Source organism: Meleagris gallopavo, chromosome 1 (genome assembly GCF_905368555.1).
Source record: "Meleagris gallopavo chromosome 1, MGAL_WU_HG_1.1, whole genome shotgun sequence".
Taxonomy (NCBI): Eukaryota; Metazoa; Chordata; class Aves; order Galliformes; family Phasianidae; genus Meleagris; species Meleagris gallopavo.
Genome location: NC_139404.1, coordinates 67,553,054 through 67,672,965, shown reverse-complemented (window position 1 = coordinate 67,672,965; position 119,912 = coordinate 67,553,054). Strand labels below are relative to the sequence as shown.

The 119,912-nt window shown below is 43.4% G+C and overlaps 2 protein-coding genes across 17 annotated transcripts; both read right to left on the bottom strand.

Moving 5' to 3' along the window:
- Nucleotides 1–559: 559 nt before the first annotated feature.
- REP15 (RAB15 effector protein) lies at nt 560–4,608 on the bottom strand. The gene is given in 7 exon segments (XM_085217101.1): nt 560–1,653; nt 1,656–1,766; nt 1,769–1,941; nt 1,943–1,991; nt 1,994–2,053; nt 2,056–2,085; nt 4,596–4,608. Coding segments are annotated over 7 exon segments (513 nt in total). The 3' UTR covers nt 560–1,576.
- On the bottom strand, nt 4,605–108,061 carry PPFIBP1 (PPFIB scaffold protein 1). 16 transcript variants are annotated; one of them, XM_085232114.1, is made up of 31 exons: nt 107,875–108,061; nt 83,245–83,320; nt 54,561–54,722; nt 52,258–52,463; nt 40,889–40,975; nt 39,671–39,784; nt 39,004–39,135; nt 34,199–34,291; nt 33,598–33,690; nt 31,838–31,952; nt 30,385–30,417; nt 29,030–29,091; nt 28,540–28,624; nt 26,633–26,790; nt 25,597–25,727; nt 24,422–24,475; nt 23,255–23,315; nt 22,167–22,199; nt 20,828–21,002; nt 19,315–19,347; nt 16,946–17,087; nt 16,412–16,540; nt 15,610–15,760; nt 15,070–15,181; nt 14,818–14,906; nt 10,850–10,972; nt 9,468–9,593; nt 8,484–8,672; nt 7,736–7,915; nt 7,323–7,388; nt 4,605–7,240 (listed from the first exon to the last, which is right to left on the bottom strand). In XM_085232114.1, the coding sequence occupies exons 3-31, from the start codon at nt 54,622–54,624 to the stop codon at nt 7,154–7,156; spliced, it is 3,123 nt and encodes a 1,040-aa protein (XP_085088240.1). In that variant the 5' UTR covers nt 54,625–54,722; nt 83,245–83,320; nt 107,875–108,061; the 3' UTR covers nt 4,605–7,153. The 16 variants fall into 16 exon arrangements, with proteins under 16 accessions (XP_085088240.1, XP_085088255.1, XP_085088273.1 ...); XM_085232129.1 differs by having other exon boundaries at nt 20,828–20,999; XM_085232147.1 differs by having other exon boundaries at nt 25,597–25,715.
- Nucleotides 108,062–119,912: the final 11,851 nt, after the last annotated feature.

Sequence of the window (119,912 nt, the reverse complement as noted above, 5' to 3'; positions counted from 1 at the left end):
CACAAATTACCTTTGGATTAGACTGCCTGAGGTCAGCACCTTACATAGTAAAAACAGACATTGAGTTAGAACAACCTGAGGTCTGGCTGTGAATCACCTGGGCCAAGACACCAGCTGGGCTGAATCAGTGAGCAAAAAGTCACAGACTTCACTGAATACATTGCTGTTCATCCTTGCCTTTATTACCCACAGTACTGATTCCTCCCAGAGCCAACAGCGCAGCAGCATGACTTACCTAAGGTATCAGAGCCTTTGGGGGGGGGGTCAGGTCAGTGGTCATCTGCCCCAGTATGTGATTCTCATAGTTTGGCCTCTCTCAGACCAAGGATTTACTGCATGGAGAGCTCCTGCATTGATGCTGGAGCTCTTTGTGCCCTTTTATTTGACTGTGCAGACTATAGCCTTTAATTCTCAGCTGTCACAGCTTTCCCGTTTTATAACTCAGGAACTAAACAGTAACATATGAATGACAGTTTTGAAACTGCTTTTATTCTGTTAAAAGAAAGAAATAAAATTATAAGGACAACCACCACACAAGCGGTCAATACCATCGAATGTACTGCTGTTAGTGTACACAGCAGCAAGTCCCTACCTGTGGCCTACAAACACTGTGGCTTTACCAGCCTGAAACCTGTGGAGCTCTTCCCTTTGCTTCTTAACAGCAGCTGGAAGAAAGCTACTACAGTTGTGCAACCTGAAATGCTGTCAGCTAAAACCTGAGGGAAATTGAGTAAATCACTACATAAACACAATGAGCTGCTAAGATACCACAACCAAAGACAAAGAGAAACATTCTTGGCTCTTCCAGATTTCTGCTTGCTGCCAGGAGCCCTTCTTTCTCTGCTGCACTGAGAGACAAAGGCTGCCAGCTCCCATTCCCAAGGGTTCATTTTCCCGTGTCTCCCTCAACAACTGCAGCTGGTTTTTGCCACCAGCAAGAATAGGGTTTGTGGCACAGCCCAGCGCTGGGTCACAACTCTGAGGCTCTCCAGTCCCAGCATCAGCCTGGTGCTGGTTGCCTTCCTGCAGGCAGATGATAGGGTTCTCATTTGGCTCATTCCTATCTCAGGACAGGGAGTTCTCCATGAGGAGAACCAGCTCCATTCCTCCAGAACAATTTTCTGAAGCCCTTGCATTGTCCTCTACTCGCACCACCACTCCGACAGTTATAACAGCACGTTTTCTCTATTACAGTCTCAACATACTACTAAAAAAAAAAAAAATAGAAACCAGTCTGCCTTTTCTATATGCACAGCACATAAAGGCTGAGTCAAGCCTAATAACTCCTCCCGAAGGCAGCGTGCGATAAAGCCTTCATGGCCCCAGCCAAGGCTCCATGGTTGGTGAACAAAATGTCCTGGGATGGCTCCACGCCTTCTATAAACACTTTTTCTGGCAGATTGTGTGCAGTTGTTCCAAATCCTGGGTAGACTGAGTCAGATTGGCTGCCGCACAATACAAGGCGGTACAACGGGTGGAGGAGGAGAAGTGATGTTGGGCACGAAGCCCACTGAGGCTGAGCTCCACCCACAGCTTTTGGTGAGGGCCTGCAAACACCCTGCTGCCAGCACGAGGTTTACAGATTTACGGACACATTGCCCGCCTCCTTCAGCCCGTTTGTTGCACCAATGCAGCTCTCCAGCACCTCTCTGTGGGCGGGAAGCTGTCAGTGCTAGTGGTAAATGGCTTCAGCACGTTCCTGATCAACAGGCAATGTTTCTGCTCTTCCTTGACAATGCTATCCTGCAGGATTTGGTCCTCAGGCTTCCTGGCGTGCTAAACATGGCAAACAAGCCCTCGCAGTCCCATCCCACCAGCCAGCAGAACGTGTCTGGAGTCTCTCACAGCTCCAGCAGTGTCTGCCTACCAGCACAGCCTCCAGGCTGTCCCCAGTGCTCCTGTGGGGCCATCCTGCTCTGGCAGAGCTCAGCTGCAGCTTGGTGCACTTGTCAGAGCCCAGAGCCAGTCCACTCCAAAAAGCACAGCCTGCTACAAGATTGTTTTACTGTCATGATGCATTCCTCCACTCCCTTCTCCACACAAAAGCCTATAAGTTGACCAGGAAGACCCTGTTCAGCAGATGGACTTTGGTATGAGGATGTGTGAAGCCAAGTTAGTCCTTCAGCCTCCGATGTGCACGGGCCATGCCTCTGCAGAAGACTACAGATAATGAGTTTCAGCTGAGTTCCCCCAGCTGTCTCTATGTGATGCTTTCTGGCTCACACTCTGCACAGGTCATTTCCTCATGCAGATGACCTGAGGGAAGTCCCTTCCTCAGTGAAGATTCTGTGGTAACTAAGCCCATGAGGTGGGCTGAACAGAACTGCCAATGGATGCTGTGCCCAGCAGAGCCTGGCAGTGCTGGCAGGCAGCACTGCAGGGTGTGTTTCCCCTGCATCTCCCTGAGCAGGGACAAGCCCAGCAGGCCCCGCCGCTTTCACACCTACTGAGCTCACCTGCTTTCAGTGATCCCATCTCATTCTAGCCTGATCTTATCTTGCTCCCTCTCATTTCTAGGACTATTACAAAGAAGCCACTTCTATTGGCACTGGGTGTTACCTAGAGATGAATTAACCTATTTCTTTTAACCACTCAGACAGAATACTAAAAGACCTCTAAGATTATCCAGTCCAACCATCAGCCCATCCCCACCACGCCCACTAACCATGTCCCTCAGTGCTACATCTGCATGTTTCTTGAACACCTCCACCACCTCCCTGAGCAGCCTTTTCCAATTTCTGATCACTCTTTCTGAGAAGAAAGGAGCAGCTTGAGCTGCTGCCGCCACCTGCAGCTGGGTTACATCAGAGAGGCCTGGGCAGTCAGTGCACCACACCAGGCACAGCTAGAACTACAAACAAGATTCCTAGAGTTACAAAATCCACTTTCCATAACTGTTAAGGTTGGACTGCATGTTTCTGCTGCAGGAGGCATCAGCCTGATCAGAAATACATTGCAACCATCTCTTCACTGTCGCAGGATCTCACCAGCATTCCCAGAAAACAGACTCTACCCTGCTGAGCGCTGCTCTTCTTCCTCCTTCTCCCCATTCTCAGTGAATGATCCTTATCATTTTTTTTCTTTTTCTCTACATTCTTTCCTCTAATTGCTCAAAACTTCCCTTACTTCACTACATGAAATGAGCTTATAAACTAGAAGACCAAGATTTTACATGATCTGATAGTGATAGGACAAGGGGGAATGATCTTAAACTAAAAAAGGGGAGATGTAGTCTAGATGTGAGGAGGAAATTCTTTACTCAGAGGATGGTGAGGCAGTGGCACAGGCTGCCCAGAGAAGCTGTGGATGTCCCATCCCTGGAGGCATTCAAGGCAATGTTGGATGGGGCCCTGGGCAGCCTGATTGGAAGTTGACTGGAGGCTGCTCCTGCATCTCTAAGACCTCCTTCTTGAGAAGTGTCCAGCCTTCCTGGATCTAGTGGATGACAATCCTGCCTGTGGCAGAGGGGTGAAACTGTGTGAGCTTTAAGGTCTCTTCCAACCCATACCATTCTGCGATTCATCTCTACTGCCTACAGATGTCCTGGTGTTCCTGAAATCCCCAAGAGACACCCCATCTCAGGTTGGTCGCACTTGCGTCCCTCTCTCCAGAAAACAGACTGTGCCCTAAGTACTACATTTTTCTCCCACAGATCTTCACGTCTCCTTGTCTCACCTCCATTCCTTCGTGACTGTCCTATAGCAATCAGCAGGGGGTACACTGCTGAGTCTCCCGTTACCTCTGATTGTAACTCTCAATTTCTCCTCCTTTCTATATCAGGACTCTCCAGCAACCAACATTCCCTCCTTGCCAGCCTTTTCTCCTAATCTTCTAGCAGTTCTGCGGGTTTGTGTTCATTTTCACAGTTGCATCAAAAAATGCTGTCCTCCGATGGGAGGAAGAAGATAAAGGAACTCCATAGGAAAAGCTCTTGCTGCAAAAGAAAATGCCAAAATACTGAAGCATAAAGCTTCATGTCACTATAAAGACAAAAACGGTATATTGTGCTCTAGATTTCAAAGCATTTATCCCAAGTGTTAACACAAAAAAGCTGACCTGCTGAACAAAACAGAAATGGTCACAAGAAAAGGAGTTCTGCAGTTTTTGCATTGCTACCTGGGCTACTCCAAGCAAAACATTTATCATCATCTGTACCTGCATCCCAGCAACAGAGTGGGGAAGACAACTGGTACTTCTACAGCTGCTGAGGGCTATGAGGGCATGGGGAACGATGATGATACCTGGGGCTGGAGATACTCTCTGCAATGGAGACAGATGTTGCTGGTCCTCCGACACCCTAAGAGGGCTCACTGAGGAACAGACAGAGGCTGGGACACACCTCCTTGTCACACAATGCCCAGTAACCCAGCATGTATCAAATCTGGATCTCAAAAATCAACAAAAAAAGACTGTGTATTTCTTGACTGTTACCTGACTTTTCCTGCTGGCACCATCAACAGATGAACTGGTGAATCCTGCCTGTGATTCTGTTTGCCCCTTGTCCCTCATCTTTTAAGTAGAACACAATGAGCTTCTTAGGAATTTAAAAAATAAATTAGGGATGCATTACAAAAAAAAAAACCACCAAAACTTACCAGAAGCAGTCATTTTCCACAGATTTTTATTGGGTTTTACATGGCAATACACAGTAGTTACATTGCCCTCTTCAAAAACACAAAATACCACAATGGTATCACCTGTGTGCACATGCACGCATAAATCTCCCACTGTTACTTTCCTAACCTCCAGAAAACAACCATAGTTCAGCTGATAGGCAGCTCTGAATGACAACCTGTTCTCCACCCAGGAGACCCAGAAACAAGGTATCTGAAGCAGAACTTTACTTACACTGGACTTAAAAAGAAATGATTGTCTGCTGCTGCTGCTAGGCTTGTTAACAGCACCAGTGAGAAAAAATTTCAGAGCGTTTGCTTGTACCTGTTTCAGCACATAGCACAGTGTAATTAGCCCCTTTTTTACTGTGAATATTCATTCATTGTGTCCACTAGCCAGCGTCTGCTCAGGAGAATCTGAAGGAATACTTCTGCTCAGAAGCCTGCACCATGTCTTCCAGTGCTTCTGCTGCATATGGCAGAGCAGGGTCTCGAGCCGAGCATTGCAAAGTATTCACAGAAAGCAAGCCCTGAACCAACACCATGAGGATCTGTACCTGACAATGGCAAGCAGGCATTACAGAATGGGGTGGTTCTGCCTATTTGGAATAGCTCAGCCACCCCCAGAACTGCAGAAGAAACAACAGGCAGCACTTGTGGGTGCTCCTCAGTCAAAAGTTCTGAATAAAGCACCAGGTGCGATCTCTTTGTAGACAAATGTAAAGTGGCATGAACTGTTTCATGATTACAATATGGCTCATTTGTCTGGCTCCAGCTACTGAAGAGAGAATGGCAGCACTTGATATTGTATATAACACAACTGGTCCACATCACAGTTTTCATCTTTGCATATGAAAATTAGCCCAAACTGCACATCTTTCAAAAAAATAAAAACAACAACAACAAAAAACCCAACCTGACTGGTAACAGCTCGTAAGGCTACAACAGTAGAGTGCTAGAACACATCTCTGGTTTACCCCCAACACCTGGTGCAAGGTCCATGGAATCCCCTTCCTTCCTTTCCTACCCACAGGACCAGCACAAATCCATGATCCACGATACCACACATCAGTGTGTCAGCAATGGTCTCACTTCCAGCATGGGCAATGATGAAATGAGCAACAAACTCCTGTAAAAGCCAAATAGTATCCACAAGGAGCAGCTGGGCTTTTTTTCCCATTACAAGGCAAAGAAGCTTCATGCCATTGTGCTAAAATACATGCAATGTTCAACACTGTATAAAAGACTGTTGTAATAAACAGAGTTACTTTTTCATTGCTTTGGCTAGGACACCTTGCAATACAGAAAGCCTGACAACAAACTTCCAATGGCTAGTTAATGTTTTCAAAATCTGATGATCTTCAAGGAAAAATAGTTATGCTCTAAGAAGGCAAAATGATGAGCAACATGTTTGATATTTGGATTTTTTTAAGGAAAAGTTCTACCTTGGATTTAATATAATGAAATAATATATTTCCTATACATTTCTCTATATAACTTTGTTTGCAACTACACCATCCTCACGTTAGTCACAGCACAGAAACATCCCTTCCACGTGCAGGGAGTACTCTCAACTTGAAGAAAAACTCTCCAGAACATTTTTAAGTCACAGAAGTGTTACTAACTTCGAATGCTATAAAACTACTGCTGCTGGGAACAAGGAAGAAGACATTTTGAAATCTGCAGCTTCCCAAGGAGTCACTGCTAGAGGAAACATACTTCACAACAGTTCCATCCCAAATGGAAGATCATTAAACTGTGAACTCAGTAAAAAGCAACAAAAGCAAACAATTCCAAAGGTCAGCCTGCCTTTTCCAGTAACCAGCTGGTGTGCAAACTGGGATAATCTTTTACAATTCTCTCCTCCTTCCCCTTATCTTGAATTTTCCATTACTCTATGTCACAAAATTTAAATTTTTGCTTTTAGATGTACTTCATATACTTCTTTTTTTTAATATTTTTTTTTTATATAAAACAGTATAAAAATAAAAGCAACAGTGAAGAGCTACTGGGGAGATTATGCAGGGCACAGAGGACTAAAATCCTATGTTGGATACCAAAGGAAGGGCAGAACTAGCGTTTGCATGGGGCAAAGGCCTTTGAAAAAGATAGCAATAACATCTTCAGTTCAGGGCCTAGAGAAAGCTGATTGACAACTACAGGTGCAATGCTTTTCTACCTAACACTTTACTTTGTAACAGTACAAAGGATTATCGCAGGACATGAAAAAGAAAAAGGAGCACTATGATACCATGTCAATTTAAATGCAACACTCTGAAGCGTATCACCAGTTTGTACATTAAATATAGTAAAAACAATTTCCATTCACCAGTGTCTGGGTGTTTCTTATGGCAACTTTAGAGTAGGCACCTTTTTTTATTTTTTTTTCAGTTCTTCTTTAAATTCTTCACCCCCCAGTATTACTTCTAACAAACAGAAGCAAGAGCAACATAGTGTATATGATCTGCTGCCCATCACATCTAGTGATGATGTTTCTTGCACACAGGAAGCGAGCCTTCATCAGTGCCTGTTGGTTGCTGTCACACATTGGAGTCTTCATCTGTTATACTGGTGCTAGGAGAGCGAGTTGCAAAGTCTTTAAACATTTCATCCTCTTTTAACATGTGCTAGAAAGGAAATGAGGGAAGAGTCAAATTCATTTGACAGAAAAAGACTTTTTATTCTACAGATCACAGTTTTAAGCCTTACTGTCAAGTTGTTGATGCCTTCAGAAAATGCTCCTATTTGTCTCACTGTCCCTTCTGAATCTTCCATCTGCAAAAAAATAGATAATGGATAATGAATGAAAAATGAATCCCTTGCATGCAGTGGCAATTAAGTTCAGCAAATAATCGAAGTGCTTTATTACAGCCCCACACGCTCAGGGTGAGGGATGAGTGTGCCCTGTTGGGACAGAAGATGAGTTATGTCAGAGATAGTCTTACAGGCGCTGCATTCATGGCTTGCAGTTCTTGGGCTGAGAGACATGTTTGTGTTTGTGAGTAGTGCTTTGTGACTGTCAAAACTGAGGATCTTCACAGGCTAAAGGAAAGGAAAGGTTTCACTGTGAAAGAGAAGTTCCCCACCAAATCTAACAGCACATATAAGTACTACAGTTCTACCTGCTCCAGCCTGTCCAAATCATCATCATCATATACTCGGATATCCAGGCCAGCCTTAAAACCTTTCTTCGATGCACTTCCAGAGGCCCTTCCCAACTCCATAGGACACACGTACTCTTCCACATCATCTTGCTTCTTCTTTCTCAGGCTCCCAAAATTGCTGAAGGCAAGTTTCTTTGGCTTGTGAAAAGAAAATTCACAAAAACTTAAGAGTCAGCAAAGAAGTAACAGATGTCTCTGCAACTGATGTTTCAACTGATGTAAGCAGATGCTGAAAGGTTAAGACTCCACTGCTTTGCTAACAGCTTTCTGAATAGCTGCATTTCTGGATAACTGCATCCATAAGAACAAGATGCATCCCTCATTCCACCATTACTACAAAAATAACATTTAAAGGATCCCAAATGTTATCAGAATCCCATTGCACAAAATCACGAGCATATAAACAGTAAGAGACCACCCCCGTCCCAAACATGTTATCATACAGTCAAATGGACAATCTACAAGAGTGCCATCTCTCTTAGGCACATATGAGGAGCTGAGATGCAGTGTGGTCACGGTAGACAAAAGAGTCAAACCCATATCTGCTGAGTCCTGCTCTAATGTTTTTTTGTTTGTTTTCACATTAGCAGCCAACCCTATTTCTCAAACCTTACTTAATAGCCCTCCAAGAATGGATAAAACTAGCACACTGGAGATCTAAATGTCAGCTGGAAGCTCACATTCGAACCCAGAACAAGTGGCCTACCTTGACTTTAGCAGTTGCTGTTAAGAGGACGTAGTCTGGGGACTCCATGGCTTCACGTTTCTGCTGCTGGGCCTCCTGCCCAATGAGGAGGTTGAAATGAGTGGCTAGGTGCCGTCGCAGCAGTGTCTTGTTTGGTGGGATGTTCAGCAACTGGGCCATGGTTTCTACATTGAAACGTGGCTCCAAAACCTATTAACAAAACCAAAGAGTCCAGCAGATGTCAACACTATCTGATGAGGTCTCAAGGACACAGATGGGGATATGTGTGGCTCAGTCACTTTTTAAAGTTGCTTCAGGTTTTTAATTTAGAGAAAATATACAATGAAGTCAGAGAAAAGAGAGTTAAAGGATTCATAAAATGCTTTCTCCAGCCTTTCTTTCTTGAGTTATAATCAGAAGGAAACTGGCAAATAAGAAATAAGAGTTAAATCCACCCTTAGATCACATGATATGGAAAGCTCTAACAAAATGTTTATCCAGCATCCTCTTTTAATTCTGGAACATGTAGTCAAAGGAATGATGGAAAATAAACATAAAATGTCTGGAAAAGGGATAGAAGTTTCAACCACTACAAAATTCTACAAGTGTAAATCTCTAGCCTGGAGCATATCATGCTAGAGAAATTAAAAACAATGCTGTTTTGACATTGAAATTGCAGATTCAAGCCTTCCACACAAAATATAAACATGTGCACGTGTAGGAAGGAAAATGGTGGTTGTGTAATAGCACGATAGTGTTGTAGGGTAGGAGGTAGAAAATGCCATTAAACTGTGAAGCGGATGCAGGCAAACAAATTCACTTTCCACACAAACTTTGTCCAAGCCATTTGTGCCTTTTAAACTATTGGGTAATAAATATCGACAGCAACTTATTATTAAGAAGAAAAAGAGGACAGAAGTGTGTGTGCAGCAAAGATGACAGAACTAGTAATTCTCAGTCACGATTTACTTTGAATCAAATAAAGTAAGTCTGTGAGTATCTTACCATCAGCCCCCCATGCACACCACTCCCCCTCAGATTAGGTGCATATTCTGCCAGATCAACAGAGCGTAACCACTCCATCACGCGGTGATTGGTCCACTGGGTGACCTCAGAAGGTGTGACATTATTCTGTGAACAGGAGAAACAGGCAGTTAAGGAGGCTTCCAAACACAGATGTCCCAGCCCCAATCTTTACTGAAACAAACCTCCCCTGTCCTTTATGCATACGACCCCACTTTGCTCTTGAGGAAGAAAAAAAAAAAACCAAAAAGATTTTTACTTTCTTTGGATTGCTATCTTGCAGCAATACTGAAGTGGAATTGGGTCTGGACCGAACTTCATACATTCCTCAAAGCACTGAAAGATTTCAGAGCAGATGTAAATCACAATTTCACAAGAAATCATCTCTCTCGGCACTGCATATGGCTTACAGTATGCTGAGCTCCCCTCTGAGTTTCTTAATTAATTCTTAATTAAGCTGATTCTTCACTTAAGAATTAAAATATTGAAGCTAGCTGATGGAGACACTGACATGAAGCTATCTTTCTGATACTATCCTGATCATTGCAGGAAAAGTCTAAAGCCTTCCATCAAGGCAGAAGAGTTTGAAATCAGTCAGATTCAAGCACTATTCACTCATAACACAGTATCTTTCTAATAATTTCAAGCCAAGAGTTTATCACAGCAGCTTAGCTTGTGTTTATCCTACTGGGAAGTGATCATCTTTCCTGCTCTGCTTGCAGGATGTTTGTGCCAAACAACATGAGCTGTACTCCTGAGAGCAGTGAACAGGTCTGTATCATTCTTCATGCAGCCTGAGGATCTTGCTGTGCACTAGGATTAGCTGCAATTTCTACGAGTAGAGCTGAAAACTACCTAGCTCCATGAGCTGGTGTGCTTCTCCTGCAGATGTGCATTAGAATCTAAATACAAGACTCTGGGCTGTTTCATCATCCACTGCCCTTCCAACACAAATCAGTTTCCTGCCTGATAAGACTAAACTTGTTTTACAGAGAAAATTCTGACCTGGCCACAGACTTCACAGTTACGCTAGCCTGACAGAAGCTGTGCACCAAGTTCAGGACTATTTATTTTGAACAAGCCACATCAAAGACTAAGGACAGTTGTTAGCAAGAAGGAATGTGAGATTTGGTAAGGAGACATGACTTTGGGGCCACAGCACGTAAAGGATAAAAAGTTGTGTTCAAGGTAGCCTCAGCAGGACATGAAACTTGGGAATAAAATGACAAAAAGGAAACCAAAACTGAAACAAAACAAAATAGGAAGCAGCCAATACAAAAGGAAAGGGTAGAGGAGAAATAGTCAGAAACACTGAGAAAAAACCCTACAGGATTCTTCTTCACAGTTCCATCTTAAAGCAGTACCTCATCTGATGGCCTCCTGCGCAGGCAGTTGGGCTCAAAGTTATTTATTCTCAGAACCTGGATGGCTCTTTTGATGCTGAGGTGGTGGAGGACGCTGACAACCTTCAAGGACAGCAAGTCATCCTGTGGAAGAAGAAGGAGGATTTAATACACAAAAAAGCACTTAGTAGTGGAACCAACACTCGATTTCCTCAACAGCTTTGGATTGTGGCTTAAAATGTCACATCTAGTATATCCTAGAATTTAAATACATGAGACAAGGGATTAATGTCAAGCCAGCCATCCCATAGGTGGCCTGGTGCCTGCCTCTGTGACAAGGTACTGTAAGGCATAACTGCATAGTCAGGTCTTTTTCAGTAAGGATGAATCCCACGATACAAGCCCACACTCCCTCCTGCAAAGCATCGGTGATACTAACAAACGCAGCTAGATCTTTCTCTAAAATCTTCATCCTCCCAATAACTTTTACTTAAACATTAATCTCACAGAAGAACTCCTTTTACAGCTCATACAGATCAGCTATTTAGGCTCCCACCAGCGTTCACAGAAAGAGTCAGACATCTCCTGAGGACAATTTCTGCCACATCAAGGAATGAGACGCTGCCTCACACAGCCTGCTCTCCCTGCACTGACACCAACATCACAGCCTTTGGCTGGACCAGGAACTTACAGATTTTGAAAGCTGGGAAAAGCAAGTTTTCCCCTTCATGATTACAGCAGCAAATAGCAGTTTTGCTCTGGCTCCATTACACCTCCTTGTACTCAGAGCTCCTTTAAATCTCTGATAAGTGGGAGGGAGAGACTTTTTGGCAACCAAACTTAACTCATGGAACACACGTGGTGAACAACAGTAAACAAGATACACAATTTAGATGAGGCTCACAGGTTACTGAAGACTGTTAGTACAACCCAACATCCTGACCTGCTGACAACTTTGCAATATGAGCAGGAAGGTGACACATTTTGCCTCTCTCTGGTTTTATTCCAATATCTAGCCCCAGAAATGTAGCATGTCAAAACCAAAACAGATCCTCTCTCATTCATGGAGCTCAAACACGGGAAATGTTTACACAGGATTGCGTGACCAGCCTGGCAAGACTTCCCAGATCATCCAGATCTGTAGCTCCAGGAAGGGTTGCAAACAAAGAACCTGTCCTAACCTGCAAAAGTGGTCACATGCTGTGAGATTTGCATTCCTGCTAAGTCAGGCTCCTCAGTTATAATTTAATCCTTATTATGTCACTAAGTGTCTCAAAGTCTGGTACTTTGTTGGTGTAAGCTGGCTGACAAGTGAATTTATGCATCTTTATGCTAGGGTTAAACTAGATTGCTATGTGTTAACATCACTTGTGTGTTACAAAAAGCAGAATGTTTTACGATTTTGCCAGTATAAGTGAAGGTTAAATTATTTGCTTCTCCAAACAGTTCATTGCTTTTTGGCTAACTTTATGATGAACTTAAGATTAGAGTTTCTATTTCATGTTATTTCATTATTTTAGTTTGAGTAAGGGTGAATTTCCATGTGGTTTTTAGAAGTTTTCTTTCACATTTTACATACAGTTGTATTTAGTTGATTATTTACACAGAATCTGCTGTTGTAACTTGATGATTAAACACTGTCTAAAAAAATTCCTAGGGATTTAATTTTAAAGGGAACTGACAGGGAGCGTTATCTAGTTCAAAGTCAAAGCTCCCACTGCCTATTCCTCCTCTGTCCACCTCTCAGTTTTCTTTCTCTTTTTGTAGAAAAAAAGACTAGTGTGTAGAGTAAAAAAGCATAACGTGAAGATCCTTCACATTGCTGCCTATGCTGCATTTTACCAACACTCAGTGCTCACCCACTCAATACAGCAACAAAGCTTCGCAACATGAGATTAAGCTCAGCAGAACCTACTGGCAACAGATCTCCAAGATTTAACAGAAGAAACAAGCTGCCTTCTACTCTTATATTAATGTGCAAATTCAATAAAGTAGAGCAACAAACATGAAAACACTATGTAAGCAGCAAGTACTAAGCAATTGTCTGAAATGCACTAAACAGCAAAATCAGGTAGTCAATCTAACGTAAAGAACATACAAAACATGTAAATATGGCATAAAATAGTAACTTTTACAGAGCCTGTGGTGTGACTGATTTCTTCTTTGTTACAAAGAAGGAAATAATATTGGCAATGTTCAGTTTTCATTTACATCTGCAGAGAAGAACCGGTTGGCTTCACCTGACAGGCAGTAAAGTGAGGAGCTGACACTGTGCTGTACATTTTTAAATACATAATGCAAATGTTAATAATGAATCCTGTTTTCAAACAAGCTGGCTCTTAAAACTGCAATTCTCTTCAAAGAAAACTGGTTTGGTTTTCTTACGTTAGGCATCCACATGAATAGATAACTAGACAACATTAGCTCATTGAGAAGAAAAACATTCCACCTACTTCTATTAATTGACAGCAATCTGAACAGTAAAAAGCTGCACGAAATGCAACTACAACATTTGTGTACTTTTGTATGCTTACGGATGCTGCCTGAGCACATCACACGTCATGCACAGCTCTTAAGCACAAGATTATCCACTTCTCACATATAGAATCACAGAAACACCAAGGTTGGAAAAGACCTACAAGATCATCCAGTCCAACCATCCACCTATCACCAATAGTACTCACTAAATCATATCCCTCAACACAAAATCCAAATGTTCCTTGAACACCTCCAGGTTCAGTGACTCCACCACCTCCCTGGGCAGCCCATTCTAGTGCTTGACCACTCTTTCAGAAAAGTAGTATTTCCTAACATCCAGCCTAAATCTCCCCTGGTGCAGCTCAAAGCCATTCCCTCTAGTTCTATCACCAGTTATGCAAGAGAAGAGGCCGACCCCTAGCTCACTACAACCTCCTTTCAGGTAGTTATAGAGAGCAATAAGGTCTCCCCTGAACCTCCTCTTCTCCAGACTGAACAATCCCAGCTCCTTCAGCAGCTCCTCATAAGGCCTGTACTCCAGATCCCTCACCACCTTTGTCGCCCTTCTTTGAACCCGCTCCAGGGCTTCAATGCCTTTCTTGCAGTGAGGGCCCCACGTCTGGGCTTTTGCTTACTATTTGCTCTCCCACATTAAGATAATGTCTTTAAAGATGGAAAGAATGCAGGAAATACATGCAGGTGAATTCTACTGTCAGGGCTTCTGTTTACTTTGGGTTATGGCTATTAGCATTAGTTTGGCACAGGACACTCACTACAGTTTCAAGCAGCCCTCTAAATACTCTTGAGGTAGTGTGTACAAATCAAGGATCCTGAAATATCTTTTCAACATATGACTCTCTCAACTCTCCTGATTTTCTCCCTACAATTATGCAGAGAATTTCCTTTCCCAGTTTATGAACTGTGCTCTGAAAACAGTAGCATCTCATGAGACATGTTCAGCTGTTGGAGTGAGCTCTGTGCTTCTGGTACATCATGTACATGTATGTGTAAGCTCTGCAGCGCTGCAAGAGTAACCTCCAGCTTTAGCTTCTTTTCAGATCTTGTCTATCTGGGGCAAAAGTCAAACCTGCATATGGTGACCACGTGGCTCATGTGCCAACTTTTTGCTCTAGGAAGCTACAAGCCAGATTGCCGTGACCTGGCTCCTCACAGACAACAGATCCTGTAAGATGTTTGTTTGGTTCTGCCAGCCCCACAGGGATGAGAGTGGCTGTCTGCAATGTCAGAGGTACCCTAGCAACCCCAAGTGCCCTCCAGTGCTCTATAAATGGGGTGCTTGTGAGGTCAGCCAGGATTTGGCTGATGGATGCTCCCGCAGAAGGGCTAAAGGAAGAGGTTTAAGTGTTAAGTGAATCAAACAACTATGCAGGAGATCTCTCCAGACTCATGATTTTCAGTGAGCTGTCTGGATGAATGTTAGCGTGCATTAAATGTCAGTAAAAACTAAGAACATGACAAAGATGTCAAGACAAGAAAAGCCATTTACTCACTACACTCATGTAATGGAGCATTCGGCCGTCCACTTTTCCTTCATCAAATTGGGTCTTATACTGGGGGAGGCCAATGTCATCCAGCCACCCTAAAAAAGAGACAGAACCAACATTAACATGGCAAAGCTCTTCCTGATGGCAACCTTGTCCACAACACCAGGCAGGTGTTATTCTCACTCTCTGAACACTAAACTTGACATGATTAGGAACCCCTACAAAAAGCTGTCAATTCAGCATGTAATACAGTCTTACTGGTAACCCAATGGTAATCCAGTTTTCCATGATTGTTCTCCTCTTCAGACCCAAGCGCCTGCAGAGCAAGCTGAAGCTTCTTCCGATGCAATGGGTGCTTTATCCCAAGCTCCTGTGAAAAAAAGGAAAGGAGCAAAGCTTGATACAATACTGTATTTTATTTATTAGTCTGTTACGTAAGAAATAAGAATGGTTTCACAGAGAGTCTCACTGAATACACCTGCCAAGTCACCAGCAAGTGCTGCATTTCTGTTTGTTGAGTACCAACACCACCTCAGCACATGCTCAGCTCACTGCAGCAGATTAAGGAATGCAGGTTCTTTAAAACTATATGAAAATATCAGACATAGTACTCTCATACCAGAGGTTGCATATAAAAAAAACGAAAACACACCACACAAATAATTTAAAATGTGTCAGTATTCCGAAAAATACTTGATCAGATTACTTTCCACTCCTACTTAGGCAGGCAAGGTTAAAAGAATTGTTCAGCTAAAAGCATTCTTTTAAGTTGAACGTAGTGTTTCTAGTACTTCTCACCTTTTCCAGATCCTGCTGAGAGGCCTGCAGAAGGGTTTGCCCAGACAGTATCCAATGTCTGCCATTACTTATGTAAGAGCCTAGCCCCTGGTCCTGGAGCCAGTTGCAAACTTGTTCCTTTGTCCACTTTGCAAATGGCATGTCCAGCTCACTACAGAAGATTTTTTTAAAAAGAGACAGATAAATCCCATGCCTCAAATTTCCTGCTTTCATACCCAATAAAACAACCAAAACCTGAGCCATTCATTCATAGGTATTTTGTGGGAGCTGGGATAATCTCCAGGAAAGAACATGCATCACAATCAGGTGAGCCTTATGAGGAAGAGAGTGTCTCTACCTTTGAACTGTCAGCACCATGATGCACTGTGCTGATCTCTTGTAACCACCACAATAAACACCGTCTACTAATACTGCTGATATAATCACTCTTACTGCCTAGAGTAGCTAAAACTCTAAAGAAAAACTGTAATGTTTCACTTTTGCCTGTAATCCCAGAAAAGCATCAGGAAACACACTGGACGATATCTGTCACTGCCACACGAGGGCTCAGGTTCCACTTTGCACAGCCTTGCAGATGCACTCCAGCTCCACTCAGCAACAGGACCCTGGACTCCCACCACCAACCAGCCTCAACCCTACCAAAATCATCTCTCAAGGGAGGAAACAGCCTGGATCCACCTGTTTCCATTCACCAGAAGAAGAGATGTTTTATTTTGGCACTGCACTCCTTCTTTTAACCCCGCACTTGACTGGAGCTGCCAGGAAGGCATGCACCAGCACACTTAGCCACTGATTGTCTTACTTGCGAGACTGCCCCAGGTCTCTAGACCAGCCCAGCCGTGGCCCTGCAGTTGCTCTTGTCCCTCCTCTTCTGAACTCTGTTTCTGACATGTCATCTGGGTTGAAGGTGGTAGACTGACTTCTTTTAAGTCTGGATTAAAGAAAGGAAGCATATTAACATGTGCCTAAAGAAAAGGTATGTTTTTACCACTGCGGCCAAGACAGGCAAGATTTCCTGTGGCATTTGTAGCCCTTCCTTCACCCAACACCGACCCATCACTGGGTCCCTCAAATGCTAGCTCCTGCTCTTGTGATGGTCACACCAGTTGTGTCCACAACCTGCCTTGGAACAGACTACAGAGCCACAAGTTGAAAGGGAAAAAAAGGAAAGATCATTTGAGAAAAACTGCATAAAGAAGACAGAAGGTGCAGCACTGCCCCAGCAAAGCCCACCACCTTCTTCCTCCCAGTCACCAGCTCGAGCAACTCCAGCGTCCAGCTGGATTCCCTGAAAGCCTGAGTTCTGCAGAATGGTCATTTCACATGTTTTACTTACCTTCCAAATAACTTCTTGATTCCTTTGGCCTTTTTTCTGGAATCTGGAGAAGGTGGAGTCATCTGCAAGCTATCTGTTTCTTTTGGTCGAGGTGGCAAACCAGCTAGATCCAGGTGATCTGCAGATCCTTTTTCTGTTTCAGCTATTAGAAAACAAAGCTTTGTCAAGACTTACTTCTGCAGGACTGTATAGGCACACTCCTGAACTCCGGAATGACTCTTGCTAAAATTACTGATAGCCTCCATGTTAAGAAAATGGGGCAAAGAGGGACGTGAAAAAAACAAGAGAAACAAAATGTGCTTCTTGTTCATGGGCCTGACTGTAAACACTCCAAGGCAAAGCCCTGCAGTAGCTGAGTGCCTTGCATCCAAACAAGGCAACAAATACTTGGTGAACTGAGCAGTGAATCAAATCCCAGGTTCACTCTTTTTCAGGGACGATCTCCCAGGAATAAATCAGTCCACGGCAGGAGTTCAACCAGGAGTCCACAGAGCACAGAAAAATACATTGTTTCCCAGTGGGCAACCTTCCTAATTACCCCCATCATCTCTGTGCTCCCCAATGAGGAAATTCCTGCAACAAACAATTCCTCCCACATTAGGAGCAGGAGGGCTCTTTCACCTTGCTGGTGGAAACAAGCAATGCTCCTTCAAGCTGTGGAGCATTTTGTTTCTCTGCAGAGAAATACCATGAAGTCTACACTATCTCAACTGCATTTTTCCTTTGAAGGGATGCAGAGAGCCTACACACTACCTCCCACATGAAAAGTTTGATCTGTAGCCCTTGTTTTCTGTTCACAACAAATCTAAAGGTTCCTGTCTACAAAAGTGAAATTGTGACAAGACTGTTTAGTAAAAGCTGAAATAACAAAGCATAAGACTACATAAGACCACTTAAAAAGAAAAGTAAACAAATTGCAATATCTATAAGACTACATAAGCAGAGATGTGCCAGCAAAGTGCCAGGTAGCTGAAGAAAGTCACCACGTGGGGCTGATGATGCTTGCTGAGGAACAATGTCAACACAAGCCTGTTGAGATGAAGCAGCAGTGGCAAGGCAGCCTGCAGCAGGCTGGCAGTCAGGCCTGCAGCCACTTCTAGCACCTTTTCACATAGCCATGTAATAAGATGACCATTGTGTTTTTTCAAGTGGACCCTCAAACTTGCAGGAGAAAACCAAACAAATCATATGAATCAATCTAGAGCATATATTGCTGGGACACATGATCTTAAGATTATTTTCCTGTAGGGCAAAGCTGTAGGTGTTTCAGATGGACTATGCATGAAGTTGTCCCATTTTCTTCCAATGAAAGTGAAAACCTTGTAGTGAGGGAACAAGGTCATATGCATGATGATTTTGGGCACTCTGGTTTGACTGCTATAGAATAATAAGGCAGTCTTGCTGGTGAGAGAGAGCAGCATATCAAACAAAGCTTTTGCACTTGTGGATTCTGCTTTACTTGTGTAAGAAAAAGTTCTAGCTTAGAATAAACAACAACCAAAAATACACATTTAAACAGCACTCTAAAGAGAGAATACTAGGACAAGGTGGATTAATTAGCAGCAGAGATTCACGGGTATTGCAATGTTCACTCCACACACCTTGCTCCCTGATGCATAACCCCTAAGAGAAGCCAACCAAGGTAAACCAAGGAAGAGCCAAGAGGACTTGGGTCTCTTTGTCAGCAAGGGCCACATGCGACTGCTGTGCCACCACACCTGCTAAACACAGCTGATACAGCTCCCCTTGCTATTATCTGGCCCTGCTGCTTCGCTCTGCCCTTGCCAGAACCACCCAGGGAACACTCACATCACACAACCAGTTTTTACCATATGAATGGCTCCATCTAAATCTGTCCCAGTTATTTCTCATTCATTTTTTACACAATAAACGTAGCTATTTCTTAGAAGAGGACTTACCCTTTCACTCAGAGTACCCCTAAATTAATTCGTGAGATATAAGTACACCCAATCCCCTGTTTCACAACCCTTCAAGCTTTCCCAGGGGGCTCTGTGACATGTTATCCATATGTTACCTATGGATAACAGCACAGATGCACTCCTGGTGTTCACACACTGTTGTTTTCCCTGTTGCTGTCTTGGTCCGTAAGTAATTTTGTGCTCAAAGTTAAGTAAAGGTCTCTGCAAATTAACCCGCAATCTCTCATTAGTAGCAGTTATCAAGAAAAGGCACAGCTGACTTTTAGCAGAGGACAGATGTTACATGAAAACTCCTTTTAGTGATGCACAAGAGTTTGATGCAGAGCTCCGGTGTCTAGCTTTTGTTTGAAAAGTGCGTGGCTATAACCAGCCATTAGCAACAGCCACAGTACAGCTGCTGGCACAGGCAGACATGCAGGATTACTGTACCTAAAGTAGGGGCGCTTGCACTTCGACTGCGATCTTCAGATATCCAAACAACGCACATAACCACACGCAGCACAAAGGGAGAGAACACGCAGAAGGACAAGGTAAAACATAATTCAAAACTTACATCAACAAAATGCAAGACAAAAGGAGGGAGGTAAATGAGACGCATGCGTCACACACAACTATGAATCACACAGAGATTAGGATAAACAATTCACTGCTCATCTCTCTCTTAGAAAATAAATGCAGTAGAGCTCCTGGTTGGGGAGGGTAAAGCAGCACCTCGGTCCTTGCAGTGCAGGGAGGCCACCCACTCTGCGACTCACATGGGCTCCTGTGAGGCGGCAAGAATCTGGGCACCAACTTTATAGGTGGATGCTCTGAAATCTGGATAACAATCATTCCAATTCACAGGAGCCTGCTCTAGACGGCTCATCTTCCAATCCTTTAAGACAGCCACAAGACTTCCATCTTGTTAGACAAATTAATCACAGGATGAAACAGGTGATTACACACAAACACAGACAAAATAAACCAAAGCAAAGAGTCTAACCCTCAGAATAGATTGCACATCTATTCCAAGTACGCTAGCAAGTTCCCATACCATATGACAAGGGAAAATAGGGGCAATGCATAATAAATGTGTGGGTATGTTGCTTCTTTTGAAAAAAGATCTGAAATTGTCATTGATAAGTAAAAGCAATAAACTTTTTCCTCAACGTAGAAGACATTATCTGCCTTTATGCTTCTGAAGCTGAAATCCAAACAAACTGTTGTGCAACAGAGCCAAAAATTGTAGATAAATGCCAATAGTTCTGATTCACAGACTCACTCGATGCTTGAACAGGAACAGTGGAAAGAATACTGCAGCAAATCAGTTAATGCAAGTTAGGTTTCAACTGCTGGTAAAAGCAAATACTGCATTAAGCAGAAAATTTTGTTCATTTCTTCACTGTGCAAATGACAAGACCAAAACAGAAAACCCTCCTACATGAGTCCAGAACTCAAAATGAGGTTAAATAACCTTACCAATATTGTTCTTGTTGTCACAGTCTCTTTTGCAAGGCTACATAAACAAATAAAATAAAAAGGAGGACTGCGTGCAGCTGCCTTATTTCTGTACATCAGAAAATCTTATGAAAGATAAACTGGAGACAGAGCCAAGGGAAAAAATATCCACAAATCCCACATTTGAGTTGCTGGCCAGACAGCCAGCAATTCAAAACTGCAGTAATGCATTACATGGTCTCAGGGGAGATAACACAGCAGAGGTGGAAACAGACCAACTACTTTGTTACATCAATGAGGTTTTCTCTGTTTTTCTGTTGCTGTTTCTTGACTTCTTCCAACCATTCTACTGAGAAAAACACCACCATGTCATAAACAAGATGAAGGCTGGCTTTTCAGCTTTTTAGGACGGTTACATCACTCAGAAAAATAAACTTTAATTTCCCTTTTATTAGAAACATTGTTCAACACATACATGATCTGCATTTAGGTATACAATACCTACCCAGATTGGGGGCACTTGCAGTCCTCTTATTATTTTTTATCTTGAAAAAGCCTCGTCCAAAGGAAGATCTGGCTTTACGGTTGCCAAAACTATCCTCATCTCCCGTGATGCCATGAGAAGGAGATTTTGGAGGGAGAGTGGCAAAATTATTACCTTCCGTGCGAGGCTTAACCTGCTTAAGTTAGGAAAACAAACAGTCAATACCAGGGAACTGCAAAAGACCTTTGAGGAAGATGCAAAGTGACCACTGACAGATAATCTGGAGAGTCACTTGATCTCACTTGTTACTGTGAGAAAGCATTGCAAAAACCATGAAGAACAGACAAGATCTTCAGTTGAAGAAGTTCAGGACTTGGGATTACTATCACTAAATTCTAAAAATAACATGTCATCTCAAAGATGTTGCTCATTTTCTGCAAGTGCAGCTTACATGTATTAAAAAGGTAAAAATACAGCCCCGTAAGGCTTTGACAGCTGTGGCAACAGTGGAATCAAAGGAGGAGACAAGACCCTCATGCTGAATTGGTTCTCTGGCAAGTGCTGGACAGCCCCTTTCATCTGTCATCGCTTTGCAATTTCAGAATGATTTAATTAATTGACTTTGCCAACTGCCGAAGCTGAGAGGGAAGTAGGCATCAAGTGAAGAGTAAAAATGACAGGAACTGAGATCTGAAACATCACATATGTGATGTTTAAAGTAATAGTTTCAACCTTTTTGGTTGTTTCACCGTCTCTTTAAAAAGACAAAAATCCATTCATAATCCAAACAAGATCCTTTGGCTTTTGCTGAATGGATAGAGCTTTCACCCTAACAGTGGTGTCTCATGTAGGTGTTCTCTGCTCAGGACTTCATGCAATGACTGCTGTATGCAAACTATGCCATACAGCACCATGGGGTAACTGTTCTGTAACGACAGTCTCTTTAAGAACACAGTTGTTACAGAAAGCAATTTGGAAACCCAAGGGTTTTCAGAGATACTAATCAAAGGTAATTACAGAGTCAGTACAATAGTTAATGGCTAGCTTTGCTAATTATCAAGTGGTAGAACGTGTGAGGGAAACATTAGATGAGATGGCAACCTTATGCTCAACAAGACTGAAAGATAATCCTTGTGGGAAAAGAAAAGAACGTGTGAGACACCCTAAGCCTAATGCAGAAGTGATTGCAGCAATCATCGTATACTCCTAACCATCTTGCCTGCATGTCTGCTATTCCCCCTTTGGAACCAAATACAGCAATTTCAGATGACAGCCTTCCAACATCCATGCTGCCCATGCTTCTCCATGTATACCCACAAGTGCGCGCACACACACACACACACACACACATAAACATTACCTCTGTTGGCTTTTGTGAAGCAGAATCTCTGTCCTGTTTGGGAAAGATTAAGAAACACATTAAGAATTCACAGTTTATAGTAAGTATTCAGTTCATCATCATTACCATACGTTGAATTCTTACTGAAATACCCTTCTCTGCATCCTTTTTTCCCAAATGAAATCTCTTCAAAGCTGTATTAATTCAGATTAATTCTTACTTTTTTGAGGTCAGTGAGCTGACATGAAAATACAGTTGCTTTAGTTTACTTTGGAAAGGATTAGCTGTGTGTATAATTAACCACCTGCAGCTCAGTCAGCTGAGGAGACCCAAACCAGGAATCAGACAGGATAGTGGCCAAATATCCACAGACTCCATTCCTTGGCTGTTCCAACAAACCGACTTCCCTACGCAACAACTCAAGAATTCTAGCTTTTATCATCAAGTTTTGCTCACACTTTTAATCCTGTCAATATCTTTTCTAAGTTGTAAAGCACAGCTGCTTGAATATCAGAGAATTCAGGAGTTTTAACAGTTCAGGTTGTAAAAAAAAAAAAAAACAAACAGCCATGAGAATCTCAGGTAAACACCTCCTGCCAAAAAAAAAAAAAGCCTATGTTTTTTTCATTAAATCTGCAAGATGTGATATGTCTATGATCACTGGTAACATGTGTGAGGAGCCCTGCTGTATGGGAACTGCTGAGTCATGGCCTGAACCACTGATTGAGTATCTGGGGAAAGGACTGGGTCAGCCCTGGGAGCATAGGTGAAGGTGTGACCGGAAGGGGTGGAGCCTGGCTGCACCTCTCTTAGACCTCATTTAAGGGCTGACTGCCACTGGGGAAGGATCTCTCATTGGAGATCCCTCCTTAGTGGAGCTTTCCCCTCTGAACCTGGAATCTTTTGATACAGGTGAGCAATCTTCTTCCCTTTCTTTATAGCACCCTTCTGTTGTGCTGGTCCTTCTGTCATTGTACCTCTGCTGTAATGCCTTTCCCATCATATTTGTCTGTCCAATTGCTACACCTGCTCTGGCCCTGAGGAAGAGCCCCATTGGAGATGTCATCCCCATTTCAAAGGGAAAGGGAGAAGTGAGAGCCCATACCAACCGTTTCAGATGTCTCTTTCTTCAAACTGCTCAGACTGCTGGACTTTTGCAGTGAGGAAGTTCTGAAACAACACAAAGAATGAGCTGAAAAACTCCATTAAATTTTTAAAGATAGATACACTCTCAGGAGACAGCTTTAAAAATAACAGTATGTGATGAAATATATTCAAAAGCATAGACATTTTGAATGAATGCAATCAAAGCACTAATCAGAGCCCACACAGTTTTAGGACACATTCTACAAATCTCCGCTTCATAATTACTGATATTAATGCTGCACCAACTTAATGCCTACCTGGGATATTTTTGGCTTTTTATTTAAAGTAGTATATTCAGAAGTACAAGCAGAAGTTTACACAGGCAAAAGGAAGTGCTATAAACAGAAGCTATGAAAAACAGTATTATTAGCAGCAGGCTTCTGACTAATTTAATCCTTAAAGAAGCCAAGCATGCTAAGTCAATCATGGTTTAGTATTTTATCTACAGTTCTATTTTTCATTTCAGACCAGATATCTGTCTGTTCTGATGGGACTCAGTCTAGAGTGCTTAAGTTTGAAAAGAGAGTTATCATTAAAGACTCCCCAAAGCCAGGTCTAAGTCAAGAGTAACTTCATTGAATCTCACAAAGTTATCTATCTTTATATCAGCATATAGAGAATAGAATTTGACTTTGGGCATATTCTCACAGCACTAAGTCACTCAAAATAAAATCAGCCACTGAATCCTATGCTGTGTTCCAGATAAGCCCTGTTGTCTCGTGCTCCTTGCTAATAAATTGCTTTGACACATATGCATCTTCAGAAATAGTCCCACTGATTTCATTGGGGAATAAGGTTATGTGGCAGAATTTAAAATTACGTTTTTATTGTAGTCATCTGATCATCCTTTCCACATTACCAGAAGAACAAAAACCAAACTAGGGTGCAGGTACAACAACAGTTTATGATTCAATTAGAGATGCTTAATAACATAAAATAAACTGCTAGTACTTCTGCACGAATAAAGCACTGGAAAATAACAGTCATGAGCGAAAAAACACCATCATTGTATATCATCTTGGCTAGAATTAGTTAACGTATTTATATGTGTCGGTAAAACATGGATCAGGAGGTTTGAGTCAAAACTTACATATAAATGTTTTCCAAATATTTTTAGTTGTGATACTTACACTGGACTATCACACGGCTGAGTTTCTGGAGAGGAATGTGTTGATCTTACTTCACTGTAAAAATGAAATACATGAAAAAAAATAAAATATTTGGATGGAATCTCCAAATGTCTTGCTAGTACAGAAACCCATCATGTTTTAAACCTGTTTTTGTTTCAGCTGTTATTGCACTAAAACATACCAAATTTTCTCCTTTGCAGTCATAAGTCTTCCAAAAGACAAAAGTGAGCTAAAGTGGATCGGAAAGAAAACAAACACTCTTGGCATGACAATGCTGCACATTGAGATTAAATAAATGCAGAGGATACAGTATGCAGAGAGTCTGAAGCACCAAGAGGCAAAGATGACCCGCTCCCTATAGTTTAGGCACAGTGCGAGGACATTTGCAGTTGGTGCTTTGCTTGTTTTCTTTTTAAGAGTCAGGATATAAACCCCTGCCAGCAATGGCTAGAGCTGCATGAGGTTCTCATCCAGCAGGCTGTGGTATGGGGCACAGGAGCTATAGCTCAGCTACAGCCCCAGCTTCCTTGGGATTCTGCACTGACACATGTAGCCTGGCATTGGAATACCTCATGCAGGGCTCCTATAAGAACAATAAAAGAAATATCTTTGCAGTTCATTGTTTCAGACTCAATGTGGTTCTTTATCTCCTTCTCTAATCTTTTCAAGTGCCTCTTAATTTCTTTCTGCACCTCTGGTAACAGCCGAAGATTAGTGCTGGACAGTCTTTTTGCTGCACTTTGGGCAGTGCCCTATGCCAATCCTTAGCAACTGTGGAAAATATCTGGATACAAGTTATCAGGAACACATTTGGTAGCACAGACAACACTATCTCTGCCAGACCTACATGATGTAAAACCAGATAAAAATAGAAATTCTGTGTTCTTCATTACATTAGATCAGTTTTTCTCTCCTTCTGTTCATTACTTGTGAAGCAGCTGGCATAGAGTGAGTGCTGCTACAAGCAACAACCAACACACTAATGTCTACTTACTGAAAAAGATTTAACCAATGTACATTATGAACATAAGCTGAGCTCACTATTGCTAGTCAAGTGAATGCTACCCTGGTTTAATGGACTTAATAACTTTACAGTATGATAAACGGCAGATTACTTTCATTAAATGCCAAATATTGAATTTACAATTGAAGAATATGTGGGGAAACAGTAATACCTCAAATCACTTGTAGGATCTGGTCTAGGCTGTGTTTTCACTTTCTCTGCAGCAGTTTCTGAGCTCTTGGACGTTGATGAAAAAGATGGGATTGAAATCTGCAGAATACTTTTGTGAATCTGTAAGGAATTCTAAAAAAAAATGAAAATTATCCATTACATTGAAATGAGCTCAAAAGCAGCAGTCAAAAATGAAAACCGTAATAGATAACTATGGCAAGAAGGCTCCAAAATAAAAAGAATATATATTTGCTTTCTGTCCTTTATAATAGAGTGGAGGTTTACTACTCCAAAGATGGCACTGGAAGATAAAGCATGAATTGCTGCAGTGATAAGCTACAGCACAGGCAAAAATCTTCAAAGCCTCTAGAGCCTGCCTGCTAAACTTCTCTTTACCACAGTCTCCAAGAAGAGCAGTTCACTTTTTAGGTTCGCTCCTGTCTTTGTGCTACTCAGAGGATACCAAGCAGCAGCTGAATATTTAATTTATTTAATATTTCGTCATGGTGTGTTCAAAGTCCCTACCTTGACTCAGAGCTTTAAGAGATCTATTGTTTTACTGCTGGAAAATGTGACTGTAAAAATCAGAGATTGGACAACATTCTAATCATTTCACTGAATGTAAACATGAAAAGATGATTGCAACCTTTTAAATATGACAGGATATATTAAACAAGTTCCAGCATGTTTACTTCAAGTTCTTGACAAATGAAATGTAGCTCCTAAAATAGCTATGTCTAATACAAAAAGTAGTTTAGATGCATTCTCACGACAAATACAGTTGTTATCTCTTGATTCCATCTGATTAAGAAAAATACATTAAACTGAACTCAAATCAAACTCCCCAGCAGGTTTCACAAGAAGTTCACATTATCCAAAAGGATACTGAACATTATCAAAAGGACATTATTAAAAAGGATATATTACTAAAACTGTGTGACCCAGAAAAAATCTTGAGTCTTGGTGTTTGTAACACAAGTCGAGCACAAGCAAGCTTTCAAGGAGTGATGGCACTAATAGAGGAAGAAAAAATACACCTCTTCGTGAATATTTGTGTTAAATTCATCGTGGATTGGCGACGCTGTTACTGGGGTTGGGGATGGACTTTTTTCTGGGTCAGTCAGACTTGGTGTGTCCAACAAAACTGTGGAGATAGATCCTGAATTCAGGAAGTCTTCACTGTCACTGTCCTTGCCTGGAGGGAGAGAAGATGGAAATTTGTTTATCTGACACAATGACCCTTGCTCCTATGCAATGCAGCCTTACTTTCAGGAGAGAGTACAATAGGAGAAGGGTGCCATCAATAAATGTTGCTTCTCAATTCAACCACCGCAGCACACTAGGGTTGGAGCACAGTGGAAATATGCATCTGACAGCAAAAGCCCAACCCCTCTTCAAAACACTCAGTGGGATCATTTTCAAAAAGCTGAATAAACTGGAGCAGTTATTTCCTGTCCCACGTCCTCAGTTTTCATACTAAGTACCTCTTTCCTTGTATTTACTAGGGAAAGACTAGGAGAGTCAAAGTCTGTGCTGAGAAAAAACAACCTGTCTCTGTGCTATCTTTAAGTTACCCATTAAAAAAAAACAGCCCACAGTCTAAAAGCCTAAAACCAGTTTTAAGTGACTGTATTACATTTAAAGACTGCCACAAATTAAGCACGTCTCATTTAATTAACACAGTAGCCTACATCAGCACTTGGCATCCTCTGTGCCCACTGAACGATTTGCCACATCTGAATTGCCTCACTACAACCTAAGGACTTGGATTTCCACACATCATAGTGTCACAGTTTTGACTCCAATAGGAGTTAACTGGTTCAAGACAAACAATGTTTTCTAAAAAGTAAGCAGAAGTCTAGCACTTGTTGCCAAAGATTTGATGCAAATATAAGCCAGGTTTGTTTACCAGATCCTTTCTTGCCCATTTGTTACCATCTACCCTTGAGGTAGAGGGCAGGTAGACTTGAGGTTTGTTTTAACATCTTCCAGTCTTCGAAGGCATGGCACTGTGTGAAAAAGCAATCCCCAATTCAAAAATGCTCCTCCTCCTCCATAACAGTAAGCACACTGCTTTGCTCTCATGACTCATGCTCTCCTGGTGTTTCTTTTACTTTTCTTTACAGGGAGAAAGGAGAAAGAGAGGTACTGAGAGCTGTTACACTGAACTGACAATGACCACCCTCAACCTTTATAACCTTTGGTGATCAGAAGCTCCTGGATCTGGAATGCTCCACCTTTGAATGTATGACGTGCAACACTGCATGTTACAGTGGCTGTAACACTACATGTTACATGTGTGTGTGCAGGACAGAAGAGATTACTAGGAAAGATGAGGAAAAGCCAGCCTGCCCTCCTATAACAGGGAAGGAGAATTATTCTGTAGCTGCTCTATTTGGCAGCTTGTGAAGTTTCTATTACACGCCAAAGACATGGTGTGTCATTGCAAATACAGTCTTGGCAAGATGTCCACTTTGCTACTTATATTTTTTGCAGCTCTTGGGTATTGCTATTACGGTGTGTGCAGCTGCTGAGGCAATGCTGGTTTGACTTGAAGGAACATGACTGCTCTGCTCAGCTTCCAATGCCTCCAAAGGAACACATGCAAGTGAAGGGAATGGTGAAATTTAACAGTTAATATAGTACCTAGCCCAGAAGAGTATTTCAAGAGGCAATGGAATGAGCACAGGAATTCACCACACTCAAACTAACTTTACAACAGTCAAATATGCAACGTGACAGTAGCAATTACTACTACCAGAGGAACCAAACGTTCAGCTGCATGGTCAGAAAAGTCAATTTACTAGTCTGCACTAGTTGAAGAACTGGCCTTTACTCTAAGAGGTACCTCCAAAGGTAAGTCTAAGATTTGATGTAACGCTATCACAATGCACCTACTATTTGAGTGGGAGTAGAGTTTATAACTTCATAAGCTGCACAGTACCTTTTTTACCTTGAGCCAGTATCACCATGTCTTGAACTTTCTTGTATCTATTCAGAGATTGTCGAAGCTCTTCTATCTTTCGATCCTAAAACAGAAGAAAATTGTGATTATGTTTTTTTCCTTTAGTAAATCAAAAATAGTAAATACAATTACTCAGTAGTTGTCTGTGAAACTAAAAGTAATGGGAGGCACGGATGGGGCAGGGTGCAGAATTCTGGTGTAAATTGCAGTCTCACTGAACTTCGTGACAGTGATTTGCAAGGACTCTGTGTGCATGGGAATAAATGCCCAGTTATATCCCCTTAAGAGGCTCCACAACACTTCTGACTGTAGAGATCCCTTGATTCTTACAAATTTAATTTTGTATTGAACTGTGACAAGTTCACATATGCAGTTTGTTTTTTTTTTTTAAAGAGATATAACTAAATCTAAAAAAATGATTACTGGAAAAAAAAAAAATGATTACTGGAAAAAATAATGATTTTACTACCTTTTCTTCATTTGCTGCCATAAGAGATTCTACCGCCTTCTTCATTTTCTGTACCTCTATGTCTAAAAGTTAAATGAGACAGTGTAAGGAAATAAGAAAAAAAAAACAACCCTAGAATCAACTCAGTAGTATCTGAAGCTAAATTTACAAATTAAGACATAATACAACCACTAACATTCTATGTTAGATGGAAATACATGGACTGTTTTTCTCCAAAACCTTCATTTCTGACTTTAACCAAGGAAATGACAAAGTTCATGAAATTACCTTACCTATTCCTCAGTTTCAAGAAAAGTGAAAGTCAAGAGTACAATTATTGTTTGAAAATCACTCAGTTCTTCATGAAATCTAGTAACCACAAAACAAGAGGTCCAAAATACAAAATACTACAACTGGAGCACAACAACGTACATCCTCATTACAACAGTCAACAAACATCCAAATGACATCTCAAAAACTCACTATACAAAGCAACAGGATTAACAAACATGACAAAGAAAGCATTGTGCAGTGGTGTTTAGTCGTAATTCAGTATGGATGTAGAAATGAGGATGGCACAAAGAAATGATGCAAGTATTTGCTATGACAAGCAGTCATGCTGGAATACATACTGTATTCAGACTTGAAAGAGATCGTGTTCTGTGTTTCATCTATAATCCTTATTTATGAGGAAACAGAACATAAATGTCTCCATGTATTTCTAACAGTCTATGTGGTTTGAATTTGGAGGTGTTCTGGACTACAGAAATGTAAGAATTGAAATAATCTCAATTTTCGCTAAAAATCTACTTGCAAAAATGAAATAAACTTGAAATGTCATTACAAACATTTGGAGGTGGGCAAATGCACAAGCAAGAAAGCATTTTAACCCCCTCAAATTCCTTAAAAAAACAAAAAAACAAACAGTGGGAAGAACACCCTTCTCCTTAATGAAAAACAAGCTGCCTTTCCAGATAAAAGCCATTTAGGCATATTGGGTAATACTGCAACTGATGCAGTTCCAATGATTTTCACCAAGTTCTGCTTACAGCAAATCTGGAATACTGGAATGTAATTGCATTTCACTAGGAGGCAACTGTTTTCTTTGTGTGTGCATTTTAAGGACAAAAATCTATGCACTCCACTTTGAAACAAAATTTTGTGATTCTCCATGAAATCAAATCTTTGTCTATTAGTTTTTCTTCTGAAAACTTTGTATTTCAAGTGTGATATACAGTAAAATTTGAGTATATGGACAGGCAAGTGTAACTAAGTGTTACAGATGACACAACCTAAGAGTGCTTGTTAAAGCAGTTTTACAATCACATGCAGAAAGCTCTTCTGGAATGCTTGTGGAAAGACATCAGAAACCTTACTTTTATCTTTGAGCTTCTTTTTACAATTTTCATCTGTGCAGAAAAGTCCATTGGATTTGAAATTAGCACGAAGGTTACAAAATTAAATAAACTTAACAAAACATTGCTACTTAAGGAGCAACTATTCCTCACATAGTATTGCAGAAGCAAACAGTTCATGGTTTTGCACTGCACTCTCATTGCTGATGTTCCAAACGACTCAGATGGTCTCCCTGCTGATATATGTCTACCTATCTCAAGGATATTTGATTATAGGTTAAAAAATAGGTGGAAACTTAATGTCTCAAAAAAAGCTTACATCAAGTTACTCTTAAGCTAACACTATGTGAAAGCCAGGAAAGTTATAATTAACGTACAAAAATTTGTTCAGAAAGCACAATCCATGGTTCATCATGGCAGAAGATCCCTCTGCTGAGCTATACTGAAAACTATACTACAGGTGAGAACCAAAGGGTAATGAAAGTTCAATGTATACAGCAGCCCCCAAGAAAGAAAAGCTCCATTTAGGTAGTAAAAAAAGCAATAAAGCAAGACCTTGTTCAAAATTAAATATTTTAAAAACAGGAATCACATTTCAGTGCTGTCACTTTTAGTGCTCTTTCAGAGTAAATTTTAAAAACAGAATTTTATTAAGTAAAATTTGACAACCTACACACAGCTATTTCTATCTCAGGTGAGAAATGAACAATCAACCTCTTGAAGCTGGATTTAAAATCTAGGACAATTATTAGTGAGATATGTTCAGAAATGAAATTTCAGCAAGTCAAAAACTGGAAATTTTTTTTTGAGGCCTTAAAGAAAGTTTTCTATTTTCGAATGAAGATCCTGAAATTGAGTTTCCTCCAAGTAAATACCAATTGTGCTTCTTCTTTGCAAGCAAATAAAAGAAGTACTTGACATTACATTTCTGAGCTAATTCAAGTTTAGTTAGGATTTAGAATTAACCAGTAGGCAAATCCAGAACCAATCCTCAATCCTTAGGGCTGGGGCCACACTGAATGTGTGTACATCATACTTAGGTTTACAGGATGGCTTTTCCTCTTCCTTAACAGTAAGGGGTGCATAAGCAAAGCCCAGACACAAATACTGTGGAAGATATATTGAGGAGGGAACTTCTTAGTATAAGCTTTCTAGAAAACTGGTTGGAATTCGTTTAAAGCTTTCTTTGTCAACATAAACAGTGTACTTTGAGGGACGATGCAAAAGCCTCATGAAGTAGTAACTAGGGATTACCAAGACAAATTCAATGTTGATCAAGAACCTATTCCAATGGTAGGTTCAGCAATAGCACTAAATTTGGTAAAAGAAGTAAACTAGAAAGATAGAAAAGTGCATGAAAATTGAGGATTTTATCTGTTATTTGCTGTTCACTCCCAGAAGCACCACCTCAGATGAAGTGACTGAGGAGGACATGCTGCCTCTGCACAGCCCTAAGAGCCTTCCATGTTCTTACCTCTGTCCAGTATTTCAATTCCTTCTCCTTTCAGCTTGCATACCAATTTTTCTTGCAACCTTTTTACCTCAGCTTCCTTCTGCTCCAGTTTCTCTTTCAAAGCTGATAGCTCATCCTGTAACAGACACAAAATCACTCAGTGACAGTTTCCGTGCACATCTGAGATGTTTTCAAAAATCAATTGCATGAAGCACAGTGAACAGCTTCTCAGACAGTGGAAGTGACTAAGGGCCCTCTAAAATTTACACTAGCTGAGGGGACACCCACCAAACTCTGCTTCTGAGTATCACAACAGACCACTGAGCTCTTAAGGGGGCAAAACCAGAGGACCAATGGACAAAAGTGTCTGTCTCATGAATTATCTGAAAAAAAGATTTTACATCTAAATTGAAAAAGTGTGAAGCAAAAAAGCAGTTTTCTTACTTGTTTAAACTTGCATAGACAGAAAAATTCAAGTGATGAGGCTGACAGCTAAAATTTACAGCACTTATTTGGATTTTTATAGAACATTTTGCAGGTTCAAAGTTGGACAATTATGGAGTTGTCCTCACGGAACAGGCTGAGGACAGTTTCAGAAACAACCGCCGCTTGTACACACAAATTGACTGTAATGCCATCAAACACAAACACATACTGAAAAGCAGTTCAGACAAAAACATGGAACCTCTGCCACAGTTTAGATTTGCCGATATAGCATTAGGAAAGAAGGCTTAGAGTTGAGATTCATGGGAACAAGACAGATGGTGTTTTGGGGGAGTTAGGGTATATTAGAGAAATGCTGTCAAATTATAACTTATATCTAACCATCTGCACCCAGCAAGAGACTGGCATGGATCCACGCATGTAGCTTTTTAAAATTTGAGTCAAATCCTATTCAGTTTAGTAAAATGTTTCCCTGGTGTCCAAAGATACCTTGTGCAACAGCATCATCAAGACAGGACCACCAGAGCAAAGGTACCCAACACTAAAAATTTAATTTGCTCCATTTGCAAACAAAACAAGACTCAATTTTGGCATTTATAGCTCCTACTTAAGTGTTAAATTCTTTAAGGAACAAATCAACTAGAATACTGTGATGGCTTAGATTTTTCTTGAGCTTCCCTCAAACAATCTATTACAAATACGCATGGAAGTGATATATGTAACCCAAACAATGGCCCAAACAATTCTCCAGTGCTTCAAGTTGGTACTGATTTTGATGGGATTTCTGACAGTGTAAGACCTGTGCTTCTCCAAAACAAGACCCTTTCTTAGTCATATGAAAGCTGTGGTAAACCCAGGGGAACTGGAGTTGCCTGTAATTGTTGATGCTATGTTATCTGTCCTCGATTAGAAACATGATATGTAAATTAACATTTGGGAGAGGGGACACTGAAAGAGAACCACTGTTTTCTAGCTAGTTTTCATGAAAAAATGTTCTCTTAAAAAAAGTGAGGAAAAGTTCAGTTTGAATATTGGAGGTAAATTACAGAAGATGCTGCTTTCCCTTGGAAAAGGAATGAACTTAATCCAAGCATAATTAAACTATGAACAACCCATGCAAACTTCATGACACTAAAATCCTCTCCCATTTGATATAAAAGCTTATAAATCATATCTACACTAAGAGCCTTGCAATCTAATGAGAAAGGGAGCACTGCATATCAACACACAGCAATCAATGAAGAACAGAGCACAACAGCACAATGCAAGACAGACCATAAAATTGTGGAACATGAAGGATTCGAAACAGGCCAAATGTTACCCATAAACTACTACACCTTTAGCATCTGGCATTTTTGCTCCATCCGCTGTTTTTCATACTGCATCTGACCCACTTTGATTTTCATGCTAGAAAGTTTGGCCATTAAAGACTGGTAACAGAGATAGAGGAGTGAGAGAAAACTAAAGACAGAAAAGAGACAAAGCTAAATGGCAAAGAGAAGTCAGAAACTTACAGGAACAAAAAAAGTGCTACAATCATTTATAGGGAATGTTTTCAGGAGTGGCTGATTTTCAGCACATTTAGGAAAAAAGAAACACTCAGCTTTGGTCTCAGCCATGGCTTACACACCACAACTGGTATTATTTGACCTACGGGTGAATCAAGGGTCTAAGCAATAATATATTTACGGTTACTGACCAGCTGTGTAGTGAGTTATCCTTTACAAAAAATGTCTGGATCTGAAAACCACAACATGACATTTGGAAATAATCCTTTCCAGGTTTTGTTCGATTTTCTAAGTGAGCACCATGAAACTCCTAGGCCTGAGCATGCTCAGAATTTTGCAAGGTGCAGGCAAGGTCTGGGGAAAAACAGGAAGAAGTTCTAAAACTTGTGACTTGCACCCATCTCTGCATCTTCCCCTCAGCCTCACTTACTTTGGTTGTTTTAAGCTTTTTCTCGTACTGTAGTCTTTCATTGTCCATTTCTCCTACTCTTAATCGCAATTCATTTATCTCCTGGATCAAGTCCTGAGTGAAGGAAAAAACAAGACCAGAAACAAGAGGGAAAAATCAGTAAACAGAGTGACAGTTGACTAGGCATGCTTTGGAGAGACCGTAAAAACACAACAAGAGTAAGAGAAACTCCAATCACCCAAATTTATAGTTAAGCAATTCTCAACTTTCTGGATTTCCAGGGACCCTATTTCTCAGTTTCTGCATCACTGCACTGAATACAATAGGGCAAAGGAAAAAGAAATCAATTGCAGTTGCACTGCCTGTGCTTTTGACAAAGAAAGGCCTCCAGTCTGCCAAGTTGTTCAACTGCCTTTTGAAAATATGAGAAGATTACAGTGTGAATCCAAATTTCTGTCACTCAAATGAGACCTTCTGAGCGCTGAAGAAAAGTGCCATCACTGGTTTCTCTACGCTCTAAAGCACACTGGTTAAGCATCAGTGCTGCCACTATTTCTGAGCTTTGCAAATTCAACCTGGTTTAGAAGAAACTTGGAGTCACCACTTAGAGCCACGTGAGCTCTTCAGAACAGTTCAAAGTCCTGAGCCTCCTCCTGGAGAGACCTACCACATTTGGACATTAATTGCGAGCATTCTCTTCCTGCAGAGGGTAACTGAACGCTAAGGTCGTGTCCCATCAATGTACAAAGTCCCCATCCTCCAGACCAGGAAACAGAGTAGGAAGCCTGTGCAACAGCCAGGATGGAGTGTTTTTCCATACAATACAGAGAATAGGAGCTACAGTTTTTGGGGAAAATCACCCCCTCTGCTCTGAGGGGGAGCACATTACCAGAAAGCTGTGGCTTTTGCACAACTTCAAGACATCCAGCAAGCTTTTGTTTCACATTTATTGCACTGATCTTTCATTTATGTATGGATCTCAGATAAGTGTTACACTTGCAAGTTAAAAAATTAAAAATAAAAATCCATTCCTGAACAGCTATTGTAGTGCCTTATCACTAGGAAACAATTCTGAAGAGAAGATTAACTCTTTGGGCACCCTATAAAACAGAAGTGGACTCAAACTGCTGCATAATTGTTTCCACACTACCAGGAGTTGTGTGGGTCCCTGGTAATACCTTCCCACCCCATTCCATATTTTCCCATCTTAGAAACCTCAGGTTATACAGGCATAATGAATCTGATAGCGACCAAGCAGAACCTGTATCTCCTTAGCACAGTCCAAGCTCAATTACCACAACTACAGTGAAAATGTAGAACATTTGAAGATGGTAATAATAATGACTGCTACTAACGTATGGGCCAAGGTTAACTGTATGAGCTTCAATAGGGCCAAGTGTCGGGTCCTGCATTTTGGTCATAACAACCCCAGACAACCCTACAGGCTTGAGGAGGAGTGGCTGAAAAGCTGCCTGATGGAAAGGGACGCTGGTGTACTGATGGACAGTCAGCTGAACGTGAGCCAGCAGTGTGCCCAGGTGGCCATGAAGGCCAATGGCATCCTGGCTTGTATCAGGAATGGAGTGGTGAGCAGAACTAGGGAAGTAATCCTGCCCCTGTACTCTTCATTGGTGAGGCCTCACCTTGAGTGCTGTGTTCAGTTTTGGGCACCTCAGTACAGAAAGGACACTGAGGTCCTGGAGCATGTCCAAAGAAGGGCAACAAGGCTTGTGAAGGGCTTGGAGAATATGCCCTACAAGGAGAGACTGAAGGAACTGGGGCTGTTCAGTCTGGGGAAAAGGAGGCTGAGGGGAGACCTTACTGCTCTCTTCTAATACCTGAAGAGTGTTTACTGAGAGAGCGGGGTTGGTCTCTTCTCACTGGTGACAGGTGAAAGTTGTGCAAGGGTAAGTTTAGATTGGATATTAGGAAACACTTCTTTTCAGGAAGGGTTGATAAGCACTAGAATAGGCTCTCTAGGGAAGTGGTTGAGTCACCATCCCTGTATGTGTTTAAAAACTGTTTGGATGTGGTGCTCAGGGACATGATTTAGTGGAGGGTTATTCGAGTTAAGGTAGTATGGTTAGGTTGTGGTTGGACTCGATGATCTTTAAGGTTTTTTCCAACCTGAGTGATTCTATGATTCTATGTATGACTAATTTTGATACATCTGCAATTCCTTACTGATTCTTCAAACCACAACTTCTATAAATCACATCACTCAACTATAAATACACACAAATGTCACTATTTAACTGAGTTGTTCCTCAACGGTGCTAGATGCTAAAGACCTCTAACAAATCTACATTTCCAGGTCTGAGAGTTAGTTTTGACACTTGACAATTTGTTCCAGATTTTCTCCCCTGCAGCCATCACTTTTGCTATGCAATGATCCAATGTCAAAATATCCTACACATGGCAATAGATGCTGAAGTTGTTGCCTGCATAGTTCTCACTTGAACTACATGATTTTTAAAATATTGGAGGGGGAGAGGGAAATCCATATTATCCATATTCAGTTATCTATATTCAAAAAGCCATAGTGAAGCAATGAAAAAACCCACAAAATTATTCTCCTTTTTTGAAAAAAATAACACAGCACAAGATTAACAGAAGTGTCAAGATACACTCATACTGTCAGAGAAGCAGGCTTATACTGCAACCAAGAGCATGAAATCCTGGATTGGAAACTAAAATCTTCTGTTTAATATGGGCCTTGCATAACTGAATCCTTTATCACTGGCAACTGGTCACCAAAAATACTGTACAATTCACCCAAGGGCTAAACAGAACTAAAGAGGAGTTCTAATAGCATGCTTTGCCCTAAAAATACTTTTAATTACTCACCTTCATATACAACAAGAGACATCTCTCATGTCTTAGGTTATCTAAAGCATGGTAACTATAATCACATTTTTTCTCAGCTTTTTTTAGGCATAAAGTCACACTGAAGATTCACCAGGCTCCACAGAGACCCTCAACAGTACAAACAAGATGGCCAGGCTTTGCATAATTAAGCAGAGGAAAAAGAAAAATACTAAACAGCCCTGCCTCCCCTGCTGCTGAATCACTAAAAAGCATGCACAGTAGTCCTCTTTTGATCCAGAGACAGATCCCTCCATGCAAACAAGCAAGTTTTTCCTTGCGTGGACCCACAACTGTATCTGATGGGGCTGATATATGGACTCCTATTTCCAAAACTCTTTTCCATCCCTGATTGCATTACTTTGTGTTCTCCATTGTGGAGCCAGAGAGGCACAAAAAAGCACAGGCAATATAAGACTTTGAGGGTCAGAGGCTTCCTTACTGGTACTGGGAATGCAAACTATGTTCATAATGCTCCTCCACTGAGAAATTCACCTGCACAAAGAAGCCTGGTAGTGTTTTAAGTTATGAAGAATTCTCCATGAGTAGCAAATTTAACCTCTGGCTCCTGCTTCAAAGACCATGTCTGGTTATGGACTCCTCCCTAAATAAACTCCCTAATATATTTTCTTACAAAAACCAAGCCCAGCTCAGACTGTCCATGCTTGTTATGGAAAATAATCCTAGTGTCTGCTGAGAAAGTGGAAAGACTGGAATGGGTTAAAGAACAGATCAATTATAAATCTCTATAACTTATACAATTAGCTTTGAAAAAGCTGTGTATTTGAGCATGTAGACAGGAAAAGTCCTAGAGCACAAAGGAAAAAAGGCTAAAGATCTAGCAAAGCATTTTTGTAGAGGAAGAATGGTGAACATAAGAAACCTACCAAGCTAGAAGGGGAAGTTGAAATGAGAAACATAATTAAAAACTGGATGACACGAAGGATTTAATATGAATGATAATTGATAACTTCACTGGCTAACATGTAGGAACCTGAAAGGGAATTAAAAAACACAGTAAAGTGAAAGGGTCAAGCTTTGTCCTTTGTGGTGACTTTACAGCTTCTCCTCTTCTAGAAATGAATGACATCTGGAACACCTACAATATGAACATCAGACGTCTCAGCTCATTTATAAATCCTCAGAAAAAAAAAAACAGAATTTGAAATTTTCTTCCCTGGCAGGCTCCAACATACCTGACAAGGGTATGTTACCCTTGCAGTGAAGCACAGCCTAATTCTTGGAGTTTCCTGTAAAAACTAAGCTTGCCAACCTACAGTCTCTGCGTTTCTAGCTTCAAAGACAAACAAGGGTCAGCTGCACAATCCAAGGGGCACAGAGGGCAAATGGCTCAGGAGAGTGCTTCCAAGGATGGCAGCTCCAGGCTGCAGCTCTGCCTGGCACTGCACAGCTCTGGGCCAAAGTCAGGCTGAGAAGAATATCTGCAAGTCCCTTCTGTGGAGCTGAGATCTGAAGTGAGGCTTCAAAATGGCCTCACAGAGTCACCTCATTCTTTGTTACTGAAAACAAAATTTCTGCCTTTTAGCATGTGCAAAGGCACGTGTGTTGGCATGTTTTCTCCCCTTGCAATGGACACAGTTTGCCTCAAACAGACATGCCTTACTCAGAAGAAGACAGCTGCAAGCTGGGATGGAAAAGTGCAACGCACTCACACAGTTATATTTAAAGTCATCCTAAATGCCACTTGCCTGAAAACCTGAGGGCAAGAATGAAAAACTCTTTAGGGAAATCTTTCTTTGTAAAAAACTTGGTTTACCAAGCCAAAGGGGATATTGATTTTATTTTGAGATACAGACGTTTTAACCTTAAAGATGAATACCTCCTTTGTCTGGCAAAAAAAACAAACGAACACAAAGCAAAACAAAAAACATTCCCATGAATGTTCTGATAATGCGAAGCACACACACCTTTCATAATTTATTTCACTGGTTTTCACTCACCTCTGTATCTCTGAATCTGTCCTCATAGTCCAATCTATCCTTCTCTACAGACGTAAGCTTTAGCTTCAGATTGGAAATCTCTGCCATAAGATCCAGCTTCTGAGTTTCAAGGGAAGTTCTGCTCAAAAGCTCCTGATTCAAGATAAAGAGGAACAAAACAGAATTATTCATCCAAGGGGAAAGAAATCAGTCATTTATTTCAGCAGCTAAAGGCCTCTTTCAGGAGCAAACCGTCATACACTCTGCACTCCCTGAAGCACTGGACACAGCAATTAACCATTTGACAGACTCTGGGCAGCTAGGATGCAGCTGAGATCACTGGATCACTATCACAGGTTGGCTGCCAGGCTGAGAAAAAAGCTTGTCTGTCATCACAGTTGCCCTGGGCAGCAGGGAGCTTTGAGGGGAATCCACCCATCCTGCCAGAGGCTTTCATCCGAGTCTCTTTGAAGTTCAGTGGGGAAAGGCTCAAAGCAGAGCAGGACTGGATTCCTGCAGTGTAAAATAGCACTGACATTACTAAGTACAAAGACTTGAAAGCAAATATGGTAGAAAATTGTCACTTAGTTAAGTGTCATCAAGGAATACACCTTGAACTGAGGCACACCGCTCTTTCAAAAACAAAATGTTGTTCCCTAGGAGCAACAGACATGTGTTTGTGAAATACCTGCTGCAGCATCTCCTCTGTGGCATTCAGCTTCTCCCTGTGCTCCTCTAGACAGAACTCCAGATCCCGAATCTTTTCTCCCTGGGCCTCCACCTGGTCTGTAAGTACGCTTACCTGCACAACAGAGATAAAGGGCTGCACTTAAACAACCTGCACTAGTACAGTACACATCACCTAAAAAACTTTATGGGAGTAACAGATTTGCCTGGGATACAAAATGGAACCATGGAAGGAGATGGGACAGAGGAACTCTGCAATGGATGCAACGCATGGCAAAGCTGATGGAGCTTTCCACTCATGCTTATGGAAACTTCTGCCAATCTCCTGGTTGACACACTGCAATTTTTCATCTCCCCTTCTGACTCATCCTGACAGTTTTTGCAAGAGTTGCTGTTGCATTTTATGGCCAACAATTTTATCTTTGCCTGTGACAATGTATTGACTAAAGCTCCTGCCTTAGCAACCAAATTGCTAAACTTCACCAAATGCCAGCTATTCTGCTTTCCAAGTGATCACACACAGTACAGCACAGTGTACAGTTTCTCCCTTTCACACGGCTTCTGAATAAACCTTACATTTTTAAACCTCAAAATTTTATTTTGAGGAAACCTAGAGCATCATTGGGAAGGATGGCAAGCTGGCTGGAGCACACCCTGATGCTTCCACAGACATCCCTCACGTTGGATGCGCATTGGGGATTGAAGCATGCTTGTATAGACAGAGAGGTGCCAGGTAACCCCAACACTAATGGCAGGAATAACCCAGCTGGCCAGGGCACCTGGGGCTGAGTTCCGAGGCGACCCATTGTTCAGACTCAGTGCAGCCTGACAGGACAGTAGAGTTTCTGAAGAGTTGCTCTTTTCCTCCTGCCCATCAGCAAGCCCCTGCAGCTTTAGTCATCTTGCATGAGAAGAGTATGTCACCTGATATGAACAGCATGCAAACAGCCACAAAAAAACAGTGATCTTACAGATATATATGTGAGCCACCGGTGGTTTTACAGACCTGCTCAGCAGACCCACAGAAAGAAAGGCATTTAGACTTTTACTACAACCTAATAACGCATCTTAATCTGGCTTAACTCTCAGGTATCAGCGAGCTCTCTAATCATTGCCCAAGACAACATAATTGCAAATACGTCCTCAGAAATGTAATCACATAATACCAAAAAGTCTTATAAATGCAAGGGAAAAAAAAATCATTTAGGTGATGACTCACTTGCAGAACAAGAGATTCCTTATCATTTTCCAGACGAGCCAGCCTTTCTTGATACACATCTCCATTCCCAGATATGTGTCCATTAGTCTGAAAAAGACAGCAAATATCATATTGTCAGTTATTTCATGATAAGCAGCATTCTTCTGTACAGCTTTAAAATCATTCACTGTGATGTCATTCACTTGTCATTCATCAACACTGTGACACTTAGCACTGCAAGGAGGACACATAACATGCAGAATTATGATCCATACATAACTCACTGACAGCGTGGTTTACACTGATTAACACTCTCCCAGGATCAGACAAAGTTATTGTCTTGTACACTTCATCAGCTTCAAATGACAATCATAAATAATTTGCAATGGCAAACACTAACAGTAACATCAACACAGACAAGCTTTAGAAGCAACTGTATTATAATAATGACTTGACTTTTTCATCTGTGGACTCTCAATATTGATAACATTAAGATTTTCCAATTGAAAAACCTAATGTTATCTACACTTTTGAAGATTACTATTAGTATGCACCATTCAAGATTGGATTTAGAGATTCACTGGTCTCCAAAATGATACAAACCAAATATATTCTCAACAGATACACGACCACAGTTCAAGACAAGAGTTGTTCAGGGGCTTAGAGACGAGAAGGGAAGAATCTTCTGGTGAGCCAGTTCTGCAGAATTCACTTACTGTACATTCAGCATTTGTTAACAAAATTTGAGCTCAGTGGTGTAGCATGTCAAACAACACTTGCAGAGACAAATACCACAAGACATTCAGCAAGTGAACAAAATCAACTTAGAATCCACAAAATGCGCATTAGGCTTCTTGCAAGTCAAATGATTTTATTTTCTTTTTAAACATACAGTAAGAGACATCCTTTTATATCAGGCACCTTTTACTGGGTATGGGTGAACATCTGCATTCTAAATGCAACTCCTTATAGAGCTGCCTGAAGCTAAGGAGAAACAAAAATACATACTAATGCTATCACAGTCTACAGGAATCAGCAAGTTACTTTCTTTCTCGAGCTGGGAGAAGGATTTTCCTCTCTCCATATTCAAAGCTGTCTCAAAGCCCTTTGTGATGTATGCCACAATAACGTCTCAGCTCAAGAAAGAAGTTCTTGTTCCCATCATTGCACGAATGTGTGGTGTGGTTGATACGCCCGAGGGACGGGATGCCATCCAGAGAGACCCAGACAGGCTAAAGCCATGGGCACAAGTGAACCTCTTCAGTTTCAAGAAAGCCAAGCGCAAGTCTTACATAGCAACCTCCACTGTAAGTACAAGATGGGGGATATAAGGATGAAGAACAGCTCTGCTGAAAAGCACTTGGGAGTACTGGTGGATGGTAAGCTGGGCATGAGCTAGTAATAATGCCCTTGCGGCCAGACTACCAACCATATCCTGGGCTGCATCAAAAAAAGCACAGCCAGCAGGGTGAGGGAGGTGATCCTGCCCCTCTTCTCTGCGCTGGTGAGGCCTCACCTGGAGAACTGCATTCAGATGTGGAGTCCGCAGTACAAGAGAGACATGGACCTGTTGGAGTGCGTCCAGAGTGCCACAAAATGATCCAAAGTATCTAAAACTTCTGAGGTGTTAGACATCTCATTATAACATATATAACATATATAACATGTAACACCTGAGATCAGGCTGAGAGCTGGGGCTGTTCAGCCTGAAGAAGACTCAAGGGAGACCTTCAGCATCTAAAGGCAGGATATAAGAAGGAAGGGGACTCTTAGGAAAGGTCGGTTGTGATATGATAAAAGAGAATGACTTCAAATTAAAAGAGGGGAGATTTAAGATTTGATATAACTAATTAGTTTTTTTACAGTAAGAGTGATAAGGCATTGGAACAGACTGCCCAGAGAGATGGTGGATGCCCCACCTCTGGAGACATTCAAGGTCAGGCTGGATGGGGCTCTGAACAACTTCATATTGCTGTAGATATCCCTATTCATTGCAGAGGAGTTGGACTACATGACTCTTCCAACTCAAAAAATTCTATAAATTGTTTAGAGGAGACTGTGAAGCTGTTCTGAAATTCGGCATGCTCAGCACTGAGACTCCCACTGACTTTGAGGGGCCCTGGCCTTTGCTTAATGTGCAGTGGAAAGAACTAAGCCAGTGCCTGCGATGTCCCAACTACCCTGGCAGGAAAGGCTGATCCCACATACGAGCTGTGCGCAAAGCTCAGGCTTCTGTTTGTCTCCCTTTCAAGCAGGTTGTGCCCCCTCATGCTGTAGAGCATGTCTCAGGAGACTGGCTGGCTGAAACACCTTTTCTGTATTATATGCTTGAGTTTGGGCTGGAGGGAGGAACTCCTTTGTGTGAAACTGGAAGAACGAAACGCTCAATATCATCAGCTGAAGACTGGATGCAAAGCAAATAGGAAGAGATATCAAGTGTTTGAGCTCACCTTAGCACTATTTTCAGGTAATCGGGCTGTGTCAGACAGCTTTTACATTAGTAGCAAATGGATCTTCCAGACACGCACGTGTAACTGTCACAAGATGACCACAATATCTCCCCTGAAATCATCAGAGCTACTGCAGACTAATAAAGGATGCTCCCTGAAAATTTATACCAAAACCTCATGCCATAATGATACCCTGTACCTGAATTATTTAGCAGCAAATACCAGGCCTTCTGACCATCCAGAAACTAAACCAATGCACAAGTAATCTACACCTCTGAATATGCTCAGAGTATGAGTGCTTTTCCCCTGATCTCTACCAGAATTTACCTCGTATCATAGTTTTCCCATTCAAGATCTTCAGGTTTTTTTAACACTTTAAATTAAGGTGAAGCAAATCAAAGAGCTTCCAACATAAACTTGTTAACAGCTCAGGTAGAAGATTATGCTTTAAATCTTGTGACTTGACTTCCACGCATACTACAAAAAACAGGTTTTTCTGTACTTTTGTCATTCTGTGTAGCTCTCTGGTAAAGCCTTTCAGTATCAATTTCTTAGTCTGAACTCTGTAACACAGAACACATTTATCAACAAAGCATGTGTCTGTGATGTAGAAAAGGGATATTCAGTCCCCACTGCAAGCAGGGTCTAAAGGTGCCCCAATTCTGCTGGGGCTCACACCAATATCCTCTCCAAAGCACAATGCTCAATTCCCCGCCTCCCAAACAACTCAGCAGTGCCCTAACCACTGAACCTCTTTCTACTTCTAGTGTGACCAGACACAAGTTATCTCAAATCACAGACTGCGCGAAGAGGTAAATACTGGCTTCACACTACAATGCAAATGTCTTTACAGTGCTGTGAAAACCGATGAGGCGTTAAAGCGGAATGTTAGTCACTGGGACAACATCTTGCCATGGCACCTTTGTTGTTAAACTCCATTCGCATTCCTCAAAAAACTCTTTTTTTTTGTTCAGCATATTGTTCCTGATTTTATTTGAATTATTTGGAGACAGAGTTCAGGACACAGTTGCACTTTGCCAACAGAAATGGAGATGAAACGCTAAGAGCCCTGGAAAGAACTGGAGTAAAAGTTGTTCTGCCACAAAACCAAACAAAAATATGTCTTTACATAGTAAAGTAGTAGTAGTGCGCTCTGCATAAAAGCTGACCTCCTGTAGTATACTGGATACTGTAGTGTACTGGATATTCCTGTAGAATACTGGAAACAAAACATTGTGTACAACCCAACATCAGGTTGTCCTTCACTTGAAATGTAATTAACTTCTCCGTAATACCTGAGATTGACTTAACATCAGAGCACATCTTAGCTGTGACAAGGCAGTCACTGTCTACAGTCATCCTGGAGGAAAAGATGACAGCAAATGACAACGCAGAGAGGCCACCACATCAGTGTTTTAGAGTAGCAGCCCCAGCCCCTTCTGTATTAGTGCAGAGATCAGGGAGCATCATGCAGTGGACAACAGCTGCCCAATGCTCTATCACATCTCTCCCCTGCTCTGTCCTCTCCCAGGAAGAACAAAGTTGATGCCTGGTATGATTTTCCTTCCAGACAGAGAAGGAGGAAGAGAGGAGATGACAGAGACCAGCAACCATCGCATCATGCACCTACTAAAAAAATAAAAATAAAAAAAGAGAGTATTTGATTCAACAGCAACTGTAAAGAGTATTTGGGGCAGCTGGGAGTTCTGTACCAAATGTATACTGTCAACAGTTTACAAGCTGTGGAAGACAAGCTTTTCCATTTTCCGAAGAAGATTTTTTTTCATCAGCAATTTAGAATTTATCTTCAACTAAGTGGTTAGACTTTGCATGTGTTTTCAATTTAGGGATTAACTGCATAGCACTGTATGGGAAGAGAATGCAGATTTACCAATACAATCCTAAAAACAAAAGAGCAATTATCACAATGCCACTGAGGCTTCTCAGAAGTTTAAGGTTAGGCATTTACCTAAAACGCCTTACAAGATCAGATCCAGTGCACTTAAAACTCTGCAAGATCAATCCATTGCTAATCTGCTGTGTATTTGTAAGCTCTGTCTGCAGACGTGTGTCAAAACCCACACTAATCTACGAAGTATTATTCCTATAATAAGGAGATGCATCACAAACTTTCACAGTTTGCCTGTCCTCAGTCTTCAATCCATTTTTCCTAAAATATAAGCTAACATTCCAAGCCACAGAAAAAGTTTCTAACAGCAGCCTCTGTAAGCATTCTAAAACAAACAAACAAAAAAACATTAAAAAAAAGTCTTACTTGCTGAATTCTCCTTTCAAAAATAGAACCCAGTTTTAGCTTATGGAGCTGATTCCTTTATTATCCTTCATTTTCTTTTCTGCTTTTGAGACAGCATAAGCAGAACAAGTCACACTGTTCTCGCTGAAGATGCAAAGCTGATTTTTCTAAGAGGCACTGCCACTCCACAGAATTATTCCCTTGTACAGCAGATTGCACAGTTCTGACCACCAAGCCCAGTCAACAGTCGGGCAAGTGGGCCTTCCCTGACATCTCTTTCCTGACCATCTGGAGTTAAATTAGAGCTCATTGACATGCTTAAGTTGTTCAGATTGTTATAACACACATTACCTACACTTAGCTAAGCACAGCTACCATTGCTTGGTCTGTTTTCTCAGTGTTGAACCAGTTTGCGCGCAAGCCCATCGCTGCCCTCTAGAACCTGCACCTCCCCCTGCAGCCCGGTCCACATGCTGACCGGCATGCTGAGGCTTTCCCAAAGTTCACAGATAGATCCTCCCTACAGGAAAAGCAGTGAAAAGAAAAAAAAGCACACACTTAAAATCTCTGCATTGTTTTTTCAAGCCTTTCAAATAAAAACGAATTCTGAAAGAAAAACAGATTGAGACAGAGATTTGCTGCGAGGATTACCTGAAACATTTTCTAAATACAAATAGCACAGCTGTTGAATTGCACTTGAATTGAAAATGCAATCGTCTCAGAATATTCTGTTTCTCCAGCAGCAGCTCAGCTGGTTTCTTGCCCAGGAGAGACAAAACGCTAACTCCCTGACAGCACTGCCCAGCTATGGCTCATCACTGGGAGAAATGCAGGAGCCTGAGCAAGCAGAGATACCCTACCTTATTTAGCCAGACGCAGTGCCCGTGGATGTCCCAGCTGTACTCCATGCTGCTCGCAGCTATCCTCATGCACGGAGGGATGTGAGCGGCCGTGGCAGGCAGCTGAGGTACAGAGCAGCAGGAGCAGCGCCCAGCAGTGCTGTCAGGGCTCCTCCAAACCCGGACAGGGGGTTAATCAAGGGCAGGGCTCCCCGTCTCACCAGAGCTGCAGGAGAAGGTGGCACCAGTCGGGAGATGTGGGAAGCGGAGCTCGGCTGCAGCGCAGCGCTCCTCAGGCGGAGCAAACAGCTCCTTCAGGAATTAACACATCAAAGCCCGGGAAACTCAATCCCTCTTCTGCCAAGAGGAGCTGGAGCCTCCTAGGTCTGCCAGTAGAACAGGGACCCTGGCATGCACACCGCTCCCTTCTCCCTGCTGCAGGACAATCAGGAGAAGGCTTTCTCTTCTCGATAGGCTCTTAATTGTGAGATCGGGAGAAGCACATGTAATTCATGTGTAGGTGCCAAGAAAAAGAGGAAGGAAGCAACTGACTAACTGGTCCCAGATGTTACCAGTGGCTTGTCTCAAGTTTATGCTGTACTCTAAACCATGTAAAATGTGACAGTAATAACCAATGTTCACCCTCACATTTCAGTCCCAATGCACCCAGTACCTTCAGCAGCACAATAAATCCCAACTATTTTTGACTACTAGAGCCTAGCTCTGCAACTCCCATGATTATCTAAAAAAGCACAGCTTTTAATATGAAAAATGAACGTTTACTACTAATGTTGGTAGACTAAAAAGTCTCAAAAACAGGAATGCTGAACAATCCAGAATAAAAAAGTAGAGCAGAAGAAGAACAGCAGCTGTGCTTTTCAAGCTAAACAGATGTGTTCTGGATTCAGAATGGTGATTTTCGAGTGCCGTACCACTGGGGCTATCTTGCATTCCAGTGCAAGACTGTACAGGTTGTTCTCACCGCTGATAAACTCTACCAGGCATGACAATGCCATGCCAAGACATGCTGATAATGAACCCACATCATCTTCCAATATTAAAAGCACACCAGTCTGGACGATCATTCTTATCAAGAAGCATTTCAAGAGTTTTCAGAGGTAGATTTCTCATGAACAAAAAGTATTACCAGGAGGCAGTTTATAATGACAGACTGGTGGAGTATCACAAGGCTCCTTTCATTCTTTAGCTAAAGGAGAGATATCAGACAGGCGCTTGGTGATAAAACCTATGTGCCACACATTACTTTCAATAGCTAAACTCAGCATAAGCACAAGCCGAGCCAAATGAATGCACTGCACGCCCACACTAAGACAATCAAACAACAAACTTTGGTTTGAAGACAAGATGTTTCCATGAATAAAAAACATGGGATGACTTCTGGCTAACCAAACCACTTTCACCACTTGGGAATCACCCTGTTTTCCAGACAGGCTAGTCTATCTTTGCAAGACTACAAGCTGTGTTTATCCAAGCAGGAAAACTTCCCTCTGAAATGCAATAACCTCGGTGATTAACTCTCACTACACTGAAGAAGAACGGACTTTTGAAAGAATGTCAAAAGCTGAGGATGGTCTGTGAGATATCACTCTGGATTGCACAGGTTCACAGCTCACACTGTCATCCCCAAGCGAGTTGACAGCATTCTTTCAGAAATCTTTGAAGGCCATTAAGTTTCTCATTTTTTTTTTAATACTCTCATCATATTCAACATACAGTGCCACAGAGAGTTAAAGTTAAAAATCGCAGCTGCACTTGTTGCTATGGACCACGGGGAGTTTTACAGAAAAAGTCACAGAATACCTGGAGTTGGAAGGGTCCCACAGGGATCATTGAGTCCAAGGACCACCCAAAATTCAAACCCTATGTCTGAGAGCAGTGTCCAAACATTTCTTGAACTCTGGCAGTCTGGGGCTGTGCCCACCGCCCTGTGGTGCAGCCCCTGTCCCTAACCCCAGCTGCCCCTCCCCTGACACAGCTCCATGCCGTTCCCTCGGGCCCTGTCGCTGTCACACAGAGCAGAGCTCAGCGCTGCCCCTCTGCTCCCTGTGAGGAGCTGCAGCCGCCATCAGGCCTCCCCTCAGCTCCTCTGCTCTGGGCTGAGCACACAGAGGGACCTCAGACCCTCAGGAACTGCCCATCCACATTTACCTATCACCCCCCTTTTCAATAAGACCTATCTGGTTTCCTCTTTTCGGAAAGGTCGATTCAATAAAATGTATTTTTTTTTAAAGTGGGGAAAAAATCAGAAATAAAACTGTCTTGCTTATTTCAACTGAAGAGGAACTGCAACAACCAGAAGCAATTCTTTTGAGAATTATTCTTCAAGAAATGAACAGATCAACTTCCCACTGTTGGCATTTCCAACAACCCCAACACAATGGGCTTGGTCTTGCAAGAGGCAGAATTTCAATTGAGATGGTCTTGTTACTGGTAACCATGTTACAGATTGCTCACATGTCTATATCCAAACCAGAAGCTCCATAACCAGACTACAGCATATGTTTTATTAAAGCACACATCGGAATATATTATGCATTTCTGTTGATCAGAAGCGATCTGAAAAGCCCCAAGACTTTGGAATAGTTGCGATCTGGAAATGTGTTTCACAGCTGGTCCCCAGAGCAAGCATATAGTCCTAGCACTTCTGAGCTTAGAAAAGGCTTCAGTTGTTTTCTAGACTTTGAAGAAATGGCCTCATTTCCAGTTTAAGTTGCAGCATTTACCTGCCATCCATTTGTACAAGGAGATGTTTGCAGGGTTTCAGCAACACAGAGATTAGTTTTCAGCTGTAAATGGACAACTGGAAATGACATGCTGCAGTTAAACCAGTTTATTTGTGCAAGACAATGCCGCAATTACAACTTCTCTGAACTCCCCAGGGGAACCATCTGATCACTCCTCCTGGAAATGCTCTGCCAGATGTCCGCGCTCTGTACACGTGCTCTGGTGTCACGTGGCCATCTGGCATCCACTGGTTAAAAAATTCAGGATAAGGCACTACAACTCTTCAGTCCTTTCTGAGTACATGTCACAGACTTCTCTAGTACTACCCATGCACACAGAGAAGAGCAGAAAGGAGGTCACAGTGGCACAGGGACAGAAGGCAACTCATTTGGACATGGCAAACTTGAATCCTCTTCCTTATTTTACAGAAGCAAGAAACTTCAGAAGACTGTTCAGACCCTTTTCCCAACTAGGGCATCAGCAGTTTCTCTCTGGAGACCAGGAGAGGATTTTTCTCTTGTGACACACTGTTTGGCAGCAGTGAACACTATTTTTGTTTTCCTTTGAGACACGAGAGACGTGGTTACAGCTTTGGATGGGACGTCATGCACCAGTTCTAGCAGTTTTGAATAGCCTAGTGGCTGCAACTTTTCATGCATTGAGGATTAAACCAATTTCACACCAGGGAGGTGTTTTCCCTTCCTCTGTAAGAATGGACACTGCTTCAGAAAGCCTTCCTGCAAATTGCCAGGGCAGTTTACCCAACACCTGCTCTGCTCGGATAGGGACGGTGAGACTGTTGGCACCTATAAATCCCTGGAGCAGAGTACAAAGCTCAACTTTCAGTTTTTCCTACTTGGGGTTTTTAAGGATGCCAGAGAAAATCAAGTAGTAATTTCAGGCAGACTGAGGAAAATAGAAACAATAGTTATTTCCTGCTGTCTTTTGCAGAATTATTTTCAGTACTCAGGTGGCTGTAAGCTGAATAGCATAACAGAGCCCTTCCTCTTTCCAGATTCAGCTCACAGCTGCAATGAAAACCATTACTGCCTCACCAAGATGCGGTGATCCATGTCAAATGAGTCTGAAGGATCTCATTCCAGCTCCTAGCAGCCAGGCACCCCTGAATCACACATTTGCAGCCCCACAGGGCAGTGCCTGCCTTTTACCTCACTAATCTCAGCAGACACTGCAGCTGTTGGGCTCCTTTACTCCAGAATGGGAGTAAAAGCTAAACCAGCATGGGAGACCAGCATTTCTAAACAGTGGACTACCAATAACTATGCACTCCACGGGGAGAAGTTAATTTTCTAAGACTGTTTATGTAGCACGTGAACATTTATTTTTCAAGGCCATACTTGCATGAAACCTGTGAAGCCTCTTGACTTCTTCTCCAGACAGAGCAGAGACTAGTTACAGCGATGTTCACTGCTGTATGTTACAGGAGAATGAAATGCTGATGCTAGCAGGATCTCTGCATTTTTCAAAGATTTGACTGAATGTCACTTCTGCCTCCTCCTCCCCCATCTTAATAATGTTGACCGTGATACTGACAGTGGCGGTGAGAGCCAAGCACCACTGGAGTCAGTAGAAAAGCTCTTGTGTGTTTCATTAAGTTTGAGGTACTCTGAAATGAGTAGTTCAAAGCAAAATAAAATCATTTTAAAACAACAACAACAACAAAAATAGAGCACTCTCCCCTCAAATCTTTTCACAAGAGCTACATAAGCTGTGTCACCCTGGTTCCCTCTCTGTCCCAGGGTGCTGCACCCAGCTTGCATACCGCTAGGTGGCACATCAGGTCTCTCCACGCCAAGCTCATGCAGCCTGATGCCCGGTTGTGCTCTTCAGGCGCAGGCTTTGCAGCAATGCTGGCGTGGAAGCACGTTGGGCTGAGGTGTGGCATGCTCTAGCTGAGCACAGAGATAAAATCGAGAGAAAAATGCCATCCCATGCTATCATCCATAGCCCCATGGAGACCAAGTCCCTTCTGAGGGGAAGCATCACATCCACCCTGCAAAGGGAGAAGGTGATTGGCAGCTTCCCATGTTGACAGCCACCAGTAGTAGCAATGCATTGGGTGCAACACAGAGCCACCACAGCTGGCCTGTCCAGCATCAGTCAGGAAGCCTCAAACCAGCAGCATGGCATCACTTTGTCCAAGGCCACATGTGTCAGAAGAACAGACCAGAGCACTGCCATAGGCAGATATGGTAATACGATATGCAGAAGCGCACACCCTCAGCTGCCATAACAGCTGCAGGCTGACTTAAACCCTGAAACATAGCTTCCAGAAAGAAGCCTTGATTTCCAGTGTGAGGGCATCTCTGAAATCTATGCACACACATACGCCACTAGAGCAAGGCAAACTGCCACAATTTGAGCACAAGGACTCGTTGGTGGCCCTGCTAGGATGTCACCAGTCACAGGACACACAGAGGCAAAACCAGTCAGAGCTTAGACAATGATGTCATGTAACTTGCCTTTTGATGAACACATGTTCTTTCCCACTGTACTTTTCACATAGCCTCTATTTTTAACTCTATTTGATTTTTGGGAAAACCAACACGTAGGGAGATAACAACCCTACTTGGTATATTTTGGTGTATTTTTAAAACAGAGATGACAAAAAGTTGTGGATTTACAAACACAGAAAATATAAATACTGTTTGGTTTCTAGGTTAAAGGGATGCTGAGCTTTTATCACCCACTTCTGTTATAAATCAGGTAAAGAAACCCAGTAACAACTCCGGCCCCTGTAGAAAATACAGTGCCAAAAAAGCTTTTTAGTGAAAAGTTCACATTGAGAGCAACATTTTTTTTTTTTCCATTTATGTGTCTGACTCCTATAAAAATGCCTTTCCTCAATCCTCTGAAACAAAACTTAATTTACTGAAAACTTTTTGCTCACCAAAGCGAGGCACAGTGTACATCAAAGAAAACAAAGGCCAAGTCACTGCACGAGGTATTGGGCAGCAGCTTTTCTGAGACCCCACAGCAACACTTCCGAAACAAAGCCCTGTAAGTTTGGTTCTACGAAACCAACCCAAAAGCTTCCAACAGCCCAGCATAGAACACGGGTGAAAGAAAGTGAGACCGTACCATTTGACTTTGGAGCCATTCAATCAGAGCCTCTGCTGTTGAGTCTGGGACCTGGCAGCGCAGACCCTCTTTCTCATCTGCCTCCATCATCTCCAGCAAGCCCCGCAGGTCCTCCACCAGGTGCAGCGCCCGCAGGCCCCCCATGAAAGGAGAAGTGGGGGACTGGCAGTCAAAGATGCCATTGGAATATTCCAGCGCCTTCGAACCTGGGTAGAGTAAAACCACACAGTGAGGCATAGGATAAGCAAATAGGACAGGCAGCTATGGGAGACCTGCAGCAAGGATTAGAAATGTCATGTGGCATTTGCTGCTGGCGGGAATTGATCTTAAACTCAGTGCAAGTGCTGCACTGTGCCCCCTCCATGCACTGTGCCCTGTATCACCTTGCAACTTGGAGAGGGGTAAGCCCTTGCTGACACGTGTTTGGAGTTTCAACATCTCTGACAGTTTTAGTGGACAGAAGGAGGTGGGCTGATCAGACAGAAGACACGTGGCACAAGAGTGCCCAACAGCTCAAAGCATAGGCTGGGCTGCTGCACTCAAGGATTTTGGAGGCTGAAAGCACTGCGGAGAGAACAGGCTCAGCTAGTAATGCTCTGAGTCACCCTGTAGAGGCTGCACGACCCAAGTCAGACACTGATGGTTTTCAGAGGAAGCTGTGCTCAGTACTCTTCATGCAGAAATTTGTTTCGCTGCTCCAGTGCACTGGAATTTTGTTTTACTTTTTCAAGAATAGAGACATATGAAGACAAGTAAAAAGACGAAATCACTTCAACAAGGAAAAAAAAAAAAATAAAGTTCAGCAGCTAGACATGTTAGCACTGATGTTGCATGTTAATAAAGAAAATATATCTCTTATTTGCATAAACTCACAGTATTTATGTTTGACCTACATTAAAAGTTGCTGCACGCTATGTAAGGAAGGAAACTACAAATTCAGGATTAAAGTTGATTTTAATAAACCCAGCTAATTCCAACTAGAATTTCAGCACATCGATTTGTGGCCTTAATACTGTAAAGCCTCAGCACAATGAGATGTGCTCATGACAGAACATTAGCTTTTGTACTGTCAATTTTTGGAAATTACAGAGATATGCCATACATGCCCTGCCATGAACCTTCATTCATCTCATCTACGAAGCCAAAAAAATGCAAGCATAATTCCCTTCAGAAAAAAATAGAGAAAAATCCCCACAAAAGCATAAGAGCTGATATCCTTTTATTATATCATTTATTAGGTCTGCTCAGACACATGGATAAATTAGGTCTATGGTAACTCAAACACCTCAATAGCACTTTTTTTTTTTTTTTTTTTAATATTAAATCTTATCCTGCCATAACCAACTTAGGCTCTTGGAAACACAGATGGCGCTATCTGATCCAAATACCAGTATCTACTTGTGGAAATTTCCAAAGTCACAGCTTAAATGTATTTTTAGAGGTCATTATGATCCAACTGAATCCACTTCACACATGTGCCTGCTATATGTTATTAATACTTTTAAGAAAACTGCAAAGAAAAGTTGTTGTTTAAGCAAAACACACACTGTATGATTTCTTTTTTTTTCCTCCCTAAGGAAAACTATTTTAGGTGGAACTGCTAAAGATTTCATTACCATGTTGCTACTCTTACAGAATATTTTCTCAGCTTGGGTAGCTGTTTGCATAGCTTTGCAGGAATAAGATAGAAATATTAACTTATTGCTGCCTTGCTCCCCTGCGTTGTGAATTTATATTATTTTCTAACTCATTATATTCAACATAAAAAGTCCAAGTTGCATACTTTTCGAACCCTCTCTTTAGAGCACTTAAAATTTACAGGTACTTAGAAAAAGTGTTAATACTAAAGGTAGGTCCAGACCAACCATTTAGACCCACAGCATTCCCATTCTGAGAAAAGAAAAAAATCGATTCATGTTTTAACTCCTGAGAATTAAGTGATGGCCAGAATAGCTGGCATTAGTTAATCTTCATCTTCCTGCCTTGCAGTAGCTCTTTAAACACATCCCAGTTTGAAATGTGCATTGTCCTTGGCTTTCAGGGTGCTATGTGCACCAGAAGAACTCAGCCTCTGCAAGCAGCACTTTGATACAGGCTGGGAGAAAGCCTGCAACCAATTCAGCTGTGCCTGTGTGTTAGAGTGTGCAATACACCCACTCCATTTGCCTGTAATCTCTAAGTCACAAGGCAAGACACCTAACAAAATCACCAGCACACTCTGACCCCAGTCTGGCACTCCACATTCTGAATATGAAAAAGGAGGACTGAAGTAGTTAAATGAACAAGCAGCTCCAAGCATTTACCTGCTATTATGCCATCCATCTGCTCCAAGGCCGCAGCAAGCATGTCACTTGCATCACTCATCATCTTCTCTCTTCTTGGGAACAATCACCAGCTACACCACAAGGAACAATAAGACACCAGTAGTGCAAGGTGGATCCAGAGCCTCAAGTCAGCTGTTCAACCTGCAAAAGAGAATTTCACTTCACTGTGTGTTCTCTGAATTCAGACACCACCATCACTAGACCAGTAACAAAACTGGGGACATTTGCTGTCCACAAGATCTGAGACATTCATCATCAGAATTGGACAGGCATTCTTAATAATCAAAGTACCAGCTTAATGACCCAGGCTCCTCTTTGGCACTTCAGAGAATCTTGCACAGAAGACAAAGGCCTTCTAATGCTAACAGGAAGCAGCAACTCAGAATTAAACCCCGCTAAAGACGTCACTTCCAGCCTAGTGGTGATCCATGCTGTAATGCTGCACCTGCTCTCACCATGAAGCTCCTGAAAGTCAGAACTGGACCTCAGAGTATTCCCAGTTGAGTCTACAAAAACTAGCTTGCAGAGCAGCTATCTTCATGGAGTGGAGCTGGAACCACAGTGGGCTCGAGGCCAGCACTGCTGTGAGGTGAGCACATGCTCAGATGCTCTGTGGAGCTGAGGCCACAGAGGTCTAAGGTGCAGCTGATCCTTCCAGCCCAGCACAACAGACACAAGCCACGGAAACGGCCCAGACTGCCACAGCTTTCATCTAGAACAGGATAGACTACTTCTGCTATAGGCACACTCGTAGAACACAATTAAACAAACACCAGGAAGGAAAACGCACTTTAACCTTTTGCATACCCTGCTAATTGGTTTTTGTATTAGGCCGCACTGCCGCTGACATTTGCCCCAACAGAAGCAATTAAGAAAGTTGTTCACAGTATCTCTGGTTTAAGTCCTGCAACAGAGTCTACTAAAACCAAAACGTATCAGAAATACATGTTTATAAAGTACATTTTCCCTCCTACAAATCACCTTACTGGTTTGACCCAGCTGTGAGGTAGCTGTTACTGAAGGCTGCCAGCCAGCTTTGCTGAAATGCCAGACCAAAACACCAGCAAATACTTCACCTGCTGGATAACAACATGTATAAAAAAGGTCCAAACTCTAAGATAACTGCTGAATGACAGCACAAAGACTAATGTTCTTTTGGCAAATGCCTAGCTTTATTATTACTTAGTTGCCAGAGTTATAAAAGCCAAGAGAACTTTAGAAAAGCTTGAGAGAACTTCAGAAAGTCAAAACAGCTGGAAGTCAAGGCACTGCAAACCTTTACAAATGTGGAAGCACCACAGTTGAAGACTTCCAGCCTTCAAGGAGGCAGAATCTGATTTTGAACACCGTGTAATTAATTAACTTCAAGGAGTACAATCCTGCACAATATGCAGTTCCTGCAAGATATATAGTCCAGTGCCTCTATGTCTGCTTAAAGGGTTCAGGGAACTCTGTTTTTGCAAAGACAAATTTGCAAACACACAGACAATTCTGTAAACAGTCTCATCTTTTCTCTTTTAGGATTTCCTTGTTCCAATATCCAGATCCTGAGAAAATCTAAAAAGTATAGGCATCTACGAGCACAGAGTGTGAATGACTGACATTGGATTTCTCTCTGCAAACCAAGAGTACACAGCCACAGAACTGCTGCTGATGCTGCAGACAAAATCCTGATTCCTTGTAGCTCCATGTGGAAAGGGATCACCAACAAAATAGTAACAGCCAATTAATAAATGGGAACTAGGAGCGCTTATCTCAACAGTGTGCTATAACACCTCATGGGAAGCAATGAAGACTACAGAGCCAGCCTCTCTGCAGCACCCAGTGACAGGACAAGAGCCAGTGGGGACAAATGAAAACACAGGAAATTCCAGTGAAACATTTTATTTGCAGGCTCAAAGTCTGATATAAAAAAGGAAAACTTTATCCCTTACCACATCTGCTCACACTGCACCCCATTTTTCATCTTATGTTTAGGAAAGACATTAAGTGGAGGCAAGGAGCTGCTAATTTATGCTTCAACAATACAGCCAAGGCAAGAGATAAATCTCCCTTTGCACTTCATCTAGGCACAGCCCCCCAGAACTATTTCCAAAAAAAACCCACTTCTTCCTGAATAAAAGTTGTCCGCGCTGACCAAAAATCCCCAAGACAGCTAGCAGTACTGATGAGAGCTGCTGGACAGACAGTGGGAGGGACAGAATCCAGGATGCCTCCAGCATTTCCCTGCTATTACCTGGCCCTACCTCTGAGGCCAGCAAGATGTCAGCCTGCGCACAGCTTCCTTCCCTGCTATCCTAAAAAGGAGCTGCACCTCCAGGACCAACAGTGAAAAATTCTAAGATAAAATTTGGTGAAGCAAGACCACAAGATCACAGTGCTCTCCAAAAACCCTTCCACCATCCGTGGAGCATCTTTCAACTGCCAGAACAACCTTACAGCTGAGAAACTTGGAGAAGCAAAAGAAAAAAAAAGCCCCTAACCAAACAACTGGACACAATGCAATGAGATCCCATTTGCCCAGCTATTTGGTCCTAAAAGTGGTCACTGAAAACTAGGCTGGAACAGCACATCCTGCTCTGGCCACTCTCCCAGCACAGTGCATCCCATCCAGCAGTCAGGAAGCAAAACTGTTGCAATAAAAAACAATTTTGGAAGCATTCTTCCCTTGTAATGGCACAGAATCGCTTTTATCCTTTGCACACCATCTCTAGCACACAGGGAGCGGATGGGCAGGGAGGAAATCAAAGACCTCATACACCAGCAAACTAAAGAACCAAAATGCATAAAACAAGAAAGGACAACAAACAGCAGGAGGAAGAACATGGAAAGGGAAGGTGCAGGGAGGAGACAAACAAATGCAATTATTAGACAGAAGCTGTAAGTCAGAGTCTTCTGTGGATTACAGAAAAAGACTACACTGTAACATCAGATGATTACTCACTGTGCCTATCAAAGAGCATCGACTTGACAAGGTTTGAGAGAAGCCCATGCTGACCACTAAACCAACTGACCTTTCCTGTAAAACTTGCTCCTTTCTTCGCTTTGCTTTTTACAATCCTGTTCTAATAGAAAGATAACCTGGAGAAAACTCACGGACTTTTTTTTTTTTTTTCCCCTTCCAGTGTCAGCTAAGAAGCAAAAATCCTAAAAAAAGTTCCTTAAGGAAATAAGGAATAGGTAATATTTCAGAGGACACTGAGTGGTTTCAGTTTCTTCCATTCACAAGAAGAATCAAAAAGGGAAATCATTTTAATGCAGACAGATCTATGACATGGCAGATGAACAAGAAACCATGGCACACACAGAGACCAGGGTGAAGGCAGACACATGAAACACACTCCTGGCAGAACACAGCCAAGAGCATACCTGGGAGGAAGGCACTGACAGCACCCTGTTTGACAGACCACTTAAAAAAGCTTTCCCTTGCTTTCCAAGAAAATGACTTACCTTTTGTATTCCTCCCGTGAATATGCACAATCAGTGCAAGCTGGGCTGGGGGTGGGGGGTTGTTCAATTATTTTTCTAAAGAAGCAGGTCCCTCTTCTAAGAGTTCTCAGCTGAACACTGAGCTCATACTGACAAGAACAAGCACTGCTTCATCAAGGATGTATTTACAATCCACCTTTTAAAAAAATTGAAAACACATGCAGCTATCTGCTCTATCGGCTGCAATCAATCCTATCACTGGCTATATCTCCACTGCATCCCTGTCTGTTCGAGAGATTATGCTAGTTGGCCTTACTTGTTTAATGTCCTCTCCTCTGGTCCCGACAAAGCAGTCTGGTTGCTAGGGCTATGCTGTTCACTTTTCAGTAGGTGGAGATTTTTTATTTTTATTTTTGAATGACAGACAAACCCTCCGGCTACAGAGCTAGCGAAGCTATATTCCAAATGACTTACAGACGAAACAGAACGCTCCCCTGCAAATGAATCCAAGGAAAGCTACAAAAACAAGGGGCTTACAAGCTTTGTGAACTGCAGTCACACAGGAAAATTGTCTGAGTACAGATTTCAAAATCAGACATTTAATGAAGACGGCAGACCTTAAAAAAAAAAAAAAAAAAAAAAGGTGCTCAAATGTTTTACACACAGGAAATTATATTTTCCCCACCCAGGGGCTCTCCCTTTCCTAGATCAAATAACACACCCTGAAGCATCTAGGGACAATATGTCCAAGCCCAACATCCTCTAATTATTATTATTTTTTTTTAATTCTGGGGTGGCCTTATTCTGAATGTCCACATCTGGTAGAAAATGCACCTGGCTCTAAAGCGCAAAGGTCCACAGAGCTCTGGTGAATCAGCTGCCTCCCAGCAGCTGGAAGGACACACTATGCCCTGATTGCAGCCCAGGGAAATGCAGTCTGGCCTTTTCATCCTACTTGCCTTCCTCCCCATGCACATGCTCTGCAAATGTTCGGCATTAGGAAAGAAAGCATCAGCTACAGATTATTCTTACAGTGTGATGCAATAAGATGGATGGCTTGAGTTTCCCAGCTCTCCCAGTGCTATATAGCAGTCTTTAAAACAGGAAATTTTGATACAGAAAAATGGAAAATCTTGATTAGGTCTTGTTTCTGACTGCTGAAGAGAACGAAAAAAGAACCCTGAAGCCTAGGCTATTGCCCTAGCAGTCTGCCACAAAAATCCAATAAAAGAGCCCACAAACTATAGTCATATTTTATGGGCAGGGTGGGAGGAGAGAACTTGTTCCATAGCAGAAGCAAGATCCCCAGCTACACTTTGCTGTAAAAATTAATGTTACCATACTCAGTCCTGCACTAAGAGACGACTGTGTGAGAGGCCTGAAGAGTCTTCTGGAGCAAATCCCACTTTGCAACACAAAAACAACACACCTTAGCAATTAATTTCTATATGGTAACGCTCTATTTCAAGAAGATAAATGTCATTTCAGGCACACAGTGACACAGAATGAATATGCTCTTACTTGCTGACCAGAACAAAAACATGAACAGAAAGTCTTATATTGAAATATGTTACAATAACAACTAAAGATTACTTCAAATTAATTCCATGTTAATACCTGGCGACATTTCTCATAGGATGCTTCGAAGATATTCAACTACAGTGCTACCAGTCAGCAGCATTTTAACACTTAGCAGTGAATACATTCAGTTCATTTACACTAGGGGTCATTAACATTTAAGTTAAAAAGACGACTTCATTTCATATGTTTCAGGCCTGGATAAAAAAAATCCTTAAAAAAGAAAATGGATCCTTGTTGAATACATTTCCCTGGTATTTTACAGCAAAACAGACAAAGTTTAAAAAGTATAATTAAAAAAATGCTGGAAATATCTTACTGGGAATAACTTGGGAGAAAAATTTCAGCATGACGCAAGGACAAGAAAGTAGTTAAGATTCCAAATTCATCCCACAGTATGTTTTGAGCTGTGTCTACGCCTGGGATAGGAATAAGAGAAGAAAACCACCTCCCGTCTGCCGCCTCAGAGGCATGAAGCATCAAGAAGCTTCCTGACACCTGAAGATCACCTGCCAGGAAGCTGCTGGCATGGCTGGTCCATGACAGGGTCCCCATCTGGACATGTGATATGTGGACACCTCTGCCTGCAACATCCAACAGCTGATTCCCGCCCCATCACTCTGACTGCCCAGGGCCTTCATGAAGAATCATGAAACCCACCCACCCACACACACACACACCACAGTGGGAAATGGTGAAGCATCTCTCCATGAAAGGAGGCCACTCCCTCCGTGACAAGAGAGCAGTCATATTGAACCAAGAAGGGGCTGATGAGAAAGGACACATCCCTTGGCTGGATCTTCCACACTAAAAGTAGCTGCTCCATTTCAGGAGGATGGCTACAAGGAGACTCAACCGTAAAGAACTTATTTCCTGTGCAGGTGCACTGGCACAGGCTGCCCAAACAGGTTGTAGAGTCTCCTCCTTGGAAATCTTCAAAAGTCTCCTGGATGCGGCCTTGAGCAACCTGCTCTAGGTGTCCCTGCCTGAGCAAGGGCTGGAGCAGATGGACCCAGATGCCCTGCCAACCTCAGCCACTGTATGGTCCAGTGAAAGTAGAAGCCGTCCTCCAGCTGCCACCAACCTGCAGGCTCAGCACCAGCCAAGGGCCAGACACTTGACTCCTCCACATGTCAGGTGTCCCTCACGAAGCAAAGTTTTCATCACCTTCCAGTGGGCTCATCTTGGCAGGTAGGAACTGCCACACCAGTTAAGGATGCAAGGTCTGTCGGCACCAAGCATCCCACCTATGCCAGCACAAAGCACCTGTAGCATCCAGACAAGAGGGAGGAACGCTGAACAGATGCTCACCACACCAGACACTGTCATTCTGCTAGAGGCTGGCGGCTGGGAAACAGACTTAGGCATCAGTCAAAAAATTTGACTTCAAGCACATCTACAAGGTCTTTCTGAAATAGTCAAATGCAGTATTTTGCACACTCATGCAAAAAGGATATACTGTAAATACTGCTATGAATTTAAAAAACAAACAAACAAAAACAATCCAAATGTTGGCAAAGACTTATTTAAACAGTTTTCTGTTTATTTTTTCTATAAATTTGTTCTTGAATTTGTTAAACTTAATGATATCAAAGCAATACTATACTTGTATTAAGCAAGACCTTTGTTTCCTAACTCTAGATCTTCTCTTTGCTCCTTGAATTTCATTAATTCCTGTTATCCTACAATCATTACTTACTTCCTTTATCTGATAAAGCTGATTGGAAACACACTGAGGCAGAAGGCCTATCCCACAGTCTTCACAGAATCATAGAATGGGCTGGGTTGAAAAGGACCACAAAGATCATCTAGTTTCAACCCCCGTTATGTGGGGGTCACCAACCACCAGACCAGGCTGCCCAGAGCCACATCCAGCCTGGCCTTGAATGCCTCCAGGGATGGCCATTCTTGACATAAAAGGTATCAAGCCATAGAAAAGGCTTTGAATTATTTTAATTGCATAAAGCACAAAAGTCCTTCCAAGTTATAATTGTTAATATTTGGGAAAAACTTACTTCTAACTATGAAACAACTTTAGTACCAACCAGCTTAGCTGCACACATTTTTTCTGCATTTTGCCTTAAAATTTGTTAAACATATCAGAAGTGGTGCAAAAGTCAAGCCTTGACAAGATTAGCATCCTTCAGAAATTCTGACAGAGAGATGTACACAGCAAACAGCCTATGTAAACACTCAAAGTCTCAGGGTGCCTACCTCTGTTATTCTGCATCCTAGCAGCTCTTTGCTTGTTTTAACTGAAAGAAATTAAAAAAAAACAAAGCATATGATGGGTTCCTTTGTTTTGTGATGCACAAGTTAGACCTGTGCTTTCTGCATGCCACAGGAGCACTTACCTGCAAAGATGTGTCATGTGAAGACCTGCCTGTAAACACTGTACAACCTCATTTTAACTATTTATGCACAAGCAATCCAAGGTCAAACTGAGGCTTATAGAAAAGTACAGGAACACTTCATTTAAGGCTGTTCAAATTTTACTGGTTAGCTAGTCAGTAAATCGTTTCCACTACTCACATTAGGGCCTGAGAAATCAATGTTTTCTCACGTTTTCCTTGGGTCCACTGGTTAGAAAACAATTAAGATATTCAATCCTCTCTCTGAGACTGCTATTGCAAGCAAGGAAATGCCTCACATTCCCCATCAACATGTTATTGACATTCTGTGGCCACACAACCTATGAAACAAAGAGGCACTGTTGATGAAGAGTCTGAAAAGGTAGTTCTTCGAAATAGCTTAAGAACCACTAAATTTGCTGTATAAACCCATGTTTAGATCCAATTTTACAGCTCACATCTCCTTCTTTTAATGTGCTGAATCCAAAGATCTAATTCACAAACTTAAAAACTTGACAGGCTTCAGATTTGGATTTTTGATCTTCACGTCTAGAACCCGGATTTCAGACCTTCAAGATCCACAGTTTGAGAGTCACCACAATGCGAAGCAAAAGTAGAGTTCACCAATCATCAAAAGACAGAAAATAAAGTAAACATGTTTAGCTAGATTTGTGTTTTCATATTCACATTCACCATTAAAACAAAACAAAAAAAACTCCTCCCCTCCGCCCCCCCCCCCCAAAAAAAACCAGAAAAAAACAGTTAAAAACTTGGTATCTTTTAATTCCACTGCATCAACCTTACGATGGAGCTTTGCCAAGAACCTGTTTTCAAGTAGTACACTGAGGAATATGAAATACTGCATCAAGACAACCTTTTTTAGGCAACATGTGGCCTTAACTGCTATTTGAAAAGGATCTTCTACTTAGGAGATTTACTGAAATATCAGGCATATGTACTGTGCGTTTCAAATACAAACCCTGAATTTAGAATTAACTCTCAGCTTTGAAAAGGCCTGAGAAGTTGATGCACCAAATGTATACCCTAAAACTTGCATGTTTGTCCACATCACTGAGAAAGGACAGGTTTTCTTCCAAATGACACACTGATGAGGGGCAAACAAATCTCTATTATTATAGTGCAATTTTTAGGAGCCGTGTTATCCTTAATGATAATGTGGACATGGGGTATAGGTGGCACTGAGAGTAGGAGGGTTTTCACCAACAAGGTGATGGGAGGCAGCAGGTCAGCACAAAGCAGAGCTGTGACCTCTTCAGGAAAAGGAAAAATCCCACCCTGGTCCTATTGTCTTGCCGTTCTTTTGAAGCAGGAAAAGTAAGGAAACTGGGAAGAAAGGTGGCAGAGGAAACAGTGACCTGCTTCTGCTTCCTCTCCAGCAGAAGAGAAAGCCATGGAGAGTGGCTGCTTCCTTCCATCCTAAATCATGGAGAAGTCTCTGTGCATATGTAAGAGGCAGAAGTATCTCATGTCACCCACAGTCCCAACAGCAGGATGAGCAGACAGTGTCAGCTTAACAACAGAGTAAGATGCAGCTCATGAGACCGAGAAGAATCTTGGCAGCCAGAAACTTAGAACATAACTGCATTGATGCATTTTTGAAGCCCAGCCAGGACAGCTCTCTAGCTGACACAAACCTATCTAGACTTCTGCACGATGACAAGGTTACTGATGGAGTAAACCTGCAATCTGTGAAAGTCAAGAAAAAGCATCTACAGAATTCGAGGGAGATTCACCAACAAGAGAAAGAGTTAGCTGAATTTCATCAGTTAGCTTTACTGTAGAAAATAGGGCTTGGGTGGTACAGTGACCTGTTCCAGGTGAGACTCATTAAAACTTCAAAATCTCACAGTATGGTTGGTTGCACAGGGAAAGGAAACAAGGAAAGCAGTCAAAGCACACGTATGTACAGAGGGAAATGTCGCAGCAATGGAAGAGATCATTAATTCTGTGGGAATATAACCCACATGACATAACATGGTGAGGAGGCAGCACGCCAAATACAGATAAGGAAGGAGGCAGTGAACTGATAAAGAATGTGAAGATACTGTAATGGTAGGTCTGACAGGCAATTGGTATAACAGAGAATCATAAAATGGCTTGGGTTGGAAGAGACCTTAAAGAACACCTAGTTCCACCTCTTTCCTGTGGGCAGGGCTGCCACGTAACAACTCAGGCTGCCCAGTGCCCCATCCAATTCGGCCTTGAATATCTCCAGGGATGGAGTATCCACAGCTTCTCTGGGCAGCCTATATGAGTACTTCTCCATGCTCTGAGAAAAAAAATAAAAATAAAAAAATTTTAAAAAGTCCTAAATCACCCCTCTTTTAGTTTGAAACCACTCCCCCTTGACACATCACTATCAGACAGTGTTAAAAGTCAGTCCTCCTCTTGTTTCTAAGCTCCCTTTAAGTACTGGAAGGTCACAATGAAGTCTCCTCAGAGCTTTCTTTTCTCCTTACCCAGCTCCCCCAGCCTTTCTTCTTAAGAGAGAAGTGCTCCAGCCCTCTAATCATCTTTGTGGCCTCTTCCAAACTCACTCCAACTGCTCCACATCCTTCTTGTGCTGCAGGCCCCAGACCTGGATGCAATACTCCGGGTGGGGCCTCACAAAGGCAGAGTAGAAGGGGACAATCACTCCCTCACCCCGCTGGCCACTCCTCTCTTGATTGGCTTCCTGGGCCATAAGAGCATAATGCTGGCTCATGTCCAGCTTTTCGTTCATTAGGACCCCTAACCTCTTCTTCACTGGACTGCTTTCAATGAGTTCTTCCCCCAGTCAGTACACACATCTGGAACAGCCTTGACCAAAGTGCAGCACCTTACACTTGGACTTGTTGAACCTCATTAGGTTAACATGTGCCCACGTTTCAGTTTGCCCAGGTTCCACCGGATGGCATCCCTTCCTTCTGTTCTATCAACTACTCCACACAGCTGAATGTCATCTGCAGACGTGTTGAAGGTGCAAGGAACACGGTAGCGCATGCTCCACACATCCAACAGGATGACAGCAGTACCACCTGCTTCCATAGAAGCATGCTAGAAGCATGCTTTGTCCTACCTGGCTACCTTACACTCACCATGGCACAGAGCAGGAATGGGATGGGAACAAGGGAGGCCATGTGGTATCTTTCCAAGGCACAGAATACAGCAGCCTTCTTTCTGGTATACCAGCTCAGTTCAGAAGGTGTTACCCTGCACCAGCCCTTTTCATTCATAAAAAACATAATTTGAGAGAAAAATCCTTTACAAACATGTTTGTTTTGAAAGATCTCCCAAGTTTTACTGCTCAAATGCCAAGAGCCACCAGCACCTCCTCCTGCCAGCTGGCTCAGCCAGCAGTCTCTCTGAGGCACTGCAAGGAGCTGAGGTGGAGACAAGGAGTAGAAGCATCACACAAATCCACCAGAGGATAAACAAAGTTGTGGGCCTTCTGAAGGACCTCACGTCATTAAACTCAAGGCAGTTTGCTATTTTGCTAAAGCTAGAAAGACGGAGTGCAGAACTAGTAGTATCAAGAGCCAATGCTGTCCTTTATGTTGACAATACTCCTACTGAAGCATGCAAAGATACCAAAAAGAAGTGGACCCACACATCACAGACTGTCACGGCATATTTGATAATAGCTTCATTTGTGTTAGCAATGGAGTTTGGCATGAGTGCACCAACTCAGCACAGTGCCCACATGAGGGAATGGGTCACACTGACATGAGTGGCTTGGCAAGGAAAAGCCTTGCTGGGAGGTGGACAATGCACAGCACCAGAAGCCTTTGAAGTTTCTTATCTAAAGGTTTTAAGAATTAATGTTTTCCTGATGTGATTTTAAAAAGCCTAAAAAGCCTAAAAAGACTTGAGTTTACTTGCTACAGATAATCTGCTAAGTATAAAACAATTGTTTTTTTGATTGTGTAATGAAAAATGCCTGTTTCACTAGATACAGTAATATACTATGCTTCATTACTGACTTCACTAACAGTAGGCTGCCTTTAGCAGACACAGCTCTGAAGCATTAAAAATGATCTTGTGCTCCATTTTAAGAGCAGTACAAGCCAGTTTACGACCCAGTCACAGAGCTGATGTACCTATAAACAACCTGATTCAGGTCCCCAGAGCAGCCTAGGTCTTCTCAGGAACCCATGTAAGCAGCAAATGAGTTAGTACATGTCACTCTGTGCTGCCCAGCCAGCAAGTCTGAAACAAACCAAGGTGTGGTTAAATCGCACAGTAACAGTGGAGAAACATCCCCATTCACTGTTCTCCATCCTTTCATATCTGTAATGTGTTTGTGCCAGTTTATGTCTCTGATACTCCAGTTGGGTTCACAGACTGTTGGAAAGCCTGTTCTACCACAAACCTTGCAGTATCTAATTTCTTCCCATACTCAAGATCTTACATAGAAGTAATTCCACTAGGATCTTAGTTTTCATAAAGGAAAGGTAAAATAACAAACCATATTTGAATCTCATGGTTTCTGAAGAAAGTTTGCTGTCACCTGAGAATATTCTGAGAGTCCGAACACAGGAAGCCCTTCACTTAAAATGCAGTATCATAAGGCACAGAAGCTGGGGACTGAGGGGAAGAAGGATCACCTGCTTTCTTAAAGTCTACAACACTGGAAAAAAAAAAACACCACAACAGTATAGGCTGCTTAACTGTTTCCTTTCTCCCACCCTTCCCTCAACCAAAGATGTAACTGAAATAAAGCTTCAAAAAGAATACAAGTCACTTAAAACTGTTTTCTATAAATTTGCTTTTACTACGTTGAGACCAAAAGTAACCTCACTGCTGTTGAGAAAAAGCAGTTCTCATGAAACTTCATAAATTTCCAACTTTTTGAAGCCCCACTGTAACAGATGGCAAGGACGGAACAATACATTCAGTATTTAAAGTTCTGCCTATCCATGATTTATACACACCTAGATAGCTCCTCACACACACACCCTTGAGCTCTGGGAACTGCTAGTATAATTCCTGCAATTAAAGACATTGATACCAGAATTCGTTTGCCAAAAGGAAAAACCACCACCCCCTGCTCCAGCACATGGGGCATGTTTTTACAGGAGCGAAGTAAAAATCTCAAAACTAAGATGTGAACTCTCCCAAAGTTCAAAACACTTATTAGCAATGTGCAATCCACCAGCAAACTGGAGTCGCAAACTCCACCCTATCATCTCCCATGGACCACCCTGCCCTTTCCCTGGCAGAGCAACTGAAGCCCATTAGAAGTTCACAGAATCACAGAATGGCCCAGGTTGGAAGGTACCAGGATCACGAAGATCCAAAAAACTCTGCCACATGCAGGTCCACCACTCTCCCCATTTAATACTAGATCAGGCTGCCCAGGGCCCCATCCAATCTGGCCTTGAACACCTCTAGGGACGGGGCATCCACAACCTCTCTGGGCAGCCTGTTCCAGCACCTCACCACTCTCTCTGTGAAGAACTTCCCCCTGACATCCAACCTAAATCTTACCTCCCTCAACTTGAAACCATTTCCCCTTGTCCTGCAGCTGTCAATCCTTTCAAAGAGTTGATTCCCCTCCTGTTTGTAGGCTCCCTTTAGGTACTGAAAGGCTGCAATGAGGTCACCTCACAGCCTTCTTTTCTCCAGGCTGAACAAGCCCACCTCCCTCAGCCTGAAGTTTTGGGAGCTTACCACACTGCAGCTTTATTCAGCTGTATCCAGTGATCTACGCTGGGCATGAGGTAATAATACTCAATCTCACGCTGCAGCAGCTTCATGCTTTGGTTTCCCTGTCAGACTTTACATAAACTTCTGAGTGATGGATGCTGCAATGCAGACAGACAATTGCTTGCCACCATGTAAAATCAAAACTAGTACAGCACAGTTCTATGAATGCTGACTGGCTACACTCAAAATATTTTGGATGAATTAAGCAGCCTTAGTATTTTCATATAAATGTTCCCCTGAATACTTATTCTCAAGATAAAACTTCAAAAACCTCTAGGGATCAGATACACTTTTAATGCTTCATTTCTTTGAAGTATTTTCACTTTGTATTTCAACGACACTTCAAAGTTTTCCTACTTACATACAAATTAAATCAGACATTTGATGCTAAAAGAAGGAGACAAAAAAAACTATTCCACACATTCCCAACCTTTGGTGGGGGAAAGAAGACTCAGTCTCCTAGAAAACCATATGTTAACCATATTCAGGTTTTCACTATAGCAGCTGCCCAAGAAGAATTTCTCCAGCTATCAAAGGTCAAATGGAACCACACCACAGTACAAGTCCCAGTCCCTCCTCTGGCTGAGATCCTTGTCCCAGCAAGCAGCACAAGCTTAATCTGCAGGATACAGTCTTGCTGACATTAAGGTTGAGTTTGTAATTAATGGCAGTGCATGGCTCATGAAGGCCACTGGAGGGAGAAATCCGTTTACGGGGAAAACAAAGGTCCACTCGCACTGTCAAAGCTATTACAAAGTTTAACAGGTGTTAAAAACAAAACAAAACAGAAAGTAAACAAATCATGACAGTTTCTCTTCATTCCCACAAACCAGCAAGTTCCTTGGCAGTCACGTGAACATCTGGGGCCAAATCTCTGATGTTCACACATTGAGACCCAGGAGTTACCTGGAGATACATCTTGTTCTCAAGCACTGAATAAGTTTTATAAGGTTGATTATTGCTTCATATGTAGCAAACGGATAAAAACAAGTCTATTGTTCCTGTATTTCCCTCTCTCAGGGCTACTACCCACCTGCCTTACCGAGCCATCTGTAAGGGGACTGTTTGCAGAGAGGTTACATTTAGTTCTGAAGAACTGTGGACACTGCTTTCCCAGTCACAGGATTGGATGCTCTCCTGAACACCTTACCCTGATGAACACAGAGAAGGCACTTGTCCAGGCTGGGCTCGCAAAAGATGGTGATGATACCAAGGCCCCAATTCTGACGTTCTTGCTATATGATACAGGAAAAGTAAATCCAACACGGTCAAAAATGTTCACTTCACATACCCTATATACAGTTCTGAAGGACTGAAATATTCCGGAAATACAGGGCTACTGAAATAACACTATTATTGTCAAGTTTCTATTGAGAAGTCCAAAAAGCAAGACCACAGAAAGCTCTAGTAACTTAAATGCTACAATATGAGAACTATTCTAGGGCAAACTTTTAAGACCAGCCACTGCAACTGTACTCTAAAGTTTGCAAAAGCTACTTGCTCCTGCAATTCATTGTACAATTTAACTGTTTTCCTAAAGGAAACAGTCTCACTTGATCATTGAAGATAAATACTGTGTGCAAATAAGCTGCAAGTTCAACAGTAAATCCTGCTGAAGTTGCTGGAAATCCACCTAACTATAAGGAGCTCTTGAATGCATGCACCTAAGTGTATGATTACCGCCCTTAAAGCCTTTACAAACAGAGTTCAATAACATTATTTTTCAGTAAGAAAAAAATTCTTGTGATGGAACAAACCTTACCTTATAAATCTAGTGGAGAGTTTCCTTCTATTTTCCTAAGATTTATTGCAATGCAATCTGAGTGGCAAATTCAGCTGGATAACATTCAACTTGTTGCCTTCGGTGCTTGTTGATAGAAATACCAAAATAGTGCTTCCAAAATGGTACAGTAACATGCTCTATGCAACTATTCCTGCTGCTATTGGCCTTACCCAGCAAATTATCTTCCGATCTCCCAACTTTTCCAACACCCTTTTTTCCACTACATTTTGAAGTCTTTGACAGAAGCCTAACTCCCTGATGTAAGGAAGTGAGAGACGGAAAAAAAATGGAAAAACTCAGAATTGAACGGAAGAAAATAAAAAACAAACAAAAAGAAGCATTGTTCGTATGACAGATACATGAGAAAGCTGTGGTTTCCTCATTTTTCATCAACTCTTGAGAAATATTCAGAAGATAATCCACTTAGCCATACATTTAACAACGAATGCTGGCAATCATCACTCCAGTTTATCTAAATTCTGGTTCAACATACAATGCCTAACCAAATATTCACAGATATATACATTAACAGGATCCAGTACCTCAGCGTGGTGATGACCACAACTCTGGAAGTGGAAGTATCTGAACCATGCAGCTGGCCTTTTAGATTTGCCTTTTGCTCTTTGATAAATTTTTTTTTTTACAGTTCTAAATAGCAAGTTTTTGCTTCCTGTAAATGTCTCAAGGATCATAAATGTCTCAGGGATCATAAATGCATTCAGGCCTCTAACAATATTTTAATGAAATATCAGTTCATGCTTCTCTATTTAACTTGCAGGCAAAAAAAAAAAAAAAGAAAAAGAAAAAAAAAAGCCATTTTAAGGAGATAATCATAAGTAGCTTTCTGAGAAATGCCAAGAATACTGAATTGTCATTTCTGTGCCCTGGTTTGTTGTTTTGAAGGTTTGGGTTTTTTTTTCCCTAGTAACCTATTTATATGTCTTTAAAAGAAAGTGTAGTGCCATAGGAGACAAAGGAGCATGAAGAGACGTGCTGTATTTTACAGATTGTAAGATCTCAATCAGTAGTGTCAGCTAATTAAAAATCTTCAAAAAGTAGAGTTCTAATTGCCTGCATTGCATTATTGCATCTAAAAAAAGATGCTGGGAAACAAGACAGCTACTTAAACACCATTCCATTTTCCTAAGCCAAGGATCACTTTTCAGTGAAACAAATGCTGATAACTTGGGCACACTTCTGATGGATTTGTGCCCGTTTTGAAGCTTCTGCAAATCTTCTTAAACGCTATTCAAGGAAAAGTTGCTTGTGATTTACAAAATCTTCTTTGTTTAAGGAGAAAAAACCTTAAACTGTTGTTTGTGCACTGTGATGCCAGCTTGGCTTCTTGATGCTAAAGCACAGTGGTCCAAGTACAAAACTTCCAAATTAAGTGAGGATAATGACTGAACATAATACAAACAGTCTGGCAACACCAAGAGTACATCTACACTAAGAATAATAGTGTTTTCCTAATTCCAACTGTCTAACTAAAGAGAGCTAGTCTTGCTTAAAACTGGCATCAAAATGAAGGAAAGTGCTTCATTAAAAGAAACAGCTTAGACCACCCGAAAAGGCTCAAACTACAAGTCACCCATACGAGCTAGGAATCTTGTCACTTTGTCTGAACTGCTACTTTGATGGACTAGCCTACCTGAGTGAAACACGTTTATCTGCCTGTGCAGTCACCCCTTAATGAATCATTATGGGAGAAGTGGCTAGAGGGCTGGACTAGATGATCCTAATGGTCTTTTCCAACCTTAATGACTCTATGATTCTTTTCTATGATTTTCTCAGCAGCAGGGAGAAAGCAGGTGCCTTCTCATCCAGCATGCACATTAAAACACAAAGGCACTAAAAAGACATCTTCATTGTCTATGTCTTGAAGGTTCTCATTTAAGGACTGTGGCCCAGTCCAGCACTTCTCTGCAAGACTTGACGTGATCCCAAGAAATCGGTGGGGCTGGCAGCATCTGGCACCATGGAGCACTCCAAAGAGCCTTCTGCAAACACCTAGAGACAGAAATAGGACCGTGTGTATTTCCTTTCCTACTGCGACATAAGCAAAGCTGCACACTTGTTACAGATAACACACAGGACAGTAACAGTGCTACAGTCTTCACTGTGTGGATCATGGCATTCACTATAGCTACCATAATACACTGTAAATTATACACAACTTAACTCTTAGTAATGCAAAGCTCAGAACTGTCTGCGTATTTTGTGGTTGCAGGAATTAACAGGTGTGGATGACTAATCTGATAGCAGGAACATTAAAAGAGTTGGCTCTACCATTACTACTCCTTGTCATGTATGTACATGGTTTCTCGTCATCATAAATGTCTACATCAATTGGTTTCTTCTGATGTTGCAGTGTCGGTGGGCTTCTCTTTCCCATCCTTCCCACAGGCAGTTACTCTTAGTAGTACTGTACCTACCTTCAATAACAAAAGATTACTGCTATCTGACAACACCCCTGTGAACAAGAAAGCATAACTTTAGCACCAGATCCTGGCAGCAAGAAAATCCTATGGCATGAGGCACAGGATCCCAATGAGCACTCATAGGTCCATGCAGAGTAAGTGATGCCAGTGACTGGTGCACATCATTGCTTCTTTCCAAAGCTCTGAGGCACAGCATAAAGTCTGACATAGGTCTTGTAAATAGGAACACAGCTGCATACAGAACTGTTTCTTTGCACAGCGTGGGCCGCACACATGAGATAGGCTATGAAGGAGTTCAAGATGCATGCAAAGGCAAAGCTACTCTACTCCTAAGATGCAAACATTAACATCTCAAAGTGTCAAACCTGCAAGCAGCAACCAGTATGGAACTATTGTATTGACAGAGGTCAGAAGTAGAGGGAGGAAAGAAAGGCAGCAATAACTGAAATTCATGCCAAGATCTTAGACAGAAAGCATCAAACTCACAAAGAGGCTCCTAGGAGAACTTGGAAGCTCAAAATTGCAGACCAGCTTTGCTCTGTTGCTAGACTTTTTGGGAGCTAAAATACTGATAGTTAACAAGGCTATCTCCCAGATAGCCAGAGATGTGGTAGAGTGACGTCTCCCACCTGAAAGATTTTCATCCTGTGCTGTGAGCCTGGAATAGATCCAAAGGGCCAGAGCAGCCATAAGTGTTTGGGGGTTTTTTTGTTGTTTTTTTTGTTTGTTTGTTTGCTTTTTTTTTTGTTTGTTTGTTTTGTTTTTGCTTTCCCCACAACACTGCAGCACCCGATGGGATGCTGAGCCTACTTTCCATCTGTACGTAGACAGAAGATGGTGGAGTGCCTGCCTGGGTAGGTGGCCCTGGCAGAATCCCTGGAGCTGCTTTACTACAGCTGTTGCCTGGTAGACCTTAGGTAGCATGACACCACAGCACATCAAATCCAACTGCTCAGCAGCAAGTCATGCAGGTACAGCAGCCAAAATGCCCCGGCACAGAGCCTTATCAGCACAGCTAACTGGCTGCCCAGTCCCAGAACAGAATTCAACTTTCAAAATATTTTGAGCAGCTCCTTATCAAACAAAGTGGCTTTACACAAGCTCAACATTTTGCAGTGTTTATAATCCGTTCCCCTGAAATTAGATTGACAACTTAGCTGAACCACAGCCTGGAACAGAGATGATGATCTGTCCATTGGCACAGGATTTTTTCAGCAAAATCCATCCAGACTGAGATCAGCAAGTTGCATAAATCCGTATCTGATAATAAGCACGTTCCTAATGCTACTGAAGCCAGTGGCATGGAATACTTACTTAACACTGAGTGCCTCTTCAAATGGTTGATCAAAACAGGACCTCAAAATACAGATTAGGAGTTGGACTTGAAAATCCTCGTGGGTCCCATCTATCACAGGATTTTCTATAATTCTAAATCTTGCTGGCTTTGTGCACCTTGCAGATGCTTTCAGTATCAGCACTCTGTTACAAGGTCCATGGTGAAATACTAGCTCTCCTTACATTGAATTACTTCAGCCTAGCAGCCACCAGATGTGAGCTCTGCCACAAACTGAATGGGATCAAGTACTCACAAGCATCCTTTTCATTGTGGCTGCAGTTCTCCTTCCCTCTCCAACGAAAATGACTTTCTGAGCACAGCTACTGGTATGCGTGTGTTGGCAGGGAAATGCTGAAAACTCAAAGTCTGCCATAAAGACACATTCGACAGCGATCTTGCTCTGGATTGCTCTAAGTGTGACATCACCACTTCATAAAAAGAGCAACCACTTCATCAGGATATTTCTAGGTAAAATATACTTCAGTTTACATAGAACGTCTGTGACCACTTAGCTTGAGTCCATACAGAAAGCATAATAAAAATTACTCAGAGATTCAGAGTAAACAAATGAAGTTCCATGATATCTTTCTCCATGGGGGGCTATGCTAAGTCCACACAAGGTAGAAAGCCAGGGAGCACTTTCACGGAAGCAACTGGGAGTCTTGGGAAAACTCATCTCTTGACCAGAAAACGGAGAATGACTCAGCTAAGTTAACAGCCTTCACTGCTGGTGACAAGGAGCAAGAAGTTGGCTACTTATCCAGCAATTTGCAAGGACAGTCAAGAAAGTTAGTTTCATTAGCTTACTGGTACTGGTTATTGTTAGGTACTGATTCTTTTCTTGTTACTATTTAAATAAATAGCCATCAAGTACATAAGAAAGCATTTTGTGATAAACATCCCAGCATCACAGCAACCTTCTCCAAGCACAGGACAACTGACTTGATTAAGTGAGGAAAGTGTTTCAAGTATCCAAGCCTCTTGGATGATGTCCACCTACCACAAAAAAAGACAATTCTCCTCCCCAAATGTGCATCTTTCTCATCAGTGCAACACTGCAAGGCTCTTAGGAACAACTTCATCTCCTACTGCTTCCTATAACTTGGATCAGTGTGCACTGAAATAATGAGGGGGAAAAAAATTAAAAAACCACGATGTTTCCCAACCTATGCCTTCTTTATAATTTCCAGAAGAGGTATAACCAGAGGCAAGACAGAGGAGAACCAGGTCCTCAGAGAAACCGAGGAGAAGAGAAAAATGCAGCAATCGTTGTACTATGACAACAAAACAGATAGAATTTTCTGGCTTTACCATTATATTGAATACTGAGTGACTCCAGTGAACTTGACCTCCCCTCATCAGACAAAGGTATTTGCTCTCCTACTTTCTTAAAGTAACTCAGATCTGTTTATGTCCTATTTTTAGTATCTAAATTAAGAATATTGCTCATAACCAGATTATATGGCATTTATTCTGAAGAGTAAGGGATACTGTTAGAGCTAAAAACTGAATATAAACACCCTGTGGATGTAAGCCATGACATTTATATACCGGATTAGTAAGTACTAAGAGGAATTTCTGATGTAGGGCATATGACCCTCCCTTCATTTCAAAGGCAATTATTTTAATACCATGATTTCCAAGTGTGACGAGCCCTGGAAAATGCTTATAGACAGGCAGCTTTATCCAAAAAGCTCTCAAATTCCCCAAAAAAGAATTTCAGGTGGATCTCTGGTTTTGAGATAAGAGAACACCTGGTAGCTTGTTTGTATCAAATCAGGATGTGAGCATATGCTGGCAGGGAGATAAGCAGACCTGAGACAAATGTCAATTTTATGCTGTATGGATCTGAGCCTCCCTGAAACAAATTGGAAAGGCTCAAGGATGGTCGATACAGACATCCTGTTTAGGCACATCTCTCACTGTAACCAGAGCGACTCGCATTGCCACAGCTGAGCCATGCCATCAGTGGAGCAGCTCCTTCCTAAGGTCCTGCAATCAGCTGCAAACCACCAGCAGATTTCTGGAGCGCCTGCATCCTTTGAAGCAGCCCTTGCCTTTCACACCTTGTCACCTATTCCTCAACACTGTTCAGGAACCTGAGTCTGGAACCTACTGCCTTGGGAAACTCAAAAGGCCAGCTTAGAGCTCTGACAGCAAAGCAGAAAACCATCAAGCTCCCACTAGTCAGACTCAGCTAGTGTAACTCAGCCTTCCACACCCAGGAGGTGTCTGCACACCCGGGCCAGCCCTGCCAACCCAGGGCTGCCCAGCTGATGCCATGTGAAGACCCATGCTGACAAGGGTCCCATGAACATCCCTTAGGCCATATGTGAGGCAGTTTCCATAAACGTCCACTCGTACCACTCAGATCCACCATAAGGATCACCACCTGGCACAGAAACTCTAGTTTCCCAGGCTGAACCTGAATCCTAGAGATAGGTTAGCCTAGACATCCTACTCCAACAAGTACAATTGTAAGAAAGGCAGTAACAAGAAGCTAAGCTGTAATGCAGGACTTGTTCATGAGAGTGTGGGGATACGAGCAGTTGGACGTGGAAGAAGTTGCAATTTTAAACTCTTAACAGTTAAAAAAAACCGTGTTCACTTACGTTATTTTAGAATGGAATTTCTTGGCTATGCAAGCAAAACAGGGCAGGCAGTAATCAAGTTCACTGTGGGGAACCTCATTGGCTCAGGTACCCACTGCCTCCCACTTTCTAGTGGCAGCGGTTTACTGCCTCCTCCAACTCCCACTGCTTCTTTTGTTCTGTTCAAGCCTAATGTTCCACCTTGCCCACTCTTCCCACTTTGCTCATATTCCCTTGAATGCCAGTGATATTTGCCATCAGCCCATAATATCCAACAGCTTCTCTTTGCTGCTTGGAAACAGTTTGGAAGAAATGTGAAAACAAACAAACAAACAAACAAACAACAAACACACACCACCATCACCACCACCAGAAAAAAAGCTCATTTTCCTGCTTGGCACAACCACAGCCTTTTGGGGAATTTGCACTAGAGAAGTGGGAGGTAGAGAAGGAAGAAATATCTGGATAGTCAGGTAGCTCTCTCCCTCTTTTAATTTCAAATACCTAATCAACACATAAAGATACTGAAGTATCTCCAATAAATTCCTTGATGGGGATTATCAGCAAGATTCAAGCAACTTACCCTGGACACGTTCACAAAAGCATTCACCTTTTCAGGGTGCAATACCTCAAAAAAATTACAAAACATACACACACACACACAAAACTCAACCCACAAAAAAAACAGTCCTAGGCAAACATGCAGCTCCCCACACAGATTCTTCTCCTGAGCTGTCAAAATCAAAGACTAGGGAGAGAAGTGGTCAGATAACAAAGGAAAGACACGAAGGCAACAACAGGAGCACACGCACTGCAAGTAAAGCATGAAAGCCTGCATACCAGCTGCTCTGCTCCTCCTGGTGCAAAATTCAGATCCCAACTCAGCCCTGTGGGCTCCCAAACAACATGAGGGAAAAACATCCAGAATCAGAATAAGCCACGTTCAGTTCCTCAAAAAAATAAAATAAAAAAATCAGCTGACAAGTCATCAGGAATTCGGGTATCATGTGAAACAATGGATGAAATGAGAGCCCTGCAAGCATGCCATGGAACAAGACAGCTCTTCTCAGAGACAGAAGAAAGCATGCACAAGTGAGGTAGTGGAGGGAGTGGATCCAGAGCTGCCCAGGTCACCAGCCCAGTTATCTTCAGGAGTTGCTGCAAGCATGCTCCACAACGTGTGATTTTAGAAGTTGAAAACAAAAACACAAACCTCCCTCCTAGCAAAGAAAAAAAAAATGCTGGCTGTGGTACCTGGATGCTGCAATCTGTTGCTGAAGATCCCTTCTAAGGCATCAGGATATGTCTGTCCTACCCGTTCAAAACAGAAAACAAAATACATGCACAGAGTTAAAGCTCAAGCCCCTAAAAGGGCTTGGCAATGTTTTGCATTCCCAGATAGCGCGTGGCTGAAGACAGCTGCATTCCTCATTGCCTTTACTAGCAAGGCATGCCTAGAATAAAGTTGCTTGAAGTCATGCAAGCCTTTCACCAGAAAGTTTATCAAACAAGGCATCTGAACGCAGCCAGAAGGCGGACAGGCAGCATCTGAGAACCTGTGGTGAAGCAGTCCAGAAACATTCCAAAGATGAAGAAATTCTTCATGTGATTTCTGCTCTTATGCACCACACCACTTTATTCACAAGTAGGCTATCTATCCTCCTCAGCAGGGCTAACCTTCTCTAATGCAGCTCAGAACTCTGAAGCACTTTTTTCTAGGTCTCATTAAAAAAAGAAAAATTATGGGGAAGAAAAGGAGTTTTAATCAAATGCAAAGCAGTAGTCATCAACTTCGCTGCAATTACTTCCAGATCTCCTCTGAAAGACCTGGCTGAGGTGGTTGCTAAGCCATTCTCTGTTGTATATGAAAAGTCATGGCTGTCAGGTGAGGTCCAGGATGACTGGAGGAAGGGCCACGTCACTCCCATTTACAAGAAAAGGTGCAAGGAGGACCTGGGGAACTACAGGCTGGTGAGTCTCACCTCTGTGCCTGGGAAGATCATGGAGCAGATCCTTCTGGATGATGTGCTTGATCACATGAGGAAAGAGCGTGTGATCAAAGACAGCCAGCATAGCTTCACCAGGGGAAGGTCACACTTGACCAATCTGGTTGCCTTCTATGATGGAGTGATGGCATCAGTGGACAAGGGAAAGGCGGCCAATGTCATCTACCTGGAATTGAGCAAGGCCTTTGACATGGTCCCCCAGCACATCCTTATCTCCAAACTAGAGGGATGTGGATTTGATGGGTGGACCACTCGATGGATAAGAAACTGGTTGAAAGGCCGCAGACAGAATGGTCATCAATGGCTCTATGTCCAGGTTAAGGCTGGTAATGAGAGGCATCCCCAGGGGTCTGTCTTGGGACCGGTGCTCTTTAAGATCTTTATCAATGACATCGATGACGGAATCGAGTGCACCCTCAGCAAGTTTGCTGATGACATCAAGCTCAGTGGTGCGGTTGACAGAGTAGAAGGAAGGGATGCCATTCAGAGGGACCTCGACAGGCTGGAAAGGTGAGCCCAGGTGAATCTAATGAGGTTCAACACAGCAAAGTGCAAAGTTTTGCACTTGGGCCAGAGGAATCCCAGGCATCCATACAGACTGGAAGGAGCAGTCCTTGAGAGCAGCCCTGTGGAGAAGGACCTGGGGGTCCTGGTGGATGAAAAACTTAACATGAGCCAGCAGTGTGCCCTTGCAGCTTGGAAAGCAAATGGTATCCTGGGCTCCATCAGAAGAGGCGTGGCCAGCAGGGACAAGGAGGTGATTGTCCCCCTCTACTCTGCTCTTGTGAGGCCCCATCTGGAGTACTGTGTCCAGGTCTGGAGCCCCCAGTACAAGAAAGACAGAGAGCTGTTGGAGAGGGTCCAGAGGAGGGCCACAAAGATGATCAGGGGGCTGGAGCACCTCCACTATGAAGGCAGGCTGAGGGAGCTGGACTTGTTCAGCCTGGAGAAAAGAAAGCTGTGAGGTGACCTCATTGCAGCCTTTCAGTACCTAAAGGAAGCCTACAAACAGGAGGGGAGTCAACTCTTTGAAAGGGTAGATAACAGCAGGATAAGGGGAAACGGTTTCAAGTTGATGGAGGGAAGATTTAGGTTGGATGTCAGGGGGCAGCTCTTTACAGAGAGAGTGGTGAGGTGCTGGAACAGGCTGCCCAGAGAGGTTGTGGATGCCCCATCCCTGGAGGTGTTCAAGGCCAGATTGGATGGGGTCCGAGCAGCCTGATCTAGTATTAAATAGGGAGAGTGGTGGACCTGCATGTGGCAGAGGGTTTTGGATCTTCATGATCCTGGTACCTTCCAACCTGGGCCATTCTGTGATTCTGTGATTCTGTAACATCCCAGAGACTACTTAGAGCCAACAATAGGAGGGTAAAAACAAGAATCCTGCTGTGGCACATGATAGAGGACATAATAAAGATAACTCCTGTGCAGTAACACAGTTCCCATTTAGGACATCTCTCTTTTCCCATGCCAGCTTCAGCTGCTAAATAAGAGGAAAAAAATACAGAAACATTAACAACTTCACTTAGTTAACGAAGGTTAGGCAAGATCATTCACGATAAACATCTCTCCCTTTCCCTTTGTTGTTGATGGGAATCAAACATGATTTTTTTCTACTTTTTTTTTCTTCATTTAAACGAGGAAGGTGTGGTGCTACTCCAGTAGCAGTCAGGGAGCCAGGGTGATAATTTGACTCTTCTCACGGCCTAAGGTCCCTTGACTTGTGGTTCATTTTCCCCTCTGTAAAATGGGGCAAATAAAAAACTACTATACAATGATATAGAAATTGTTTAATTCAGAGCTGTATCACTTTTTGAAGATGCAAATAAAGTGCCAAGCATTATTACCAGATGATGCAATGATAGATTTCCTCCCTCAAGCTACTTAAGGAAAGAAAAAAGCCAAGCAAGCAGACAGTCCTATTTCTAATGAGATGCACTACTCAGAAAGTGGGACATCTTAAAACAGATTGGACAATGTTCTTCCAGCTCAGAAAGATTATTCTCAACACATAAACCTCACAGGATTACATATTTACAAAATGAAACATATCAGTTGACCAGGTTTTCTGCAGACAAAATAAGCTTGCCTAAATAAACAGGAAAAATATACATTCTCAGTCTTGAAGAAATCAAGAAGAGTTTCTCAGAGAAGCAAAGGAAGAAACGGAATTAGATTTGAAAGCTTTGTGGGGGATGAATTTTTATTTTCTGAATATAAAGCAACTGTCAGGACTGGGAAAGTCAAGTAAGGAAAAAAGCAGGCGGGGAAAAGCAGAGAAAGGCTCTGTGCAGCAGAGAGGTCACATGTGAGATAAACAGGGCAGTAAGCTAATGTGTACGGATAAACACAGCTCCCTTTCTCTCCGTACAGACTTTTATGTGTATTACAGAGCTGCCTTCAGCACTGTGGGTGAACATAATGTGAAGCTATGTTAACGTTATCCAAACCACATTGCATAGAACATCAGAGCAAAAGCAAAGGACATGCATACTGCTTTCTGTAAGCTGCAATATTCCCTCTTGGAATAAAGGGATGGAAAAAACCCGAGCATAAAAACCCTGCCCCTTTCCCCCCCACCGCATGCCAAGGGTGACACACTTCTTCCTCTCTGGCCCAAAGTTCATTTCTCCTACGAAGGGCTTAAAGGGAGTTGTCATTCACACAAGAGAAATGTTAACTCAAAAATAAATGAGCAGATTCATGGCTTTAACCCTTCTTGAACCCAGAAGTGAATCACAACAAAAATGACGTTTCTTCATCAGCATCCCTATGTCATTCAATGCCCTGGCACTGCTTGGGCAGCACAATGGGGTTGAACAAGGCTGAATTTGAGGAGGAAGCAACTTCTCCTGTCAATTAGGAGCTTTATCTTGCATTGCACTCTTGACGACACGACACGTAACACTGTAACACTGACACACAAGTGATACCCTCACCCTAAACCTCCTGCAGCTGTCCCCATGTTGTGCCTTGCCCCAGTGTCTGGCCACAATGGACCTCAAGCTCCAGGCAAGCACACCCCAACCCCTTGCCTCCCCACCCCACCCATGGCCAGTGCCACACCTCCCATAAGCATGCAGAGGAAACAGCACTATTTTGAGCATATCTGAGTTTAGCACAACTACTAAAAGCCCAAGAGAAGCTGCACGGGGGTTGTATCCACGGGATAAGCCACAGGCACTAATAAATGCAATGATGAGATGTACACACAGGGCAACGGGAAGCCCTTGCACTCATCTGTCCAACTGGGAGCAGTAGGCAGCAGCTCGTAACATAGCCCAGTGCTGAGTCAGAGGCAGGGACCTCTGGTCATCACACTAGGAGAGGCTTTTATTTACTTATTTGATGGTGAAAGCAAGTAGCAGAAGGAGAAATCACTTCCAGCCTTCCGGACAGATTGGTGAGGGAAACGGGTCTATCTCAAGCAGAAAGCCTCCAAACAGCAGAGATACACTGGTACTCAGGCTGTAAACAGAGAGAGGATCCAGCACCCACAGGTGCCGACTAGGAGGGATCTAAGTACACACTTTCTCCCGGAGCAATGCGGAAGAGAAGGCAGATTTAGCTCCCAGTGCTTCTGACTATTCCTAGGGAAGGAAAAGTAGCACAACATCTGGAAAGAAAGGATCCAGAGATTTTCAATGAAGGCAAGACATTTGCACAGTCATGCCAGCAGACTGAAAATCCCCAAACACACATCCAGCAGAAAGTGGAGGCCAGCCAACGTCAGATTTTCAGTGACGTTTTTATAGTCATGACCCATTCAAACCCAGCTGGAGTGCCTGGCCAGCTGGAATGTAATCCCCACAACTCTGATATGCAATAAAACTGAAGAAATGGGACCCACATAGGAGGACAATAGGTGATAACTGCTCTTGGAGCCAGCAGGCCACTGATTAAGAGTGTGGGGAATAAAAGCTTTTGGTGCCAGACTTTAGGGTTCCTGACAAACAAAGAGCATCACTTGCTTCTTTCCAAGCCCCTGGGCAGCCTATGGATCCCACAGAGAGTTCACACATAGTGATTTGGAGTGGGAAGGGTTGGAAGCCCAAAAAGAGGCACTCCAGGGACTGTAGCAGGGGGAAGGAGAGGAAAAGAAGGGAGATAGCATCTTGAACAAGACACAGCCCCATCTCCAGGCAGGCCTAGGGATGCAGGATGGCACTGTGGAGCAGCAATGACCAAAGCCAGCTTTGGAGTTTGATCACACCAGCAGTCCCAGGCAGCAGACGTGCACTTTCTGCTCTCTCAAAAGAGAGAGTAAATCTCTGGGGACATGGCACGCAAACCCTTGGGGTACAGGCTGTTAAAAACAGCAGTAAACAGCAGTCACCGCTGACAGTCTCAGCCCCATGAGTGCGTGGTACACCATGGTGTGAGGCGTACCATGGTGTGCAGGTGAATGGGAGGACTGCACAGCAACAAAAAACAACAAAAAGCACACACAAAAAAAGTCCCAGCTGGAGTGGGGAGCAGTCTGATGAAGCAGTTACAGTGCAAAGACAGCAGCTGAGAAGAAGCACAACAGGGCTGTGGAGCAGAAGCTGGTATAGCTACAGTAAGGAGTTGGTGCATCCCAGTCATGGCGTGCAAAGCTGAGGTGTGAATGCAGCAACTCAACCCAGCTCTCCAAGCAAAGAATCTGCTGGAATTTAGAAGCCTCAAGTCCTTTACACACCAGATCATACCATAATATCCAAAACTAAGTAGATAGGAGATAACCATCCCCAAAATAAGACTGGCAGCTCTGATATGCACTATGCTACTTGGATCAAATCAGTCTAGACCAAATGCAAAACGCCACACCTTGAAGTCTGCTTAACTGGGCTATTTCCAACAGCTAATGCAACAGATAGTCTATTCTGTCAAGAGTGGTTTTCGCATAAACTTAAACTTGCCCCAGTGATCTGAAAGCCCTGAGCAATTTCTCTACACGTTGCCACAGACCTGTCGAGTTAGATTAACTGCAGACACACAGCTCTGCCACACCACAGAGGCATGGCAAGTGCAGCAAGGCCCATCCTGAAGCACTGACATCGCTTTTTGAGTCCACAGTGTGCCACAAGAATGGCTCTAGTGGTCATTTCCTTTTTATCTCCTGGATAACCAAAATATACTCAATTATACTGCCACAGTCCATATGTTAACTCCTAAGCCGTTGTCTTTAAAATGCAGAAAGCCTCCCTCAACCTAAACAACAGTTCAGAATGCATAAATGATGGCTACCCTTTAAAAGACATCAAATAAACGGATTTTCACAAAGCAGACGCAGCGTGACGTTCATCTACAGCTCCTGCAGGAAGCTGTAATGCACTGTAATTTTACTAACGTTTGAACTAAAAGTCTAAAGGAGCTGTTGTGTAAGGTATCAAGCAAAAACCAGAGGATATGTTGACATCAATAGTGAGGAGTAAGCCGTTGGCTTAGGTTACTCACCCAGGGGAGCAAACTCAATGCTGATCTTCGCCGTTATGCTTGAGCCAATTCCACTGATCCATATAAGCTTCTGACACTGGAAAGAGAGAAAGAAAGAATTTAATTAATTGCTACAAAGTCTGAGGAGACTTAAAGTGAAATCTTGTAAAAGTTTATGATGAAGTGACATGGGATGCAGGAAGCACAGCGGATGACGTACGTAACAGCATTTAAAAAAACAACAGCAACAAAAACCGTGCCAAGAGATTAAAGGATGACAGTTGATGTACAAATAGGAAATGAGCTTACTTATTCCTAACAATTCCCAGCAACATCCTCGCTCAGTAATTTCTGCGTTAAGTGGTCAGGTTTGTGCCTGCCCCCACCTCCCAGCAGATCACAACTACACCACACAAAGCAAAGAAGATGAATGACACCTTGAAACGATTCCTTCTCACTACTATGACCTGCAGAACTGCCAGCCCAGCGCCCCATGGAGCTAAACGACCAGAGCTCTGAGTGTGAAGAGAAGCCAGTGAAGGTCAGAGCAGAACAGGGCACTGAAACAATCCTACAGCTCTTTCCCATCGTCACAGAGGATACTCCTATCTAAAGACTACGGTCAAAATAAAAGCTATTTGGTGTAGGAAGCTTGGCAAAATTGTTCTGGGATAAAGTTCTACATGAACTTCAGATCAGAAATGCAGGAGGAAATTTAGGAATAAAACTCTGGAAAGATTAAAAAATTCCAAACCTAGGCAATTAAACAAGCCCCCATTAAGATAAAAAAAATCTAACTCCCATGTGAGTCTCAGTGAAATACAGCTGGTAGGACTGAAGCAATGAGGAATGCTGCTGAAAGGTATTGTGCATCACTCTGCAGGAAGGTCAGTAACCTTCTAGTTATGACCTCGGTGTACTACTGGGACGCTGCCCTGGCAGGCTGAGACACTGCTCACGGAACAACAGTTGTGCCAAGAGCAAGAGCAGATACTGGCAAGCTGAGAGAAGCTCACACAAGCAAGCAACACGATCAGAATGCCAAACACTTGACTCAAAAATATTAAGGGCTAAAGAAACAGACTATCTAGTTGACCTGAGACAACAAACACTGATTGCAAATATCCAGAAGGTGTGAGCTAAAACAGAGAGAATTCAGCTGACTTACGACACATGGTAATAGGGCACAAAAACAAAGATGCAATCTCAGGTCTAAATACTAAAAATGTAGAATAGATTGTCTTGGGGCATACAAAGGATGCTGAAGGGAGGTTGTGGCCAGGTGGGGTTTGGTCTCCCATGTAACTAGCGATAGGACTAGAGGGAACGGCCTCAAGTTGTGCCAGGGGAGATTCAGGCTGGACATGAGGAAACACGTTTCTCCAAAAGAATGGTCAGACACTGGAATGGGCTGCCTAGGGATGTGGTGGAGTCACTAACCCTGGAGGTGTTCAAGGAGTGTTTAGACATTGTGTTGAGGGACATGGTTTAGTGGGAAATACTGGAGATAGGTAGACAGTTGGACTGGATGATCTTGGAGGTCTTTTCCAACCTTGGTCATTCTATGATTCTAAATGGCTCATTGCTTCTCAGAACAGTTTTTTTATTATTATTTTTTAAACAGACTGGGAAAAGCACCAGGAAAAAACAACAACGTACACAAGACCATGAAGGACAGAGACATATAAGTCTCTGCTAGCAGACTCTGTCACAGGACCAAGGTTTCAGGCTATTGCAACAGAATAATTATGCCCTGTGCAACACAGGAAGAAAAAAAAACATCTGTCAGATGGAAAAAGAGACAAAACATGGTAGGCGGGGAAAGAAAAATATTTGAGGTTTCTATAAAGCGTACTGCAGAATGTCATGCAGAAGCTTACAAAGCTAGAGAAAAAAAGTTACATTAATGGTGTTATTGCAAGTCTGCTTAAAGTAATACCATGCACTGAAACTAAACGTCTGTCATTAAACGGAGCTTCTCCTCTTCACTCCCAATGTTCAGCTCCAGTTAAGTCACTCGAGGCTCACAGTTATGTAGGAGTTTTGGGATTCTCAGGCTGCAAGGACCCAAAAGCAGCAGTAGAGCAGAAGGGAAAGACCCAATCTCCTCCATCACAGAAGGGCTCTGAAGCACAAGGGAGTCCCAGACATCTCTCAGCCCAAACCTCCCTCACTGTTCTGCCAGGTCTCCCTCCCTTCAATTTTGGGCTGATCTGCTCTTCCCAGCCTGGCTCCAAGGCTTCAGCAGCTCATCCTGAACCTCATGACCACGACTATTTTGGTAAATCAAAGATGCTCTTTGTTCTTGTGGTTTGTCAGAAAGTTTTAGTCATTTCCTCCTGAGCAGAGTCAGAGCTGCACAGACCCAGCCCACACCTCTAGCAAGCAGCATGGGCACTGGCTACCTAATGAGAAAGAGAAAACCAGGCAAGCATTTCTCAGAACTGAATAAATAGCCGTTCCAGAAGGACTTGGTTTGCTTCTAAGTCTACTAGGAAAAGTGATCGACACAACACCATTTGTAGCTTCTTTAATTTTTCAGCCTAGATTCAAATCTCAGCTCTCCTAGGCAGAGTTCATTATAAGTTCAGCACGAAAACAACCACCCAGAAAACGCCATGCATAACCAAGATTTTTAGGAACATCATTTACAACTGCAGGATGAGGCACAACAGGTGAAACAGAAGTTCATCAGACACTCATGCAGTGCAAAATATAGCTGCCCTGGAGGAACTTCGCAGTATCGCCAAGAAGTGACAGTATTGCGAGACAAACGTAAACAAAGGCAAACAAAAGAGAGGCGCAAAATATTACATTTTTCTGTCCTTATCAGACAGACTGTAATCTCTTAACCAGGAAGAAAATACAAATTGTAACCCTGCAATCTTCCAGGTTCCACAGCAATGTTTTACCTTGCCAATCAAAGGTGCTCTCCAATAGCTAGCTACACATTTCTTTTTTGAATTTGAAACAAAATTGCATGCAATTACTTGGTGTTTGGATTTGACAAAGACACAACCCCATTCTTGAATACATGAAATATTCACAAGTTGCAATGTATTTAGTGCTACTGCTTTTCTCTTAGCTCATGGCCCTAATTCCTCTTTTTGGACCTACTGGAGCTTTGGTTCAGGAATGTTCTTGGAGGAATCCAATCTGGTGCACTGCAAGGAAATAATCTGACTTCCTTATGCTCTTTGCTAGATATAAATAAAGATCAGTTTTCCCTAAACACTTCTGAACAAGAGAAGAAGGGCTTTGAGCTACAAGATCTGAAAGAACATCACTCTTCTACTCAAAACGCCTCTGTGACACGGACCCAAGCAATCACAGCACAATTCAAATTACTCTTCCTTCCCACACACTTGCTTCATGTCGGGGTGTTTGTGTATAAATTAAAAAGCCACTATGACATCCTTCCTACATTTTAAGGAAAATCATGTGACATCTTCTGCAGGCAGCATAACTCAAGGCAGCTTGCATTTCATTACTTCCCACCACCCCCTCACACACCAAAGCGCTTCACAAGCTGAGCTTCCTACATGCGGAAGCCTGAATTGAACGCAGAGACCAGCCTTGCTCAGGACAACAAGGCTTTGTGCTTGGACCACTTGAGGATGTATGTGGTCAACATGATGTAGCAACTTAAGTTATCAGGGCTACAGACAGGGCTCTCTCAGCACCAAGAAATCAGACAAACAAAGCACATAAGGGGGATGGATTTGACATCAGCCAGGCCACACAGCTCATCCTGAAGCAGGGGACAGTGTAAAATAAGGTGGCCAAAGTTTCACAGACAGGGAGCATTTCTTTAAACCCACTGGGGATATTCAGACTTTCAGCCTTTCAACGAGAGAAGGTATCATTTGTAATACACTCCACTCCCAACCTGAAGCAGCACAGCTGCTTCTTCGGAAAACCTCTGACAACAGCTGAGGCTTCCCCAGTTGCAAGCAGCTCTGTGCACATCCTAATCTCTTGGCCCCTCAGAGTGAGGTTGAGAAAGTTTCTGATGTCTCATTTGGATCTCTCCAGAGAGTCAGCCCTCTCTGCAGCAAGCCTGCCACAAGAGGTGCCAAGAAGCAGCCTCTTTGGCCCGTCCTGTCTTACACACACATCTCCGGGCAGGAAAGCTCAACTGAGTGCTCTGCTTCCTTCAGTCTGCAAGGAGAGCCTGACCATCCAGCTGCAGCCAGGACATCTTTGTGAGAGCCCAGAGGCACATGCAGCAGCTTGGCCAAGCTGTAGCTCCACTAGGGCTCGCAAAGCAGCCAGCAGCTCCTGTGCAGGCACAGCTCCTTCTTGTCCAGACCTGCATGAAAGCTTCTGCAGCCTGACTCTTTGGCTTCCAAAAGACCTGAATACATTACAAGTCACTTTTGCAGAACTTTCAGCCTTCCCTACAGTAATACTTAGCTTACACTGAGTATAAAAGCTTACGCTGAGAAGATTCTTTCTTGAGAAGCATGTTCGGTTCTTGTGAACTCTGTCATTATTCCATGCCAACAGACCATTTTTTCTTTTTTTCTCTTTAAAGAATGAATCAATAGCTACTATGCATAACTTGACTCAAAACTTTATGAAGAAATATTAACAAATATATACATTTCTAACGAAGTCACCAGTGCAAGATACTTATATCCAGTCATCTTGCCTTGGTGAGGTGGATAGGGGATCTGAAGTCATGTAGCAAAGCAATGAAGAAACACACTTTGAATGATTTGGGAACCCGCTGATTTTCCAGGGGTTAGTCATTGATGCACTTCGTTTGTTCAGCCTGGAGAAAGGGACACTGTGGGGAGACCTCATCACAGCCTACAGCTTCCTCATGAGCAGGAGCAGAAGGGCAGGAGCTTCTGGTGACCAGCAACAGAACCCGAGGGATGACACAAGGCTCTGACAGGGGTTTGGGCTGGATACTGGGAAGGGGTTCTTTACCAAGGGAGTAGTTAGGCATTGGAATGGGCTCCCCAGGGAAGCTGTTAGAGCACTGAGCTTGCTAGAGTTCAAGAAGTGTCTGGACAACGCTCTCAGATGCATGGTCTGATTTGGGTGGTCCTCTGTGGAGCCAGGAGTTGGGCTTGATGATCCTTATGGGTCTCTTCCAACTTCAAATATTCTATGATTTTATGTCTTTCACTTTGGAACAATTATGGTATAATTTTTTGTAAAAGGCTTTTTAGGAAAGGCTAGTTTGAATCTGAAATAATTACTGCTACAGCTTGAATAATTCCATCCTCGTTTGTATACATCACCTATTCACACCAAGTATCATCTATCAACACCCAATCTCTCTCACATTTAAATCATCCTGTCCCTGCATACGTTTCTCAGCTGCTGCAGATCACATAACTGATCTCTTATTAACAGTGGGACAGATGAGCCGCACTTAAACAAAACATACAAAAGCAGTTATTTCAGCTCTTTATTTTTGGTTTCTAGAAGGCTGTACATTTTTGATGCGCACATAAACACACAGCATCCACATTAACAAACCAGTCTGCTTTTGGCTATTACTGCACCCACAGCTGAAACTTGAATCTGTACTTGTGCAGTCTGCAAGAGCCAGCTATGGGCTGAAAAACAAAGCTTCCATCCAGACCTGAGAGTTTTTGGCCCAGACAGAAGCCCAAAGTGAATACTAAGGGACCTGAGCAAACTGACCACATGGTTAACCCCGGTGCCCCAAGCAGCTGATATGTCATGCAACATTTCCTACCACCAAATGGTGAATCTAAACAACAAACAAACACAAATGCCACTGACTCAACATACTACCACTATAAGGACACATAACACATCCAGTGGGCACAGCAAATTAACACTTTTTGGGCTCATTATAAATAATATTTATAATCTTCTGAGTCAGAGGAGAATATTGGATAGATAATTTAAGAAAGCGCTTGCAAGAAACAGTACAAATAACGAAATTACAACTGCAGAAGGTTTAAACAACACCTTTAAACTCTTTTAAGTTAGTGATTTGAAGTGGAACTAGACGTGATCTAGGCAAGGAAGAATTTTAAGACTATGACTAATTTTGTATTAATCACTGACTGAGTCAATGAACAGAGCCCCACAACGCACAGTTTCTGTCAGCTCTTGGCTTGAATTCTGCAAGTCAAAGCAAGGCTGCGGCCTGTGAAAACAGAAGTCCATCACTGGGGGATATGGAAATAGCTGAAAGACATGGGAGATTATTTTTTGAATTTAATTGAAGATCCCATGCGCACAGCGCCTGTCTTATGGAAGTGGTGTGATAAGAAGTCTGTGCAATCAGAAATGAGATAATTCAATTTTCCACAGGACGAATTCAATACCAACAAAAACTGCTCGCCAGGATTCTGTCTCTTTTGTAGTTCTGTCAAGTTTGCTAGCAGAAAGGTGACCAAACTCACTGACCTTGTAAACCACACGGTAAGCTGGCGCACGCTGCCATCTCCAGATCCCTGCCTCTGAGGTGACACCGGCTGCCCACTGTGTCTCAGGTGGCCCTGGTGCTGGAGGCCAGAAGGCCGCAGCAGCTTTCCTAGAGACAATTGTTTTGTTTTTTTTTTTTTAAGGGTAAGATAATGGCAATGGGATGTAACATCACTATCACTAAACACAGATTATTCTCAAAGGGATTTCAAAGGCACTGGTTTGGGTTTATTCTTCTACAAAGGCAAGAGCTAGGAAAAGCTTTCACATCCCTCCTGGTTGAAAACTTATGGGACAGCTTCAGCCTTGGATCATTCAAAGTATTTCTATAAGAAATAAGCACAAAACACTCCCCTGACAGAAAGGGATCTGGGCTCACATACAGGGTTTGCAGTAACATTTTCCAGAAAGATGCCAGCCCTTCACCTGTTACAGGCATCCTGCGCTCTGAAGTCTAATGATACTTTGCCATTCCTAGATGGAACGTAAGTAGCTCCAAAACCACAAACTTCTGAAACCCTGTTCATGAGGCACATATACTCAAGCTCTACATTTCCAAAGCCAAGATGTGAGGCAGAAGCTATGCAAACAGCAAAAAACCAAAGCACTTACCAAGAAAAAGAAGAAAACTTTTTTTTTTGTCATTGTTGCCTTTCTTATCAAGAAGAGACAGTCAAATGATTCAAGGAAAAAAACCCTAAAAATTAAGATAAACATAACTAGATGCTTTGCCAGCTACAGAAGCAAGTTTCATACATTTACTTTGCTATTTCTCTATACAACATGTCAGTTGTTTCAGCCCTTTTAAGCTGTTAATATATACGCAAACAGGATTCAGATTATGTGTTTCCATATGCACTGCAAATAATCCTCAGAATATTATTTCTACTAATCACATTGTTCCACACAGTATTAAAGCACATGATTGCAGAATAAAACCCTCACCACATATTTTTGGCTTGGAATCTTAAGGAAAATGAATGTATATGTTAGTGTTGTTTATAAGTCCTCACCCTGTTAAACATTCGAGTCGGTAGTCACTTTTGACTATGTTTGGCAGAAGAAAAAGAGATCTAGATGTCACATTCCCACATGTTCGGGAATATGACATTAGCACACAGGTAGGTAGAGGACAAGCATACAAAGCAGCCTCACATAATGCTAAAATCTGCTGCAGAAGCTCAGCAGTGCTTGGCTTTGCTAATCCCAGTGTCTGGCCTGCCAGCACAAGGACAGGGCAGGCCTAACCCTAACCCTAACCTACACCCAGCATGCCTGCTGACTGCTGCGCAGACATTTTGAAACACAGCAGAGAAACCACACACTCAGCCAACAAGGAGGGAGGAGGGATGCTGGAGATCAGAGGCAGGATAGATAGTGGCAACAAAGATGTCAAAAGAAAAGGATCATCAGTCACAGTGCTACAAACATCCACAGAGAAGAAAAAAACTGTCAAGATCAAGATCTTGCCAACTGCATTGCCTAATGAATAGTTAGGTGGCAGCTGCTTGCCATCTCAGTATCAACAAGCCTTGGCAGCTACTTGGGGGTCAGAAGTATGATCAAATTATCCCTGATTCAGAAGCTGGGGAGACTGAGGGCCAGCAGCAGCCACTCTCAGAGGTGCCCCGGGGCAGGTACGGAAGCACTCTACAGGGCCAGTCAGGGCTCAGCACCCACGCACATTCCATCTATACCGGCAAACCAGGTTGGCCTAGACCCCCTCTATACCTGGCAGAGCATAGCATAAATAGAGGTTTTATTTGCATTCATTCCTACAAACGTTTCTGTAATGTGAAAACAGAATGCCAATACCTCCTCCCCACTAATACTACCAACCCTCTCTAGTCAAGATTGATTTTATCATAATCAATCTATTAGAGCACTTCATCTAAGGAGCAAGCAAGAATGATGCCACTGGCAATTACAATGTGTTATCCTCAGAGGAAAAACTTCATCAGCTATTGGTCTCTCTCCTTCCTTAGAGAGGTCAGTGTTTTGCAACAACAGAACAACTATTTTTCACCCAGGGAAAATACCCAGGAAGCACTGACCAAACCGACCAGGAACGAAAATACCAATGAAGTGGTGCCTGTACTGACTGGGGAGGGAAAAAGATGAGCTCTACCATTTAGTTATCACGTTTGGAGGAAATGTAGCCTGTAATTAAATCAGGAAGAATAAGAACATACTTTCAAGAGAAGATTTTTAAAACCCGTTTGATCGTGCTCAAGAAACAGATGGCTGTATGTTCCTTTTTGAACAAGAACACATTTTCAAGAGACAGAAAAGTTGCTGGCAGAGCAAAAGACTTTGGGGATAAGCAACAAGATGAAAAATTGTTCTTCCCTTCTCCGTTATCATATCAAGCCCAGAATGATTACACCCTCTCCACAGTATTAATATGCAAACTTTCCTTGGGATGATAGCCCACATGTCAGCGTGCATTTTATCCCTGCATACGTACTGGAGCTGCACATAACCACAGCCAGGAGGACTGGACAGCCACAGCAGCCTTAACTGCTTTGCAGTAAATGCCCCAGGTGAAACAAGAGCAACATGCATCCTTACAGCAGTGTGAAAAAAGCACTGATCCTTGTCACCGGATCTGCCCTGTGATGAGATGATCTCTCTCTCTTCAGCTGTGATAGTCTGGCTCCTTTTATTAATAGCTGTGTGCTGGCACCTAAAGCTCAGCCTCCGTGTCAAGCACTGCAGTGTGTCAGAGAAAGAGAACACAAAGTTTATGGCATCAAGCTAAGAAACACAGGGGCTGGGAACGAGACAGAGCTTGAGCATGGACACAAAGGCATCCAACAAGCATGATGAGCCCTAAACCCCCAGTGAACCACAGCTGAAAAACACATCAGCTGACTGGGAACATCTGACCCCCGAAAGCAGCTACCTTCACCCATGAACTCAGCCCTATTAACTCTCCCACTTCACACACAGCATTTTCACTGAGTAGATAAATGTTTCATATTTAGTTGGTTAGTTGCCAACATGCAACACCACCTTTTAAAATGCATCCTCTCCCCATTTCTTCATGTAAGATGGGGATCCACAGGCTGAGATCAGCAAGCTGAAATTAGCCAGACAGTTCACTGCAGCTCCAACCAGGCTCATTAAACTACTGCAATTATGGTGTACTTGACGGTAATGCAGCCCCCACAAAGCACTTCCCCTTCCCCCTGCATCACCGACTGTTACTCATGAGGGCACTTACTATAATCTTTATAAAGAATTTCTTGTGTAGTCTAAATTGCAGAATAGCAATCACTTTTCTTTTCCCCTGGTAATAAAACGAGACAAAGCCATCAAGTTATTTGCTGTTTATTCCATGGCCCTCCTTTCCCAAAATTTCTTTCAGATGTTCTTTATGAAGCCAGACACATTGGGTTGCTAGAAAAGAAGGTATCATGGAAACACAATGTTTCAAGGCAGTTTGTGTGGAAAAGAGGAGTAATTGAGGAGACTTTACATCCCTAAATTTGCCTGGCATTTCTTGCCAAAAGAAATTCACAAACTTAATGGCATGAAGCTGTGACAGGGGAAGTTTGGTTGGATATCAGGAAAAGGATCTTCACCAAGAGGGTGGTCAGGCACTGGCACAGGCTCCCCTGTGGTCATCTGGACAACGCCCTCAGTCATATGGTCTGATTTATGGTGGTTCTTTGTGAAGCCTGGAGTTGGTCTCAATGATCCTTGTGGGCTCCTTCCAACTTGGGATATTCTATAATTCTGTGATTTCTTCCTTAAATAAAGCAAGGAAAGACAGCCTACATAAAGAACTCCTTCTCTACACTAGGACTGTGATCCTGTGCACACAACCCACACTTTAACGCCAGTTTCAAATTAGCTTTTTCAGCTTTTTATTAGACACTAGATGTTCTGGGTACCAGAAAGGTCACTACAGAAATAATCACTGTCCTACAGTGGCTACCACTCCCTAGCAGGCAGGCTAAAATAGAGATACAGATTGGCATCCAGCCTTCCCTGTAAAGTACCCATGATGGACTGTTTAGCTCGTGGCTGAGCCCTTGTCCTTGCTGAGCCCTCAGACGCCGTGTCTGCGCTCACCAAGAAGGGAAACCCTGTTGCTGGCTTCCAGCGCCTCATTACATGCAAACCTCTTTGCTCTACCTGCTTAAAACCAATTCAGCCCCAAGCAAAGGAACAGGCTATAGTTCCAAAAACCTACCCGCAAAAAATAGTGCTATTTGACATAAAAGGGAAGAAAACTGTTGTTTAATAGCAGGACAATTCAGATAGCATTTGCAAAAATCCCATTACACACTTCTATGCTTCCAGGTTTCCAAACAGCCTTTCCATAGTGCAGTGAGTTTTGTATTATTACTAGCTAGGCACAGAGAAACTTAACTGCGCCGTATTAACAACTCAGGATTTGATTTCCTATCCAAAGGCCCTATTACTTTTAATTAAAATAGTACAGTGCAGGGTTGTTAAGCCTATGCAAATCCCACACTGTGAAGTCAGTGCTAATAAATGCACAGGTAATCTTAGAACTTCCATGCAAGGACTTTGATACAGTTAAAAATAAGCTTTGTTAGTACAGAAAGAAAAATACACGAAGGCACAAGAAATGCTTTTGAAGGCTAAGCTTTGCAAAACCCAACCTCAGAGTCTTATTATAGGGTCTGTGAGCCACTATGAGTCTCCCTGCTTAAGCAGGGCACTTTACCACAACGTGCTCCATCGGATTTGCTGCAGGTTGAGGATTTCATCCTAGATTTCCTCTGCGGCAATCATACAACACAAAGAGCTGAAACAAGGTAACACCTGGTTTGAGGCCTAAATGAGGTGCAGCAAAGTCAAGACAGGGAGAGAGAACAGATCAATGTGGTCTGCTAACAGCAAGCATTTTCTTTGTCTAAACATAAAGGAGACAGTTTTGACTCGAGGGGAATTTTGACAGGGTTGTAGCACTGACTTAATGGAACAAATACCTATTTGCTTGAGCCAACACTGACTTAGCCCCAGAATTTTGACTGTAACACTTGCATATTATCAAAGCACACAAGACGGTGCTTGGGTAGGGCTAAACCAATTTTCAATATTTCATTAGGTTCTTTCAGGTCAGACAGATTTTTTTTTTTTACAGAAGTTGTGAAAACACAGTCTAGTCATGAACTCCAAGGGAAGATGATCCCGACATGCAAGGTAACCACCAACCCAACAGCCAGAGCTGTTTGCTTTTCTGAGCAGCTATAATTATCCCTGAAATGATTTGAAGGGGCAGGGTGGGGCAGAGAAGGGCCAGCAGGCCAGTGGGATGGCCAAAGAAGGATAAGGGCTGCGTGACCACCCCCCAGAGCCTCAAGAAGGTCCAGGCTGGGATCCATCCCTCTGCACTCCTGTTCACACTCGTCTGGAGGGGAGGAAATAGGGCAAGAGCAGGCTGAGCTCCAGATGTGCACAGCCGGCACCCATGGGGTAGAACTGCTCGTGGTCAGGTGCAGGAGCAGGGAGCTCTGTCACATCCCCTCACCAGCTGTCCCGCGTCACTCAGCCTACACACAACAGGGATGATGGTTGGATGAGCGGCCACGTAAACAAGCTTAGAGCTCCACGTAGCCACAGGGACTGATTTTGGCTCAGCATAGGGCTTTCTGGATAGCAGAGCCAGGAAAGTGACAAACAAAAGGCCTCAGGCCCATACAGTTTATCTCGCTGGTCCTCCCGGTAGCCATTACATTACAACAGTCTTCTCCTAACGAAGAAAGGTCAAGCTATAATTTTCTTTACTTCAAATTTATTGTTTCCCTCCAACTAAGGGTATTTTTAATCCAGGAAAAAGCAAAAGGAGATTTATTAGTTCAACAGACACTGAAGCAAACTCATTTCAGAAAAAAAAAAGAAGCCATTGTTTTCCTGGTCTTTTTAAGAAAGGGGAAGATAGAAAACAAGCAGCCAAGATTATTAGCAGACAGAAAACAAAGAAATAAAGCAAAAAGAGCCTTTATTCCCAAGAGCTCCTTTTAAACAACAAGGAAGAACCAAGCAGTGTAGTGGTACTTCCTGTGACCCGTAACATTAAGCTTGGCAAAATGAGGTCACCCCATTGGAACAGCTTCTGCCACCCTCACTGTGCGAGCAGAGTGCTGAACCCAAAGGGGCTCAGATGAGCAGGATGGGATGCAGAGCAGGGTCTCGCTTGTGGGTAGTGTTCAGAAAGGTCCTGGAAAGGTGCCCACCCAAACGTTCATCCATAAGGGGACTGAGTAACTGCTTCCCACAGGACAAACGCAGAGCAAAGCATGGGGCAGGGACAAGCGACAGGAAAGCTCTTCCACAGCACAGGGCTAAGCGAGCACTAAGTAGATAATGTACACACACCACCCCTGCTCCCAGCTTCAGTCACGCTGGGTATATTTAACAGCGGTATTACTCTCTAGTGAATTCAATTCATGATTTACCACGTCGTATTTTCATGCCCTTCCTATAAAAAGCGTTTGGAAGCAATACAAGCAGCTATACTCACAATACATTTTATAACACACACAGCCTGAGGAGCACCACTTGATGTATTATTGATAGGCAGCCACTTCTGAAATGAGACAGACTTTGAGGAGGAAAACGACACAACAAATACACAAAACTGCTGCAGGACTTAGATAAACAGACTAATTAGCAGAGAGCTTGTATACATTGAAAAATTTAACTGAAGCGGTGCCCCTAGCTTGACCTCCCATCTGCATCTCTAATTGGAGTATGGCTCTTTCAATTTGTGTTAGAGAGAGACAGAGGCAACAGCTCAACTAAGAGCATTCCAGGGACACCAAAGGGGCAGGCAGCACTAGGGTATCTTTACGTCCTGCAAGTTTGCCCTAATGTTTTCCCCAACATGGGCACAGGTTGGAAGGAACAACAACCACATATTCTGTAGACAAATTCAGAAAGCAACTAAGCCTTTTTAATTATGATTATATACAATTACACTTGCCTAAGGCAAGCAGCCATTATGTCCTGAATCAGGATCCCTCAACTCTGAACCCATGCAGGAAGCCCAAATAATGGCCTTTACGCTCACAAAATCACCACTGAATCTTGATGGCTCACAAGCAAAATGGCTTTAATCTCATTTAAAAGATGATGAAAAGTAACGTCACCCCCCAAAAAATGTTTTTCTCCACTCTTCTTTTGACTGTTTTTCATAATTCAGCTCCCCACTAACAAGGTTATTTCTTTAAAATAGACCAGTTTTATAGGATTGGGTTCTGGTGTGTATTTTTATGCATTCTCCCTGTTCATTATGCCATTGGAAGCCTTTGAGTATTGCACATACAAACACAAGGAAACTGTACTTCTACCCAGATTAAGCATCTGCAATGCTTCTTTCCAATATGTAAGCTTGTGTCTTATGCAGGAAATTGAATTAACACATGGCATCTTTTAATTTCCTAAGAGCTCTTCAACAATTGAATTTGCAAAACAACAAACCAGCACTCTGAACTACAGTAGGTGGTTTACAGAGTGTTTGGAGGCAAGCTCTTGTTCAAAAGCCTGTCCAGAAATCCAACACCACTGCTTACTATTCCCAGCCACGCAGTCAATGAACAGAACACAACCACAAGAGCACAGCTGAGAGCCACCCCCCTCTGCTCGAAGTCACAGTTGATTCTCAGTCTTCAACCCTCCTTGTCCCTGGGTACAAGCTCACACAATCCAGCTAAGCTGCAGCCAGCACAGCCTTGTGAAGGCAAGCTAACAGTGATCAGCCTTACTCTGTTGTCTGGAAATGAAGCCAGCCCTTGGCCACCAGAGGTCCTAGCCCCTCTTGCCATACTGACCTTATAATGGCAATGCCAGGCGTGACAGCCTCAGCTCTGCCTCCTCAAAAACACACTGCTTTCACTTAGCACTTGTACATAGCAAGGGCTCTGCACAGCACGCCATCAGAAAGATGCATCAAGTAAGACTTTGGGGACAACTCCTTTTGCTGCCAAGTCCATGGCGTCAGACTATTTTTAGGAAGTTGTCATCGTAGAAGCCAAAATAACACTTCTCCCTCTGTATGCACACAGCTGGACATGAATCATCGCCTGCAGCGAAGCATCTGCATCCACCTCATACATGAGTTACAATAGGAAGGAAGCCCTGAGAGGCAGCCTCTTCTCTGGAAATGCACCACAAGTAGTTAACATGCTCATATGCTGAGCAAGCAGTGAAAGGGAGGAGGGACCCCGCCAGTACATGGGACAGAGTTGGCACGTTCCTTCCTCGCCTTCAGCAGCATTTCCTCTGTCCTTTATTCCTAAGAAGCGTGCTTGAAAAGCCAACGTGTGATTTCCACTGTGCAACACAGAATTGCTCCTTTTCTCAACTATGGGTGTGGGATCACAGCTGCCCTCAGCCCGCATAGCCTCACAGATGGGTTGCATGCTTGTTTCCCTCCACCAGACTGTCGTGCTCCCCTGCTGATGTGCAGTTTGAAACCTTACTACGGCAGTGCAGGGTGACCCGGATCCCATCCAGGGGAAATCCTGCTGGCCACTGAGGCTGTCCTTCCTGCTGGACACTCCTCCACAACTTTACCCAACTGCTGGCCAACAGGCTCAGGACCACGGGCAGCCCCAGAAAGCTTCCCCAGCTTGCGCAGTCCGTGCCAGGTTTCTGCTGCCAGCTCGGCCACTATCAAGCACAAGGATAAAGCACACTCATCCAGATGATAAACAAGCTCCCACCAGGCAGGCTAACCAGCTCCAGGATGGCCTGAGGCATGCAACCTGGCCTCTCCCCGTGCTGCAGGGAGGAGCACACGAGCCCACAGCCACAACCTCGTGCTGAGCAGGTCTGTGCTCTGTTTTGCTACCTTACTTCATATCTCAGACACCACTCCACCTCCCAGCACCCACAGTCCTCCTCCATAAACCCATCCAAGGAGCTTTACTTCTTGCAAACGCCCACACAGTGAACTCGGAGCGCTGGCTCGTCTCTGAGCTTCGTGAAGTTGAACAGGCACAGCCAACTGTTGGAGGAGGATTGGCTTCACATACTTCTTAGTCTTAAAGCTATGCAATATGTTGAATCTCCTGTTTACCGTGGAAGGCGTAACATAATTTAATTGGGATTAATCTCACGTATGGCTTCTATCAGGCTCCGCAGAACCTCTGGCTGCCCTCACACTTCTGTGTAAACACGGGCGAAATGCAGATGGGAAGCTGCAGAGATGGGAGACGAAGCCCTTGCCTCAGGGCCCTGTCATGCAAGTTGGACAGGAAGGGTTAAAGGAAGGACTCCGAGCTGACCAGAGTGGGATCCTCTCCTTGATTTCAGGAGCAGCAAATAGGACCAGGGACACTGGCACAGTGTTGTTAGCGTGCAAGGGAGAGAGAAAGGTAACCAACAAGGTAAGCACGTCCGGTACAAAAGTGGAAGGGCCTCCTTTGCTGTTTTTAATCAAGCATTAGTCTGAACGACTGTTTCAGTTTTGGTCCCCTGACAGTATCAGGTGTTGTCAGGGTATAGGACACTTCCTCACTTTTCAGGGTAAGGCATAGCAGGACTCCACTGCATGCGACAATGAGGCTAGGCCTGAATCCCCACAGCCACAAAAAAAATGGCATAGCACATTTTGTACAAAGAGGAATTAACTGCAATATCACGATCAAATTCCAGTTTAGCAGCAGCAGTTCAGCTGGAAGCACTGTCCTAAACGACCGGGTATCCGATCCTCAGCTATTGCCAAACACTGCAACTTCCCTCCCTGTCCAGTCCCTCCCCTCCCAAAGAGGTACTGCAATAAATCAGCGTACTGAGGCAAGTCCTTACAGAAACATTATCTTGTTCCAACTTCTTCTGCACTTAGAGATGTCTGACAGTACAATTAGCCCTGCCTAACCACGGCAGACCCAGCTCTGCAGCCTGTTATTTTTGTGCCATGCCCTGAAGTAGGAGCAGAGCAGCACGCAGAACAACGGCGCGCGCAGTGCGACCTCACATATGCTTTGACAACTGCATTTTCCTACCAGTGCTGTATTTCACTGAGAGCAAAGTGACTTTCCAGAACAGCACAGGACAGGACGTCACTTGCTTTTTCTTCACCAAACAAAACGGGCCCAGGCATTTGTTGTCAGAACACAAACAAATGCTCACCGCGACTCCCGCTCACCGTATCTCGGTGGTATTTTCACCAATGAATGAATAAATTATCATTACATCAAAGGCAAGGTTTCCAGTTGGAAATTATTTACTTTCCCCTCAATCGCAGCAGCTCTGGCAAGCTCACCCAAGATACAGATTATGTACAAATCAGCCAGCAAGTGCTCGCATGCTGGGAGCTGTTCAAACAGGAATAATTCAATCTTTTTGTAGCCTTACCCTAGCTAATTTGCCACAAGCTGTCTCTTTTCAGATGCTACATGGAACACGAAAGGAGGAGAAAAACTGGATTAAGCTGGAGCACTTACAATCAGCTCATCTAGCAGGAGTTCAGGTCAGTTAGTTTTCTATTTAAAACATCTTGTTTTTTCAGCCTCGCAAGGTTAAAAGAACAGAAATTTATTGCAGTAATCAAATGCTGGACAAGCGTGCAACAATGACTTAACTAATGCAAACGATTTTCAGTCTGCGTGCAAGGAACGTAAGAGATAATTGGAGGGCACTCTCTTCCATTTGCATTTTGCAAGTAGTTTTTAGGTAGCCATGGAGACATTACTGCTGCCTCTTTCCTTCTGTCATAATTAGACAGCTATTGATTTGTTTGTAAAAATTCCTTGGAAGAGCAGGGAAAGAAGGAGCTTCCCATGAGGGCTGAGAGCAGGAAGCTGAAGGAGGCTTAGAAGGATTTCTGATGGAGACAGCAGCATGGAAGCCCTGAGCTCCAGGCACTGCTTCAGTACTTCAGCCAAGCAAGGTAGCAAACATTCACCGCTATGCAATGTGTGGGCAGAAGAGGGACAGCCTGCCAGCCAGGTCCAGAAGGAATAACACCTGCAGCTCTGTCTGCCACCATCCCATGGAAAAGGAGGCAATTTCCAAGGCCTGTTGTGGTTCTGTTCCAACACAAAGCTCTCTAGAGATGCTGTGAGACTTCATCCCGGCAACGTCTTCTGCACTTGGCTCTCCTTTCCAACAGCAGCTCTAAGAGCTTTCCGTAAGCAGAGCAAACCCTGTCCTTTAGAGGTCAGAAGGACGCTGATATCCAAAAGAACCCCAAGGGAAATGCCGTTTGCCCTTCTGACATCAAACACTTCTGCATACGTGGATTTAAAACCGCACGTTGTGACACGCAATTCTAAAACCCAAGCAACCAAGCTGGAAAACACTGTGTCACACAGATAAGGACAGGCAAGTAATTATGGATTCAGGTCCCATTCAGAATCTCTCAATAATGAGAGCAATATATCAGGCTCGAAACAGATTTTTCCCTTTGGATAAAACAGAGAGGAAAAGCTTTTTCAGCCAAAATATTTTTCTTAAATTCACCTTAGACCCAGTTACAACAATGGAGCCTGAACCTGCAGGATTATCTCTCCCACCAAGTAGCAGGAAGTTTACCAGCACCACCCTGAAAACAAATCACAATGCTCTTATCTCCGTGTTGCATTTTAAGCCTCACAGCTGTCCGCCAAAAGGATGCTCTCAGGCAATGCTGCAAATGGAAGGACAGCCAGTACAACAAGCTGCTGCAGAAGCAACTGCACCCATGAGGGATCTGCTACTGCTCCTTGCACATGCCTGTGGTGTCCAAATTCCTAGCCCGAGGATGCTCCCAAAGCCATGTTTCTGTATCAGCATAGTCACAGTTGCACCAGTCCAGACTACACAGTGGGAGGAACACCAGTATAAGTTAGGAGAAGTCCAAGAGGGCACTTCTGGTTAGGACCTGTTAATAACAAGTTTCACACCCAAAAGAAGGTCAGACGAGTGTAAGCCACTGCATGCTCTTTTTGGAAAGGAAAAAGCCACAAACAGAAAAAAATGCTCTACCTAAGACAAGAAAATCTCCTTTGCTGAAATAAGAAAAACAGGTTCTCAGATCCGCACTTAGCCAAGAAACATAAATATGCAATTCTGAACCTTGCCCTGATGTTTCCTTTAGAAACATAGCAAATTAAAAGTGCTGTCATAAGTCAAATGAGCTTTGGTTAAGAGAAAGAGGGGGGAAAAAAAAAAAAAGTGAATAGACAAGCCTTTTCAGGTCTCTGCTCTGAACCAAAACCAACTTCCCGCAGTTAAGAGTAAAGAAATAACCTCCAACTAATGCTGTTTTGAAGCAGAACAGGGGGCACTATAAGGCCAGCTCCTAAACCCATCAGGAGGTATCCAGCTCCCCTGTGCCTTTCCTGGGGTTCAAGTGCCCAACACATCCACCTCTGCTAATATGTACATACACTTGGGAGAGAAAATACCAAGTCCAGACATCAGGATAAACACCTATCTAGAATTCCTGGATTATTCTAGGTCCTCTGAATCCAAATTGCACTTGGGTGTGGCAATCCCAGATACGTTTACAGACTTGTAGCCCTTAACATGAGCTAGCAGTGTGGGTAGACAGGGACAACATAAGAGGAATGGTTTTAAACTAAAAGAGGGGTAATTTAGATTAGATGTCAGGGGATATTTTTCACTGAGAGGGTGGTGAGGAACTAAACAGACTGCCTGTAGAGAATGTGGATACTCCACCCTGGAGGTGTTTACGGCCAGGTTGGACGGGGCCCTGAGCAGCCTGATCCAGCACCTGATCTGCCACCTTGGCAGAAGGGCTGAAACTAGAGGGTATTTGAGGTCCCTTCCAACCCAAGCCATTCTGTGATTCTCTGAATGATTCAGTTCCAAGCAGATTCTGCTCTAGTCAAGAGCTGTTTTGCAGAAAGCTGCTCAATGGCACACAATAGCACACTGAGTAAACTGCACATCCAGCAAGAACATCTGCCCAACTGCTGGGCATGGAGCACTCCAGTGGGTGCCCAGGGAAACAGGCAAGCTAGTAGCAAGCCACAAGCCACAGAAACTACCGTGATGAACAGAACACAGTCTGTGAGCCATGGCTTGGACTCTCCAAATGCAAACAGGATCAATCCTTCACAGCATCTTTCTGCTCCAGAGAGAGAAGTCAGTCTTGAAGTATCTGCAGAGTTCTGCTTCAAGAGGTGAATGCCAACAGAATGGGTTCTGATTCACTTACTAAATGATTCTTCTTGGAAAAAAAAAAATACATAATTATTTTTAAGAACCTTCTTTCCGCATTTCACAACTTAATATGAAATGTCTTACTACTCTCACTGTGCTAGATAGCCCCTCAGCCTTGTCACAAATGTCCAATCGAGTAACCAAGAGAGAACTGGGTTCACAGAGCATGCCCACCACACGGAGCACATGGACAGCCACATGCACAGCTGTCATGGGATAGAAGGCATCGCCCTTCCTCATACTAAAAAACAGATCCCTCTGTAATTCAGCAAGTGCACATGTGCTCCTGATTCTGTCATTCATGCAGGGAAACAATTTGACAGTGAAAAGAATGGGGGTGTGTGTGGAGTGGGGGATGTTTGGCAGTTTGCTCTTTTTCACCACATTAAAGCTATTTTTCTGTTATCAACTGAACTTCACATATGTTGCATCTCCCTTCAGTACCATTCATCCTAGGAACTATTTGGGGCTGTATTCTACCTTCATATTTAAAACGTATGCTGTACTTTCCCCCTAGAGTTTTGTTTCAGAATTCATCACCTTGAGAAAAGGCACGTAAGTCCATATCGTTATCATAATTTCCTCTTACATTGCCGTAGCTGTCACAAAGCAAGAAAATAAAGTTGCTCTCCCAAATCTGCCACATTTGGAGCGATGAGGAAGCTCTGAAAATCTGATAACCACTGCCATAAATCAGCACATTTTAAATCATCCTGAGACGTACTTAGATGGCTGCCTTTGACAATGCGAAGATTCTCCAGTTTAGAGTTCAGATGCTGCAATAGTTGGCTCGACTCTCTGGCTTGAGCTCTCCACTACCATTGAAGAAAAAGCCCTTACATAAAGATGCGAGTCTAAACCAACTTCAGGGTTAGCACGCTTGATCTTGGAACCCTTTGCTCACAAATAGCATTCAATGGGATATACCATTCATTCAAAGGTTGCAACGCTGTATCACACAGCCAGAGCCCCTCCACTTCTCTTCCCGCCTCCTCCTCAGTAGATGATGATGGCAGATGAAGCACAGGGAGAAGAAAGATAATAGCTATGGCCGATGTCAAGACCTGTACCTAAGTATGTTTCCACTGAGGGAAGAAATCATCTCTTCTACTTAATTGGTTTATCTTGGCCTTTTTACAGAAATAGAAGCAGAGCAGTGGGAAAAAGCATAAAGCTTTAACACACCACATTTTCTTCACGTATAACAGAAGTCAGAGAGGAACAAAACACCTGGGAAGCTAAAGATATCGGGAAATAATACATGCCCACTGAAAGGGCAACACTAACTGTGGGCAAGCAACAGCAAACCCAGTGCGATGACCAAATTATTAAGAGAAACTTCCAACCTTTACATAGAAGTGAAGTACAATCTAGGCAGCAGTGTCAGAAAAATGACGGTGTCAGAAAAATGAAAGCCCAAGATGGACCAAAACATACATCAATGTGTGAAAAAGAGAAAAATGGATGCATCCTTCCCTGCACCTTGCAGCATGTTCATCACTGAACACCCTTGCTGGAGTCTTCAGAGCAAGGAAAAACCCACTGAGATAGGTGTTAGGACTTAACACAATCAGCAGCTGAATGAAGTGAAAGATGCAACAGCTGTGGAAAACAACCCTGTGGCAAGAGAAACACTGTTACCCAAAAAGACCAGGCTTGAATTCTGGACAGGATGCTAACTTCTCAAAAACTGGGCAGGAGATGTGATCTCTCAGAAGGAACATGCAGCCTTTCCTAGCACAGGCTGCAAAGAGTGCTGTTTATAAATCAGCCACCTCCAAAGAGCTACCTGAACTGTGACACCCACTGATTCCTGAGGCAGTGATTAAATGGCAGCAGTGAACCTTCCAACAACAATCTTCAATTTCGTACCACGACACAGGGCAGGCTGATGCCCTTACCCTACTGAGGCCAGAATAGTCAGTGTGAATGCAAAGACTGGTGATGAAGGAGAAAAAGACATGGTATTTCTGTTAAGGAGACGCTGCAGAACACCAGCTCAGCTCTGGGCATACAAACAAAGTGACCACAGGGCAGGACAGGGTGTGAATTTATAGTACATGCTCAATAAACGTTAAGTGACCGCCTGGGTACAGACACCAGCAGTAAACACAAGGCGAGGCAATGTAGTTTACCTCTCTTGGACTGCACCCAAGAGCACAGTTGCTAATGAGATGACTAATGGGATCTCACAATTACAATTGGGGGGGGTAGGGAGCACTGCTCAGCCTGGGTATAGAAAGGCATTAAGCGGTTTTATTATTAAGGCACTAAGTGCTTTTATTTATTCTTAACATGTAGTTGTATGCAGGCGCTACACAAGAGGAGTGAACACAACAAAACCTGCCTGACCCTTCCAAAAAAACCACTGCATTTTTCAAGGCTATGGATGTGAGTCCATACAAAAATGGACCAGAACATGTCTGCACAGCTTTAAAGACGTAACAACACTGGAGTTTTGCTTAGAGAGCAGAAAACAACAAAGGTACAGAACCACAGGGAAGAAGTCACCTTGGGTATACCCACCTAACATGGCCACTTCTGAGCCGAGGAACAGGACCGGGACCTTGCCAAAATATCCATAGATTCAGCAGTGGAACGGGGGCTTTCCTCAATTGTACCACCAGGAATTTCCAGGATACTCCATTCTCACCCTAAATCCTGGCAAATATTTGGCCTATTTCTTTTTCTAGTAAGAACTATTCCAAACTAGCAGACACCTCTCCCCCTCCCTCCCAGCAACCAACTTTCCCCCACTCCCCCACCTGGGCATATACCTTCCTGCACTGCTCTGCCCCCACCACAGGAGTCAAGGGAATGTTTTGGACTGTCATACCAGAGCTGTGACCCAGGCACCTCCCCGTGCTCCCTCACCTTTACAGAGACCTAATATGAAGCACAACAGAAATCAGTTGGGTTTGCAGAACTCAGTCAGGTTTAGAGCAGTGCTATCTTGCTAGCCCCCAGTAACCCAAAGGTACATTTTGATGCCATCACATCACTGTTAAGAAAGTGTCTAAGCTTTCTGTCCTCTTACTTCAGGGGAAGAACTTTCTGCTCACTGAAACCACCTTTATTTCTTGACGTGGTAAAAGATGAAAACACCACAGAAGCCCCACTTGCGCAAATATAAGACACAAAGCCTCCTGCAGAATGCTGGGTCTGTACGTCAGCACACAGATGTCTTCACAACATCCTGACCTGCCTGGTAAGCAGAAAGCAGTGGTCCTGATGGGAGCAGGCTGATAGTATCACAGCAGAACAAGACTCGGTCTCCCAGAGTGTCTGTAATTCCAGGAACACAAATTGCTGCAAGAAAGGTCTCCCACAACACCTCTGCAGGCCTTTTCATCATGACCACATCACTTCCCGCAACATGTTTTACACTGCAGCAGGCAGCACAGGCCACAGCAGAAAGAGGACTCGGAGAAAAAGACGACAACACTCAGCAGAGCCTTCTGCCTCGTGTGACACCCCAACCTCAAGGTACTCCTCCCTGAGTGGAAGCAGAAACGTTACTCACCAATTTTTCCACCACACAGATACGTACACATGGGACAGAGCAGCTCAAATGCTCTTCAGATGAACTGCTAAACTCAGAACTCATCAAGAAAGCACTTGAATCTGGCCCTGTGTGTTCAGTCCAGCACCCTTGACGTTATCTTACTTTGGAAGGCTATCACGGCAGCGGAACACCTACCAGTGCCTAGCTCACAGGCAGCGTGCCTCAAAACATAAGCAGTACTGCTGTAGAGAGAGACGGCTCCTAGAGGCCCAGCTCTGCTGCCAGGCAAACACGTGCAACTCCTTCATGAGAACAGCAGAAACTTTGTACTCCAGGCACGGCAGCAGTGATCTTAATGCACGAGCCATGTGGTACGCAGCAACTGTCACCCACACACCAAACGATCCCCTGCTGCTAGGAGCCGATCTACACCATACAGCTTTTTAAGAAATTGTGCTAAACCCTATCACTAAAACTCTGCTGGGATGGCTTCCACTCAAACTGTGTAGGAAGCTCCTTGCTTCCTACTGACATAGGGAATCCAAGAGAGCAGAACACCCGCTGCATTTGGAGCTGAGACCTCACATAGACTTCAGCTCACCTGGTTTGTGGGATGCCTCTGCCACCCGTGTACGCTGCTTCCCTGAGATCCATACTCAGGTTTTTATGGCAATTATAAATCACTTTTGCCTTTCACAAACGTAAATCCGAAGCGATGGCCGCTATCTTTAATAAGAGCAATAAATCTGGGTTTTGCACACCGGAACCTCTTGCTGTCAGACACACTCCATCACGGAAGCACAAAGAACAGTCTTGCTCCGGGTGACCCATTTTTGCTGCTTCATTTTTGGAATACATGCACTCACACTGCTCAGTCGTGCTGCCATTTCAATCCACACCACACTTGCACGTTCTGCTGTCGTGCTCGGGCTGAGACAAGCAGCACCAGCAGAGCCCCCGACAGCCGCAGAGCGGGCCGAACCCGCGTCCCAAGCACCGCTCCAGTCGCGCTGCCCCCGCCCAGGAGCGAACACGCGTGGTGCCGTACCGAAGCGGAGCACTAACACAGCACAGCTCACTTCTTCCCCCTGGAAACAGCTACAAAGCACCTTTTCACTACCACGGCTGCACCCAGCCAGGGCGTGAGCCAGCACGGCTATTTCGGCCCGCACCAGTCGCAAACTTAAAAGAAACAGACCTAAAAGAAATAATTATAGGATGCCGGAACCCCAGGCCTTACATCGAAACGCACTTGCTCGCTCGGGACACAACTCCCGGTCGAAGTTCCCCACCACTTGTAGCCGCAGCGCCCCGCCGACAGGAACGCAGCCCCGCACGCCTCCCCGCCGGGCACAGAGTAACTCCCACCAGCTAATCGCACAGCCTGCCCCGCCGTCCCCTTCCCACCGGATGCAGCGGGGCACGCTGGGCTCGGCCCGGATCAGCCGGGCTGGAGGAACCCGCGTTCCTCCGCCCCAGGCGGGCCCCACGCCTCCTGGGGCGAGGGTGCGCGGCGAGGCCCCCCCCGCGGGGCCGGACCCCCTCCCTCCGCCCGCCCGGTGCCCCCTTACCACCGTCCAAACCCCGGCGGGCCCTCGCGGGTCGCCCGTGCCTCCGCCTCTGCCGGCTCCGGGCGCCCTCCGGCCCGGCCCGCCCCGCCCGTACCCCGCCTGGCACACGGCGGCCGGGACCCAGCGGGGCCGCCCCGCGCCGGGCGCTCGCCTCATTCCCCGCCCCGGGGCCGGGCCTCCCCGACGGGGCTGGCAGCAGCTCCGGGTCGGGCCGAAGCCGATTGGACCCGACGGCGGTCACTCAGCCGGCGGAGGCGGGAAGGGAGGAGGGGGCGGCAGTGCCGGTGTCCCTCCCGCCGCCTTCGCGCCTCGGGAGGGGCTGGGCGCCCGGCCTTCAGCCAAACGTTGCGCTGCGAAACGCTCAGATGGCCGTCTGGGACGGCATCGGTTGTGGAGAAGGGCTGGGTACGGCCATCTGCGCTTGGGGTTCGGTTGTTCCCAAACCGCGTTATTCTGCTTGTCCCGTGCCCTCCTCTGAGGGCTGGATTGCACGAACGCTGGGTTTGATGTTTTTGTATGTGGAAAAAGTGACTTGGTTTGCTTCGCTTCTTAAAAAGTGATTTTTTTTTTTCCTATTCAAGACTGTGTGGAAAGCAAACATTTTGGGTTCTCAGTAAAACATGAAGCCTACCACTTGGTGTTCAAGCACAGCGTGCACAGGGGGAAGCTGATCCAAACACCTTCTTGTGGCAGGTTACCCACCTGTACATAGGGCACAGAGCTGCAGCACATCACTTGAACAGGCTGCAAGAAAAGGAGTTGCAGCTGTGCAATCCTAATCCCTGTCCTTCCCTGCTGTCCTTTAGCTCTTCCATCTCACCAACGCTTTGGTGGTCAACTGCAAGTTTCAACCCTATGACATCCATTTCTACAACTGTTTTTTGCTCATTTTCTTGAGTCTTCATTGAATCCATCAAGGCTGGCACTGTTCTGCTTCTTACTGTTGTCTTCAAACACAAGGCTCCCTGTCCTGCTGTCTGTCCATTTCCCATCTCGGGGCAGACTGGAGCTGGACCTGCATCGTAACAAACTCCTGGAACAGCTTTCAATCCCAACTGAAGCCCCACATTCAGCAGCCTTTGCTTTTGAGTCAACTGTTCATTTCTTTAAATTCCTTTTTCATTTTTATTAATCCTTTAATTCAGAAAGTGAAGATTCTTCTTACAGCATCTAGCTCAGAAGGGCTTTGTTAGGACAGTGCATGAGTGAGATTCATCTGAAAACAAACTGAGTGGACAGAGTTTTTAAACAACCATCAGTCCAAGAAAATACCTTTGTGTTACAGAAAATACCTATGCAAGTTAAGGCAAATCTCTGATAAGGTTTTCTGGCTTGCTTATCTCTCATCTCCCAGAATAGCTTAGTCCTTGTTGCCCCGGGCTGGTTTGCAAGGGAAGGCTGATTTTCTCTACGTTTATGAAAACACAGTATCTGAGACATCCCTCTTGTGAGGGTCATGGGACATGATGAGAAATTGGAGCGTTTCCCATCATTTTTCACTGCCTGAGGAGGTGGAGGGAAAGATCTTTCCCCTCTTTGCAGTCGTAACACTTACAGATCAGTAAGTGGTGGTAAGCCTAGTATTTCAAGAGCAGCTGGAGGCATTTTGAAGGCATATCAAACACTGTCTTACACTGACTTCTGCAGGTTGTGCTTAGAGTGTTTGGTATATTCACAGTGCTGTACAACACAGGACCTAGGTTTGCATGTCAGTTCCTCCAGCTCCTATCATCATTCTATCTCCTTGTCATGTTAGAATCATGGACTAAAATCATGAACTAGAATCATAGGATCAATAAAGCTGGAAAAGATCACTAAGATAATCTTGTCCAACCATCAGCCCATCCCCACTAAGCTGTGTTCCACAGTGCCACATCTTTGCTGCCAGCCTTTGCACTGGCCTTAGTGACCAGGAGCTTCCCCATTGTGTTCATCTTAACTAGTAGAAAAGTGACTGTTTTCTTTCACAGTGTTACTTTTTCAGCTGGATTAGGCTCCCAGGACTACTGGTGCAAAGCAGCATGTAGAGGACCAGGGCAGGGCTATGCTGTCCACTCTCAGCAACTCTGAGAGCAGATTAAACCAGCTGCAAAACATCAGTTATTAGCACTCTTATTAAATGTGTGCTGTATCTTCTCAATGTTTTTGCCTCAGCTTCACCCCTGAATGATAAATATATTGTTTAAAACAGTTTTTGATGTGATTATACTTAGCACACTCTCACAGGCATCACTATCACACTTGCACAGTTTAAGTGACCCACACTGGTTAACTGGGAGTGATTTACTTTCCAGTTTTGCCTTCCTCTTGTTTTAAAAGCACAGCTATTGTTAGCCCCATTCCTTGATATCAGTTCTGGCTTATGGGCAGGGCTCTTAGCAACAACAACAGGCTGTGCACTCTGAAGCCAATTCTCTTTTATTTCATTTACTTTAAAACTTCACCACCTTGTTGCACAGAAATTTTACATTTATACTTAAATCGCTTACCAAAACATGACAGCTGGGAGTGCTCCTTCCACACAGGTGGTAATTTCACACCAAGGCTGCACACGTGCTTTCATTTTAGGAGAGCTTAAAAAGATTCAGCAAGCTGCTCCCCCTCTTCCCAGCCCAGGGTTAACCTCAAAGCTGAGTCAAGGTGGTTTGGGGCCAGGCCTCTGCTCCTGTTCCCCCTGGCACAGCAGCGTCAGCTACGGCTGCAGTGAGAGCTGCCCTTTGGTGGCAGAGCAATGCCAGCGCCAGCACTCGTGCAGGAGAGCCATGCTTCTGTCAGGGTGGCTTATTTTGCTTGATGGAGCTGGGATGTGCTCGCTCAGCACAAGCTCAGTTTTACTGTTAGCAGCTGCATCTACCTTGGGAGTGTTTGCTTTCTGAGCAGCCGTTGTAGCTGTGCTGTCTGAGCTGCCCTGGCTTTCAGCTACGTGAGGTACCCCAACCATTAAACCCTTAGCTATCACGGCTGTCTGAGCCACAACCTTGAGCTTATCTACCACATCCTAGGACAAAGCACTGTACAAACCATTTATAGCTGTCAAATCAACAGTTTTACTTTCCTTCGCGTGTTTAAATTCCCCTCCAATCTCTTACTGAAAATGAGAGGAGAAAAGCGGAGGAGATTCAGTGCTAAGAGCATCAACAGTGCACAACAACCTCAATATATAATGCCCCAAGAACTCCCAAACTTGTGACCTTGGCTGTCCTGTCGCTGCCTCTTCCTGCAGCTCAGCTTTTGAAAATGCTGTAAGAAAGCTTCGCACACTGCATGCACTACTGCACTCAGATGGGATGCTGCCTCGGATTGGTTTGCTGGCCAGAAAGACACAAGGAGCTCCAAGGTTTCTCTCCAGCTTTAAGTCTCCCAGAAGGAAGAAGGCTATTTAAGAAATGACCAATCTGTTCCTGCTCATGGGGTTGTTTAATGAGATGAGCAGTCTTGCTTGTTTTATCTGGAAGCTTGTGCAGTTACCCTTGGAAGTGTTACCAGAAAAAACAAACCCAAGGTTTTTTTCAAGTGGACACATAATCTTTCTGTAAAACTCTACATGTTTGTGAGGGTGCAAAGTAATCGACAGCAGGAACTTCTTCAGCCTGAATACTGAGGAGAACTTCGGAGAAGTGCCAGGCTATATCACAACCACAAAAATAATACTGCTGGGGAGAAGAAGGCGGTGTTCCTTCCATGGAGAGCAAGACACTCTCCTGGCATGAGGGGAACCACTGTGGGCTCTGGTGGAGGAATACGAACACCTTCTGTGTCGTAACAGCACAACTGGGCTTTGTCTTCCCATTATTTTGGTTGACTGCTTTACATTCTTAAATTTCTGCAGGTATATAAAACATATTTTTCTTTCTATGGAGGCCTGCTGCTCACTCATGTAGCTATAGATGTAGCTTCACTGGGCTCAGTACTCTCTAGAATCATGTCCATGCAGTTTTCACAGCTGTCTTTCTGTACCAGAAGATAACTCCTACATTCTGTAGCTGCTTCCCAGTGTACTCAGTAAACATGACAGCTTGGTCCAGAGCGAGGCAACAGCCTTTTGGGTATCCAGAATGTTGAGCTTCAGACACAAGAAAGAAAAATTCAACAACTTGGTGTTGTCTCAGTACTCAGAGAGAGGCTTTATAGGTAGTAGAACTAACTTTTACTGATATGGTCTTGGTTGAATGTGCCAGTTGAGCACCTCTCCACTTAAACGCACACAGAGCTTGCACAGTGCTCAGCCAGCAAGGCAAACACCTGAATCCATGCAGCATGGCACAGTATTATCAGAGAAAAGCAGGCATGGTGGAAACGCAGGATACAGCCAACAGCACTGACTCCTCCTGGTGCTAACTGAAAACCCTTCAGTTTGTAGCACCTGCCTGATATCTGAAGAGGTTTCACTTCTAGATATAAGCAAGACAATTCCTTGTACAACTCACAGTGTTGTTCAGATCTGGCCTCACCACTACCCCACATCTCTGCCTGGCTGGTGGTGACATCAGCTTCTTGCCCTGATGTTTAGTAAAACTCTCACTATTCACCTCCTACTAATTCTGAATTGATGTTGCTCCATTTTGCCTAGCACTTTCTGCATGCAGACACTATCATCCATCAGTTCTTCTCATAATGATGCCAGCTTCATTTTTCCAGGCACATCTCTTAGCCAGTTTGTTACCTGCACCAACTCCTAGACTGCACCACACACACAAAAATCCAACCAACAGTAGCTGGTGCTGCTGCATGTAGTCTTCTTACAATTCTGCTAAAATCAGGCTTATAGCTACACCCCAAATCCTTTTAGTGGGGCTCTTCAGCAAATGAAGCGCTAGTACATCGATAAAGGGAGTCTAAAAATACTGCACCATATTGCAGAGAAGTTATTGGCTCTCTAGTGCCAAGGGAGAAAACAAGGTATAGAGAGGTGAAGGATATTTCCATGCCTGCAGCGTAACACCACAGAGAGACCACTGAGCAAACCTCTGCATGAGCCAGAATGTCTGCACAACATGGAGAAGCCAAATATTTGTGCTCACACTGCCCAGTCCTTGCACTCATAGCAGCCGGGATGTGGAGCCAGCCCCAGCCCCGAGCAGCAGATATCTCTGCCTGGCACGCTGTAGACATAACTGTAGTGACTTGCTCAAGATCTGACAATGAGTCAGTGTCAAAGCCAGCCGACCAGCTGGCCTCCTGCTTTCACTGCAGAGCTGGCCTTCGAAAGAGGAAAACAAGGCAGGTTCAGACATTCCTTACATACTAGTGCCACAAGTGCCTCCGGGGAAGGCGACATATCCTGCCTCAATGAGAACAGGAACTGAGCCTGCTTCCCACTTCAAGCAGCATGAGGTACTTGAACCATGGCGTTCCTGGACCAGTGACTCTGGTGGGACGTATTTTGATGGTGATTCACAGGCGTGGGAAACCGTGACGGACTGTGGGATTGAGTCACCCTCGACATCCAGGGTAGGAAGGGATGGCCACAGGCAGCAAGCACCACGCCAGTTAATCACCCCGAGTTACTAAAATCTTCTGGTCTAGAGAAACAGGTGGTGGTAGGGGAAGTCTTAGGGGATGACAAATATGGTGACCACGCATCAGTCAATGTGACACTTGCCTCACTCAGTGCAAAGTGACAGGCAACTGGAACATGGGGATTATTTTAAAGAAAGAAGAGGGAAACACGGAAAACACACCTCAGGAGGTGGTGATCACAAATTTTGCTACTTTTTTTTTGGTCTCTCTCTTTCCAGAGAGTTTTCACCTTAGGCAGAAGGAGAACAAAGCTTTTGTTTTTGAAAGATACTTCTTCTCTAGGTTATAAAAAAACATCAAAATGATCTTAATTCTCCACATCACTTGTGAGCCCTGTCTTTTTGTATTAAGGGTAAGGAAAAGAAGAGACAAAGGGATTTTGTTTAAGTGGGTAATAAGTCATATCTGAGTTAGTATGGCTGATATGAAGGGTTTCTAAATAGGACTTTGGAAATCTCATTACCTTGTTTACCTAAAATGAACCATTCGGGCATCATTCACAAGACAACAATGGGGAGGAATTAAAACCATACTTCTGCGTTCTCATCAAAAGGTGTGCAGGATGATCACACTTTATCTGTCTGCTGGTTAGTGGGAGAAATGGTGGCTTCTTCCCTTTACAAAAGTACTTTGCTGAAGTTATTATATTACAATTTAGATAACAAAAGGCTTTTTCAGATTGCATTTATTTGGCATTGTCTCCATTAAGGTTGTTACATGTTTTAGCTTCCAACCCAGACAAAGCATTGGCTTTGATATTCAGAGAAACAGAGCAATGCATTTGGGATAAAGAGATGAATATTGAGGATTTTCATGAAATGAAATATTCCAAGAACAGGAGGCAAGGAAGTGAATATTAAAATCAGAATCTAGGTGTTGAGGTATTTCATGGGAATATGTGAATGGTTGTTCAAGTTTCAGTCTGATAAGCAGCGCTGAACAAGAGGGAAAGTGAAAGCCGCACTGGGATGCACACACACGGGCAAGCAGAGCAGCACAGAAGCTCTGCCAGGCCACAGGAGCACTCCTTCTCATTGAGCTGGGCCTTCTTTGTGCCTCTCAGGTCTCCTGCTGCATCTCCTTCACTGTGACAAACACATGGGTGGAATTATCTTACAGAAACAAGCAGGCTGATAAACGATAAAAAGCTAAACTTGTCCAAAAGAAAAAGTAAGAGAAAGAAAACAGTGTACAAGAAAACGAAGTCTGGAAAAGCCAATGGCCAATGTGCATTTCAGACAAGATTAATTACACTCTCAGTCTAATCTTGCTGAAGGTGGAAGGCACACCTCCTCTGCAGCTTGGCTTCACAAAAATACATGTGGTTGTTGCTCCTCAATCGCTATACGCTGTTCTACGAAGTGGTTTTGTGAGCCCTATCAGCTAATTAATGCACAATTTGCTAATGCAGGGCCAGGATTCTGCACCAGCGGCCTTGTTGTGAGGCTTTTGTCTCTGTGCCAAAAACTTCTGTTAACATCTTTAAAGCAACAGTTCCCCTTTAATTCAGGCAATGTGTGCAGAAAATCTGCTTCAGTGAGAACACCTATATCCATTTTTTATAATAACGTCTCTGGTTCCTAAAATAACTATTTTAAAATAGTTCTCACAGAAAGTTTCAAATTTATATGATTGAAGTTATTCTTGTTTCTTCTTAACATCTGTGCCCGATTTCTGCTAATCCTGTGTTCAAGTAAGAACCATTTTAGTATTTCCAAATAACGTATCCTCCCCTTTCCCCTCCTCAGATGGCTTCTTGTAAAGCTGCATACAGCACTGCTGTATTCGTACATAAACCACCCTAAAATTCAACCCCAAATGTCATTAAATTCAGATATGAGGTCTTTAATTCATATACAAAACAAATACAAGGAACATTCAAAAGAAGCTTCAGTCCATCTTAGGCATCTGAGGAACAGTGTTTTCACATTTAAGATAGAGCATGAGTCAGAAGTACCCATTATCTTTTGGCAGGTATTTTGCAAATATAAATGTTCCTCTTAATCTCTGGAAACCTGGACTTCAGACTATATGGCATTGAAAAATCTTGTTTTCTTTTAAAGTATATTCATATGCTTTTACATATACATATGTAAACACTTGAACTGGACTTATTAGTAATTCAATATCCTACTTAGAGACAAGCCTACTTAAAATCAAGTGTGACATTCTTCCATGGGCTATTGAAACAATATAATTTTAAAGACGAGTGTCATAAAATCTAAGGTGAAAACCATAAGCATTTGCTGTTAGAGTTTTAAAGGAACATAAAATCTCTGAAGTGATGGAATTGCCATCTGAACATCTGGAACAAGAACTGGCTGAACTGAACCAGCTTTTGATAACAGTAATTTTTCTACATGTGCGGAAAGAATATTGGAGCTGAACACGTTGAATAATCTGAAATAAAAATATAGCAAAAAATTCAAAGCCAAGAAACAAACTGGGAATTAAAGCCCAAAAAGATGTGAATGAAGAGGAGTAATGAAAGCACCACCTCTCCCAGTCCTCACGCTTTGAGGGACACTGCAGTCAGAAGTAATCACTTCGAGTTCACTAGCTGCAAATGATCTGTCTGAATGAGTTAGGTTTTATGAATAATACGCTATGAGGAGCTTTCCATTGTTTCTCCTGTCAACAGTGTGTTGGTAACTGAGCAGTTGGTTGTAAATACTGAAGGAGAAAATGGTTTTTCATGTGCATGTGCACTCAGAACCGAGTGTGTGGACACCCAGCAGGCTACTTGGCAGCACTGCTCTTCCACCCTGCATGCACACACTGCTGATATAAGACAGCGACTCCACCAAGTAAATTCTCAGTTTCCTCATTCTTGCAGGAGATGGGTAAACGTTTTTCTTCATCATGGTGGGCCCCCTTTGACAGAAAGCTGAGTTTGCTGTGCCTTGCGCTACACTGGGCAGGCAGACTTCAGGCCGTCTTCTCTTTGCAGCCCATGCTTATGTTTAGTTTAAGGATCCACACGTGTGTAAGTAACAGTATCTGTGTTAGGAGAGAATGATACATGTGAAATAAATGTATGCATACATGAGCTCTTAGCACGCTATCTTCAGCAGCCCTAACCCTTCAGTCACGACAGGGGGCACATGGCATGTACACATTACACCATGTGCCCGCAAGAGGGCAAATTAATGAAGTACCCTGTCAGCATGCATGGAAGCACCTGAGAGCACAGCAGTGCTGCCAGCCACCTGGGCCTGTGCAGCACCTCCACCTGTGTACCCTCCTCAGAGAGCTTGCTGACCATCAGGCCAGCAAAAAAAGCACCAAATGAACAGAACAAAACAGAACACAACTTTCAACTCAAGTGAACCTCAAAATTAATGTAAGGAACAGCTCAGCACTCCTGAGACTGCTTAGCTCTGAGGCGAGCCTGTGAGAAGGGACAGGGCTGGGCAACCACCCCTTGGCACCACCAGGCCAAAGCTCAAGGACTGCATCAAAATGGTGCCCCAGGCAGAAGGTGTGGCCACGTATGGCTGAGCAGGGCCTGTCAGCCCCTGGAGTCAGCTCATGGCCAAAGCCTTGCCTTGAGGCTCACCACAGGTGCTGTACCAACATCACTGAAGAGAAGGCACCAGAGCAGGAAGAGACAGGGCAAAGCATTTGATGCCATCAGAAGTGCTCGTGACTGCCACTCTATGCACTGAAATCCCCCAGTAAGACACCAGAGGTTTCAGGAGAGACAACTTCCCTGCAGAGCCCTAGGCCCAAGTCCTGCCATGTTGACTGTCATCCAGCCTCCTTTCTTCACCTACCTGCCAGTGCTTCCATCGTCCCTCCCAGGAGGACCTGCATATCTGCTGAGGTGGCACTAGCAGCCTGACCCTGAGCTTAATGATGCTAAGCAAGGGTTCATTCACTGGATGTTTTGGGACCCAACTTCTATGCAAGCTCTACTGCAGGCACCTGCCTGGGGGTTTGCATCATCTGGGTCACAGTGGCTGTCCCCAGCCAACTCTGCTGCTACACCACTGGTAAGGCTGAGCAAAAGAGCAACTTCAGCGTTTTAGTCAAGGTCAGAGATCTGCAGAAGCAAGCAGCTCTGCTTACAGTCCTCCAGTCTAGTGCCATGTATCTTCCCCATTGTGTGCTGGAAGGGCAGCATTTGGCATTTAACAAGGAGCTGCTGGTAACATACTGATTGCAATAGAGTCATGGCCTATTTTGTCTAGCAGCACAGGAGGCCCACATCCCCACCCAGATGACAGGAGATTATCAGAGCATTTTGGTAAAGCAGAACAAAATCTGTTCTGCATTTCTTATTATAAAGTATAATGGGGAAAAAACGGACTTAACAATCTTAGGGCTTTCATGTCCTCCATCGTCATCCAGCCCACAGGACCCCTGTTGCCTACAGTGGTCAATATGGGCTGTGAGCTACCAAAGCTGCATTATGTATGTGATGGTATTTTTAAATTAAATATATCTTATTTTATGTATAGGAGAATATTAAGGCAAGCTGCACTCCTGCTTTTCATAAAAATTATGCAGCTGATTGCTTCCGCATTAACTGGGAGACACGCATCAAAGGCATGTGGGGAGACTGACATAGACTCCTGTGACTTCAATCAAGATGAGTTTCAGGCAGCTGCAAAAATTTTGTCTCATCTAACCCACAGAGTAACAATGGCATTTCCAAAATGGGTGGTGGAAGTAAATTTGCCTTCTGCTCTGAGCTTGTGTCCCCTCCTGTGCCTTAAGTTTCAAGATTTGTTTAAGCAACAATTTGCTTTAGGTGGGGAAGCAGCTAGCCCAAGCTAGACCAAACACATCAAGCCAATGCCTTTTGGAATTTCACACGTGGAAATAATCTCTGTTAACGATGAACTTGAGCTTCTGGCATCAATAAAATATTACTGTGAAAATGACTGAAGGAGACTCCACCACCTGCTGCCACATGGGATCACAAGGTGAGGAGATAGCCTGGCAGGAAATGAAAAGGGAGAACAAGGCTTAGGGCACTTCCAGAGCAGGAGATGTGCTTACATGCATCTCTGAGGAATGTGCCCCATTCCTTGAACAGATGCTGTGCAAAGCGTTTTCCTATGCACATCATCATCCCTCACAGAGCCTTGGCCAGCATGCAGCACTCTTCCATCATGAAGAGAAGGACCCAGGTAAGGATGGTGTCATTTTGAAAACAAACCAGAAATGAACCCTTATCAAGAGAGGTGTTTGGGGACATGAAACAGTAGAGGCAGGACACTTAGCTAGCAGCACCTGGAGCAGCTGTCTCTTCCAGCAGATCAAGATGTACAGGAGAAACCTGCCAGTTTCACACCAGCTAATCTGACGATACAGAGCACCAGGGAATGCAGTTGGCTGCTAAGTGAGGAAAGCAGTTTCACAGGTGACATGAAGACCACCAAACCTTCCAGCTAATCACTGACCTGTGGGTTTTGGAGTCCCAGGTGACCAAATTGTGCAGCTGGTTCTCTAGGAATGAAACACCTACCGCAGCCTGATAGTTTGCCACAGCTGCAAAGTCTGTGAGGAGAAGTGTGGCTGAGTACTCAATTATTTGGTAGGAAAGGGATAGCAGATATCACCTAGACTCTACACCCTTTGCCTTCAACATTCTGACTATTTGCAAAATGCCAAGTTAAGCAATGGCAAGTTTATCCTCCATCCCTTGCTGACGCCTGTCACAGATACTCGCTTTCTGTTTAAAACTACATAAGCATCTTGTGGAGGCAAGACCAGGACACCACAGAGCTGTGTCGTGTTCTAAGGTACATCCTCTGATGGAGCAGGAGGAGCAAGCATATCTCTCTGACAGCTGAAATTTGCCTCCACATTATGTTCAGTGAGGGCTGGTATCATTTATTTGTTGGTGCCCCACAGCTCTTCTGCCTATCTGCTTGAATGCTCCCACTTCATGAAAAAAAGCCCCTCCAGCTTCTTAGACAAGCTCTGTAGCTTGCAGGGCTGGGGGAAATGTCAAAACAGCAAAGAATGACATTTAAAGCAAGCGTTAGCAGCCAAAACAGGCAGATCTGGACGGAACATTTCTGAACTTAAGCTAGCATAAACTTTGTTTAGAATAACTTGTTTTGCTGCATGTACACTCACTGGGCATTTACCTGGCTCTGTGTCTTTATCTGTCCATTAAATCACAGATTTACATGCTGATATGTCAGGCCAGATGCTGAGGAAGATGGTGTGACTGCAGTGATTGCAAGTGGCCATGCCAGTGTATGTGAGCTGGGGATCAGGCTCAGCGTATGGTTATCTTAGATGCCCCTCATACAGCAAGGAATTTGTAATGAGCAATAAATGCAGTGTGGTGTGTTTTTTTCCCAGCCCTGATTCATTTAATTCATTTCACATAACGTTCGTGTGATGAAGGAAACTATGTGCTTTCCTTGGATCATCAATGTTTCAAAAGAAAGGTACAGCTTCTAAGGTTAGAATAACAGACAAGTAGTCCGGAAGGCAGAAAATTCAGCATCCGCTTGTATAAAGCATCATTTCTGGGATGACTCAAAAAGGGGCAA

Bases quoted from the DNA above. Each gene is read 5' to 3' on its own strand.
- PPFIBP1 (XM_085232114.1), bottom strand. From the start codon at position 54,624: ATGATGAGTGATGCAAGTGACATGCTTGCTGCGGCCTTGGAGCAGATG. The intron at 25,728-26,632 runs GTGTATTTTTTC...ATTTTTTTTTAG, and splicing joins ACACAAATATTCACGAAGAG to AATTCCTTACAGATTCACAA. The intron at 23,316-24,421 runs GTAAGTATCACA...GTGTTGTTTCAG, and splicing joins CAGCCGTGTGATAGTCCAGT to AACTTCCTCACTGCAAAAGT.